General features: G+C 32.5%; 4 protein-coding genes and 1 long non-coding RNA gene across 11 annotated transcripts; 2 read left to right on the plus strand and 3 right to left on the minus strand.

Moving 5' to 3' along the window:
- Nucleotides 1-17,458: 17,458 nt before the first annotated feature.
- Nucleotides 17,459-60,673, minus strand: LOC148613794 (calcium-activated chloride channel regulator 1-like). Of its 2 annotated transcripts, none has more exons than XM_088587389.1 (14): nucleotides 60,439-60,673; nucleotides 30,322-30,408; nucleotides 30,031-30,232; nucleotides 29,148-29,262; nucleotides 28,444-28,624; nucleotides 27,581-27,713; nucleotides 26,705-26,814; nucleotides 24,900-25,121; nucleotides 24,139-24,426; nucleotides 22,257-22,475; nucleotides 19,505-19,778; nucleotides 19,078-19,236; nucleotides 18,397-18,465; nucleotides 17,459-17,872 (listed from the first exon to the last, which is right to left on the minus strand). In XM_088587389.1, the coding sequence occupies exons 1-14, from the start codon at nucleotides 60,589-60,591 to the stop codon at nucleotides 17,487-17,489; spliced, it is 2,598 nt and encodes an 865-aa protein (XP_088443515.1). In that variant the 5' UTR covers nucleotides 60,592-60,673; the 3' UTR covers nucleotides 17,459-17,486. The 2 variants fall into 2 exon arrangements, with proteins under 2 accessions (XP_088443515.1, XP_088443514.1); XM_088587388.1 differs by having other exon boundaries at nucleotides 18,397-18,603.
- Nucleotides 60,674-76,278: 15,605 nt separating this feature from the next.
- Nucleotides 76,279-87,900, minus strand: LOC148613795 (uncharacterized). Of its 6 annotated transcripts, none has more exons than XM_088587393.1 (4): nucleotides 87,743-87,897; nucleotides 84,802-84,834; nucleotides 78,109-78,396; nucleotides 76,279-77,100 (listed from the first exon to the last, which is right to left on the minus strand). In XM_088587393.1, the coding sequence occupies exons 3-4, from the start codon at nucleotides 78,371-78,373 to the stop codon at nucleotides 76,733-76,735; spliced, it is 633 nt and encodes a 210-aa protein (XP_088443519.1). In that variant the 5' UTR covers nucleotides 78,374-78,396; nucleotides 84,802-84,834; nucleotides 87,743-87,897; the 3' UTR covers nucleotides 76,279-76,732. The 6 variants fall into 6 exon arrangements, with proteins under 6 accessions (XP_088443519.1, XP_088443520.1, XP_088443518.1 ...); XM_088587394.1 differs by lacking the exon at nucleotides 87,743-87,897 and adding an exon at nucleotides 86,066-86,154; XM_088587392.1 differs by lacking the exon at nucleotides 84,802-84,834 and having other exon boundaries at nucleotides 87,743-87,900.
- A 16,530-nt stretch (nucleotides 87,901-104,430) lies between these two features.
- On the plus strand, nucleotides 104,431-114,657 carry LOC148613796 (uncharacterized). The gene is made up of 6 exons (XM_088587398.1): nucleotides 104,431-104,792; nucleotides 106,004-106,113; nucleotides 106,903-107,017; nucleotides 107,496-107,593; nucleotides 107,711-107,772; nucleotides 114,468-114,657. Exons 1-6 carry the CDS (start codon nucleotides 104,534-104,536, stop codon nucleotides 114,475-114,477), a joined length of 654 nt encoding a protein of 217 aa, XP_088443524.1. The 5' UTR covers nucleotides 104,431-104,533; the 3' UTR covers nucleotides 114,478-114,657.
- LOC148613797 (uncharacterized) lies at nucleotides 112,007-124,041 on the plus strand. The gene is made up of 10 exons (XM_088587397.1): nucleotides 112,007-112,115; nucleotides 114,638-114,917; nucleotides 116,079-116,188; nucleotides 118,311-118,425; nucleotides 118,884-118,981; nucleotides 119,087-119,148; nucleotides 119,212-119,304; nucleotides 121,083-121,166; nucleotides 122,153-122,234; nucleotides 122,662-124,041. Exons 2-10 carry the CDS (start codon nucleotides 114,653-114,655, stop codon nucleotides 122,896-122,898), a joined length of 1,146 nt encoding a protein of 381 aa, XP_088443523.1. The 5' UTR covers nucleotides 112,007-112,115; nucleotides 114,638-114,652; the 3' UTR covers nucleotides 122,899-124,041.
- On the minus strand, nucleotides 121,650-122,097 carry LOC148613798 (uncharacterized). Its single transcript, XR_015923461.1, has 2 exons — nucleotides 121,971-122,097; nucleotides 121,650-121,883 (listed from the first exon to the last, which is right to left on the minus strand). It is a non-coding gene; the product is annotated as an uncharacterized LOC148613798 (long non-coding RNA).
- Nucleotides 124,042-129,701: the final 5,660 nt, after the last annotated feature.

The raw sequence follows: 129,701 nt of genomic DNA on the forward strand, positions 1-129,701 counted from the left end.
TACATTAAGAAGTCAACGTTAATAAAATGACTGAACTTTTTGGTTAGTTCTTTTTGAACTGATGGTAATTAGTGGTGTTCTGATAAATCGAACAACAGCTAACACTTTCTAAAAACTAGTTTTTTTTGGTTTTTTTTGGAAAATTTTATCTATTGTTTGTCCACAGTTGATTCGTAAAATAGAACCTATTGTTAAAACAATAAGTTGACGTCACAACAATGGTTTAAGCGTACGTAAAATGACATTCAAAATAATATACTCAGCAGATATCGTCCGGTGACCCCTTTTTAGGATTTCTCCTTTTTATGTAATGAAACCAGACATTAAAGGATTGCAAGTCCCTTTGTTGTAATAATTTGTAGATGGACTATATTAGTTCTTGCAATAAGCTATTTCAATTGTGTAACGTAAAATGTGAAGGATTTAGATATTACATTTAAACTACATACTGCATTTAATTGGACATTCAGTGGGGTGTTTTATAAAAGCAGAGGGCGCTTACCCTACCAGTGCTCCTAGCTAGTTATAAGTGTCATCCTTGTAACTCATTACTGTTGTTTATTTTCATTGCACGTGTAATATTTTTATTACTTCCTTTTTTGTTTTGTGTGTATTATTTCCTTGTCACAATAATATCCTTTGATTGTGTTCGTTTTTATTGCCGTTTGAATCCTGGTTCACTTGAAATTCCTGCCACTATCATAATCAAAAGTCAACCAAAAATGATTATACATCAATGTATGTAAAGATAAAAATCAAGCAAAGCAGTCAAAACAAAAGCATGCATGTAAGAAACCCCATAATCTAACAGCACAGTAACATTCGATGTTCCTTTTGTTCTTATATTTGCGATCAAGAAAAGGTGTGCATGCGCGAGTCCTATTTCTGTTAGACTTGGTCAAACAAAGTATGTTTGGGTAGTGTCTTTAAAATATTTTTCGAATATAGGATTATTTACCGCCAAAAATTATCAAGATATCTAAAAATATTATAAAATTCACACAACAGTTTTGAAGGATCTTTGATTTGTAGCAGTAGAGGAGAAAATCGGCTATGAGAGGAGCATGATTACGCCCTATTGGAATATTAGCAATATCTCTGTATTGAGTAACACCAAAAAGAATATAAATATTGTCAATAAAACAAATCATGTATTGATCATATGTCCAGTAAGTGTATTTATTCCGTCAATTTAAAAAAAAACATTTTAGTCATTACAAGAAATGACTTGGGCCAGATTTATCAAAAGACCAATCAAGCAAAGATAATATTTTTTCCTAATACTAATAAGTTTTGTGGCAAAAATATCATAACTATCCAGAGAATCATACAAATCCTGAAAGTTATGAAGTCGATATAATAGTTTGATACTCCAAAAACAGTGAACGCCATTATATTTTTAATAGTTATTGCAATAATCTACAACACAGTTTTTAATTAAAGTAGTGGTTCACAATTTCGAAATAGCAGTAGTAGACCACTTTCTGAAGGATAAAATAAATGGTTTAAATTAAGTATATTTTCCGTTTATATTTATATTTTATATATTATATTATATTATAGCTTATCGTGCCGAACGGATGTTTCAAATCTAAATTAATCAAAGATTTGATGTACATATATGTATCCCATTACTTTTCAGCAGGTTTTTGTTTGCAGTGATGTCAGGTTTGCTCATTTATTTCTGTTTCTTTTTATGTGTTCTTAAAATATCTTGAAATATAATCCACTGATTTCCGGTCGAATCCTGATTTCCCAAATTTATCTTTAAGTAATAAAAGCGTATTGATTACATTTGAAGTACTTAAAAGTTGATAATTGTATATAAATGATGAAACTATAATATACATGAGACAGCGTGTAGATGTCTCTCAAATCAACCTGTAAAAAATCATTGGAATAGAAGAAGAAACCTAACCCTAAGGTTAAATTATATTGTCCATTCATTTACAAATAATCATAATCCATTGGAAACATCGTTGTGCTAAATCAAAGAGTTCAATTAAAAGACAAAATATTATGGACCTATTGGCAGACATTTATGTTTAAACAGTGAAACCCTTCTACACCGAAACTTATATAATCCGAACACCTGTCTAAACCAAAAATATTTTAAAGTCCGTTTTGAATTCAGATGTAATTTGAACCCGGGTAAACCGAACCACTGTCAAGACCAAACCAATTTTAATTCATAGCTATATAGTGGTTCGGTTTGCTAAGATTTCAATGTAACGCTGAAATTAAACGAATATGATTGATGTTATCAATATAAATCATAAAATATGTCAAATCAAGGACAGAAGTGAATGGCATAAAAAAAATCGAAATCAATTATATTAATTCAGATTTAAAAACTTTCATGCAATGACATTACTAAATATAAGTGTTGTTAGTTTTTTGTTCTCTATTGCCGAAATGAGTGCAAATTAAAACAAAATAATATTATTAACATAATGATACTTGTATTAAGGCAAACTGTATTAAATCTGGACATGGTATATATATAAGAGGATCAAATTAACAATTATATACAGGGAGGATAACGATAACATAGAAGGGTCTGAAAAATTGAGAACGATAGTAAAACTATCACCTTACCCATCCCTCCCTATTTCTTGTGGCAATCAAATTTGTCGACTTCATTGTTCTTGTGTCCCATCCCCTTTGTTTCTTTTCATCATCATCATTTCATGTTCATTTTGTCATCCACGTCATGTTCATCGCCTGAATATAACTGAAATATTGCTGCTCGGGCGTTAAACCCCAACAACCAACCAACCAACCAACTAAATTGGCGAAGCAAATATTTGGTCCTTTCCTCCGCGGGACATCAGCATCATATTTTATCTTACCCTACGATAAATTGAAACCCTGTGAAATGAAATCATCCACAAAGCATTTAACTGCAGTGGAGATTCTTAAAAATTGTTGTTTTGGCTACGATTCCACAAATCTTATACATATGAAACAATTTGTATAATGCAGCTCATCTCATTGACAATGTTTGACATTGAATCAACTTGACATGTGAAATCACCGTCTGTGTATTTGAATGTACTACAAACCTACTGAAATCGTTAGAACAATGGATCCGAAAGTAACAGGTCTTGCAGGGACACTTGGATAAAAAAATGTTGGTCACAGTAGAAAAACACTGTAATTTCAAAGTTACTGATCTCTACAACAAAGAACAAGTTATAACTCTTTGCAGATAGATTTATTTCAAGTTATGCGCCTTCTTAAATGATTCAATACTCGATTCACTTTTTGTTACACCCAGTTCATGGTTTGATTTACGGTTTTTGAAAATAGATAGTTCGGTTCCTAAAATGCATATTAAAGTTTCACGTAAGTCGATGTGATGCATCCTGAAGAAAAACCCACGGAACAAACGAAGCTTTTTCTGTCTACATGTTATACATTCAGATAACGATTATCATTTTTGCATTCAGTTCTGCAATTTTTAGAAAACCATACATTTATCTCCCACTAAAATCAACCTAATCAAATCAAATCAAATCAAGGACAATAACTCTTGCAAAGTGTCAATTTCATGTACAATCTTCATGAATTTTACCTCAAAAGTGCAACAACTAAATGTAAAACTAAGACTGGTTATGTGATCTGTAACTGTTTCTGAACAAGAAATTAAACTGGATTCAGTGGGTTTTTGACATGCATGAATCACCTTCTGTTTGGTTTTTAGAAAGTTGCTACTTGAACATATACAAACGTGCCAAATTTGGGAAAGTATGTTAAATTTCACATACAACAAACGTGTAAACAATACACTTTTAAACAAATCTATATCTTCCGAAATTCAGATTTATAGACTGAAATTCAGATCTTGCTGATTCCCAATGTATTAGGAAGGGAAAGGGAGCATATATATGTAGCAAATAACAGTCAGTAGTTCTTCACAATTATGAGAGTCTAAGCTGTGGTATTGTGAAATATTGTAGTTTTCATGAAAACAATGTTATTATTTTAAAATCAGCACTCGTTTAACCTGCACTAGATTTTAAAGTACAGAATATATGCATATCCAAACATAAAATATGTCCTGGCAAAGCTATAAATTTATTGAAAATATATGTTTGCAAAATTAGTATACACATGTTTTATCTGTTTTATCAATCGATTGATCATACATATGTGTAAATGACTATGTAAAGAAGCATATAGCAAAGTATAAGGGAATTATTAAGCGCATTATTGAAAAAGTGAATTATTTACTGAAAATATCCTAGATTTTGACTTTCGTCGGAATTAGCTATATTCAACTATTGAATGGTTAATGTAAATAACTGTTGGGGGAAGGGTGGAAGAAAGCGATCCTTTGAAAATAACTTGCGCAACCTAACTGACTACATCACACATGTTCAGTACTGAGAGTATGTATATTTTTCACAGTAGAATCAAACTTCAACATTTTCTTGATGAAAAAATAGTAAGCCAAGATTAGTTAAACATTTATCACATAGTCAACTAGTGCTGCTGCTGGTCACATTAGTGAATAAAACGATTGGTTATTTGAAAACACGAGTTCGACGAACATTGTTTTGATCCTTATTTGTTCAAGAGAGGATTGACTTAATTTTATACTTCATAGTTAAAGTAGTCCCGTAAGGCCCAGTGATTGGTTAAAAAAAAACAAACTGAGAAATATATATTTATAAAGGGAGTAGGGGCATTTATACCTTGAAATCGCCCAAATAAGAACTGGAATAACTTAAAGTATATGTAGATTAAACTTTAAAAACGAATCTAATTTCCATTCCTTTTTTGTGTTTATATTTGTAGCTGAGCTATAATCACAAATATATATACTAATATTGGAAAAAAATACTGGAGGTGTTTCTGAGATAGATAAAAATGTTTCATTTTAAAATTCAAAATATTTATTTTTTTGTATATACGAATTGTCATGTGAACATTTTGGTCACTTAAGTAAATCCCGCATTTATTATGATGCATTGGTAGAACATTGAAAGCTTTGTAAAAGGACTACAATTGCTTAATAATATAGCATTTAGATAGCAAATGCATCATTAGTTCCGTCAGTATTTCTACGCCATGGATCACCTTGAAATAGCTAGTGACAGCATATATGCATTTTGAAATAAATTACAAAAATGTTTTACAGCATTCAGAATAAACTCCTATCATTTAGAAATTGAATAGTGATGTTATGAGTGAAAGGAAAAGACGTATTTGAAATTCTGGCGAAGTGGAAAATGAAGTACATCTTATATTTAGGTGGAGGTATTGTTTGATATTAACCTGCATATTGGGCTGATGAATTGTGACATTGATAATATCATCTTGGAATTGGAAAGTTTTGAATGCTTTAATATACAAAATAATGCATAATTCATGTAAATGTACACAACCATAATTTCGGTCAATCTCGTTCAACAGTTATACAGATATGTTATATTTAACGGATTGTCCGAGTGCTTCCGATTGAATTTGGATTATATTTGCATATTTAAATACCATAATATATATATGTATGTTTTTTTCATTCTTACGTGTATTTGATATTTCTGTAATTATGATTATTTACAGCCATGATTAATATAATATTATGTTACATGTAATGCCAGAAATGGTCAATTATTGGAAAACACATTGTATTCTATCACGACTGGTATTTGCAAATAGGTGTCTATGAAATTAAATGTGACATTTAATTGTAGTATAAATGAACAAGCACTTATTTTGAAACACTGAGCCTATACGGTGAGCAGAATGTTTTTATGTTGTTTGATAGGATTCCATTCAGTCTGAACATTGAAGTCCTGCTTTGTCGTATTTGGGAATTAGTATGAACATTTCTGTTTTCTGCATTCTATTTAATAAAGCATTATCATAACCGGCTACGGTACTGATGCAAGGTCTTGCAATAGTAGATAACCTGACAGCACTTTGTTTGTATGGATTGGAACCAATCTTTTGGAACTATTACACCAATGTTTGGTCTTCAAGGAAAGAAACACAAGAGGTCTAGAAACGGCTAACAGCATCTAAAATTGTCAGCCTGAATTATCCTTTGTGTGCATTGCACTACTACGCCAACCAGTTTGCTTAGTGTTTTCATTTGACCTCCATTCTACTGACCACGTGTCTAGGGGTACAGAAGGGGATTGCTTTTTTGATGCCGATATGGACCCGAACTGGAATAACGAAAAATAAATCGGTAGCTGCATGCATTGCTTGTTTCATTATGTCCCATGTCCTTCACATACCGAGATTCTTAGTTTTAACCTTCTCTTCGAAGAGTGAGGAAATATGCGTTGTACGCATGCATGATCCTAATTTTGAAACATTTACTCTAATAATCCATCCAATTTGCTTGTCGACAATGTTGCTATTGGCATCCCTTTGCATGATGGGATCCACACTTCATATTATCATCACACTTTGCAAAAAGAAGTATTTAGGACCATACTCGAAAATGCAGTTGAAACAAAAAAGATATTTTTTCTTGTTATTGGAGTACTATTTCTGGTGTTTGTAGTCACCGAAACTCCACGAATGTATCTACATGTCAACATTTTTGTGTTTATCAATCAAGTGATTGGGAACTTGACAAAGTGTGGAAAATATTAACATCAAATAGAAGCAAGAGTGGAGCAGCAATTTGGAGAATCTACTTCACCTGAACACATGTAGAAACTCACAGCATCAGTAGAAGCTTTATATAAGTAAACATAGAGAAGTATAATGAAACTAGAAAAAGCAGACTATATGTAATGTAGCTGTCGAAAATAGGACGTTTTCACAAAGACGTTAAACGATTCTCTACTAAAGTTTTATTAAAGAAAGAACAAAAAGTAAGAAGGCAAATTATAGTACAGTTACAACCAGCTGTAGATACAATCTTTCCATGGCTAAACAATATCTGAAGCAAAACGAAGGACAAATATGGGATAAATTACTGACTCTGCTGTCCAAAGAAAATGCAATGAAACCGTATTATTAAGTACATCAACTTTTCAAACGAGAAATATTGGGACAGTTGGAGATTGTCACTCAGACAACTTTAGCTATATTACCAAGACTGTTATTAACAACCACCCTATACAGTGAAAATAATTACTATATCCTAGGCAGGCAATAGCACCAGATGAAACAAATATCAAGGACTTTAAAACTTTGCTGGAGATCCTGAAACTTTCAACCAAAATGGGATGTTTGTCGCACTTTATGTTATATATCTCCTTAAGCAAAAATCCCAGGATTGCATTACTTGTATTTGTAGAGGAGTAGAAGGAGGGGCAGTGGTTAAGTAGCAGTAGTAGCTAGCATCTGTTGTTTTATTTTTTTTATTTTTTTTTTGTTGTCTTTATGTCTGGTATCGTGTTCTTGTTTTATGATAAGAAGCGGTTAGTATCAACTCTGTGTTTATCATCATAGATGTAAGATCTTACCTCAAATTGATGTATTATCGGAAGTGACTTACGAAAAGCGTTGGAGCAGAACACTGATATAACAGGTCATGACCATATGCATTGCATTTGTATACTTTCAACTCTGAAACAACGTGTGAGACGATATTTCTTAAATTCTGTTCCATCTTCGAGATGTGCAGAAACTAAGAATGAGAGAAAGAGAAAAGGTTTAATGCAACGAGAATTTGGTGGAGTTAAAATCAATCATTTCATTAATTTCTTACTCAAGGAACTTCACTCAGCATGGCTTTTATGTATAAATGTATAGTTAGATTGTGTTTTTAAAATTTTTTGCTATAATTTTATTGATGTATTAAACATGTTTGTGTCATTTGTGAGTCAATATGTAAATCTATTAAAATATTATCTCTTCGTTCAGTTGTCAGCAAAAACGCAAGTTTTTGTTCATCCAATACACTTTACTATCTTTTACAGAGGGTTACAGAGCTTACTTCAAGAGATAGAGTTTATCTACCACAAAACTGACAGACGCCTGATAAAATTAATTTCTTTAGTTGTTGCAAAATAAAAAAAGACAATTTATAATGAGGTGATAACTTTCTATCATTGAAAAGACATCTTAAGTTTGATAAACCGTTTTAAATTATTTTTTTCAATAGTCCAGTTATTTACCTAAGGATCTTAAGTCAAATTATTGGTATTTAATCAAGGGAAAACAAACTACTGCTGATACCTTTAATTACTGCCATAAATTGGTATTGAGGATATTATATTTTCTCAACCTTTTACATGTATAGTTTACCATTCTAGTTGTTGTTACAATGCATTGTAAATTGCGTAAAGAGGTCTGAGTATCAATTTCAGTGCTACATTTGTTGTATTTACATGTGGGTTACATATGAGTATCAAATCGAATTATGTTACATACATATATATATAAAACAAAACAATTGAAAAAAAAAACATAATTATATAACCATGGAAGGCATAATTGTGGTTCTAATGTGTTCAACTCTTGTAAGAGTAATCAAGGGAACCAAGGATATAGCGGTAATCAAAAGAATGTAATCCAGGGACAACGACCAGACATGGAAAACAGAAATAAACAACAAAGAACATAAAGCAACTAAAATCATACATACAAAGTAATAAAAGCAAAAAAGCAATTCGGACTCCACTAAAAACTGGGAGCATGGACCAGGTGCAACGGTAGGGTAAGCGTCCTCTGCTTTTCTAGGAACACTTGACGAGTTGGTCATAAAAAGTCAAGTCCGTGGTAGAAAAACGAGGAAAGGAAAACTATGATCCATTGAATAAATCAGATTTCATGGTGCAGATGGATACACCATAACGATCCACGAGTTCATGATGACGACCGTAAAAATTCTGTAGTGATGACTTCAATCTTGTAGCAACATAACCCTGTTCCAGAAGCCTATTTGTTAGAGTTCTAGCGCGACACATAACGTATGCGTAGTTTCGGTAAACTCTGGAATAACGTATGAGTTGTGATATGAACACTCCATACGCAGGTGCAGAAGAGATATTGCTTCAGATGAAAGGAAAATTGACAATTCTGAATGAAAAGTCATCACGTCTGTCGTAAAGTTTGGTCAATAGTTTTCCTTTACCATCGATTTCTAAGTGTAGGTAAAGATATGAGGCTGACTTCATAGTGTCTGTAGTATCCTTTATCTCAAGGTGTTTTGGGTAGATGCAATGTATCAAATCCCCGAAATTAGGATTGTTTAAAGATAATACGTCATCTATATAGCGAAAACTGAGATTGTAGGATCTAACCGCACGATATTTTTTTTTATGATCAGATCAGCTATGAAGTCAGCCTCATAAGAGTGAAGGAATAGGTCAGCAAGTAAAGGAGCACATTTGTTTCCATTGGAATGCCGACCGTTTGTTGAAAAACACGTCCACCACACTGGACAAATATGTTGTCGATTAAAAATTACAGCATTTTGTAAAATCTTCCTCTGTACATTTGGGAGATGATTTGGAAATATTTCTTACAAAGTATGAGGAATCTCTACCAAGAACTATATATTTGTATCTCGGTGTGCCATCCTTTTTGGACAAAAAAACAACGATGTGTCATGTTTTTAAGTCGGGCTTTTAACTGAGTATGGGGAATAGAAATATAATAATGTACATTATCTTCTCTTCCTATTTCGCCATTGTCCCAATACCCATTCTCAAAAATTCTATATTTGTCCCTTTGAAAATCAAAATTGACAAATCTCAAAGCATTGGTTCTTTATTTGATCGAATTATAAATTATTTAATTCCTCAAATTCAATTACAATCAATCATAATTCTCTTGATTGGGTTAGGCATATTAGTTTTTATATAAATTCTAATTTTATCTTTTTAATTTAATTTTTTCTACCACTGTTGTATACTGAAAGTGGAGCGGTTGTAGTTTTGTATACTATAATGATATTAAGTATCAATTAACATAAAATTCAGACACAGCCTATTGTAAAGTGATTAATGGTCTAGAAAAACTCACCAAACAAATGATGCTTTTTCAGTCAAAATATGCCATACATTCACATGACGATACATTTACGTATGATGATCATTATGAATGAAAAAAACTTTTAATAATTCACGGTTTGTAACATTAAATCAGTATTTGCAATAAGTACATAAGCATTTATACGTTTGTTTTGAATTTGTCATCAAAACTTGATTTTAGAAATTACCTTGTTGATGCACTGTAAATATATGTGAAAACATGCTTACTAATACTGATTGTGTTAATCAAAATTTTATACAGTGGATACCGAATAACTAGGCTAAAGTTATCTAATGTTTTCCTATTACATGTACTTGTTTTCAACTCCAAGTAATTTTCAATTTCACATTATGTTCTCAAAAAGTTTTAGAAAAAATGATATAATAAAAGTGAGATATACACTTTAATATAGAATAATCGATAAAAATAGACTATTGATTTACTATACTGAAATTAGCATCACATATGGTAATCATTTTATAATGTCAAAAACAATATCTATTAAGGTTCTACTAAAGTCAAAATCTATGACATAAATTGTCAAGATAATTGTAGTCATGATGTTAAGAATGCATTTTTTATGTTTCTGAAAACTTTGCTTAATTGTTCTTTATACATTATTCTATATATATATATATATATATATATATATATATATGTTGCCTTCCTTCATAAACATCAAATTGTAGAATTAATGTATTAGTATTGGTATTTAGCTGGATCATTACATAAAGTATCGCAATTCATTTAAATTTTAAAAAAAATATCAATTATTTATATTGTTTTCAGGACATGATCAGGATTACAGGAATTTCAGACTTCAAATCTTGATTTTTACAGCTGTATATTTGTTCTAAATAATTTTTTTACACTTTTGTTGTTAACGTTATATAGAAGATATAATACATTTGTTTTCCCAAGTTTGACCTGTTCTTGTGCGTTATATACACATGAAGATTCAAGATAAAAAACGTCAATCCTTATATATTTGGTGGCAAACTTGATATATTTATGAATTTAAACTGTAAAAATGATTACACTGACCACGCGAATTAATCTAACAGACAGACGTTTTAAAAATAATAATGATATTATTACTATATTACTCCAATGATAACATTTAAATCACCTGCCATGTTAAAACTGAAGGTATTATGATATGTTATATATGGTATACACACTAATAGACAAAACTGATACCAGGACCATTCACCCGACCTCATAATGCGAAAACGGTAACTAGTCAAACCTTCATTGCAAGAGGAAACATAGATATAGATAAAAATCCGGAAGACGACTTTATAACTAAAATGCATGCAATTGTGGTATATGCTGACCAAAATGGTAAGACAGTTTGCAAACAGAGAGATATGTTAGTTAACCCAAAACGTCATTACATTAGAATGAAAGAACGGAAGTACTATTCATTACCGTGGTTAAGTTGCATAGGTAATAAGTAAAAAAAAGATACTTTCTGGATACTTGCATAATGAGTAAAAGGGAATACATGCAAAGTGGTCAATCAACACTGTGTAAAATTTAAAAAATGCAATAAAAGAAAAGTAGCCTAGAACAGCTTCAGTGTTTGCTTCGTTCCAAAAAAAAAAATAACAAGCTCCGCCTGCACTCCTCTCACGTCATTTTAAATGCATGTACTACGATTTAAAAATGCATTCTTAACATCATGACTAAAATTATCTTGACAATTTATGTCATAGATTTTGACTTTAGTAGAACCTTAATAGATATTGTTTTTGACATTATAAAATGATTACCATATGTGATGCTAATTTCAGTATAGTAAATCAATAGTCTATTTTTATCGATTATTCTATATTAAAGTGTATATCTCACTTTTATTATATCATTTTTTCTAAAACTTTTTGAGAACATAATGTGAAATTGAAAATTACTTGGAGTTAAAAACAAGTACATGTAATAGGAAAACATTAGATAACTTTAGCCTAGTTATTCGGTATCCACTGTATAAAATTTTGATTAACACAATCAGTATTAGTAAGCATGTTTTCACATATATTAACAGTGTATCAACAAGGTAATTTCTAAAATCAAGTTTGATGACAAATTCAAAACAAACGTATAAATGCTAATGTACTTATTGCAAATACTGATTTAATGTTACAAACCGTGAATTATTAAAAGTTTTTGTCATTCATAATGATCATCATACGTAAACGTATCGTCATGTGAATGAATGGCATATTTTGACTGAAAAAGCATCATTTGTTTGGTGAGTTTTTCTAGACCATTAATCACTTTACAATAGGCTGTGTCTGAATTTTATGTTAATTGATACTTAATATCATTATAGTATACAAAACTACAACCGCTCCACTTTCAGTATACAACAGTGGTAGAAAAAATTAAATTAAAAAGATAAAATTAAAAGTTATATAAAAACTAATATGCCTAACCCCATCAAGAGAATTATGATTAATTGTAATTGAATTTGAGGAATTAAATAATCTATAATTCGATCAAATAAAGAACCAATGCTTTGAGATTTGTCAATTTTGATTTTCAAAGGGACAAATATAGAATTTTTGAGAATGGGTATTGGGACAATGGCGAAATAGGAAGAGAAGATAATGTACATTATTATATTTCTATTCCCCATACTCAGTTAAAAGCCCGACTTAAAAACATGACACATCGTTGTTTTTTTTCCAAAAAAGTTGGCACACCGAGATACAAATATGTTCTTGGTAGAGAGTCCTCAAACTTTGTAAGAAATATTTCCAAATCATCTCCTAAATGTACAGAGGAAGATTTTACAAAATGCTGTAATTTTTAATCGACAACATATTTGTCCAGTGTGGTGGACGTGTTTTTCAACAAACGGTCGGCATTCCAATGGAAACAAATTGTGCTCCTTTACTTGCTGACCTATTCCTGCACTTTTATGAGGCTGACGTCATAGCTGATCTGATCAGAAAGAAAAATATCGTTTGGCGAGATCCTACAATCTTAGTTTTCGCTATATAGATGACGTATTATCTTTAAACAATCCTAATTTCGAGGATTTAATACATCGCATCTACCCAAAACACCTTGAGATAAAGGATACTACAGACACTGTGAAGTCAGCCTCATATCTTTACTTACACTTAGAAATCGATGGTAAAGGAAAACTATTGACCAAACTTTACGACAGACGTGATGACTTTTCATTCAGAATTGTCAACTTTCCTTTCATCTGTGGCAACATCCCTTCAGCACCTGCGTATGGAGTGTTCATATTACAACTCATACGTTATGCCAGAGCATGCCGAAACTACGCAGACTTTTTGTATCGCGCTAGAACTCTAACAAATAGGCTTCTGGAACAGGGTTATGTTGCTACAAGATTGAAGTCATCACTACAGAATTTTTATGGTCGTCATCATGAACTCGTGGATCGTTATGGTGTATCCATCTGCACTATGAAATCTGATTTATTCAACGGATCATAGTTTTCCTTTCCTCGTTTTTCTACCACGGACTTGACTTTTTATGACCAACTCGGCGGGTGTTCCTAGAAAAGCAGAGGACGCTTACCCTACCGTTGCACCTGGTCCATGCTCCCAGTTTTTAGTGGAGTCCGAATTGCTTTTTTGCTTTTGTTACTTTGTATGTATGATTTTAGTTGCTTTATGTTCTTTGTTGTGTATGTCTGTTTTCCATGTCTGGTCGTTGTCCCTGGATTACATTCTTTTGATTACCGCTATATCCTTGGTTCCCTTGATTACTCTTACAAGAGTTGAACACATTAGAATCACAATTATACCTTGCATGGTTATATAATTATGTTTTTCTTTTCAGTTGTTTTTGTTTTATATATATGTATGTAACATAATTTGATTTGATACTCATATGTAACCCACATGTAAATACAACAAGTGTAGCACTGAAATTGATACTCAGACCTCTTTACGAAATTTACAATACATTGTAACAACAACTAGAATGGTAAACTATACATGTAAAGGGTTGAGAAAATATAATGTCCTCAATACCAATTTACCGCAGTAATTAAAGGTATCAGCAGTAGTTTGTTTTCCCGTGATTAAATACCAATAATTTGACTTAAGATCCTTAGGTAAATAACTGGACTATTGAAAAAAATAATTTAAAACGGTTTATCAAACTTAAGATGTCTTTTCAATGATAGAAAGTAATCATCTTCTTATAAATTGTCTTTTTTTTTTATTTTGCAACAACTAAAGAAATTAATTTTATCAGGCGTCTGTCAGTTTTGTGGTAGATAAAGTCTGTCTCTTGAAGTAAGCTCTGTACCCCTCTGTAAAAGATAGTAAAGTGTATTGGATGAACAAAAACTTGCCTTTTGCTGACAACTTAATTTGCTTGAATCATTATTACCTGCAAATGAACAGCAGTAACACTGTTCCGTATGTACCTTTTTTTGCTTCTCTCAGCATGTTCTGCATAGTTTTATTCAAAAGGACGCAAAGAGGACAGGCTGGGATCCAAAATAATAATAATAATAATAATTACGCTGGCAATAATTAAAAAATAATGCGTCGAAGGACCACAAAATCAAAATGGTCAAATACTACGTAAATACAAATTCCTCAACTGAAGGACCATATAAAGTATTACGTACAAGCATATTTTTTTCCGCTCCTTAGAATAACGGCTGGTTTCTCTATGCCAAGTTGTCAAATAAAATGTATCATATCAACAGGCTAACACCTAAATTATCTTGATTTATAGCTAACGTCTGGAAGTTAATGACCTACCTGCAAATTTACATATGTATGTTAAAGGTTAATTGCATTACTGCAATTAAAATCCAAAAATATGTTACATTATCACTTTGTTCATTTTTTTGAAGATATATTATAGTTGGATTCATCATATATCACTCTAAGAAATGCTTGACATAAGCGATATCTATGTATGTGTACGTGCACTAGGGATTTCACTAATTGGACTTAATTTAACCTTTAACTTTACTTCTACTAGTGTTAAAAAATTGTTTTTTTCATTATTGCAACAAATGTTATGAGTACCAAAAATCGTTTGAGGTATTAGATCGGCTTCATCACTTTCAAGATTCCTGTGATTCTGTAAAAAGTTAAGAATATTTTACCTTATATACAACACTGCCGAAAAAACATATGTAGGAAAAGTTGTCATTTTTAATTAAATGATTTTTTTTTATAAATCTGGCTCTCAGTCCATTCATGTAATGACCACAATTTTTCTTTCAGTGCATTGAATTTCATAACTGACATTTATATTCGTTTTGGTAATACTCTATAAAGATAGGTTGTTGGTATTCATATGGGGACTTAATGTGCTCCTCTCAAAGCGATTTGTTCTTTTACTGTTACTAATCAGTTCAGGGCTAAACTCTTTGAAGATCCTTCAAAATGTAGGCTTGTATATATCTTGATGACATTTAGGCCGTAAATTATCCTAACTCCGAAAACCATTTTCAAGATATTTTCCCCAAAAAAAAACTAAAGTTGATACAGTCTAACATAACATAAACAGTACTCGTACACCATTTCTTGATTTTGAAAAAATAATAGACATAACACTACAACTGGCAGCCTTCATACAAACATTTATGACAGAAGAGACAATTTTGATTTTCTATTTTCCATTTCCCGATAGTGATATTCCGGGAGCGCCAACCTATGGTATTTACATTTCACAATTGGTCCGCACTGTTCATATTTGTAATAAAGTGTCAGATTTTAATGAATGCAACAAATTCCTCACAGAAAAGCTGTTGCACCAGGGGTACTTCTTAAAACATTTGCTAATGTTTTTTTTTGCATTATTAATCGTCTCTAAATAAAAAATGATGGCGTTATTCACTCAGTTATGGAAATATAGTCTATACAGCACATTCTTTAAACAACATCCGATGGATCATCAACTGCCCTTACTAGATTTATTCGTAAATGATAATTATCAAATCATTGTATATTTTTGAAACCTTGTTTTCACAAATACATATTGTTCGACCCCTAATTGAATCCTACTTAAAAATAAGTCATTTGTGTAGTCATGCATGTCATCGAATCTTACCGCAGAACTGAACGTTACTACTCCAAATCCAGTCCACTGAAACTGTAATGACCGGTTATTTCTGATGCTGATAAATTTTATGATCATTCTTTGATATGTTCTGAGGTAGCTTTCAGTAACTGCCATCGTTCTTGAATTAGATATTTCATTTTTGTCTATCTGTTGTATGTTTAGGTATTCCATGAAGGAAAATTGAATATAATACTGAATGATTTTCATGGTACGTTTATTTCTTGTTTCAGTTCAACACTGATCTTACACTAAAAGGAGGATGGTAAGGGCCTAATAAAATTAGTTTAACCCCACTGCAGACAAACGCCTGTCCACAGTCAGAAGATGTTGGTCATTATTATGTTTTCATGTCGTTATTTGAGTTTCTGGTTTATTGTGAAGTGTCATCGTTCTCTAACTATGGATTTTATTACTTTTTTTGTAGGGCCTTTCAGTACTTAATTATAGGTGTGCTTACACTTATCGAAGACTTTCTAGTGATCTCTATAAGTATTTACTATTTCAATAAAGGGTATTTGGATAACGGTGCATTTGTTGCTTTTCATCATATATGTTCCTTTTTCTATTGTAATTTTTTTAAAGATCTTTTTCTCTGGAGAAATTTAAACAAAATTGACGGAAGAAAATAATCTAGCATACAATTACCAGTTTTATTATGAAGGCCACTCTGGTTTTTCCTTTATTTTTCCTCTTGAAATAGGAATAAAACTTTTCTTGGACACATCATAATTTCCTTACTATATGCAACGATAACGTAATAATTTATGTAGCCTTATGTTTATTTGATAGGTTTATGTTGTGTTGTGTCAGTTGTTTAATACTTAACACTCTGCCTCCAGAGGAGTTTGTTATTAACATGAAATAAACAAATGTAGACTTTGAGTATGATTATGATATATACACGATGTATGGTAGTACGGGACAGTTCATTTAGATGTTATTATGTAGGATAACATCTAAATGAACTGTCCCGTACTACCATACATCGTGTACTAAGTTACAGCCCTAGATTAATCCTACGAGGAGGAATGACCCGACCAGTGAAAGCTATATTTTTATATAGCCTAGCTGGCCGAGTGGTCTAGGGCGCTGGATTTTGTGCAGGTGGTGTTGCCATAGATGTCACAGCGGTATGAGTTCGAGTCCCGCGGAGGGAACGACCAAAAATTTGCATCGCAAATTTGACAGTTCTAACATCGTTGGGAATTTTTCAGACCTTTCTATACGTTTACATATCTTCCCTGTATCAATTTGATCCGATGGAGCAATGTAGCGAATAGAGTGGTCACATTCTGAGACGTTTTATATATATATATATATATATATATATATATAAATATGCTATCAAATGCATAGTTTATACAAAACACATCTTTGCAAGATGATAACATCACATACTGCACAGTTCGATGGGGATAAAACTGAGCTTCAATTTTGATTCAAATGCACAATCCTTTTTATTATACTACATATTTATCACTTTTTCTTACGAACAATGCATATCTGATCAAAATGAATAACACAACGCCTATGAAAACAGATCCTCCTACTAAACCTATTAGCAAGGGATAGTGACTCGAGGTGTCATTGTCTTTGACAATTGTCGGTTCTGTCAGAACTGATACGGCCACTATATTTGACAAATCCCCTACATTTCCGGCCTCGTCAACTGCCCTTATAGATATATAATATGACATGTTACTTTTGATAGTTTCTAAAGTAAAGATATATTCTTCTACTTCTCCGGATTCCTTTGGTACCATGGCAACATCAAGGCTTGTTTGGTTGTTTGGGTTTTTCCTCATTTCAGTTAAGTCGATTGATATTCTTACATCGTATGCTGATGCTAACAAAATAATATAAAAATAATAAACTATCGATCAAGAATATTGAAGTTGTTTTTAGTTACATTTTTCGTTATTTGATTGCAAAAGGACATTATTGCCATCTATTGCAGATGTCTTTCAATTTTATTACTCCAAGCAATAGCATCGTCAATGTTTGTGTAGGTACAGGTAACTAACCGAAGCGACAAAAATATGTATCATCTGCAGGTTAAGATGCTTAATGATTGAATCAATACAAAAATTTCTACTAATGCACACGTAAAGATCAATAAAAATAACAAGCATGAAAGAGAAAGAACAAGTCTTCTACCGACAGGAAAGAAAGACCAAAGCTGACATTTTTAACCAGAATTCGGAAAAGACTAGAATTTTCCGGAACTGCAATCTGTCGATGTGCGAATAAATACCATCCAAGTAAGACATTTAACATCAAATGCAAACGGTACGCGTTTTTACATGTTAATCATGATTCACCTGACAATAAACAACTACAATTTTTGAATTTCAAAAAAAAAAATCTCACCACTTCCGCTATCAAAGTCATCTCCAACTGCTTGCCATCGCATCAAAAATTCGTTATTGCTTCTTATTTCTGCAAGTTCAAATGTTAAGATGGGCGCTGGTGGTAAATTGTCTACTGAGGAGTCAATTGAGAAATAACCGTTTACCACTATTTCATTTGATAAAGCTACTCTCATGAAAGATCCTATAACTTTTTCTGTAACTTGTTCTGAATCAATAAAAGTACAATAATATACATGTATAAAAGCATTTTATCACGTTTATTGGGTGAATTGCAGCTACGTCACAGTGAATCAAGATTATATAATGCTATCAGCAAAACAATCAACAATCTCACATTGTAATTTAATGGGTTTTTACTTTAAAAAAAGGTTGTGCTTATTTGTGTGCTTTATATATGTTTTATTGTTCATTGTAACTCGTTCAAATCGAATCCATGTGAGAATGTAAATAAGCAATAGTAATGGTTATCAAAATGGACAGTTACTTGAAATAACTTTGAAAATAACACTGTATTCAAGGAGTGGGTACATAATGAAGTGTTTGCTGTCAACATTAAGTTCCGCCAATATTTTTACGCTATTTTATAATACAACCAGTCAAAGTGTATCTCTTAATATTGCAGGACATAATTTTCGAAGGATTCGTATATGAATTCATTTAACAACTCTTAATGATTAACCTGTTTCAAATGGTCCATCAGTGCCTAGACTTTGACCACCGACCACGGACGCGTTTTTGCCTACCACAATAACTTTGATACTGTGTCGACCATTCGATGTTAAATGTCGTGGTAATATGTATGCTGAATACAAACCATCATGAGACAGGACGTCAGCTCCTATTTAAAATATAATTTGTAATATAAAATGCATTCATTTGATATGGCAATTACCAGTGTTTTGACGGAGATGCATAATATACCAAAACAATATCTTTTTTTTAATGGCAAGAATTTTCCTTCAGAAAGACTAAGGAAGATATCAATTGAAAATTTAACAACATTAGTTATGAAACAGAAGATACATGGGTTTATAAAATGAGAATTATTTTAAATGACAATTGCTACGTCGACGTCACAAAGCAATTCTTATTGTATTCGTATTTACCCACTGCATTATCTTTCAGTTCAACGACTGAAATGTTGCCCTTTGGATTTTCAATGTATGCCTTTACTTTAGCTTGAGACACAGGAAATGATCCCATAAATAAGGAAACGAAAAGTGGATAATGCATATCTGAGCTGAAATTGAAAGCTTCCGGTGTTTCTAGTACACTTGTCTCTAACACTGCCTGTCCAGGTTTTGCTGCCTTTGATAGTACACTGAGAGTACCGGAAATATCAGTCGATCTTGAAGATACCGTTGCAATATATTCTCCAACCTTAAATCAGTACAAGCAATGGCAATTCAAGTTCATTGTACATTTTTATCATAAACGTAAGTTCAAATTGTCAAGAGAACTATACATATGCAGATGCTTTTAATTTGGCTTTAATGTGTCAACAAGTAAGGCCTTATATTAAATGTTGTGCAATCCAACAGAGTTCCTATTTGTTTAAATGTGAACCGATTTATTTACCGTATCAAAGTTTCACTTTCCTCTTTCGTCTACACCGGACGTGACATTTTATTAGCAACTCGATGGGTATTTCTAGAATAGCAGAGGACGTGTACCTTACCGGTGCACCTAGTCCATGCTTCCAGTTTATTAGATTCCGGGTTGTTCATTTACTTTTTTTTGTACATGCACGTGTTATTTTTGTTATTTCATGCTCTATGTTAGAGTGTCTCTCTGTCTAGTTTTTATCCTTGGATTACATATTCATGTTTGACTTCCGCTCGAATAAGGGTTCCTTTAATTACGCTTGCCATTTCGTGATTAAAGTATGATGGTTAACTTTTTTCTTTAAATAAAACCAGTTTGTATACTGTTTTTCTATTTTGTTTTTAGGACCAAAGGGAACTAATCCATTTTATTTAATTATGCAGTTGTACAAATTGCAATTTACAAATAATGTATGCGAGCCTACTATTATGCATAATGTAATATTATCATGTTCAGCTATATACACAAATGCATTTATCATTATACCACCAAAAAAAATAGACATTTTATACTACGTATTCCAGAATTAAGAGGTTGCATTGACAAGGTCCCCTTGGAGTAAAATGATGATTAAAACGAGTTTGAAAAGCATTTTAAAAGATACCCGTAATATCCGGAAGATAATTAATTTCCTTCAGATTGAATAGTAACAAATCAGTTTTATGTTAAAACGTATCCCCTACTTATGTGAGGAAGACCTGCAACACCAGTACACAAAATATATGAACTCAACCAACCAGTGAGTAATGCGCTCATAAACGTTCCATGGTATCAAAATAGTTATGGTCAATATTTAATCAACAGAAAAAACAACGGATGAACGGATGAAGGAATGAATTCCAGTCCACACATTAGTATCAGATTGATCTAGGCCGTTGGACCTTCATCAAAATCTTGATTTTAAACTTTATTAATTTTTTTTTTGGGGGGGGAGGGGGGGGGTTCTTGCATAATTGATGTTTTTAAGAAAACAAATAATCAACTCTATTCGAAAATCCATTACACTTTTCATTTGGTCCTTCTTTCCTCATATTAAATATAAGTCGGGACGGTTCGACCCGTATCGGATTTGGAACAAATTATCGGTATATCAGTATGAACATATGTATAATAAAGTCATGAATATGATTTCTTAGCTCAATAAGGTTGAAAAAGCATCTAGATAAAAGCATTAAATTTTCCAATCCGCACTCACACTCTTGATGACAAAATGCATTCACAATAAATCAATCTAGATTAATTGGAAAATCATTTAAATACATTCACTGAATATCAACTACATGCTTCTTTTCAAACCTCCAATATTTTTTTTATTGATGAAGGTTAAAATCTAGAAGATTCATTAAAATATCTACAATTTTTTTTATTAAGAAAAAAACAGATAAAATCATTGCAATTTTAAATTGATCTCCCTCTCATATTACTATAACAAAAAAGAGATACATGTAATAAGACGACGTATAATAATGTATAAGTTACCTTACTGCAATATTACAGAAATTCACCCATAATTATATATACATTAAGGAAAAATGGCAATAATTGCATTTCGACAATTGAGTGAAGTTCAAATGTGATATGTGTAACATAAACGTTATCTGTCAAAAATTTCCACCACTTCGTTTACTGAAAAGAAATATAATGCAGGGAAATTTTTCCTCAACCTGCTATGAATAGAATATCAATTTCAAACTGGTCAATTGTTTCATGCTTTTAAGGTATTATAAGCCTACTCATATCTTATAGTTATGCTACACAGCAGCCTTCTTCCGCGTGGTCTTCTGACAATTTTGACTGCTTAACTGTTACAAGGAGGAATACTTCCATTTTTAACATTGAAGTTGTAACGTTTCTTTGAGCGATGAGAAAAAAAAATAAATCATGAATGAATTTTCTTCGAATTGGGCTTGTGACGACACAAAAAGACATATATGGTGTAATAAGTACCACAGCTAAGGTTTTAAAAAATGATATTTCTATTTACTCAGCACTTGTAAATAATCCAAATCTTATAATATATATTATATAACACATTTGCTTTCAACATATCAAAATCCAAGACTCTTCTCTAAGATTTTATAAATGTAGGGAAAAAAACAATTTGCTGGGTTAACGAACTCTAAATTCACGACCAGACTTGGCTTTGTTTTTAAAACAATGTAACATAATTATCAATAATCTAATTTTACAAGTTCAAATTTATTTTTGATTCATGAAATTTATGTTTTTTGTCATTGATTTGTTATTAAATACCTTTGCTTTCTCCAATATCTTTATGATTAATACATTTAAGTCCGCGGAGGTGCCCACGCTTGATTGGATAAAGTTTGGTCCCAAAACGGTCATGTTAACATTGCTCAAGGTCTTTGACGTTAACTGTATAACTGTCTCCCTACCAATTGAATCATCAATATAAAACGTTTTCTCAACTGCTTCATTGCCTGCAGTTACCTCTATGTGGTCACTCATAATCTGTCAAACAATAAAACATAAATATGGCACTATATTTATTTTCCAATTTAAAATGAATATGAACACTTTGAAAACAGTTTCATTCTCTACTAAAAAAATGGAAGCCAGGAAACATATACAACACAGCAAAAACGGAGAGAAAATAAAACAAAATTTAGTTGTGTTTTCGCAAAACACACACAGGCAAACTAATCTAACGAAATAAATCAAAAACTGAAATTTGTAAGTAGACATTCTGCGAACAAAATCAACTCTTATATTGTGCAATTTATTGACATAGAAAGAGTTAACAAGACGGTCCAATATCCTGTGCGCATCAATTAAATTTCAGTCAATGTTTAAACGCTCTACTATTTTACTTGATTTTTTTTTAAATCAACTGGCAATATAGCGGTAAACTTAAGTCTAGGTCTTAGTTCAATAATTTATGTGGATTAATGATTGTCAACTTGATAATTTTCATAAACTGGATCAGACTTAATTTTGTACTTCGTTCAAGTATGACGAAAACTGGGCCTAGGTGTTCATTAACAAGCACGGGGAATAAAGCGTCGCAAATATCAGTGTCTCAAATTTGCCATTCAATCTAGGTTTACCCACCACATTTCCTTCCAACAAAGTGATCAGTAAAAGTCCGGATTTTTTCGGTTACGACCCGTCAAATTGCATATTTTAATCGCAACTCGCTAATGAATTTACATTGACAAAGATGGTCGACCGCCTTAGTCATTAAGCGAGGGAAACGTAAGGCTAAATGGTGAAAAAAGAAGCAAATTCTGAACAAGTCAAAACAAAGAAAGCTGATGATAATGAGGAATGTTAAAATGTTACACTAAAACGCATATTGTTCGTTATTGGGTTTGACTTTGTCATAATTGACATCTACCATTGCAAGTGCTTGATGTGGATTATGGATTAATAGTAGATAAAAAAGAGCAATGTCAGAGATTGATTGATTGATTGTTGGGGTTTAACGCCCAAGAAGCAAATTTTCAGCTTTATTCAGGCCATGAGCATGATATGGATGATAAAATAAACATGAAATAATGAAGACGTGAAAAAGGGATGAAACAAAAGTGTAATGGGATGGACAAATAAAGATTGCAACTGGAAATAGGGATTGGTTGGTAGGGTCGGGCAATTTAACCTCCTGTGGCGGTTCCTACTCCGGGAGAATCCCATATTGATGTTCTTCAACGTGCGAGGAAGGTGGTGTCTTTTCCAACACAATGCACTTATATGGTTTACGGTCAGGTTGTCCGTATTCTGGGTGACGAGCCCAGCATGACGCATGCCAGGGGTACCTCATGGGGCACACAACCCAGTTGCTCTGTAGACAGAACGCCCTGGCCCAAGCCCAGGTTTCAGAGCACTATTTACTCGACTCTTACAAGCTTAGCGCTGCTGTGGACATTTTCCCTTGACACCCGTACCAGCACAAGATATTGTTTCAGAGTAAAAGCATGCTGCGGTATCAGTTATGGTTTATGTGCTTGTCAGTTTTCTTTGAAATTCAGTCAAACAAATTTTATACATAAACTATGACTTGCCTAGACACGGTAACTCTCATTATTAATTACACATTGATGTAAATGCATAAAAGAATGATATCATTTTAGCCACAATTTAAACCTGATTATAAATTGTTTGCTTATTTTGTTACCCTCAGTATTGGGTCACTTGTTGACTGTATAAACGGTTCCATCAAAGAATCCAGTAAGGCTGTTGAATTTCGGGAGTTTTTCGCGGAGAAGTAACTTTGACCTCCAGTGTCTCTAGATATTTGTCTTAGTTTTGCATCAGCAGAATCACTTATTGCCAAAGTATCTATGATTATGTTATTCTCAATTATGTCAGGCATAACATCTGCTATATAAGGTCGCTCGTTTTCTTTTCCATCTGACGCTAGGTATATTCTTGACCTCTGTAAGTCGGATAGTCCTAATAAAACCTGAAAAAACGAAATTCAAGTTTTACATTGTATGTCAAACAAATCAAGTGTGTAACACTTTTAAAGAAGCGATTTTTTGTCATGGTCTTGCTTTTCCAATGTACAGATTCTCAAATACAAACGTATCAGCAGTTACTAAATTCTTTAATCCCAGAAAAGTAATATATGCTAAACCTGGAAACAGATTTAGAACAGTCATAGCGTAGAAATGATAATTTGAAAATCAAAGTGGAGACCAACCAAAGTAAAAAACACTGCTGTAAAAAATACTTTGTGATAAAAAAAAACTGTTACTTTTCTATGAATTTCAAATGTAATTTTTTTTTCAAAACCTTTTATCAAAGTAACATTTTCCTTTCGTGACGGTTAGTCTGAAGCAAAAACTTAAAACAAAAGCAGACTCATAATATGAGAACAAATCCTGTAATGGAAAATGCATAAAAAAGTACTATAAACAGTAAAAATCAATTTACACTTTTGCACTCTTGTAATCCTGCACCAATTGAAGTAGACCCACTAGTTGAGGTTGGAAGTCTTGCTATCAATTCTCTTCGTGTAGTATCTGACACTATTTTGGTCACTGGTTTTCTTGTCGATGCCATAGTGCTGAAAGTGACAATGCTAACATAACTTGCATTAGGCAATACACTCCAGATAACAGTAGCAGTTGCGATTCTTGCTTCGTCGATAACATCCTGTATGAACAAAACATATGTAGTAACAATGTTACTTAATTTGATAAGCGAATATGGATACATCGTGATCTTTCATAATAGATATACCATTATTTCTCAATGACCCACTTCCAACTTTAAAGGGAAAGACTAGGTTTGCTTTAAGTTAGGCTCTTAAGAAAAATCATACTTATGTAAACACAAAAAAATAACCTTTGACGCAAAATACTCAAGGCTATGCAAAATTCAAAATCTATGAAATGTATGTAGATAGCCGTCTTGCAGATCTCTCCTGTCTGAAGGAAGATCATTAGCAGACTCTGTTGATTCTTTTCCATAGTTTCCGATTACCTCATGACATCACTAAATCGGTTTGGTACTGATACCAGTATACGTACTGCATATAATATGTAAACAATGAATATTCTATAAAGATTTCTAATATCATGTTTATCTTAATCACCAAAACATGCTGTCTTGTCAAGCTTACGAATACACAAATAATAGAAAAGAAATATTCAAAATCAAAAAGTTTCTTGACATCTATAATATATATAGTTTTCCATTACCGTCGATCTCTTAGGTAGGTCAAGATATGAGGCTGATTTTATATTGTCTGTAGTATCCTTTATCTCATGTTCTTTTGGTAGATGCGATGTACAAAATCCCCGAAAGTAGCATTGTTTAACGATAATACGTAATCTACTCAATGATCTAGCTAAACGATGTTCCTTATTATGATCGGATCAGCCTCATAAGAATGAAGAAATAGTTCACAAAGGAAAAGAGCACGATTTGTTCCTATTTGAATGCCGACGTCCACCCTACTGGACAAATACAGTCGATAAAAATTCCAGCATTTTGAAAATATCGTCTTCGGTATGTTTGGAAAATGATTTGGAAATGACAAAGTATGAGGAATCCATACCAAGAAGTACATATTTGTATTTAGGTGCACCGTCATTTTCGGAGAAACAATAATGTATAATGTTTTTGAGTCTGTATCTTAACTGAGTAAGAAGAATAGAAGTTTAAGAGTTAAAACGCCATAGGATTTTATGCTACTGTAATCTTGAATTTAAGGTATCCAGTAGATTTTTTGATTTGTTTAAGATCCACAATGAATTAATATAACTACGGGAGTAACAAGTATCGTGGTAGATGTGAGTATAGAAGTTAAAAGTTTTTAAAAAAAGTTTGGTGGTACATTTTGCAGATCCAACTATGTAGCGTTATTTGTGTTGCACCTTGTAGGGTTTCGGAACCGAGTACATAGACTGTAGATCACAATCATCGTCTTCGGGAGAGAGACAAAAGAGGATAGCATGGATTTATTTTGAGAGTGTGGAGCAGTATAGGTAAAAAAGGGTTCCATGATCTATTAAACAGATACTTGTCTGTAACAGTTCATACGTAAAATTTGACCATTCAACGATTCATACAATATTTTACAATTATTAATATAGTATTATTATAGTTTGCTCTATATTATTGGTCAATAGCATTGGCTATCTAAAATCATGAAATATAATCGAAGATTGCATACTTATTTCTATATTGTAACTGTAAAACGTCATCGTCTATGAATTGTATGTAATATTTACCGCCATACTTCCTGATACGTCAATCAGCAAACAAATTTTATCAAGCCCATTTTTCTGTTCAATGTGAAATTGCGGTCTTGTGTTCATATCCTGGTTTCCAGGAGATGTACCTAGAGTTAAAAACGTGACGATTATTGCATGTTGTTTATTTTTATTTATTATTTTTCATTGACATTTTGGTAGAAACCGCCGCCGTAACTACATTGCACGGTCTTCTCAGCAAAATATATGAACGATTTGTTTCCGATCGTATCCTGTCTAAATGGCTTTGACTTTAGTTTCTTTAATTACTGACAATATCAATGGCCGGTTATGACAATTTGAAATATATGAAGGTAAATTACTTTTGAAAATTGACCTGTAAATAAAGAAAAATAATTCCGTAACTACTTTCATGTATTCTTGATTTCAAGTCTTATTTTCAGCAAAACTTTTGGCGTAATTTTTGGGAAAACCTTTTAAGTGCTGAAATTAAGGAAAATGTATCATGAAAAAGTAGTGTACAGAATGATGTGCAGTGGAGTGAACATATCAATATTATAACTTTACTTCGTAAAACAGCAAAACTGGTTAACGAAGAGCTGTTGACCATGTTTAGATGGTTGAAATTTATATTAGGCACGGCAGTTGGATTCTGAAGGATACTTGCTGATTTCTGAGTCAAAATAACTATTTTCAAAATTCAACAGATCAGAAACTTAATTCTTAGTATTTGGCTTCTTTATTTTTAACTAGTGGGACCTAAGGTCGAAATTTGTAATTCTTTCTTTGAAAGTAAAAGTTACAATGTTACATTATAACTTTCATTTTTGTCAAGCCAAAATATTCATTATCAAAATTTGCCGGCTCCCCGAGTCAAAATCAAACGTATAATACTTTTGAAGTCGTCATTTTCCATCATGACATCCCAGCTGCTTTTCCTGCCACATTTCATATTCTGGTTGTTTGGCGCTATATCATTGTGTCGCAATGAAATGTCAGTTGCACTACTGTCGCAAAACTGTGATAACTATTTCAGAAAAAAAATATATATAATAATTAGCGTATGGCGAATTTTCTGCAATTGCAAGAATGTTTAAGGAGAATTGATAATGAATACTACTCGAATAATACTGGCATGATCCATTCAAAAAGGCCGTTGTAAATGATGCTTCAAAAATAACGACGAAAAAGACTGACAGTGGTATGCCGCTTTGAAAGATTTCTGTGATTTATGAGAAAGTATATATTTAATGACATTATGTAAATTTAATTTTTATATTATTCGTATAGCAGTATGACATTTCGCTTACATATTGAAGAATAAAAATATGAAAATGTATTTTCCTTGGTCGGAAAATAAAACACACCTTAAGAATTCTGTTCACCGTCATAACAATTCTCCAAACACGTTATAAAACAAATTATTTTTTTCCTAAAACATCAACTTTAGGCATATAAATTGATTAATAAAAATGTAAAGTCTTTACAGTGCATTATTAGTATATACCGTTATATCCCCTTGTAATCTGTTAGGTTACAGGTTAACACAATTTTAACGAGACACTGTAGGGAATTTTGAGTGTACACCCTCTTTAAGTTAAATACGGACGATTTCCTTTAATTGACATATTTTGTTTCTGTATTCTCAAATGTTATAGTTCTTCAAACAATGTATATCGGCGTTGATGCCACTTGTCAAAGCGTTACTTATCATATTGGTAGAAGTGCTCAGTACATGTAAAGTAAAAAAATCTTACGGTTGGTATATAGGCAGAGCCCATAAGAGATGCCACGGGAGCCGACGCTCCGTTGATAAATGTGTCAGGAACGAATATGCATTTCGAATTTGGGCCTGTCCCCGAATTCAAAGCGTTTATACACACAGCTTGTGAAAAACTTCTAAGATTTCGTATAGTACCAGTTATCTTCGTGGTACATCTACAAAATGATCAACTCCCGTTGATATAAAATGGACAACAAAGTTATTGGTCAATTTGGTTTATTGGTTATTTAATGAAATTTTGTAGAATTTTGAAAAGTTCTTTTTACGAGGGTAATTGGAAAAAAGTCGTCATATATATTCCTATGTTATAAATATCATGGACGATGTTTACGTTTGTTTATGTTTTTTCTATTTTGATTAATTAATTCATTTTGAAGAAGCAATTTCACAGTAGACGGGGTTGTTCTTCGCGGAGGGACCGACCAAAACTTTGCATCGCAAATCTGACACTTCTAACATCATTTAGAATTTTTAAAACCCTTCTATAAGTTTACATTATCTTTCCTGTATCAATTTGACCCAATGGAGCAATGTAACGAATAGAGTAAAAAAAACATTTTGAACATAAACTTCTAGAAAATAGCAAACATTCTTTGGTGTCTTATAAATAAAAATACTGGTTAAAATGTAATATTCACAACTATTATATTATAGTATCATATCCCTTAAAAATTTTACCTTATTGGTTCCCATTTTCCATTGTGTAGATAAAAACTTAACTTGTCCTTCTTTGTCGGGTATTCATCAAAGAGTCCCCAACGTAAATGTCCCCATTCATGGACGAAAACACTGTCTTTAAAATCAAAATATATTCATAAGATTATTGATTTAAAATTATTATTATAATGAATGACAAAAGCATTTTATTTGGTTCTTTTAATCTTATTTACATCAGATAAGTAATATATAGTTTTACTTCCTAAATTATCTAAGGTAAGTGTGAGACGCTTTCGGTGTTAAGTATCAGTGTCTGTAAGAATTAGGCAGTGGGTGAAACATTGTATGAAAAAAACACAATTTTGAAAGCTTTATTTGACTATTTGTACCATCCGATTCAAGGAAATAAGACAATTTTTTTTCTATATCAATTTGGTTAACTGAGTTTTTATTTTATTGAAAAGCACTGAGAATGAACATTTCTAGGCTAGATTACTCTATCAAAACCCTCATGTTTCTTATTTTTCTATTGAACAAATTCTGAGCAAACCCTGAGATCCCGAGGTCAAACAATGGTCTTTTCAAATAGTGAAAGCATCTTTGAATGAAATTATACTGTCAGATTTGTGGGGTCATGATATGTATGTTTCTGTTCTTTTCCCCATTTTGCCTGATTATTTCAAACACTTACACTTAAATGGCGGTATATTCTTTTCGAATTTATACATGAAAGCCTTTGTTTTATTATATGAATATTGCTTATGTTTACATTTCCTACTAGTATTATCTCTAGTATTAGCTTTTTGAAAGAGTATTGTCATTACAAACATAATTTCAGACGGCAGTGATGTTTGTATAACATATGGATAATAACAAATGTAAATAAAGTAAATATATTAAATACCAAGACTTCCATAGCCGCTTCTGTTTCCTTTTCTCAATACATCAGTTGTGAACCGCATGTAAAGGCCTTTTAAACCACAGCCTGGAAGTCCCCTGACATATGGGCCAGAACTGTCTTGGAGCTGGAGATCTTCTATATAAATATCTCCAGTCTTTGTTGCAGGTGCGTTTGTAAGTTTATATTTATTGTTGTTATTCCAATGACATTTTACTTTAGGACTGGTTGACAGCCGCGTCTAAAAAACTTTACATCGCATCGAGGTACCACGTGTACCTGAAGGAAATTACTATTATCCGGAACTATAATAGTAATTTCCTTCAGGTACACGTGGTACCTCGATGCGATGTAAAGTTTTTTAGACGCGGCTGTCAACCAGTCCTAAAGTAAAATGTCATTAAATTAGTGATGGTTTAAAACAATGCAAATAACCAAACTGTACAGACGCATACATACACACACGTTGAGCTGCTCTCATTCATGAAAGAGTAATCAAGGGAACCAAGGTTATAGCGGTAATCAAAAGAATGTAATCCAGGGACAAAGACCCGACATGGAAAACAGACATACACAACAAAGAACATAAAGTAACTAAAATCATACATACAAAGTAACAAAATCAAATGAGCAACTCGGACTCCACTTTAAAAAAGCAACGAATATTGGAGGGTATCTATTTAATAAATAGGATAATTAATTGATAATCACAAATAATCGAAATATGACCGATCGTGCCATGAGCGAAATCATTAAATCTAGGGGTTCCTCGGCTCTTATGATCATATTTTGGTTACTTTTTCCCATTAATTATACTATTATTAAGTATTTATCCAACGAGGAGGAATATTTGTTATATAGCCTAACTGGCTGAGTGGTCTAGGGCGGTGGACTTAGTGCAGTGTAAGCGGTGTTGCTATAGATGTCACGGCGTTACGAGTTCGAATCCCGCGGATGGAAAAACAAAATCTTTGCTCTGCAATAGTGTCACATTCTGAGACGTTTGTATATATATATATATATATATATATATATATATATATATATATATATATAAATATAAGGGTCTGAAAATTCACTACGATGTTAGAACTGTCAAATTTGCGATCCAAATGTTTGGTCGTTCCCTCCGCAGGACTCGAACTCGTACCGCTGTGACATCAATGGCAACACCGCCTGCATAAAGTCCAGCGCCCTAGACCACTCGGTCAGCTAGGCTATATAAACATATGTTTTGTTTGTTTGTTGGGGTTTAACGTCCGAGCATATAAAAATATAGCTATACTGTGGATTCATTATTGTTCTTAGGATACGAATATTCGTGGGTTTTGTTGGTAATGGGAAGCTACGAATTTAGATACACAACGAATTACAAATTAATTGTTCCTTGAAAATGAACAAGTGTTTTAACCACGAATTCAAGTACTCTCGAAGCATTAACTGTTTCTCAAACCACGACAATTGATACGCACGAAAAAAAATGAGTCCACAGTATTGCAGTGAGGGACATGAGATTTAAGAAGCGTTTACGTGTCGTAATTCAATTGAAGATGAAGTGCGCTGCATTTGTAGTCACCGATTATTTCTAATGCTGGTTCTTTTGGCGTCTGGAACCATCTACTCTTATTGATTTAAATAACGTATTATTCACAATTTATTTATACTTAATGTTTTAATTCAAAGTAAACTTCATTTATTTTTAATAATTTTGTCATTACAAACCGTTGTCTTTATATATGTATTATGTTTTATATTTTAAATATTCAATTTTAATTATGAATTGAACTTAAAATTTACTTCCACATATCATCTTATTTCATTGTTTTATGATATTACATTTCGAATTTTGTATTTTTAATTTTCACGATTTTTGTTCATTATTAACTTCATATTCTAATGTTTGAATTCCAAAATTTGTGGATTGTTTATTATGTGCACGATTAAAAAGAAAAGAAATTATAAATTAAATCTGGTACTATCTTCTCTATCGAATATTATCTTAGCTGCCTAGGATAACAGGTACCAGTCCATTATGTGACGGCGTGAGCTTTCCCTAACACATTAAAAGCAGTCTCACAAAGTAAACAAAACCAAGCCATGTCACAAGAACCTTTTCTTTATTATTGCATTCATTCGTTTAAAGATGTCTCAAGTAGAACTATGACCAACAACAGCTTTTATCCTTACCAAGATGTTGATAAATAGTTCTTGTAACATGACTTCAATCGCCAATCGACATTTTTTTAATTTTCCGATCGGCACTTTAATCATAATATTGATGTCAAATAAAAGGGTTTGAAGGTTTGTTTCCATTTCTTTCTAATTCAGAAGGAACAAAGTGAAGGTATTTCTTTTACACATGTGTGGTCCCTAAAAGTAATTGTCATATTATACAAAATAAAGTACACGCACTCTATTTTGATGTATGCTTGATTGTAAGTATCAGTGCCTGTTTAGACAGTGTGTGTGTGTGTAAGGAAATTACCCACCATTTGATCATTTGTACCATAAGAATCAAGAACGAAAGAGCAGATTTTTATTTCATTTTGTTAAAACGAGTTGGATTTTCATTAACGCTCTCTGAAACCTCAATTTTCTAACATTCTGTTGAAAAAGTACCAAACATGTTCAGTGATACAGAGATCGAAATGGTTATTACAGACAGAAAAGATTTCTTGTTATAAAATTGTATTGTCAGATTGGCGGGTTTTTGACTTGCATGTTTTAGACTTTTCCCATTTTGTCTGACTTTTTCTCATTATATGCATAATTTGAATTATCATTTTCGTTAGGTATTTATTTGTACGTGTACATTGCCTTTTTCGTATGAAAGTATTATGGTATGTAAGTGTATTCAGCCGTTTGTTCGTCTGTCAATAGGGATTCATTAGATTTAATAGAAGTCTAAAGGTAGTCGCGATTAAAGGAAACTACTAATTCTAAGTTTCCTTTTATCGCGCCAACACAGCATTTGAATTGCATACACCGTAAACAAAAGACTCGTAATTTTTTTTCGATTTACGGTGTTTCTAAAAACAAATCTATCATCACTTCTTTAAAAGTCAATAGTTCAAGTTTACATTTATACGATTAAATCTACTATGGAATAATAAATTGTTTGCGCTTTTTTTTCTTGAGTTTCAGTCCAGAATCAAAGACTTTTTCGCCTATGACAGTGATCGTTAAAAAACTAAGGGTATAAATTAAGCTAAATAGTCAAAAAAAAATCACGAAAAAAATCGCTTGCCATTTTCAAAACGGCCGCCACTGCGCGTGAAAATTCAAAGTTGTCCGATTTTGATGAAAATTGATATCCGGGTTCTTTGCGCTGCCTCGATTTATAATAAGCAGTGCCATTGACAATGTGTTTCTCAAAAGATTGATCAGAAAACGGGAGGCGACTTCTACACGTTTCGTGGAAACGTAAATTTTAATTACTTTTTATTTTTTTCATTTTTTTCCATTCCTTTACTATGGAAGTTTGTATGTGAGATTAATATTATTTGACATTTTTTGCAGAGATTTAAATGATATTATTATGGTAATAGTTGTACTATTATTGTAATCTTATATTTTGTTTTAGTACTTTACAGTCTTTAGTTTGTTTTGTATGTGGAAGTTTGTAATGTAAAGTAGAAGCTAAAAAATTGTCTACTAGTGTTAAATGGCATGTTCCTTTGGGTGAATAATATGTAGGTAATTCTTGAAATACCAGGATTGATTTAGGAGATGCTACATCGTCTATATGACGGAAACTGAAACTGCCAGACTGAATAGCTCACCTCTCTGTGCTCTTTATATCCCCAAAAACAGTAACACCATACGAAGAAGATAGACACAGATCGGTCAAAAAAGACAATAGTCTCAAAGATAACTGCACTCTAAGTTCGACAAAAGTATTGTCGAGCAAAAATTCCAACACATTAATATCATCAAAGTACTTCTTGTTAGAATCTTTTATAAAAGAAGCACACAAGAATAGTTTGGGTGTCTTGTGGGTCAAGGTCGAAATGGTAGGATATGGTTGTTATGATCCCCAAAATTGTGTCTATTTTGGTTCTGTTTTAGTTATTTCTAAATGCTAATTTAAATAAAGTTACTTTCGCTTAAATTCAAAAAGACAGAATCCCATGCAAGACCTGGGTTTACAAAGAATTGACGAAACGAAAGGTGCGAAGACGTAAAATGTAATAAATGACATTTAAGGGTCTGTCGTTCTATTACCCTATTGGTTTCTTCCAAAGTAGCGTACTTGGAGAGTTTGATGTGGGGGGATAGTTCACCATAGCAATCTTTGATTCCCTGGTGACAGACTAGACTACAGTATTACTTTGACTGAAAGGGTTTTTTTTATTTATTTGTATAAAATAAAACGTTACTTAAGGAGATAGACCTAAGGTAAGGGACACATCTCTTACAAATCACTGGAACGTTTGAATTCAGTATTTTATATCAATCTCATGTAGGCATCAAAGTAACTTGGATTGATTTCATTCTGTTTCAAATAAGACCTTAAAAGACCTTGGTGAAATCGAATCTGATACTAATATATCACTGATTTCAAGAGTTATGTCCCTTACCTTAGGTCTACCTACTAAATGAATTAGTAATGCAGGTACCTCACTCAAAAGTACAGAACAGTAGTATAATATCGTGCTAAATCAACTAGTACAAGTGTATTGTTTAGATTACAAATATGATCTTTTAATTTATTTATCTGTCATTTTTGTGTTGTTATGTAACAGAAATACAATGAAAGGTCTTTGATTCATAAAAAATAAATCACTTGCCCGAATTAAATTGTTTTGGCTCCCAATAAGGCCTTTTAAGAAACTCGAGTTAGCTCAAATCGCTTCGGGTGATATATTTATCACAAAACGAAATTTATTATCTACAACACGAGAGCAAAACAACCGATAAAGAGGTTATTCATCTTCAACTGTATGTGCTGATACATCAAAGCGAGGTCAGATCGTCTGATGCTTTGTTTATCATTTTAGACAAAGTTCACGGTTCACGTTCTTAATAAGACAATTGGTTTTATCTTCGCTACATATACATCACCTTGGCGGGTTGCTTTTTTTCTTTTCTTCTTTTTTTTTCTCTTTCTTCTTTTTGTTTTTGGTCTTCAAATAAGGATTGTAAAATCAAGTATGATTCGGAGAGTTGGTATTTCAGGGCGGATTGGAACGGTAGGTTCAGCATCAGGAATCTAAATAATGGACAGAGTCGCCATTTTTGGCGTCTGGAACCATCTACCCTTTCGAATTAGTAATCTAGATAAAGTATTATTATTCACAATTTATTTAAAATTGAATATTTTAATTCAAAGTAAACTTACCGTAATGACGTCATAGTTCCAGCTTCATACGAGATAAAATATACCTCTTAAGTATCGGTTAGCTTTGAACATTATCCAGTTTCCGACGTAGGCACAGAACCTCGTTACATGACTATATACATGCAGGTCATATACATTAGCGCGCCCCGATATTTATGAATATTCATTGCCAGCTGCTTAATTTGGTTCCTAAACAGGTTCCCTAGTCAATATCATAAGAGACCCAAAGATCGCCATACACATGTCTATGCGTGTTTTTTTTATTTGTATTAGAACGAGAAATTAACTTTAAAAGATAAAATGATCGGTTAGCATCAAATTTATGTAATATTACCCAGTTTCCGATTCAAACACAGGGGCTCGTTACAACTGATTATATAAAAGTCATATGTATGATCTAGGCACCGATATCCATATGCATGCATAGCCATTGCTAGCTGTTTAAACTTCTTCCGGATGATTGAAAAGAGTACGCAATAATATCAAGGGAACCAAGATTTTAGCCAAGTCATTCGACTTTAGAGATATCGCATTTGTACCATTTCGGATGTTGAAAGTAAGCCAAAATCGGTGACAGTGAATATTTGACCATTAGCGACTTTGAAGACTTCAGTCTTTGATTGGTCTTTACAATGGTCTAGGAATCATAAAGTGCATTAAATATTGCACATAAAGCCAATAATTTAGCGAGTTTATATGTAAATTTGATTTTGTAAAATCAAAAAATGAATATCTCATATAAAAATGTTAATTTTCTTTGCCATTAAACTTGTCCTTCGTAATTTTTGTCTTTGGAATAACACACAAGATTAGTGAGGGGCAAGAGTTGTCTTTCTTCGAATAATAACTCAAAAAATAATTTCTCACTTACCCATAATGCAATGTAATCAAATGTCAGACGATGTTTAGGAGCAGAAATGTTGGAGTGATTTAATATGGCAAGCCAAAGTGGACAAAAATAAGTATTTTCTAATATTAAAATATGATTTTTTAATATTACAAATTCATTTTCTAATATTACAAAACTCCTTTTTAATATTAAAAAAACGATTGAATTTCTAATATTAATAAAAAGATTTTTAATATTAGAAAATGGACTTCTTGTATTCAATTATGATTTTTTAATATAAAAAAAATCATTTTGTGATATTAAAAAATGTGACTGATTTTGTAATATTGCAAAGTTTTCTAATATTACAAATTCATTTTCTAATATTACAAATTCATTGTCTAATATTACAAATTCAATTTGTAATATTACAAAATGTCTGATGTTTGATAATATTACTAAATCACGAATTTGTAATATTAGAAAAAGTATTTTTAATATTACAAAATGAATTCTAATATTGAAAAAATCTTTTCTAATATTAAAAAAGTAATTTTGTAATATTACAACTTCATTTTCTTATATTACAAAATATTGGTTTTTGTCCACTTTGGCTTGCCATAGATTTAAAGTCAAAATAGGTGAGTACAATTGACTGTGTAACTTTTTTACGGTCTTTGATATATTTCAATTCAATGAAAAAATATATCAAATAATTCCCACTACTGAAATATCACAATAAGTGATAGATATTGATGACACGTTTGTTTAGGGAGCAGTTATTTAATTTTGACCGGAATGTTTCTCAGGTTTGTCCAGGGTGTAACGGTCCTTGGTATAACGGGAAACAATTTATTAAAATGATAAAATATGTTAGACCAAACACTTCTTACTGTTACAGTAATTGAATATCATTTTATTTTGTGTTATACTCAAGACAATTTTTGTTAGACCAAAGCCAAAGACAACAATGTGTATCATTAGGTTTATATACTTTTTCAACATATGTTATTATATTTTTATCAATATACGCATTGTACACATTTTCCGTTTTGATAAATTAACGCTATTCTCAATTGCAAATTTAATATTCCTTAGACTGTTTACGGGATTTTTTTTGACAAAAAAAGTATTGCAATATTTATGTTACACCAAAGACATTTATTTTGTTATCCCATGGACATTTATGTATTAACAATGTATTTCATGTATGATTTAGTTATTATTTGTAGAACAAAATACACTTTGATCAATGGACACATTTCTCATTTGCAAGTTAAAATCCATTCAGCTTTTTTACGAATTCCATTTAAATGGTTCCGCAGAATTATTCTTACACGAAAGATGAAATGTGTTATACTTAAGACAATTATTTAGCTATTCCATGGACATTTATGCATTATTGATCCTTTTTATATAATTTGATAAATCTACACATTTCAAGTTTGCAAGTAAAGTCCTTAAGCTATTCACGAAGTTAATTTTAGCGAAAAAAGGTGCTGCAACATTAGCGTTACGCCAAAGACAGCTATTTCTCTATCAGTCGGTACTACTCAGCCTTTCTAGTTACACATAAGAAAAAACCTCTGAGGCATAATGCGAAATAATCTGTCCGAAATTTTGACCGCTTCGATTCTAACATTCTCCTCGTTCCGCGCCAAAATTCTTGACAAAGTTATTGTTCTTTATTTCTAGTGATATCTTACCAAATTTTTTTAGTGTCACCTGGTAGATAGAACTACTTTGAGTAGCATATGACTACAATTCCTGTAATTTTTTTTTCAGGAAGAAATTCTCCTCTCTGCATCCGAAGTTATTTTTTCCATGAACATACATATTTTTCTAACCACAAAGAACCTATTATTAATTTTCTCATTTATATTAGATCAAACTACCATTTAATAACAACAATTGTTATCAAAACGGATTTAATGCTACAATGATGTAGAAATTACTAGATTATTTGACTGACATGTAAAACATTTTTTTGTCAACGTTTATAAATTCATTTCTTGAAGAAAATAGTATTTTTTTATAATTTAATATATATATATATAAAACCTTAAAGATTGCTAGATCAATGCATTTTTTTTCTATTTTCCTGGATATAAATGAGTCCGTAACCGGAAAAGTATTTGACGTCCACATTAAGCACATGCGCAGTAAAATAAATTTCGACCTGCCCCTTAGACACATTCATTTTTTAGTATGGCGTAAATGGCCGTGTAGTTCCGATTGGAACATGTATGCCAGCATTTCCGATCACACGCAAACTTCTGGTAAAACAGATTTTCAATCCCTAATTATCTGAAATGTGGTAATAGTTTTTTTATAGACTCTCATTCAGTAAAATTTAATTACTCCCGAAAGTGACATTGCAAATGGCAGCACTCAACCGACAATGTGACATGGTTGTCAGTTTCAATATTCAAAGTACAATGTATTTACGCTGTAACTTTATTATTTCAAAACTGTTGTTTTGAATATACAATGCCTAAATTGAGTGTAATAAAGCAGATGATACCGATTTAGGCCTCTAAACGGCTCTATCTTTTGTCAAAGCAATGGTAGCCATGTTGCTTACGATTTGTACATTGAATTACACTGTCGTAAAAACTGTCGTCGCTGAGGTCATAAAAGGGGCTTTTCTAGAAATACTCGCCGAGTTGCTCATAAAAAAGCAAGTCCGGGATAGACGAAAGAGGATAAGAAAACTATGACACGTTGAACAAATCAGTTTTCATGGAGCAGATGGATACACCGTAACGATCCAAAAATTCATGATGACGACCATAAAACTTCTGTAGTGATGACTTCAATCTTGTAGCGACATAATCCTGTTCCAGAAGCCCAATTATAAGAATTCTAGCGCGATACAAAATGTCTACGTAGTTACGGCAAGCTCTGGCATAACGTATGGGTTGTGATATAAAAAAAACTCCTTACTCAGGTACTGAAGGCATGTTGCTACAGATAAAAGGAAAGTTGACAGTTCTGAATGAAAAGTCATCACGTTTGTCATAATGTTTTGTCAATTGTTTCCCTTACCACCAATATCTATGTGTAGGTCAAGATATGAAACTGACTTCACAGTGTCTGTAGTATCCTTCATCTCAAGTTCTTTGGGGTACATGTAGATGCGATGTATCAAATGCCCATAACTAGGATTGTTAAACTATAATACATCATCTATAAAGCGGAAACTGAGATTAAAGGATTTAGCTAAACGATGTTCTTTCGGATCCAATCAGCTATAAAATAAGACTCATAAGAGTGAAAGAATAGGTCAGCAAGTAGAGGAGCACAATTTGTTCTCATTGAAATGCCGATATTTTGTTGAAAAAAAAAACGCGTCCATCACACTGGACAAATATGTTTTCGATAAAAAATTCCAGCATTTTGAAAACATCTTCTTCAATATATTTGAAAGATAATTTGGAATTATTTTTTACAAAGTATCAGGAATCTCTACCAAGAAATATATATTTGTATCTAACTGTACCATCCTTTTGACAACGATGTATAATATTTTTGATTCGAGACTTTAACTGAGTATGGGGAAAGAAGTATAATTTCAGGGAAATGCCACTCGTTTTATTTTTCGTTGTTTATATTTAAAGCAGGGCCTAAATTTTCGCGAAATGAAAAGGCACCTAGAAAATTCGGTCCTTTCCCCAATAAAAATCAAATGGTTGGTACATGTAGTCAACTGAAAGGTCAAGAAAACTATGACGATAGGTTACATAAATTGGCTATAGCCATTAGCGGGTCCAGCAAATCACTTTAGGAGGATGAACACATTTCAATGCAAGCATTTACACAACAAAATACGCTATTTTCATTTTTTTCAAATTTATAAGCCCAAACCCCCCATTGGAATCGCCTATGAAAGTCCTGTCTCATAAACAAAATATGCACCAACTGAAGCCCTTCGTAATGAGAATACAGCCATTGCAATCATAGGTTTTCGGAAAAATTAGTTACATTTGGATAAATAAACGAAAAATACATACATGTATATAAATATCATTGCACGAATCGATAAATGTATTAAGCCTTTTGCGTTTATAAGCAACATGGAAGAAGTGCTTTCGAAATAAACGTTTCAGGTGAAGATTTCTTCATTACCACATTTCATTATAATACTACAAATGTACATGTAATAATAATAAAAATGACATGTAATAAACGTTAGCACGACATAAATAGCGGCAGCAAACCGATCTTGGCTATGGTCTGCACTTGTGAAAAAATTTTGATATCGTGCCTTTTTATGGTTAAAAAAAAGCCACCTATGATAGTGTGGAAACCTCCTTTTTGGAACCCCTTTTCCAAACTTTCTGAATCGGCCGCACCAGGAACAAAAGTACAGAGAAAGGACATCGCCAATCTTTCAATCAATTATATGAACGAGCTCTAATTTCATCGAGCCTCAACGGAATATAGACTTGGGAAAGGGGAAAGTGTAGCGTTTGTAACGATGCCCTTTAATATTTTTTTCACATACCCAATGTATCAAATAGATAAATATACTTTACTGTACAAAGGGAGATAATCATGAAACGCGTGGTGTGATTTAATTTGCCAAAAAAAAAGTAAAATATAAAAGTGCATTTTGAAAAAAGGGGTAACTTATACGTATATACATGTACTTACATATAGAAGTCAAACTTTGGCATGGGGCATTAAAAATGTTGAAGTCTTGGTCACTGTTTTAAACTATCTCAAATTCATTATCTTATTTCTACCGTTCTAGAACAATTTACATGTGTATTACACGTAGGATAGCATTTCTTCTAATACATGGCAATACATGTAAGAAGTCAGTTACTAGCACAGGGGCTCGGTGAAATGTATTTTAAGAAACATATATGCTCGCTAGGCAATGGGAACCTCGGAAAAGGTCAAAAGGGAATTTACGTGTTGCTTACTGTCTTTTTACAAATTGGATTTTTTCTCGCCTTTTGGCTAATTTTTGATACCAAAATTGAGTTCATACGTAACGGTTCTCTTTCTGTAATAAACCTCCCCTACAGTCTAAACTTCTCTTTCAACATAGATTTTTCCTAGTTTTTTAACCAGATACCAGAAGACGGACACCTACTATGACCGGAAGTGAAGGTATTGGCGCTCGGTATTGTCTAAAATATTCATTCTTAGGGTATGTTCTTTACCAGAAATGAATGAAACGTACTTTTCCACATCTCATGCATGCAATTTTCATTTCTTAACTCACCGTAAGAATGTATATTTTAGCAAAACATTATTTGGGTCGGTACTGGTACGTGTACTGGTTAAAAAATCCGATTTGTAAAAAGGCGGTAATCTACTCGTTAATTCCCTTTTGACTTTTTCCGAGGTTCCAATTACCTAGCGAGCATATATGTTTCTTAAAATACATTTCACCAAGCCACTGTGTTACTAGTAAACAAATCAACCATATATATTGATAAATTTATGTTAAGTTACAGCTGTTGAACAGTCTGAATGGTACATGTAAGCATACCACAGTGATCTTTCTTGGCCTGAACGTCGAACCAGAATATGGTTTGTGTAAAAATACTGATGAAAAATTACAGATATCTAGTTCTTAGATTATAAAAATGTTAAGGAAAAGCATAAAATAGAAGATTTTGCATTGTGATGCAGCGTTTCGATTTCCTGGAAGCAAACCATAAAATGCAGATCGGTCCTCGGATTTCAATACGTTCTGCATTGGAAATTCCGGAACAGAAACTGAACTAGAACGAGACTTACAAATCCTATTCCAGCAATACTATTCTGGTTGGCCAACAATATTAATTTATTAAAACACACTCGTTACTTACTCGCTAAGTGCTCAATAAATACACAATTGTCCACACACATGGAGTCGCGATGAAAATGTCCAGGAAATGACAAGAAAGAGTCACATAGTTTTAATTAGCACTCCAGCTAAGAATCATTGATATTTTGTTTGAATTGCCATAGTAAACAAAAAATAACATTCGGTTTTTCTTTAAATTATATAGAATGCACTTTTGATTTCAAAATTAAGGAAGATAACTCTGCGAAAGACACTCAAATACAAAAGAATCTATTGGATTTTCAATGTTGATTACCTTCTATGAGCAGACAGATGGGAATGAATAATTACACATTTCACAATATAGACTCATAAAACAACTTAATTACAAAAATAGAAATATGTAGCTCTTTTTTTGGTGTATCACATTTTTCAGATTTTGCATGATGCTTACATTGACTACTACTTAAGCATTCTCAGTCTTTATTAGCACGTCACTTAAAAATTTTCATATGGCTACGAAAGAACAAGCAGGGATCGATTAAATAAGTATGGAATGTAACTTTATCTTACATATAAAGCTTCCAATTGAACAGATAACCTTCACGGAACAAATTAATAATTAAATAAGTCTTATTTAGAGTGGGAATAAAATGATCATACATATATATGTAATAAGAAGCACGAGCTCTGGTGAGCTTTCGACCGACATAAGACGGAACTTAATTCAGTCCCTAGCAAGCCTATAAGGTTGCGGAGTGATATGTATACATCAGGTCTGCGGAGGATATTTGATGTGGAAGGGTATACAGGCTTGTGGAATAAAATGTTGTAAATCGGAAGCAACTATGTAGATACAATACAATTTGTCGCGTAAAGATGAATTAATTTAGCAAAAGTGAATGTATATTTGAAAGTATTTATTCTCTTGCCGTGTGTTATGTTGGGACCAGGATTGTAGCTTTTACTGGTACCAGTAAAGCAGGGCTAGTCTTTCCCCATAACGACATGTAAATAGGCAGTCTAACTTTTGTCATCTTGCCATATTCTGTTCATGCAATTACTTTTCACTGTGGCCGTATTTTACATCTAAATTTAGTGTTTTTCGACACAAAATGAATCTTTGATAATAGTCCCTTTTATCATTTGGTGTCAATGGTGGGTGTTACCGTCTTAATTTCAGACAGTAACTCAACTCCCACTTATATAAGTCAACGATAGTAATGTTCATTACAAAACTTCCGGCTCTAAATACCAGTCGTTTCATTGAATCTATATAATAATCCAGGCCCTTCGTCAATACATTTTATTGAGAGGTACAAATCTACCCTCAGGTTTTTTCTTCAGCGCATTATATGCACATGATACCTCAGGTCCGTCTTCAAGACATTATGTACATAGTTATATTATCTCAGGTCCTTCAATACCTATGTATAGGTTACGTTTGGTATCTAACTTATTCTGATTTGGAAACTATTTTAAGCGCACTTTTTGTGTGCGATGCGGCAAGGTTACCTGGGGAAACTCTGTACTTGGAAGCCATCCAACGACTGTTGCTTGCAGTTATAGGGTTGTTGACGAGATTGTCAAAATGCATTGTTCATGGATTTTGTACATTTTATTTCATTGTATTACCTTTACACAGTATGATATAATTACGTAATATCCCAAGGACAGATAGAACAAGATACTCCTTCAATGACAGTGCTTTGAATAAATGAAAATTATCTGATTTAATGTCTTTTATGTGCTTTATAAAGGTATTTGTTATTTATTCAATAATTTATTGTGTGTTATATTTCATGTATGGAGAAGACCTTGTGAGTTGAAATAACTCGTGTCTGATCCAAATTTGTTTATTTGCAAATAAAAGATATTTAAACTAAAACTATGATGGTAAAGTGATTTGACCACAAATAAGAAAATATATTCAGTTGATCCACACTGAATTATATACTCGATTACCTGAACTAAATTAAATATTACGGAACATCCCAGGTCTAACTCAAATATTCGGAATTAAAACAAAATAACATGAGCTTCTATTTTAAAGCTAGGAACAAAATGACGGAGGGTGGACAAGGAAAAATAAATCTTCTACGAAAAGAGAAAACGGGAATACCTAAAAGACTCAAATCAATTATAGCTCGTTCCATTTTGTTTCTCGTTTGAACATCTTTTTTCCCGTCGTCTTTTGTCAGAACAACATTACGAGAATGTTCCATTGAAAATACATTTCGCGTTTGGTCGTTGATAGTAAACGTCGACTGGCAGAATACTATTAGATCTTAGAAAAAAAAAGAATAACGAGGGCGGAGATGTAACTTAGCAAATCACTGTAAATGTAGCAGAGGCTTGTGACGTCATGATATCAGGGTGTTGAAGAAAATTTACATGCTGGAAATCACATTTTTACCAGAATTTTCCATTACGCCCATCATAGATCTTTCGGGAATAAACAAATATTGATATATGAGACTCCGATGACACGGTATTAGCAATAAATTCAGCGAAAAGACTTTTTCATGGGTACATTCTCGTGACATTGGATATGCTTTGTACTTAATTTTATGATAGGACAGTACTTAGACATTATTGATTAAATTGTTATTGTTGAGAAAGGGAGGAATGTATAATGATTTTAAGAATTAATATTGTCTATGTTAACTATAAATTGAATTATATGCATGTACGGGTAAACATGTACGGGTAAACTGGACACATAGAATGTTTATGTCCAGATTCACATTGATTGATGGATGTGTCTTATATAATTGAATAGTATATATATTTGAACATGTTGTATGTTCAGAGAGCTCGCTTTTACTCTTGAACATGTTGTATATTCGGAGAGCTCGCTTTTACTCTTGTAATAAACGTTACAGTCAGTTTTACTTGTCTTGGAATTATTCATCCGTACCAGATCCTACCACATATTTTTGGTGCCGTGTCAGTTCGTTCCTGAAAGTAAGTCGCTTTAATGTTATGTTAGATTTTGTTTTCTGTTAAAATGACTGACCAAAATCCAATTGATGGATTGACTGTACAATCAGCTAGCTTGTCGAATTCAGTAAATGTACAAACAGTTCTTAACCGTATTAAACCTTTTTACGGGGATTCAAAAGATTTTAAAGGTTGGGTTAAGGCTCTAGAAAAACATGCTTTTATCAGTAAGATACCTGCTCATGAAATTAAACAATTAGCTGTCTTGACTTCTAAGGGTGATGTAAGTTACACTATTCAACGCAGGCTTACAAATTTTCCAGAAGAAACTTGGGAAGGGTTAAAGAAAGAAATGATACTGTTTCTGATGCTCATTTCGCGGTAAAAATGCTAAGAAGAATTAGGCAAAAACATGAGGAAAATGTTCAATTTTTTTCTGAAAGGTTAGTAAATTTGGCTGAGGAAGCATATGATGATCTGCCGGGGGGAATTTTAATTTCAATAGTGAATGTATTATAGTCTTGTTATTGTCTACACACACTTTATTATGGTTGACTCAAACCAAGAATGGACTAAGATTCATGCTTCAAACAAATCATGTACCAAATGTATTGCGGATAGCAAAATATTGATGTAAGGTTACATTTTTTATGTTCCTGATAAGTTGTGAAGTTATGGAACTAGAGAAAGTTTTTGCGAAAAATAATTTAGTTGCAGTAGTGCGTGTTCATAGGTTCATAGGTCAAATATATTCTGGTCGATTTTTTTTTCTTCTGATGGTTTCTATAAAATCTTATTCTTTCTTTGATATTCCCTAGATGCAAATTACTATTCACAGAACTTCACTTTTATTTTAATTGGTGCATACGTAATTTTATCTTTTGTTATTGTCAGCGCCATTTGTCGTTGCGTATATACGAGCAGTGGTCGGTTGTATTTATTTAGTTGAAGCCGTTAGATATATGGCTCTATGGCAGTTTGCCGTTATTGTTTTATTTAGTTGAAGCCGTTAGATATATGGCTGTATGGCAGTTGGCCGTCATTTGAACGTAGATAACGTTGTTTTTATGTTACAAGAGGTGACATTGTTGACCGAGGCAATAAGAAAACACAGAAATGCGTATGTAGTAATGAGGTGCATCGTGAAGTTTTGTGAAAAGTTATTAAGTTGCTCTGAATTGGTTATCCAGATTTTGATTTGGTGTTTCTTACCATTTAGTTATTTTAGGCATGTTTAGCGTGCTTAAATTTTGCCGAGCATACTTTCTTTTAAATGCATATATTTCATTGTTTTATTTTTTATTCATTTTGAAATCATTAGTTATGTTTCCTTAAAGTTAACTAGAAAATGGTGGTTCAGATCGAATTCAGTTGAACTCGTTGGCATTTAGCCAAAGTTTTAGAAATTATCTGTTGTTATAACATTGGGTTCGTGTATCATTTATGCAGATGGCACCATCCTTTTGATCGTGTGATCCAGTCAAGTTGACGCTATTGGCAGCATATCTTATTCAACCCGGGAGAGGATTGCCGGACGTGAGCCAGACAGAGATCGATGAGGTGGAAGATCGCATGAGGCGATGGCAGAGAAGATATGGGCTGTGTGGTCGAAGGGAGACCCTCGCGCATTACCTGGCGGACAATGAAGCAATGTGGACCTGGCTGCACCGCCAGCCGACACCGACGACGATGGTAAACAGGGTGTTGAATGTGTTCATTCCCTTACACGAACTTTGTGTTATTTTCAGGAGTATTCTGCCTCCGGAAATTACAGGTATCATTTGGATGATGTCTCGTGGGGGTCATCCAGATCAGACGAAGGCTGAGCACAGGCGTCGGGTGCGAGATTGTAATTTTGAATTACAGATTGCGGTCGCGGCCTGTGTATCTTTCGATACTGATTTGGTTGATGAGCACTGCTTTCGGCCTGTGGCTATTCGGAGTCGCGTGGTATTCTTTCGGGCATACCATGGCATTCGGCGGAACAGACTGGCCATCAGGGAAGTGTACGAGGAGACCCTTCGCCATTGGGTGTCTCTCCACCACCCAAGAACAATTCACAAATTCCGTGAGTATTTGCGTGTTTCGGTACGGTTAAACACTTGTCGAGCCAACAGGTCCCATACTGCCAACCGCCTCCTGCTGCTGACCGCGGAACCATTTTGCGGACGCCGGCGTAATGATAGTAATGTGTTTCAACATTACTCTTTCCACTATACTAGTGTGACATTTGTCGAATAAAGAAATTGGTTTTTCCTACCATTCGTGTATTCTTTGTATTACTACTGATTTTAATTTTAGTTAGGCGTCACCCTCGCTTTCATGTTTGCGCCTTGTTATTATGGTCTTACTTTTGGAGTGGTTTAATTATTATGTCTGGCGCATATTTAGTCGTGTTCTTTTAATTGGTTAGTGTGTATAATTTTATTAGTTATTGGTCTTGTTTATTGTAGAGATGGTGGTGTTCCATGTCGTTGTCTTCCTGCTCATTGGAAGTGGGGTAGGCGTTACGATTCATGAAAATGTAGTTTTCCAAAAGGTTAATACGGTCACCATGAGCAAGTCACAATGACTAGTTACGTTTGTCATAGATTTACAACCTTTTTAGTCCTTTCTAGATTCATTATCCATATATTTAGGTCAGGGTACCATTGCAGTTCGTCAAATGTTAAATTTAGCAGTTGATCGTACCAATCCTTTGTATGCGGAAGTGTTATCTGCTTATTCGTCACTTACTGTTGAAATTTCGAGATTAAATACTACTAAACAACTAATTCAAGATAGTTTCGTTGATTTTAGCATCTTAGGGGATAGAAGGAAAAGAAGCCTTATTCCAATCATAGGTAAAGCTTTAAGTTTTCTATTTGGTACAGTCTCTGAGTCTGATTTGAGTTCTGTTCGGCGCAGTATTGGTAATTTGGCCCGTAATCAAAACAAGATTACGCATGTAGTGTCCGAAAGTATCTCAATTTTAAATATTACGAGAAATGAGGTCTTCCAAAATAGGGAACGTTTGAATTCATTGGTCACTAAGTATAGGGGTCTCATAGGTCGTCTGCAAAACAATACTGAACTTTTAAAGAAACATATTGTAAGTGTAGAAAATTTCATGGTACTTAGTTTTCATTTGCGGGATTTAGTTAAAGAACTTCATTTTATGATTGAAAAAGGTTTAGTCTATTTAGATAATTTGAAACTTCAATTAAACATGCTATCTTTAGGCCATTTATCACCATCACTTATTACACCTTCGGAGTTAAGACACCTATTACTGGACGTTCAAGGTCATTTACCTTCATTTTTACAATTATCTTCCGATCCCAAAAAGGACTTGTGGAATTATTATAAATCTCTAACATGTTCAACTTTAATTCAAGATGATAAAATTTTAATTATTTTTTCTTTACCTTTGCTTGATTATCAAGGAGAATTAGAAATTTTTCAGGCCCACAATTTACCTATTCCTATGATGTCTAATCGTATTGGTAGATTATCACTGATTGCGAAGTATAAATTAGAAAGTAATGCATTGGCAGTTAATAAGGCTAGAACGCAATATGTGTTGTTAACTTCAGATGAATTAAAACAATGTTCCAATCCATTAGTCGGATTTTGCAACATTAAAAGTCCAGTCTACCCAGTAAACTTAAGTAAGACATGTATCATTACTCCTTTCATGAAAAACAAAAATATCTTAAATACACGTTGCCAAACACTCATTTATCCTAATTCGATTCTACCTATGGCAGATCACATACGGGAAGGTCTTTGGGTAATAGCCACACAAAAAAAGATTAAGACTCTCTGTAGTTTGTCGTCATCCTTCCCAATTATCTACCACAAGAATAAATTCACCTATTGGATTAGAAAAGTTACAACTTCTTGTTCTGCTAATAGTGATTCTTTAACACTTTTACCATATTACAAGGGTGAAGACCGTTTTCAAAGTTCACAACCATTAAAAAGATTAATTGAAATTTACAATGTGTCTGAATTCACAATATGGCACCCTTTTCATTTAGCTTTGCCTAATGTTACTGTTGATGAGCTTCCTAACACATTGCAACATATGGAAACCATACCAATGGCGAATTTAATCAATCAGTTAAAAGATTTACGAACAATTGATACTAGTTTTCAAATTCCAAATTGGGGGTATGCAGGTATCTCATTGTTAACTGCCATATTAATTGGGGTTGGGATATTTTGTTATTGTCGACAAGCTCGTTTTTGCAGACATCCATGGTTGGCCAGAAAAAACAGAGGCAAGTCTGACGAACATGAAGCAGCTGAAAATGGATATAAACTGGTCCCAACAATGTCGACAGATTCTGACTCTGGGTTACGTAATAGACGATACTGCGACTTAGACGAAAACAAAGTTGAACAAGTGGTCATGAAAACAGTCTCCAAGATATATTCTTCGTTCGAGACACAACACAATGGATAACAATTTTGCGGTGCTGCCAATTACCTGGAAGACGGCTATGGCAGCCTCACACAATGAACGATACTACATAATCATGGAGCGCAGTAGACGGTGTTAGTGAATTTGTAGCTGTATAACCGAACTTTTACAACTTGTAGTTGTATAACCGAACTTTTACAATTTATAGCTGTATAATCGAACTTTTACATTATATAATCATGGAGCAGAGGAGAGCTGGAGCGCAGTTGACGGTGTTGGTGACTTTGTAACTGTATAAACAAACGTTTACATTTGTAATCATGGAGCAGAGGAGAGCTGGAGCGCGGATGATTTGTAAATAAACTCATTGATCTGTTATTATATTATTGAACTTGATGTTCCAGTAACGATAGGATCGGAACTCATTTATCATCTTCATGCGGTGTCGGACATTGACATTCATCTTTATATAACTTTTCTCATTTGATTTGTGCCTAGTTTCTGGTGACGGATTTTTCAAAATAAACTTGACTGTCCACAATTAGGGAGTACTACCACAATGCAAGTACGGTTACCGGCCTGTTTGCTGAATTATCTACGATAATTCTTTGAGAAAGGGAGGAAAAAAATATGTGGTAGAGTCTGGTACGGATGAATAATTCCAAGACAAGTAAAACTGACTGCAACGTTTATTACAAGAGTAAAAGCGAGCTCTCCGAATATACAACATGTTCAAGAGTAAAAGCGAGCTCTCCGAATATACAACATGTTCAAGAGTAAAAGCGAGCTCTCCAAATATACAACATGTTCAAGAGTAAAAGCGAGCTCTCCGAATATACAACATGTTCAAGAGTAAAAGCAAGCTCTCTGAACATACAACATGTTCAAATATATATACTATTTAATTATATAAGACACATCCATCAATCAATGTGAATCTGGACATAAAAATTCTATGTGTCCAGTTTACCCGTACATGTTTATCCGTACATGCATATAATTCAATTTAGAGTTAACATAGACAATATTAATTCTTAAAGTCATTATACATTCCTCCCTTTCTCAACAATAACAATTTAATCAAGAATGTCTAAGTACTGTCTTATCATATTTTCTCACCCAGCTGTTTAATGACAATCCATTAAGGATTTTAAATTCTCGGTTTGGTCACATTAACTTTAGTTGACGTATGCTTCCTAGTGGGTTTAGACCAATAATTGATTGAGATACTTTATGTTTTTTTAATATTGGTTGCAAATGGATCTCCGATTTTGCACTTTGGTGTATTTTTTCTTGCATTATAGATTAGTGAGTGCTGCGATTAGATTGAATGGTAACGGATATGAAGGAGTAATTGTAACTATAGCGGATCATGTACAAAATGATCCAACATTTCTGACTCTAATACAGGTAATTAAATTAAATTATTATATAGATAGCAGTGATTTACCGAATGTTCCCAGTGTAAAACATTTCGATAATTAACACGGTGAAATAAATTCGGTAATTTCACTCTCGGACTTTCTACCGCCAAAACGTCCTATAACGTCTCACCACGATTATCAATCCGCCGTTCACAAACTTTGAAATTAATGTTAGAAATAGCAACGAATAATAGAGAAAATCTATATGATAAATATGATAATCAGCTGGTTATCATGCATAGCCAAAATTGGATCCCTCGTGCGCACACTCATTTTATCTGGACGATCTTCTGCTCACTTGATCGTATTTAGGCACACAGACAGAAAGTTTATTTTAGTCTCACCTCTCATATACCAATATACAATAAAATATTTCATGAACATTACAGGTAATAAAATTACTTACAATCGACAGCCACCCTTGAAAGAGTTATGAGTGACTAATTATATACAACATAACTATCTACACTATTTTACATAAAACATTCCTTGTATGAATTAAAATATCATGGCAGATTTTGACAGTGTAAAAACATGCATATTCATTTTTGAATAAAAGTAAAAAATAAATAATCATTTGATAAATTCATAAAATCAGCATTAAAACAAGCTCGTTTAAATAGCCCACTTCGTAATTTGGCATGTAAAGGGCATACAAGTTCTCTATACAGTTATTTATAATATATTCACATTCATAATAAAGATACTCTATTCTCGAGTGCGAAATCATCATATCTACCAGTTCCCATTTTTATGGATGCAACATCACATCTAAGTTTAAAATATGCACTTCTATATCTACCTAGCATATCTAAGCCTACATATTTCTTTAGATCATATATTTAGATAGAAATATACCTTTTTTGTATATGCATTATAAGTGTTTATTTAAACCAAAAGATGCATATATTTTACCCTGTATCGCATACCCTATATCCCACCTCTAGATCTATATCGCATACCCTATATCACACACCTAGACCTATATCGCATACCCAATATCGCACGCCTATACACAGAACACAATTGAAGTATGGTTAAAATATAAGGTATAATGAACATGACATGTCAAAATCTGTGGTATCAACCCCGAGTGGCTCGACCTATATCAACCCGCGGGCCGGTGGCCCTTGGGGTGATATAGCTAAGAAGTCTCGGGTTGATACCGCATGCGATACAGATTTTGACATGTAGTAGTCAGTATTTACCATACTGATTTTTAAACATTTTGTTTGTTTTAAGTTTACTATGGTCATTCCACATTATACCAATGTTGTGTATATGTAATGAAAGATTCATTTTCAATATATTTTTTTACATTTTTATCAAAAATATACTCTGTATTACAGAAAGGAGACATATTTAGCTCTCTAAATTTACTATGAACTCTGAAATTCCCGATATAAATATTGTTATTACAACACTCATTAGACCATAAAATACCTATTTATTGATTCTGTTGTTACACATTTTTGTATACCTGGACCAAGTCCTAAAATACAAGATTTATATTTAGCTATTGACAAACTAAGTGACCGACTGGCAAACTTTGCCACACTTTGGCAGTCTGATTATAATTAAAAAAATCCTTCAGTACTAACCCTAGGTAAGTATATTCATCAACAATTTCCAAGTGTTTAACATTAAATATAAAGCTGAAAGTTGATCTATTATAAAAATGACTAGCGCCTAAAAAAAAAACATTCTTTGATTTATCTATATTCACGACCAGATTATTGTAAACACACACCATACATTCAAAGTGTCTAATACATTTTGCAGATCATTTTCAGTTTCTGCTAAGGAAAAAAAGAGAAGTATTCAATATATAACATATCTCCTCAGGTGTAATTTCACAATCTAGAATCTCATTACAAGCTATATTATTCAAATTTAAATTAACCTTTTTGTGGTTTTGATTCAACATATTACATAAATTATTTCTCCTTTTATTCATGACAATATTTTAGCACATGAAATTGATCCACCGATCAATTACTTCACTTGGAATTTTATTTCGACGTTCATAGATCGCCTGAATATAGCTGAAATATTGCTCCTCGGGCGTTAAACCCCAACAAACAAACATACAAATTCCGACGTTCACTGCCGGTTACCAGATATGCATTTCAGTGTTCTAGCTAGGAATTGAAAATAGAGGGGCGCAGGGAAGAGGGCACTTCAACGCGTAGCATGTTTTTTTGTCAACAAAATAGGGACTTGATTTTGTATGTTTGTGTTAAGTCAGTAATTTGTATTCTTATTGCTTACCTGCCAACTTTTGAAAATGAAGGTCGCATCATAATTTGCAAACTGAGTAAATTTGACTGCATGATTAATATATGCATGATACCCTTATTGTATTGAAAGACCTTTCTCGGATGACCAAGTGCTTTTAGATTTTGAACACATATATATAGAGGTGATTATGCTGTTAATGTATTACTGTAGCCTTCAGATCCCCTATGAAAGAGTTAGGGAATTGGTTTTGATTTGATTAGTTCTTGTTTAATTAAGACTTGTTATAGTTCTTGCCGTGAGGCAGCCTGTCAACTAATTGAGGTGATAGGGGCGAGTGATTGTTTACATTTATGACATACTATGAGATGAAATGTTGCATGAAATGTTACAAATATTCAATATTGCTCCAATTAAATATCAAAATCTTAAGAAAGTAAAAGAAATATTATTTCCTTTAACTATTGCAATTACCACTTATGGAACATATCCTTTACTGTTGAAGATATAGAAAATTTTTAGAATATTGAAATTATAAGGGAGGTAACTGACATCTTGAATAAACAAACATGTGCAACATGCAATTGTTTACACCCGTAGTTCTACAAAATTTAGACCTTTTACCTTGAAAATATTTGTAAAATTAGTTGTGCAGTAGAAATTAATTGTTAACCAATGATTGTCTGTCCATAAAATTGTTATAGATCCAATCAGAATTCATTTTCTACTTGTCAATCATTATCGGATAACCCTGGTCAGCTGATTGATCACCGATAATTGCCTGAGGTTTACTGGAGGGTAAATTACGACAGTATGTAGTTAATGAAGGTAACACTATAGAGTGGACATCTTAAAGGGCCATTCAGGTAAATGTAAATGGACACTAGAGGGGTACTCAATAGGAGTAGAGGGGCGCGGGCGTGATAGGGGCCATAGCTAGGACACTGCATTTGATCCACTCTTTTTCCGCGCGACATAAATCATTCAAGAGAAAAGTAATGCTCTCGCCATTTCCAGGACTTATTGCCGATTCCGTCGATTAAGATGGTTTTGCAAGATGATTTTCGTGACATTTTAGATTTCACATTTTTTACAAAATTAATATACACTTTGTCGATTGAACTTTGAGTACTAAGAGTCTGCTTGCTCCATAGCGGAAATTACGTTGTAAATATCTGCTATAAAGCTCTTATCAGTAAGCCAGACAATAGGTAAGTTTCTAGTGTTATATTTTGTTATTTATGTTGGCTTAGTATCGATGTCCGACTCGCCATTCGTAAGATCGACCTTCAAATTCATTTTCCACGTCAATAACGAAGTACTATCCTGCGCAAATCAAACTTATCTGCGACTCCAATACGCCTAATCAGATCCAGGCCTCTTATAACGTTTAAGTCCATGAAAGACATTTCATATAGGTTATCGACAATACATACTCGGGTGGAGACAAATGTATAGTCATGGTGTAACATGTTGCGACCATTTAAAATACAGCAACTAATCAAGAAGTCACAGCAAATGGTTCCATAGGAGTTGTTGCTCTTTAAGACTGTCAACTCCTCAATTTAATCCGGAAGGTCGGAACAACAACTTTTCCAGTCACCACAAAGATAAAACGTACTTACACCTGGAATAGTATAGATTTGTGTCATTATGGTATCCAAGAAGACATCTATCTTGACAGTTACGGTAGCATTTTCCGGAGGTAAATAAACGACGCATACATAGAATACGTTTGATACGCACTGTTTGCCTTCGAACTGAATCCATAGAATTCCCTTTGTGCTGTCGTCCATTATCTGTACGTTATTATTCGTTTCCCATTAGAATACCGACGCTGCCTGATACGCATTTAGCTTGTACGTGAATATGACTTCTATTATAATCATATCATTTGTATCTGTTTATATCTATAATTCTAGAATTGATCAAATGCGACTCCGCTATGCCCAATAGATCCAAATCACTTTGATTATTACATAACACAAAACATTTTATTTGTCACATATTTATACGCATGACTTGGTAGATAAAATACCAATCAAATTTATTATAAATTAGATCATTAAAATCATCAAAAGCGAGGTTTTGACCCCCTTTTTTAATTTTTTATATTAGGAAGGTAAAACCTTAAACGTTCCAAAATAAACATAAATTCAAGCACCTTTCGATAATCGGGTACCATGTTTTGACCATCCCTATCGTAGAAAAAGCTGGAATTCTATTTGTGCTTGATCATCGAAGCTATATGTAGATAGCGTTTCCTAAATGGCGTGGTTCTTAATCGCATTTTCAAAGTATACGACATTGAAGCTGCTATTAAACTGATTTTTGAGCTCCCGATTCTACATGCACAAACCATATATTAATCCTGTTACTACCCATAAGCATGCAGAACCCAGTTGACAGTACAGCGATTTTATTTAGAAAAATAACTGAAGTTCCTCCCGCCATTTAAATACCTGCATCATCTTGTCATGTTTCTTGTGATAGGTTCTATGAAGTACATAATTAAGTTCTGGTCGTAAATGACATAAACATTATATGTATGTTATGAATCTTAATATATTAAACCATTGTTGTGATGTCAACCTTTTGTTACAACAGTGGATTTTTTTACGAATCGAATGGCCAAATCAGCAAATCTTTGTTGGGTTTTCAACTAATCCCTTCTCAGTTTGTTTTTCACGAAATGACGTTTGATTACTCTCACTTTGCTTTGTAGTGATGACTTGTGACTTAAAAGATCATTTGCCCATTAAGTACATACGTGTATTTGTCGAAGAAACCGTTTAGATCGTTTTTTTTTCTGAGTGTCTGGTGCGTGTACCCATGACATTTTTCTACCGACGAGCGTCATAGGCGAAACGAGTCATTAATTTAGATACGAGTCTCCCGTTTTCGGTGTATAAAATCAAAATGGTATGCTACCGCCAAAAGGGGTAATTAAAAGTTGTAGTTTCCTTTTATCGCGACAACCTTTAGCTTTCCATAAAATCTCTCGAATCCCTGTTCACGGACAAATCAACGGCTGGCCACACTTACACACCATAATACTTTTATATGAAAAGGGCACTATACACTCACGTGCAAATAAATACGTAACGAAAATGATAATCTAAATTATGCATATGAAAAATATGTGCTTATAGAAAAAGTCAGACACATTGGGAAATGTCTGAAACATGCAAGTCAGAAACCCGCTAATCTGACAACATGATTTTATAAAATGAAATCTTTTCTATTTGAAATAACCATTTCGATATCTGTGTCACTAAATATTTTTGGTATTTTTTCAATACAACTATAGAAAATTGAGGTTTTACACTGCGTTTATGAAATTTTAACTTGCTTAAAAAATGAAATAAAAATCTTCTAGATCTCTTTCTTTCTTGATTATTTTGGTACAAATTATAAAACTACCCTTTCGAAATCATGGGATATTTCCTAACACGCGCAATGTCTAATTCCTACACAGACACTAACATCAAAATAGAGTGCATGTACTTTATTTCGTATAATATGAGGGTTACTTTTAAAGACCACATATGTATAAATGAAATATTTCCAGTCAGTTCTTTCTAAATTAGACAGAAATGGAGACAAACCTTTAAACTTTTTAATTTGACATTTTTAGAATATGACGTTCACAATACAAAATCGTGAAAATTGAAAATCAAAAAGTTCGAAATGTAATAACATGAAACAATGAAATAAGATAATTATGTGGAAGTAAATTTTAAGTTCAATTCATAATTAAGATTTAGTAATGAAAATATAAAACACAACATATATATTAAGAAAACAATTTGTAATGATAAAATTGTTAAAAATAAAGTTTAAAGTCAATATAAAGTACCATAGCAAAGAAAAAATAAATATTTGATTAATCAGGATAGATAATGTCTATATTGATATCAGAATCTTAATATATTCCAGAATAAAACCTCGTGGTGTCAGACCGCTTTATAAATTTCAATACAGAATACAGGCAAAACTAATAAAAAAAATATAATTGGATCTCTGAAGAAGAATATGCTCGTAGTCGCATTTTGAGAATGAATAGGAACCGTATATATTTTCTGACTTAAACAGATATTCGAAATATTGGATAGTTATATTAAATCTGCTTAGATTGAATATAGGGAAGTTCATATCATGAAAATGAATCATTATGTCTTATACAGTATCTGAACCAATCTACGCAACGATGCGTGTCCGAGCTGCTCATTTGCTTTTGTTACTTTGTATGTATTTTTTTAGTTACTACTATCACGCCCGCGCCCCTCTACTCCTATTGAGTACCCCTCTAGTGTCCATTTACATTTACCTGAATGGCCCTTTAAGATGTCCACTCTATAGTGTTACCTTCATTAACTACATACTGTCGTAATTTACCCTCCAGTAAACCTCAGGCAATTATCGGTGATCAATCAGCTGACCAGGGTTATCCGATAATGATTGACAAGTAGAAAATGAATTCTGATTGGATCTATAACAATTTTATGGACAGACAATCATTGGTTAACAATTAATTTCTACTGCACAACTAATTTTACAAATATTTTCAAGGTAACAGGTCTAAATTTTATAGAACTACGGGTGTAAACAATTGCATGTTGCACATGTTTGTTTATTCAAGATGTCAGTTACCTCCCTTATAATTTCAATATTCTAAAAATTTTCTATATCTTCAACAGTAAAGGATATGTTCCATAAGTGGTAATTGCAATAGTTAAAGGAAATAATATTTCTTTTACTTTCTTAAGATTTTGATATTTAATTGGAGCAATATTGAATATTTGTAACATTTCATGCAACATTTCATCTCATAGTATGTCATAAATGTAAACAATCACTCGCCCCTATCACCTCAATTAGTTGACAGGCTGCCTCACGGCAAGAACTATAACAAGTCTTAATTAAACAAGAACTAATCAAATCAAAACCAATTCCCTAACTCTTTCATAGGGGATCTGAAGGCTACAGTAATACATTAACAGCATAATCACCTCTATATATATGTGTTCAAAATCTAAAAGCACTTGGTCATCCGAGAAAGGTCTTTCAATACAATAAGGGTATCATGCATATATTAATCATGCAGTCAAATTTACTCAGTTTGCAAATTATGATGCGACCTTCATTTTCAAAAGTTGGCAGGTAAGCAATAAGAATACAAATTACTGACTTAACACAAACATACAAAATCAAGTCCCTATTTTGTTGACAAAAAAACATGCTACGCGTTAAAGTGCCCTCTTCCCTGCGCCCCTCTATTTTCAATTCCTAGCTAGAACACTGAAATGCATATCTGGTAACCGGCAGTGAAGGTCGGAATTTGTTTGTTTGTTTGTTGGGGTTTAACGCCCGAGGAGCAATATTTCAGCTATATTCAGGCGATCTATGAACGTCGAAATAAAATTCCAAGTGAAGTAATTGATCGGTGGATCAATTTCATGTGCTAAAATATTGTCATGAATAAAAGGAGAAATAATTTATGTAATATGTTGAATCAAAACCACAAAAAGGTTAATGTAAATTTGAATAATATAGCTTGTAATGAGATTCTAGATTGTGAAATTACACCTGAGGAGATATGTTATATATTGAATACTTCTCCCTTTTTTTTAGCAGAAACTGAAAATGATCTGCAAAATGTATTAGACACTTTGAATGTATGGTGTGTGTTTACAATAATCTGGTCGTGAATGTAGATAAATCAAAGAATGTTTTTTTTTAGGCGCTAGTCATTTTTATAATAGATCAACTTTCAGCTTTATATTTAATGTTAAACACTTGGAAATTGTTGATGAATATACTTACCTAGGGTTAGTACTGAAGGATTTTTTTAATTATAATCAGACTGCCAAAGTGTGGCAAAGTTTGCCAGTCGGTCACTTAGTTTGTCAATAGCTAAATATAAATCTTGTATTTTAGGACTTGGTCCAGGTATACAAAAATGTGTAACAACAGAATCAATAAATAGGTATTTTATGGTCTAATGAGTGTTGTAATAACAATATTTATATCGGGAATTTCAGAGTTCATAGTAAATTTAGAGAGCTAAATATGTCTCCTTTCTGTAATACAGAGTATATTTTTGATAAAAATGTAAAAAAATATATTGAAAATGAATCTTTCATTACATATACACAACATTGGTATAATGTGGAATGACCATAGTAAACTTAAAACAAACAAAATGTTTAAAAATCAGTATGGTAAATACTGACTACTACATGTCAAAATCTGTATCGCATGCGGTATCAACCCGAGACTTCTTAGCTATATCACCCCAAGGGCCACCGGCCCGCGGGTTGATATAGGTCGAGCCACTCGGGGTTGATACCACAGATTTTGACATGTCATGTTCATTATACCTTATATTTTAACCATACTTCAATTGTGTTCTGTGTATAGGCGTGCGATATTGGGTATGCGATATAGGTCTAGGTGTGTGATATAGGGTATGCGATATAGATCTAGAGGTGGGATATAGGGTATGTGATACAGGGTAAAATATATGCGTCTTTTGGTTTAAATAAACACTTATAATGCATATACAAAAAAGGTATATTTCTATCTAAATATATGATCTAAAGAAATATGTAGGCTTAGATATGCTAGGTAGATATAGAAGTGCATATTTTAAACTTAGATGTGATGTTGCATCCATAAAAATGGGAACTGGTAGATATGATGATTTCGCACTCGAGAATAGAGTATCTTTATTATGAATGTGAATATATTATAAATAACTGTATAGAGAACTTGTATGCCCTTTACATGCCAAATTACGAAGCTGGCTATTTAAACGAGCTTGTTTTAATGCTGATTTTATGAATTTATCAAATGATTATTTATTTTTTACTTTTATTCAAAAATGAATATGCATGTTTTTACACTGTCAAAATCTGCCATGATATTTTAATTCATACAAGGAATGTTTTATGTAAAATAGTGTAGATAGTTATGTTGTATATAATTAGTCACTCATAACTCTTTCAAGGGTGGCTGTCGATTGTAAGTAATTCTATTACCTGTAATGTTCATGAAATATTTTATTGTATATTGGTATATGAGAGGTGAGACTAAAATAAACTTTCTGTCTGTCTGCCTAAATACGATCAAGTGAGCAGAAGATCGTCCAGATAAAATGAGTGTGCGCACGAGGGATCCAATTTTGGCTATGCATGATAACCAGCTGATTATCATATTTATCATATAGATTTTCTCTATTATTCGTTGCTATTTCTAACATTAATTTCAAAGTTTGTGAACGGCGGATTGATAATCGTGGTGAGACGTTATAGGACGTTTTGGCGGTAGAAAGTCCGAGAGTGAAATTACCGAATTTATTTCACCGTGTTAATTATCGAAATGTTTTACACTGGGAACATTCGGTAAATCACTGCTATCTATATAATAATTTAATTTAATTACCTGTATTAGAGTCAGAAATGTTGGATCATTTTGTACATGATCCGCTATAGTTACAATTACTCCTTCATATCCGTTACCATTCAATCTAATCGCAGCACTCACTAATCTATAATGCAAGAAAAAATACACCAAAGTGCAAAATCGGAGATCCATTTGCAACCAATATTAAAAAACATAAAGTATCTAAATCAATTATTGGTCTAAACCAACTAGGAAGCATACGTCAACTAAAGTTAATGTGACCAAACCGAGAATTTAAAATCCTTAATGGATTGTCATTAAACAGCTGGGTGAGAAAATATGATAAGACAGTACTTAGACATTCTTGATTAAATTGTTATTGTTGAGAAAGGGAGGAATGTATAATGACTTTAAGAATTAATATTGTCTATGTTAACTCTAAATTGAATTATATGCATGTACGGATAAACATGTGCGGGTAAACTGGACACATAGAATGTTTATGTCCAGATTCACATTGATTGATGGATGTGTCTTATATAATTGAATAGTATATATATTTGAACATGTTGTATGTTCAGAGAGCTTGCTTTTACTCTTGAACATGTTGTATATTCGGAGAGCTCGCTTTTACTCTTGAACATGTTGTATATTCGGAGAGCTCGCTTTTACTCTTGAAAATGTTGTATATTCGGAGAGCTCGCTTTTACTCTTGAAAATGTTGTATATTCGGAGAGCTCGCTTTTACTCTTGTAATAAACGTTGCAGTCAGTTTTACTTGTCTTGGAATTATTCATCCGTACCAGACTCTACCACATATTTTTTTCCTCCCTTTCTCAAAGAATTATCGTAGATAATTCAGCAAACAGGCCGGTAACCGTACTTGCATTGTGGTAGTACTCCCTAATTGTGGACAGTCAAGTTTATTTTGAAAAATCCGTCACCAGAAACTAGGCACAAATCAAATGAGAAAAGTTATATAAAGATGAATGTCAATGTCCGACACCGCATGAAGATGATAAATGAGTTCCGATCCTATCGTTACTGGAACATCAAGTTCAATAATATAATAACAGATCAATGAGTTTATTTACAAATCATCCGCGCTCCAGCTCTCCTCTGCTCCATGATTACAAATGTAAACGTTTGTTTATACAGTTACAAAGTCACCAACACCGTCAACTGCGCTCCAGCTCTCCTCTGCTCCATGATTATATAATGTAAAAGTTCGATTATACAGCTATAAATTGTAAAAGTTCGGTTATACAACTACAAGTTGTAAAAGTTCGGTTATACAGCTACAAATTCACTAACACCGTCTACTGCGCTCCATGATTATGTAGTATCGTTCATTGTGTGAGGCTGCCATAGCCGTCTTCCAGGTAATTGGCAGCACCGCAAAATTGTTATCCATTGTGTTGTGTCTCGAACGAAGAATATATCTTGGAGACTGTTTTCATGACCACTTGTTCAACTTTGTTTTCGTCTAAGTCGCAGTATCGTCTATTACGTAACCCAGAGTCAGAATCTGTCGACATTGTTGGGACCAGTTTATATCCATTTTCAGCTGCTTCATGTTCGTCAGACTTGCCTCTGTTTTTTCTGGCCAACCATGGATGTCTGCAAAAACGAGCTTGTCGACAATAACAAAATATCCCAACCCCAATTAATATGGCAATTAACAATGAGATACCTGCATACCCCCAATTTGGAATTTGAAAACTAGTATCAATTGTTCGTAAATCTTTTAACTGATTGATTAAATTCGCCATTGGTATGGTTTCCATATGTTGCAATGTGTTAGGAAGCTCATCAACAGTAACATTAGGCAAAGCTAAATGAAAAGGGTGCCATATTGTGAATTCAGACACATTGTAAATTTCAATTAATCTTTTTAATGGTTGTGAACTTTGAAAACGGTCTTCACCCTTGTAATATGGTAAAAGTGTTAAAGAATCACTATTAGCAGAACAAGAAGTTGTAACTTTTCTAATCCAATAGGTGAATTTATTCTTGTGGTAGATAATTGGGAAGGATGACGACAAACTACAGAGAGTCTTAATCTTTTTTTGTGTGGCTATTACCCAAAGACCTTCCCGTATGTGATCTGCCATAGGTAGAATCGAATTAGGATAAATGAGTGTTTGGCAACGTGTATTTAAGATATTTTTGTTTTTCATGGAAGGAGTAATGATACATGTCTTACTTAAGTTTACTGGGTAGACTGGACTTTTAATGTTGCAAAATCCGACTAATGGATTGGAACATTGTTTTAATTCATCTGAAGTTAACAACACATATTGCGTTCTAGCCTTATTAACTGCCAATGCATTACTTTCTAATTTATACTTCGCAATCAGTGATAATCTACCAATACGATTAGACATCATAGGAATAGGTAAATTGTGGGCCTGAAAAATTTCTAATTCTCCTTGATAATCAAGCAAAGGTAAAGAAAAAATAATTAAAATTTTATCATCTTGAATTAAAGTTGAACATGTTAGAGATTTATAATAATTCCACAAGTCCTTTTTGGGATCGGAAGATAATTGTAAAAATGAAGGTAAATGACCTTGAACGTCCAGTAATAGGTGTCTTAACTCCGAAGGTGTAATAAGTGATGGTGATAAATGGCCTAAAGATAGCATGTTTAATTGAAGATTCAAATTATCTAAATAGACTAAACCTTTTTCAATCATAAAATGAAGTTCTTTAACTAAATCCCGCAAATGAAAACTAAGTACCATGAAATTTTCTACACTTACAATATGTTTCTTTAAAAGTTCAGTATTGTTTTGCAGACGACCTATGAGACCCCTATACTTAGTGACCAATGAATTCAAACGTTCCCTATTTTGGAAGACCTCATTTCTCGTAATATTTAAAATTGAGATACTTTCGGACACTACATGCGTAATCTTGTTTTGATTACGGGCCAAATTACCAATACTGCGCCGAACAGAACTCAAATCAGACTCAGAGACTGTACCAAATAGAAAACTTAAAGCTTTACCTATGATTGGAATAAGGCTTCTTTTCCTTCTATCCCCTAAGATGCTAAAATCAACGAAACTATCTTGAATTAGTTGTTTAGTAGTATTTAATCTCGCAATTTCAACAGTAAGTGACGAATAAGCAGATAACACTTCCGCATACAAAGGATTGGTACGATCAACTGCTAAATTTAACATTTGACGAACTGCAATGGTACCCTGACCTAAATATATGGATAATGAATCTAGAAAGGACTAAAAAGGTTGTAAATCTATGACAAACGTAACTAGTCATTGTGACTTGCTCATGGTGACCGTATTAACCTTTTGGAAAACTACATTTTCATGAATCGTAACGCCTACCCCACTTCCAATGAGCAGGAAGACAACCACATGGAACACCACCATCTCTACAATAAACAAGACCAATAACTAATAAAATTATACACACTAACCAATTAAAAGAACACGACTAAATATGCGCCAGACATAATAATTAAACCACTCCAAAAGTAAGACCATAATAACAAGGCGCAAACATGAAAGCGAGGGTGACGCCTAACTAAAATTAAAATCACTAGTAATACAAAGAATACACGAATGGTAGGAAAAACCAATTTCTTTATTCGACAAATGTCACACTAGGATAGTGGAAAGAGTAATGTTGAAACACATTACTATCATTACGCCGGCGTCCGCAAAATGGCTCCGCGGTCAGCAGCAGGAGGCGGTTGGCAGTATGGGACCTGTTGGCTCGACAAGTGTTTAACCGTACCGAAATACGCAAACACTCACGGAATTTGTGAATTGTTCTTGGGTGGTGGAGAGACACCCAATGGCGAAGGGTCTCCTCGTACACTTCCCTGACGGCCAGTCTGTTCCGCCGAATGCCATGGTATGCCCGAAAGAATACCACGCGACTCCGAATAGCCACAGGCCGAAGGCAGTGCTCATCAACCAAATCAGTATCGAAAGATACACAGGCCGCGACCGCAATCTGTAATTCAAAATTACAATCTCGCACCCGACGCCTGTGCTCAGCCTTCGTCTGATCTGGATGACCCCCACGAGACATCATCCAAATGATACCTGTAATTTCCGGAGGCAGAATACCCCTGAAAATAACACAAAGTTCGTGTAAGGGAATGAACACATTCAACACCCTGTTTACCATCGTCGTCGGTGTCGGCTGGCGGTGCAGCCAGGTCCACATTGCTTCCTTGTCCGCCAGGTAATGCGCGAGGGTCTCCCTTCGACCACACAGCCCATATCTTCTCTGCCATCGCCTCATGCGATCTTCCACCTCATCGATCTCTGTCTGGCTCACGTCCGGCAATCCTCTCCCGGGTTGAATAAGATATGCTGCCAATAGCGTCAACTTGACTGGATCACACGATCAAAAGGATGGTGCCATCTGCATAAATGATACACGAACCCAATGTTATAACAACAGATAATTTCTAAAACTTTGGCTAAATGCCAACGAGTTCAACTGAATTCGATCTGAACCACCATTTTCTAGTTAACTTTAAGGAAACATAACTAATGATTTCAAAATGAATAAAAAATAAAACAATGAAATATATGCATTTAAAAGAAAGTATGCTCGGCAAAATTTAAGCACGCTAAACATGCCTAAAATAACTAAATGGTAAGAAACACCAAATCAAAATCTGGATAACCAATTCAGAGCAACTTAATAACTTTTCACAAAACTTCACGATGCACCTCATTACTACATACGCATTTCTGTGTTTTCTTATTGCCTCGGTCAACAATGTCACCTCTTGTAACATAAAAACAACGTTATCTACGTTCAAATGACGGCCAACTGCCATACAGCCATATATCTAACGGCTTCAACTAAATAAAACAATAACGGCAAACTGCCATAGAGCCATATATCTAACGGCTTCAACTAAATAAATACAACCGACCACTGCTCGTATATACGCAACGACAAATGGCGCTGACAATAACAAAAGATAAAATTACGTATGCACCAATTAAAATAAAAGTGAAGTTCTGTGAATAGTAATTTGCATCTAGGGAATATCAAAGAAAGAATAAGATTTTATAGAAACCATCAGAAGAAAAAAAAATCGACCAGAATATATTTGACCTATGAACCTATGAACACGCACTACTGCAACTAAATTATTTTTCGCAAAAACTTTCTCTAGTTCCATAACTTCACAACTTATCAGGAACATAAAAAATGTAACCTTACATCAATATTTTGCTATCCGCAATACATTTGGTACATGATTTGTTTGAAGCATGAATCTTAGTCCATTCTTGGTTTGAGTCAACCATAATAAAGTGTGTGTAGACAATAACAAGACTATAATACATTCACTATTGAAATTAAAATTCCCCCCGGCAGATCATCATATGCTTCCTCAGCCAAATTTACTAACCTTTCAGAAAAAAATTGAACATTTTCCTCATGTTTTTGCCTAATTCTTCTTAGCATTTTTACCGCGAAATGAGCATCAGAAACAGTATCATTTCTTTCTTTAACCCTTCCCAAGTTTCTTCTGGAAAATTTGTAAGCCTGCGTTGAATAGTGTCACTTACATCACCCTTAGAAGTCAAGACAGCTAATTGTTTAATTTCATGAGCAGGTATCTTACTGATAAAAGCATGTTTTTCTAGAGCCTTAACCCAACCTTTAAAATCTTTTGAATCCCCGTAAAAAGGTTTAATACGGTTAAGAACTGTTTGTACATTTACTGAATTCGACAAGCTAGCTGATTGTACAGTCAATCCATCAATTGGATTTTGGTCAGTCATTTTAACAGAAAACAAAATCTAACATAACATTAAAGCGACTTACTTTCAGGAACGAACTGACACGGCACCAAAAATATGTGGTAGGATCTGGTACGGATGAATAATTCCAAGACAAGTAAAACTGACTGTAACGTTTATTACAAGAGTAAAAGCGAGCTCTCCGAATATACAACATGTTCAAGAGTAAAAGCGAGCTCTCTGAACATACAACATGTTCAAATATATATACTATTCAATTATATAAGACACATCCATCAATCAATGTGAATCTGGACATAAACATTCTATGTGTCCAGTTTACCCGTACATGTTTACCCGTACATGCATATAATTCAATTTATAGTTAACATAGACAATATTAATTCTTAAAATCATTATACATTCCTCCCTTTCTCAACAATAACAATTTAATCAATAATGTCTAAGTACTGTCCTATCATAAAATTAAGTACAAAGCATATCCAATGTCACGAGAATGTACCCATGAAAAAGTCTTTTCGCTGAATTTATTGCTAATACCGTGTCATCGGAGTCTCATATATCAATATTTGTTTATTCCCGAAAGATCTATGATGGGCGTAATGGAAAATTCTGGTAAAAATGTGATTTCCAGCATGTAAATTTTCTTCAACACCCTGATATCATGACGTCACAAGCCTCTGCTACATTTACAGTGATTTGCTAAGTTACATCTCCGCCCTCGTTATTCTTTTTTTTTTCTAAGATCTAATAGTATTCTGCCAGTCGACGTTTACTATCAACGACCAAACGCGAAATGTATTTTCAATGGAACATTCTCGTAATGTTGTTCTGACAAAAGACGACGGGAAAAAAGATGTTCAAACGAGAAACAAAATGGAACGAGCTATAATTGATTTGAGTCTTTTAGGTATTCCCGTTTTCTCTTTTCGTAGAAGATTTATTTTTCCTTGTCCACCCTCCGTCATTTTGTTCCTAGCTTTAAAATAGAAGCTCATGTTATTTTGTTTTAATTCCGAATATTTGAGTTAGACCTGGGATGTTCCGTAATATTTAATTTAGTTCAGGTAATCGAGTATATAATTCAGTGTGGATCAACTGAATATATTTTCTTATTTGTGGTCAAATCACTTTACCATCATAGTTTTAGTTTAAATATCTTTTATTTGCAAATAAACAAATTTGGATCAGACACGAGTTATTTCAACTCACAAGGTCTTCTCCATACATGAAATATAACACACAATAAATTATTGAATAAATAACAAATACCTTTATAAAGCACATAAAAGACATTAAATCAGATAATTTTCATTTATTCAAAGCACTGTCATTGAAGGAGTATCTTGTTCTATCTGTCCTTGGGATATTACGTAATTATATCATACTGTGTAAAGGTAATACAATGAAATAAAATGTACAAAATCCATGAACAATGCATTTTGACAATCTCGTCAACAACCCTATAACTGCAAGCAACAGTCGTTGGATGGCTTCCAAGTACAGAGTTTCCCCAGGTAACCTTGCCGCATCGCACACAAAAAGTGCGCTTAAAATAGTTTCCAAATCAGAATAAGTTAGATACCAAACGTAACCTATACATAGGTATTGAAGGACCTGAGATAATATAACTATGTACATAATGTCTTGAAGACGGACCTGAGGTATCATGTGCATATAATGCGCTGAAGAAAAAACCTGAGGGTAGATTTGTACCTCTCAATAAAATGTATTGACGAAGGGCCTGGATTATTATATAGATTCAATGAAACGACTGGTATTTAGAGCCGGAAGTTTTGTAATGAACATTACTATCGTTGACTTATATAAGTGGGAGTTGAGTTACTGTCTGAAATTAAGACGGTAACACCCACCATTGACACCAAATGATAAAAGGGACTATTATCAAAGATTCATTTTGTGTCGAAAAACACTAAATTTAGATGTAAAATACGGCCACAGTGAAAAGTAATTGCATGAACAGAATATGGCAAAATGACAAAAGTTAGACTGCCTATTTACATGTCGTTATGGGGCAAGACTAGCCCTGCTTTACTGGTACCAGTAAAAGCTACAATCCTGGTCCCAACATAACACACGGCAAGAGAATAAATACTTTCAAATATACATTCACTTTTGCTAAATTAATTCATCTTTACGCGACAAATTGTATTGTATCTACATAGTTGCTTCCGATTTACAACATTTTATTCCACAAGCCTGTATACCCTTCCACATCAAATATCCTCCGCAGACCTGATGTATACATATCACTCCGCAACCTTATAGGCTTGCTAGGGACTGAATTAAGTTCCGTCTTATGTCGGTCGAAAGCTCACCAGAGCTCGTGCTTCTTATTACATATATATGTATGATCATTTTATTCCCACTCTAAATAAGACTTATTTAATTATTAATTTGTTCCGTGAAGGTTATCTGTTCAATTGGAAGCTTTATATGTAAGATAAAGTTACATTCCATACTTATTTAATCGATCCCTGCTTGTTCTTTCGTAGCCATATGAAAATTTTTAAGTGACGTGCTAATAAAGACTGAGAATGCTTAAGTAGTAGTCAATGTAAGCATCATGCAAAATCTGAAAAATGTGATACACCAAAAAAAGAGCTACATATTTCTATTTTTGTAATTAAGTTGTTTTATGAGTCTATATTGTGAAATGTGTAATTATTCATTCCCATCTGTCTGCTCATAGAAGGTAATCAACATTGAAAATCCAATAGTTTCTTTTGTATTTGAGTGTCTTTCGCAGAGTTATCTTCCTTAATTTTGAAATCAAAAGTGCATTCTATATAATTTAAAAAAAAACCGAATGTTATTTTTTGTTTACTATGGCAATTCAAACAAAATATCAATGATTCTTAGCTGGAGTGCTAATTAAAACTATGTGACTCTTTCTTGTCATTTCCTGGACATTTTCATCGCGACTCCATGTGTGTGGACAATTGTGTATTTATTGAGCACTTAGCGAGTAAGTAACGAGTGTGTTTTAATAAATTAATATTGTTGGCCAACCAGAATAGTATTGCTGGAATAGGATTTGTAAGTCTCGTTCTAGTTCAGTTTCTGTTCCGGAATTTCCAATGCAGAACGTATTGAAATCCGAGGACCGATCTGCATTTTATGGTTTGCTTCCAGGAAATCGAAACGCTGCATCACAATGCAAAATCTTCTATTTTATGCTTTTCCTTAACATTTTTATAATCTAAGAACTAGATATCTGTAATTTTTCATCAGTATTTTTACACAAACCATATTCTGGTTCGACGTTCAGGCCAAGAAAGATCACTGTGGTATGCTTACATGTACCATTCAGACTGTTCAACAGCTGTAACTTAACATAAATTTATCAATATATATGGTTGATTTGTTTACTAGTAACACAGTGGCTTGGTGAAATGTATTTTAAGAAACATATATGCTCGCTAGGTAATTGGAACCTCGGAAAAAGTCAAAAGGGAATTAACGAGTAGATTACCGCCTTTTTACAAATCGGATTTTTTAACCAGTACACGTACCAGTACCGACCCAAATAATGTTTTGCTAAAATATACATTCTTACGGTGAGTTAAGAAATGAAAATTGCATGCATGAGATGTGGAAAAGTACGTTTCATTCATTTCTGGTAAAGAACATACCCTAAGAATGAATATTTTAGACAATACCGAGCGCCAATACCTTCACTTCCGGTCATAGTAGGTGTCCGTCTTCTGGTATCTGGTTAAAAAACTGGGAAAAATCTATGTTGAAAGAGAAGTTTAGACTGTAGGGGAGGTTTATTACAGAAAGAGAACCGTTACGTATGAACTCAATTTTGGTATCAAAAATTAGCCAAAAGGCGAGAAAAAATCCAATTTGTAAAAAGACAGTAAGCAACACGTAAATTCCCTTTTGACCTTTTCCGAGGTTCCCATTGCCTAGCGAGCATATATGTTTCTTAAAATACATTTCACCGAGCCCCTGTGCTAGTAACTGACTTCTTACATGTATTGCCATGTATTAGAAGAAATGCTATCCTACGTGTAATACACATGTAAATTGTTCTAGAACGGTAGAAATAAGATAATGAATTTGAGATAGTTTAAAACAGTGACCAAGACTTCAACATTTTTAATGCCCCATGCCAAAGTTTGACTTCTATATGTAAGTACATGTATATACGTATAAGTTACCCCTTTTTTCAAAATGCACTTTTATATTTTACTTTTTTTTTGGCAAATTAAATCACACCACGCGTTTCATGATTATCTCCCTTTGTACAGTAAAGTATATTTATCTATTTGATACATTGGGTATGTGAAAAAAATATTAAAGGGCATCGTTACAAACGCTACACTTTCCCCTTTCCCAAGTCTATATTCCGTTGAGGCTCGATGAAATTAGAGCTCGTTCATATAATTGATTGAAAGATTGGCGATGTCCTTTCTCTGTACTTTTGTTCCTGGTGCGGCCGATTCAGAAAGTTTGGAAAAGGGGTTCCAAAAAGGAGGTTTCCACACTATCATAGGTGGCTTTTTTTTAACCATAAAAAGGCACGATATCAAAATTTTTTCACAAGTGCAGACCATAGCCAAGATCGGTTTGCTGCCGCTATTTATGTCGTGCTAACGTTTATTACATGTCATTTTTATTATTATTACATGTACATTTGTAGTATTATAATGAAATGTGGTAATGAAGAAATCTTCACCTGAAACGTTTATTTCGAAAGCACTTCTTCCATGTTGCTTATAAACGCAAAAGGCTTAATACATTTATCGATTCGTGCAATGATATTTATATACATGTATGTATTTTTCGTTTATTTATCCAAATGTAACTAATTTTTCCGAAAACCTATGATTGCAATGGCTGTATTCTCATTACGAAGGGCTTCAGTTGGTGCATATTTTGTTTATGAGACAGGACTTTCATAGGCGATTCCAATGGGGGGTTTGGGCTTATAAATTTGAAAAAAATGAAAATAGCGTATTTTGTTGTGTAAATGCTTGCATTGAAATGTGTTCATCCTCCTAAAGTGATTTGCTGGACCCGCTAATGGCTATAGCCAATTTATGTAACCTATCGTCATAGTTTTCTTGACCTTTCAGTTGACTACATGTACCAACCATTTGATTTTTATTGGGGAAAGGACCGAATTTTCTAGGTGCCTTTTCATTTCGCGAAAATTTAGGCCCTGCTTTAAATATAAACAACGAAAAATAAAACGAGTGGCATTTCCCTGAAATTATACTTCTTTCCCCATACTCAGTTAAAGTCTCGAATCAAAAATATTATACATCGTTGTCAAAAGGATGGTACAGTTAGATACAAATATATATTTCTTGGTAGAGATTCCTGATACTTTGTAAAAAATAATTCCAAATTATCTTTCAAATATATTGAAGAAGATGTTTTCAAAATGCTGGAATTTTTTATCGAAAACATATTTGTCCAGTGTGATGGACGCGTTTTTTTTTTCAACAAAATATCGGCATTTCAATGAGAACAAATTGTGCTCCTCTACTTGCTGACCTATTCTTTCACTCTTATGAGTCTTATTTTATAGCTGATTGGATCCGAAAGAACATCGTTTAGCTAAATCCTTTAATCTCAGTTTCCGCTTTATAGATGATGTATTATAGTTTAACAATCCTAGTTATGGGCATTTGATACATCGCATCTACATGTACCCCAAAGAACTTGAGATGAAGGATACTACAGACACTGTGAAGTCAGTTTCATATCTTGACCTACACATAGATATTGGTGGTAAGGGAAACAATTGACAAAACATTATGACAAACGTGATGACTTTTCATTCAGAACTGTCAACTTTCCTTTTATCTGTAGCAACATGCCTTCAGTACCTGAGTAAGGAGTTTTTTTTATATCACAACCCATACGTTATGCCAGAGCTTGCCGTAACTACGTAGACATTTTGTATCGCGCTAGAATTCTTATAATTGGGCTTCTGGAACAGGATTATGTCGCTACAAGATTGAAGTCATCACTACAGAAGTTTTATGGTCGTCATCATGAATTTTTGGATCGTTACGGTGTATCCATCTGCTCCATGAAAACTGATTTGTTCAACGTGTCATAGTTTTCTTATCCTCTTTCGTCTATCCCGGACTTGCTTTTTTATGAGCAACTCGGCGAGTATTTCTAGAAAAGCCCCTTTTATGACCTCAGCGACGACAGTTTTTACGACAGTGTAATTCAATGTACAAATCGTAAGCAACATGGCTACCATTGCTTTGACAAAAGATAGAGCCGTTTAGAGGCCTAAATCGGTATCATCTGCTTTATTACACTCAATTTAGGCATTGTATATTCAAAACAACAGTTTTGAAATAATAAAGTTACAGCGTAAATACATTGTACTTTGAATATTGAAACTGACAACCATGTCACATTGTCGGTTGAGTGCTGCCATTTGCAATGTCACTTTCGGGAGTAATTAAATTTTACTGAATGAGAGTCTATAAAAAAACTATTACCACATTTCAGATAATTAGGGATTGAAAATCTGTTTTACCAGAAGTTTGCGTGTGATCGGAAATGCTGGCATACATGTTCCAATCGGAACTACACGGCCATTTACGCCATACTAAAAAATGAATGTGTCTAAGGGGCAGGTCGAAATTTATTTTACTGCGCATGTGCTTAATGTGGACGTCAAATACTTTTCCGGTTACGGACTCATTTATATCCAGGAAAATAGAAAAAAAAATGCATTGATCTAGCAATCTTTAAGGTTTTATATATATATATATTAAATTATAAAAAAATACTATTTTCTTCAAGAAATGAATTTATAAACGTTGACAAAAAAATGTTTTACATGTCAGTCAAATAATCTAGTAATTTCTACATCATTGTAGCATTAAATCCGTTTTGATAACAATTGTTGTTATTAAATGGTAGTTTGATCTAATATAAATGAGAAAATTAATAATAGGTTCTTTGTGGTTAGAAAAATATGTATGTTCATGGAAAAAATAACTTCGGATGCAGAGAGGAGAATTTCTTCCTGAAAAAAAAATTACAGGAATTGTAGTCATATGCTACTCAAAGTAGTTCTATCTACCAGGTGACACTAAAAAAATTTGGTAAGATATCACTAGAAATAAAGAACAATAACTTTGTCAAGAATTTTGGCGCGGAACGAGGAGAATGTTAGAATCGAAGCGGTCAAAATTTCGGACAGATTATTTCGCATTATGCCTCAGAGGTTTTTTCTTATGTGTAACTAGAAAGGCTGAGTAGTACCGACTGATAGAGAAATAGCTGTCTTTGGCGTAACGCTAATGTTGCAGCACCTTTTTTCGCTAAAATTAACTTCGTGAATAGCTTAAGGACTTTACTTGCAAACTTGAAATGTGTAGATTTATCAAATTATATAAAAAGGATCAATAATGCATAAATGTCCATGGAATAGCTAAATAATTGTCTTAAGTATAACACATTTCATCTTTCGTGTAAGAATAATTCTGCGGAACCATTTAAATGGAATTCGTAAAAAAGCTGAATGGATTTTAACTTGCAAATGAGAAATGTGTCCATTGATCAAAGTGTATTTTGTTCTACAAATAATAACTAAATCATATATGAAATACATTGTTAATACATAAATGTCCATGGGATAACAAAATAAATGTCTTTGGTGTAACATAAATATTGCAATACTTTTTTTGTCAAAAAAAATCCCGTAAACAGTCTAAGGAATATTAAATTTGCAATTGAGAATAGCGTTAATTTATCAAAACGGAAAATGTGTACAATGCGTATATTGATAAAAATATAATAACATATGTTGAAAAAGTATATAAACCTAATGATACACATTGTTGTCTTTGGCTTTGGTCTAACAAAAATTGTCTTGAGTATAACACAAAATAAAATGATATTCAATTACTGTAACAGTAAGAAGTGTTTGGTCTAACATATTTTATCATTTTAATAAATTGTTTCCCGTTATACCAAGGACCGTTACACCCTGGACAAACCTGAGAAACATTCCGTTCAAAATTAAATAACTGCTCCCTAAACAAACGTGTCATCAATATCTATCACTTATTGTGATATTTCAGTAGTGGGAATTATTTGATATATTTTTTCATTGAATTGAAATATATCAAAGACCGTAAAAAAGTTACACAGTCAATTGTACTCACCTATTTTGACTTTAAATCTATGGCAAGCCAAAGTGGACAAAAACCAATATTTTGTAATATAAGAAAATGAAGTTGTAATATTACAAAATTACTTTTTTAATATTAGAAAAGATTTTTTCAATATTAGAATTCATTTTGTAATATTAAAAATACTTTTTCTAATATTACAAATTCGTGATTTAGTAATATTATCAAACATCAGACATTTTGTAATATTACAAATTGAATTTGTAATATTAGACAATGAATTTGTAATATTAGAAAATGAATTTGTAATATTAGAAAACTTTGCAATATTACAAAATCAGTCACATTTTTTAATATCACAAAATGATTTTTTTTATATTAAAAAATCATAATTGAATACAAGAAGTCCATTTTCTAATATTAAAAATCTTTTTATTAATATTAGAAATTCAATCGTTTTTTTAATATTAAAAAGGAGTTTTGTAATATTAGAAAATGAATTTGTAATATTAAAAAATCATTTTTTAATATTAGAAAATACTTATTTTTGTCCACTTTGGCTTGCCATATTAAATCACTCCAACATTTCTGCTCCTAAACATCGTCTGACATTTGATTACATTGCATTATGGGTAAGTGAGAAATTATTTTTTGAGTTATTATTCGAAGAAAGACAACTCTTGCCCCTCACTAATCTTGTGTGTTATTCCAAAGACAAAAATTACGAAGGACAAGTTTAATGGCAAAGAAAATTAACATTTTTATATGAGATATTCATTTTTTGATTTTACAAAATCAAATTTACATATAAACTCGCTAAATTATTGGCTTTATGTGCAATATTTAATGCACTTTATGATTCCTAGACCATTGTAAAGACCAATCAAAGACTGAAGTCTTCAAAGTCGCTAATGGTCAAATATTCACTGTCACCGATTTTGGCTTACTTTCAACATCCGAAATGGTACAAATGCGATATCTCTAAAGTCGAATGACTTGGCTAAAATCTTGGTTCCCTTGATATTATTGCGTACTCTTTTCAATCATCCGGAAGAAGTTTAAACAGCTAGCAATGGCTATGCATGCATATGGATATCGGTGCCTAGATCATACATATGACTTTTATATAATCAGTTGTAACGAGCCCCTGTGTTTGAATCGGAAACTGGGTAATATTACATAAATTTGATGCTAACCGATCATTTTATCTTTTAAAGTTAATTTCTCGTTCTAATACAAATAAAAAAAACACGCATAGACATGTGTATGGCGATCTTTGGGTCTCTTATGATATTGACTAGGGAACCTGTTTAGGAACCAAATTAAGCAGCTGGCAATGAATATTCATAAATATCGGGGCGCGCTAATGTATATGACCTGCATGTATATAGTCATGTAACGAGGTTCTGTGCCTACGTCGGAAACTGGATAATGTTCAAAGCTAACCGATACTTAAGAGGTATATTTTATCTCGTATGAAGCTGGAACTATGACGTCATTACGGTAAACACGGCGAGGATCTGCAGCATTACGTGGCGTATAACTACATATTTATGCAAATCATATGCGAATATTAAGTACTGAAATTAAGAGTGCAAGAAGACGCTAACAATATTAGCGACTTAAAATATGCAAAAATGTCTACTAATCAGGAAATCTTCTTATTACTGTACATGTGTATGTTATGATGTCATATATTTTTCCATCTTTAGGATAGAACGTGCTAGAAAACGTAACTTTTGTATGTTTATTAAACAATTTCAGTCTACCAGCCTGCCGGGACAACACAATTGCACATTTTTTTTTAGAATGACTCGTATAGGTTTGCACCAGAAATGTGTTTATCAATGAAACTAGATACGCCTTTCAGTATAGATTAGTCAATTTGGAACGTTTTTCGTTCATAGAATACTTAATATATTGAATCAACACTATTATTATATTAATATTTCATATTGAAACTAAAGTTAGGATTTTCACAATTTTATTTTATTTTATTTTATTCTGATACAGTGACATGCGGAAATTATGCTAATTTATGGTGATGTATAATGCACCACGTGTAACGAACGACATTTTACAGTAAATAACTTGATAATTTGTAGTAGTACCAAAGGGTACCACCAGGTTCATGTATGCAATCACCCATGTTAACTAACATACATGTATAAAATCAATTTTATAAGATGTTCACCTATGAAAATTTGTACATGACTCTATGGTAACATGCATGTAGTGTTAAGCCAACGATTAAAATGTTTCTGCTTTAAACTTACATATGTTTTCGAAAGATAAAAAAAGACGGACGGCTGGTGTAAAAAGAAATAGCAATATCGGCATATACATGTATCTATGTTATCTGAAAATGAGGTATATGTGTGTCTATACAATAATTTAGGGACAGTTCAATTATCAGTCAATTTACCGAGTATAAAGTGTTATTCCATTGTCATTATTTTCCATTAAGTTAGCTTCAACATCTGAAACAATTTCCACATCTTTCCAACGCTTGAATCGAATTTCTAATTTTGTCTTTTCTGTAATTTTGTAAAAGTCTTTGCAAGCCAATAAGCTCTTAAAACGTTTTCTTGAAGCAGCTATTATGCATGACTTGAGATAATTTTCTAGGTTATAAAGTTCGGCTTCTAAAAGTTTCTTCACTAGTTCTGGTGACGAAAAACTGTTTCCCGCGTTTTGAACCTCTTCCGACAGGAAGTCGTCTGCTCGTTTTAAAGTGTTTTTTGCCTGGTATTCAAATGCCATCGGCAGAATTCTGTGGACGTTTTCAGCTGGAAAAGTAAATTATAGATAGCTAAAAAACTGCTGCATGTAGGTTATATATTAAGCTGTGTGTTTGTAGCCAGTTTACATAAAATTTATATACATTTGGAAAAAAAATTTAAATGGCATGTTATTTGTGTTAGTAGTGAGTTTCTAGAATGTTTTTGAAATATGGTTCATAATACAAATAGACAGTCACAAGCTTCTTAATTAGAGGGTGATACTGGTTTACTTTCCAAACAATATAAAGGAGGTAGACCTAGGGTAAGGGACACAACTCTTACTAATCACTAGAACGTTTGTATTCACCATTTTACATCAATCTCATGTAAGCATCAAAGTAACTTGGACTGATTTCATTCTGTTTCAAATGAAAGTTTGATGGGCTTTGGTGAAATTGAATATGATACAAACATATCACTGATTTCAAGACTACGTCCCTTACCTAATGTCTACCTCCTTAAATCAACGAAAGTCTGCAACTATAGTAGCCAGATCATAAACATGGAAAAAATCATCAGTAATACACAACCTATGCTTAAAAAACTTCAAAGCTGCACGATATCTTCTTAATCTACAAAATGACCTTTTCCCTGTATTTTAGAAGATATCTGAGAACAATAGGACGTTAATTTAATAAAACATTAAGTAATACCACTCCTCGTAATGTTGAAAAAAGGGGAATGGCGATTTGTTAAAAAAATTAACTCAAATACTGCATTTTGAAGTTTGCTGAATATAATACATGTAACCTGTATTTTATGGTACTTAACAACTTCATGTATGCAAAGCTTCAAAAATACATATAATACATTGATCCGTTCTTAAGTTCTCATCTTAACAAGGACCTTTGTGTAAACCAGGGGTGCATGAAGATTATAAATGGGGTCCAACCAATAAATTTAAAGTCTCCAGGCCCATTTTCCCCAAAAATATGCAAACCAATTACATTTTCTTTAAACAAAACAGGGTTTCCTACCCCGAAACACTAAATACACCGGTGTAAAATTACTTACTGTTCATTGGTTCAAGGACTCCGGGCATTGTACATCGTAGAAAATTTATCACATCTTTCCGTCTTCTACCCTTCATATATATTTCCTGTTCTCGTTGTCCTTGTACTGTCTTAGCCATTCGTTCAAATACAGGCGACTCACTAAAAAGTTCTTTTTTGTCGACCAAAAGCGACTTTCCCTCCACTACGAATCTGATTTCCGGTATATCCCGGCGTTCTGCCGCCCTTTTCATCCATGTTTCCGTTATGTCATGTTTTGATGACATTTGTTTAACGGCTTTACTCCAAGCTGAAAGAAAAAAATATTGATGAAAAACCTTACATATGTACCATATGAAGCAAAGGAAAATTTCCCCGTTGAAATATTCTAAAGGGGAACTTCTTATTTAATGCTATGGTTGATACGCTTGTCCTACATTCTGTAGAGCACAGATCAACAACAGCTACTCGGTTTTTTTTTAATTTCTGCATTTTTTAACTTTGATCAAATCAAAATTTTGATCAAATGAATCACTTCAATATATTCTGTTTCTACCTTATATACTGAACGAATTTTCATATATATTAGCAGAACAAATAAAAATGTAGTAATTATGTCAATAGAAGTTATCGTGAATATTTTCTATCCTTGATGAATTAGGAATCCATTTCATCTTAATCCCCTAGCCTGCAGAGATGTATCAACGTTTTCAGTAATTTTTTTTCAAAATCAATGAATTAAATCCAACTTATGCCCTTGTAAATCCGGAAGACATGCTCTCCATACTCAAAATATATTCGTCTTCTGTTTTGGATTATCAAAGAAGAATACTATCGGAAAAAACGCATTAATTCTATGTTTCACCTGTAGAGAGTTTCTGTCTACTGATATATACGTTAGCCAATACTGAGGCAAACATTGAAAAAGTGACAATATTTAATTCCTCAAAGATATTCACATTCAAAAGGTATTGGTTTTAATAGGAAATGTCGATTTCAAAATATTGATCCGGAAAACGAAAACAATTACCAGAGCTTATCAAGGATAGCAAGTTTTAGTAATTACAGACAGAACAACGGAGCTATCGATAAAATTAAACAACACATTTCAATTTCAACGCAAAAGGCTTTAGAATTGGACTTAGGAATAGTAGCAAATATTAGCAATCTAAAAGTCGATACAATAACGGAAAGGAACACGAAAGATAATTGAATGACATTTCGTGTAACAGGATGTTCATTTCTTCTGCGATTCCTGCAGAAATGGGAAATCAATTAATGTCAAAGGAGGAAAAAATTGGTTGTTTCATATTTCTATGTGTTCTAATGATTATAGTAGGAGAGTCTCATAGACGACTGAATGAAGATCTGAATAAATGAGAAATGCTACATTTTTCTCCATATCACTGAATTAGCGATTGATACTCATAGGATATGTAAGTCTCGTCATGTGACTCCGTGATTTCATGAGAATGGGTCCTCATCTCCCATTCAAATGCATAGAGATTCATCATTAAAATAGCATTGATCTCAATGTTAAACGAAAAATATCTCTTTGAGAAAAAGGTACATGTAAGTTTCGCGACTGCTCCTTGCCGATTTCATAATTGACAAATTACTTAACCCATACATTGTAGGTAACTATTGGCTTACCCGTTTCCATTGCTGATCTATGCAGTTTTCACTTATAACACAATATAAGCAACTTGAACATTAATGTGAAGTGTTTTGAAGACGATGTGGATTATAAATAACCAAACTGAATCAAATTAAAGGGTAAAATGCATTTACTTGTAATATCCTTAAAGAAAATATTTTAAATTTTAACATGATTTGTTTACATCTATAACCTACAGGAAAATGAATATGTCAATAAATATATTGAATTTATTGAGAAATTAAATGTATTTAAATCATAAATGTCAAAACAATATGATTAGTTATTACCGACTGTAATTTAATTTCTTAAATCTTTCACGGTCATGAGAAATTACGTTTTAAAAGTTAAATCATTTGGTGACTATATCGTAACTTGGTCGTATGTCAAAATGCACTATACGCACCAAGAAACTGAAAAATGAATTATCCTTGTTTTTACAAAAGGGGTGTACTATGGTATATGTAAATTGTTTTACACTTCAGTGGCTGATATGGTTAAACGCAACAAATGCACCATCGTGTAACCCCTATAAAAATAGTAAATGTTTACTGAGATTACCAATAGGTCTTCAATTGGTGTAAAGACACTCTAACGTAAGCTCTGAAAGGCCCCGACAACACAAGTTTGAAAATCAACGGTAATAGAATGATCCTTCAAATAAACTAAAAAGTCAAATACGTGTAACGACACGTAGACACATTAATAACCATCATTGATTGACATTAGGGCGAAATCATTCATTTATAACCAGGTATCATGCTGCAAGCCAGGCAAACCACTTAGAAATAGTTGACAAATATCCGAAATCGACAGAAATAGATTAAAGCATCGAAAAATGACCAAGAACATGCTTTATTCATAAATTATTAGTTGAAAATTTTGAATTGGATCTTGAACTTGTTATCTTAAAGCAATAAATTGTGCGATGATAAACAACGCTGGGCCAAAACAATTAAAAGAAATGAAATGTGGAAAAAATTAGTTCAACCGGAAACTTTAACATTTATTATAGCCGAACCTGCGTAAGGATACTCGTGTATCAAGAACCTTTAATTCAATTGACTGTAGACTAAAACTCAAAATAAAATGTATTTCGGAAAAGTCAAGCCACGGAATAGATACAAGATCAAAGTAATTAAATATTGAAGTGTGCTACGATCAAAAACATGCCCACTTCGGGTAGAGGTTAAAATCAATCTTACCTCTCTAGAAATGGTATCTAAACTTTAATGAAATCAAACGCATTCTCAGGATAGAGATATGATTAAAAAATGCAATAGAGAACCGTAGTGAATCATATGACTTAGCCACTTTGATTTAGTATCAAAGGAGTTACATTATTGTAGCAGGAAGGTGTATTGTTTGGTGGTCAGTCCATCCGGTAAGACGTCGGATTTAAAAGGAACATTTATGGTGAAATATACTAAATGGTCTAATAACGACCAGAATTGAGACTCAGTGGGCAATTTTACTTTGCCATGTTACAGTACCTCACTTGTACATGAACAATCATGTATTAACGTTTTGTTTTGTTTTTTTGTTTTTTTTTTGTTTTTTTTTTTTTCTTGTTTCTGGTAAATTACTATAAACATGCGATTTCTTAAAGCTATATAATATATCAACTACCTTCCGATTTTCATAAATTTCCGATTTTACTTTGAATTTCCTACTTAAGGGACTGAAGGAGTTTTGGGGACTTTAATCACAGAAACACAAAGGTTTTTAGTGTAGCTGTTACCTTGCGATTAGAGGTTAGCGTTAATTAAGACGGACTAAATTAACGAAACGCGAACCTGGCTGTGAACTTTTGAATTCCGTATTTGATACGAAGGGAAGTTTGAAAATTCCAGAAAGATACAGCAAATATCCAAAACCACCCTATTACCAAAAGTACAATATTTCCAATATAAACTATTAGTTTTGATTCCACTGATTTGTTATTATCTGATACCTTTATTTTATAAAAATAAAATAAACAATATTTTAGTTAGTTCGTTGGAACCATATAAAGTAAAGTCAAGTAAGCTGTAACAATATCGTGAGCCGGGAACCATATTCGTGAGCATGCTATTCATATTTTAAAAGTCAATGCTTGATCCGCGTAGATTGTACTTAAAGGATTGAAAGGAACATGTACCTGGTATGGTTCTTCAATGCACGTGAAAAATAAACCAATACTGTTTGCTCATATAGACAGCTTTCTCGTAGGTCATACCAAATCAAGTTTATACAAACAGAAAATAACAACACTCAAATGCATTAGGCACAGGTACAACTAATGATCATGCAAACAAGGAAGGGCGATAAGTCGATTTTTTGTTTGTTTGTTTGTGATTGTTAAACTTTACACACAACCGAAAATATTTTTTCAAAAAGTATCACCTATGGTAATAATACCAAAAAGATTAAGGGTTTCTCTGAGATTTCTCTCTTTCCTAACCCACTGAAGTACTTTTTGCTTGGTACTTAATTCATAATTCTAACATTATTAATTTGACGTTCTGGATGCATTAACATTATTCAAGAAAATTGATAATATAGATACTAACTGGCTAATTCTGTATCTGCCATGGTATTGATTCGACGTTGTCTGTATTGGTCCCGAGGACCTGTGGGCCGAGGGTGAATATAGCTGACCGAGAATCAATTCTGGCCCAATACAGAATCACCCAGTTCGTAACACTCAAACAGTCCGTACATCTGGTCCGTATGACCAGTCTGTATGACATGCCAGTCTGTATGAAAATTTTGCAGACCCGGAAACAGGCAGTATATATACAAAACGGGCCTATACGACTCTCCGTATTGGATCTGGAGAAAAAATGAAAAGGATGTTAACCGGGTGGATTTTCATAATATATATATCTATACGGACTATGGCTACGTGAAGCGTATTTGATATGTCGTTTTGTAAAAAAAAATGTATAAAATTGTTAAACTTTCATCCTCTTCATGATTCTTAAGTGAGTCTGTACTGTATATGTACCATGAAAAAGGTAAATATATATGACTGTAAATGCTTATCTATTTAACCATTTATAAAATATGCGTGTTCATATTACTTACAAAGGGATTACGGCTTGTAGGAGGGCGTATATCTCAAACATTTCTCAATATGATCATTTTGAAAAAAAGTCTAAGACATTCAATTCAGATTTTTTCTTTGAAATGTCATAATGTTTAATAACTACGAATGTTTGCTTAGCATGCAAATTAAGTTATTTAAGTATGACATTTATGAAAAAAAATAAAATACGATGTACAATGTATTTGATCTGGAATTTTAACATTTCGTCACACATTCTGAATGTACCTAAACTTGTTATTTCATTTAAACTGATGGTACATGTATGACTCAACCTATTTCAGTGGTGTTGGAACATGTTTCATATATATCTTTGAAGTAGTATTATAGATATTGTAATTTTGAACGCAGGGTAGCGTGTATCCTTAAAAACTATGCCATAAGATTTATCCCCACTGGTGTAAGATTTCTTTCCAATTAGGTATATTAAATAAGGATCATAATGTTACATGTATATAAACCAAATGATGAGACATTTAAATCGACTATAGACATACATCTTTACATAATTGGATGTAATAGTTGTATCTCTGAGAAACGAATATTTGATTTTTAAGATTTAGGATTTTAGCATGAATCTGGGCCTTACATTTTCTAAGAAAACTACAATTGACGACCTGCGAGAAGAGAAGAGAAAGGATCTCGATAACTACCACGAACTCACAGGTCACGAGAGCGCGCTAGAACAAAGGTCAGGTCGAAAGTTTCCTTCTACACCCCTACACGAAAAAAAACGAAGGATCCAAATTTCTATTGGAATCCATTAAAATTAATTGAAGACCAAGTATCAATTTTCCAGTGGCTGTGATTTTTAGTATCTGAGAAAAATGTTACGAAAATATTTCCCCGCCCACCCGACCTTCACCATTCTATATATATCGGCCGATTTTCATGCGTGCAACCCAGCCAAAAAATAGTTGTCTTCTCTCTTAAGGGTACAACTACTTGAAAAAACGAAAAGCGAACTGTAATAGGTAAAGACGGGGAGAGTAAGGTCCGGTCTGCAAAAAAAGTGTTTACCATGCATGCATTGCTATGATTAAATATTTAAGTGACAACTTGCGCTCGTCTTTAAAGGACGTTACGACATTGATTTTACAAATCATGCAACTGTTTGTATTAGGCAAATAAGCTATCATATGAAAATACACAGTGAGTGAGCGTTATTAAGTGTTAACGTGCTTAACAAATTACAGTTTCGAGATTTGTCTGATTAAATTTTAATTGAAGAGATCCGTAGAGATAGAGGTATTCGTACAAATGTAAACACAGGCAAAAACAGTTCTAATGAAATTCACGTGATCAAACTTCACATGAAATTCACACAAATAAAATGAAGTTCAAGTGATTTTCACGTGTAATTCACTTCACATGATTGTCATGTGAATATTTCGTATGAATTATATGTAAAAGTCCGATTTATGTGAACTCCATCACACAATTTATTTGCTCACCGTGTGAAGTTCATGTGAAAATCATGTGAAATATTTTGCCTGTGTATGAAAAAAAATTGTAAACTTAGCTTAATGGAAAGAAAGCAAGGAATTTATTTTCTATCATTTGAATTTTGTAATATTTTAACTCTCACCTCTTATAAAAAGACATTGGATTGATAGAATATGTTCAATGCCAATACAAACATGCAAAAAATTTTGAAAATGAAAGAAAAATCTTTTTAAAGTCTTTACAAGTTGGTGACTTGAACCTCGTGAAGTTAATCGACAATAAGGCATAAAAGTAATTGGATAAAGCTCGAATTGTGTTAAATACGCTACATATAATATTTACCACAGTTATATATAAACATGCTAGTCACAATAAATTATACATAATACGATTTAAAAAGATTGATTTGAGTACAATTACTATATGTTATATTATGTAAAACATACATGTAAAACCATGCCACATGCAATGTCTATCTACTATCTACTATGGTGTAAAGATCTACTTGTATACCAAGTTCTTACCTTCAAAAATCAAGAGTTAAACCTGAGAACTTCCTTTAAAAAAAAACGAATTGAGTTTTAATTCATCAACAACGTATAAATATTGAATTGAACATTAGACGGTGATTTTTATAGATATCGTTATAAATTGACATGCACGGATTTGTGATAAAAAATCGCACAGACCGTTGAACACGTTAATATCTATCGGATGCAAATTACAAAATGCTAAAGGTAACTAATGGGACATGTAATGAGAGATTGATTTGATTTTCTGTTTCCAGCAGCATCACTAGGCAAGTTTCATTTTTCATTTATGGATCCAGTGGAGGTTCCAGTTACGGGTCCGGTGGGGGTCGCGGGGGATGGACCCCCTCTTTTTTGTTGAAAAAAAAATGTGAATCTCATGTAAAATTTTGGCAAAATGAGCAAATGATCCCTAATACTCCCGTTATTCTTGAATTTCTCTGGGACCTCATTTCCAAAATCTCTGGATCCGCTCCTTGTTATGAGAGGGGCAGCAGACTTATTAATATATTAAATATTTCCACAACATTTTGATACATGTAACTAGTCAGACTTTACTGATAGGTGTTGTAATCACTCAGTACAGTTTTTAGTACATGAATTATATCGTATATGAGTTTTAAGAATGAAAGAATAAGTCGAAATAACCTGATGAAGTAATGAAATCATTTTTTTTTAACTTTCCGTGGTTTGTTTGGTTTTTTTTAACAACCAAAACATCCTTTAAACAGTTTAAAACGTCAACTTATTTTGACAAAAAAAATAAGCCTAGGTTACACCTGTTGAATTAAAAAGTCTTTTTTTACCATAATCCTAAATCTTAATTCCCCTTGGCACTGATCTATTATGTTAATATATTGAATTTAAAAATATTCATATTATTTAATTTAATCAGTGTAATTAATAATCAAAGAGTGTTAACGAAAAAGGTCAATTGTTTAAATCAATCTAACTTTTGTTGAAAGTATTTAGATAAGAGGCTTAATTAACCCTCGTAATGTAACGTTGTTTCCTATTACTCAGATTTTAAACTTCAGTACAACTTATTTGGCGATAAGCAAACATACGTATTTATTTACCTACAAAGATAATTCGCAATGGGTAAATATTTTAATTCCCTAACCTTTCGAACATTCCGGCCTGAACATGACACGGTATTCGTAAGACTGTAATAAATTTCAAATTCACAATTTAATTTAAGTTTAATGTTTAAAGGGTGTGAATTAAAATAAAATCAAATAACTTTGCAGTTTCTTACCTTAATTTATTCCAAACCAATAAAATTTGTATTTTCCCATCGACGAAATGACACGGACAGGTAAGGGGACAAGCTAAAAATGTGATGACTTCGGTATGACAGTGCTTTTTATATGACTAGAATAAATGATAAATGTGTTGACTTATCAAAACTTTTATCCAATAAAATTTATCATATATCGAAGGTGAATCTTTTCTCGTGAGACCGGATTAAGGGATTTTGCGTATAAACTGTTTTTTTTTTCAATTATTTACATGTGTATACTGTGTAAAAGTGAATTTGACAGCTTTAGAGGAAAACTTGTGTAATGTAAACGCTGTTGAAGAGAAATTGACATCTTACGGTGAGAATCTGGTAAATAAATTTTAATACTGTTATCGGTTGAAACCCATAGTAAGTGGGCATCTGTAAGAAACGTCTTACACATTGAGTATACCGAAACCAGTCCTGTTTAAACCAATGTAAATGTATTCCCCACATAATTATTGATTTAAACCTGTATAAAACGACATCAAACAAAATCGAAAATAGATTCATACTGAAACTGTCTGTATATACACAGGGTTTAATTTCTGTCTATATGAACTGATATATGAATTTTTCATGACTCATCTAAAATAGTATCTAATAAACAAAAATGGAAAATCGACAGCGACAACCCTTTAAATTATTGAATTTTAGAAATGAAAATGCAGCTAATCGTTTACACAAAAAAATCTTCAAAGTGGTAAGATCAACATCTCTTTCGCTTTGTTGCTATTAACCAATTACAAATGAAAACAAAATATCTAATATACTCGACACTGTTTCAATGTGTGGATACATTATGTATACTTTTATGTACAATTTTCGCTTCTTTAATTCTTTCGTTATTTATATTGAAAATACGTCTGGAAATGTACGCTAAATTTCCTAATAGAAGTATTAAGAAAATGTTTACTTCCTAATTCATAAAGCTTGGTTCCCTTGACTACTCTTTCATAACGTGGTTAATTAAAATCTAAGTGTTCTGTAAAAGTAAAAATTTGATAAAAATGTGGGAGGCTCACAAACGGTGAAAAGACATTTAAATTACACTTTTCACATTTTACTCATTTTGATATTCCTTTTAAAATCAGATAGATTCCTTAGCGGATCCAAGGTGGGGTGGGGGGAGGGGAGAGACGAAACCTTTGGTTGATACAGTTTGTTCATTTCATGTAAAATTTGAATTACCCCCCCCCCTACCCCCACCAATTTTTCTTGAATCCCTATGGACTTCTTATCAAATTCTCTGGATTCACCCCCTGAGATTCATAACAATGTTCATGATCAGTAGCCATGAGAAACTAGAGACAATATCGCAGTAGCTGTAGATATAATTCAAAATCCACAAATCAAAATGTGGTTAATGAAAAAATGCAGTGAAATGTTACTTTGAAAAAAGGGGGAGGGAATCAAAACCAGTGAAATAATTACATGCATACATTTTAAATATATCTTTTGTTTCCATTTTGAAATGATATAGATTCATGACATTATTCAGTTGTTAATGAGAAACCAGAGACAATCAAAGTCGACATGTAGGTCATTATTGATCGCCATGAGAATGTCATGTTCATTTATAGAGACATTTTAATCTATCTTAATAAGCAGAAAATTTGTGATAATTGAGAAAAGAAAACATAAACCGCTTACCATGTCGTCGCTGAAACATGTCTTTTATGTAAATATTTCCCTAGATAAACACAAATAATTGAGTTTTTATATTTCTCTACGTCTAACATTCAAACGGCACTGCACTTAAATCGCCTTACGTTGGCCTTCTATAGAAAACACAATACAACCTGGTGTATTGTCCCGTATAAAGGGAACGAGTATTTAAATTGATTAGACTATTCTTCGTTGAGTATAATACTTTTTAAATATAAACAATTCGATTTAATAAAAAGTGAAGGCTCCACGTGTTAAATCTTACTGAAGGGTTTTGTTGCAAAATGATAGATAAAAAGAGGACTATGAATGCCTTTTTGATGTTTATTTTAAGTTCGGAATTTAATTTCAATGGTTTGTAGAGACTTAAAATCAGATATAATTTGAATTGGATATTCAGAGATAGTGAAGAAGTAGTGTTAAACACTTCATATAGTTTACATTCAAGATGTTTATTGTGCGTGTTACTTATATCATAATGTTGAACAGCGGTTTGAGACGATTGCGTTTTTCACTGTATCAGCTAGATTTCAAAGGTTCATGGAGATAAAGAGCGTTAGAGACGGTTTCTGTATACCAAGTACCAGTCCGAATAAAATTCAGTCACTGCCTATGGTACACAGGCAAATAATTTTCACGTGAAATCCATGTCAAACGAGCTTCACATGAAATTCATGTGAACTTTACACGAAATTAAAGTTATTTTCACGTGAAATTCACTTGACACGAATTTCATGTGAAATAATCATGTAAATTTCGCGTGACGGCTTATTTCACCTGAATTTCACATGAACTTTGTCACAAAGTTTATTTGTTTATTACGGTGACAATCATGTAAGGGTTACTTTTACTCCTAAATGTTCTATTTTCGGTTCTTCATCATTCCAATAACGAGATTTTTGTAACCGGACTAAATATTTGTCAGTATTTCCGTTGCATATTTTTCATCCTTTTTTAAGAATTTGATCGTAATCAGTTTTGAGGTCAAGAGATTCATGTTATCAAATTGGGGAATGGGGATAACAATAGGGTTTGTAAGTCTCGTTCTAGTTTCAATTTCCCTTCCGGAATTTCCGGTAAAGAACGTATTGAAATCCGAAGACCGATCTGCATTTTATTGTGTACTTCCGGAAAATCCAAACGATGCTTCACAATGCAAAGTCTTCTATTTTATGCTATTCTTAACATTTTTGTCCCTTGGAACTAGATATAAATCAGTACTTTTTATCAAAAAAGATACTTCGCTTATAATATTGAACTCAAAGCTATGTTAATGATGAATCTCCATACATTTGAATTGTATACTAGGACCCATTCTTACGAAACCACAGGGACACGTAACGAGACTTACATACCCTATTTGGTGACCATTGATCACAGTTTTCAAAAGCTGTTTTATTGTCACTTTGCTGTATACTGTTCATACACTGAAAAACAGCACTCCCGACTGCTGAAAGTTTTTCAAATCTCCTTTACGTAAGTGTTCTTGATGAATGGAATTAGGCAAAAGTCACAGGGTGCTATATCTGGACTGTATGCAGACTGTGGCAAAGTTTCAATATTGCACACCTCTATATATCCTGTATCATGCACAGGTGCACTGTCCTGAAATAACTTGATACCACGGGTACCAGTGCGTGGACAAACAGCTTTAATTTGTAGTGTTTAACCACTTTTGTAGCATAAATGTTTCCTGTAACAGTTGAGCTTTTTGGTTTAAAAAATAGGGCGTACAATATTCTCTTCATCATCTTATTTCTTCATGCAACTTGAGGTCGTTCACCAATTTCTCCGTTCTATACCTTGTTCCCTGCTTTTGAATCCGGTTAAAAAATAAATCCAAGTTTCATCTCCTGTTATGATTTCATTGAGTCTACGAGGATCACAGTGTTCGTATTTTTAAAAAGTTTTTTTTTTGCACAATCAACCCGGTTCTGTTTTTGTTCATCGGTCATATGGGGTACTCATATTGCACAATTCTTGAGTAATTTTAGCTTTTTGTTAAATTGTAAACACTGCTTACGAATTTATCCATGAATATAAGGCTAACTTTTCAACCCTACAAATGTATATCTTGCTCCTTGAGCTATCAGTTCTTTCACAATATGCACATCTTTTTTACAAAACCGGAAAGTGGCCGTCCAATTCTGGGATCGTCTTCTGTGGCCTCTAGTCCTGACTTAAAACGATGAAACCAACGTAACACTGTTGGAAAAAACCGGGCAGATGTGGCGTAAAATTGATCCAAATCATTTTTTATTTCAGTGGCCGAACTTCCAAACACCACCCATAGTTTACAACATGCCATTTGTTCAACCGTAAAACCATTCTCTTTTACAGCCACTATATAATATCATCACGTGCAAATTGCACAGTTGTTAGAATTAAACATGAAAATTCCATACAAAAATATAAGATTGTTTAGAGAAACAATAGAGATTTCATGGACATAAAAATGTTTAATTCTGTTAATTTATAGAAATATACAAGATCAATGTTCAGAACTTTTTAAATACCCCTCGTATTGAATTAATAAGTTTTTTTACTGAGGTACCCTTTTCTACATGTCTTCCTACCACAACACTTGTTACTCCCGTAGTGGTATTAATTCAACGTGGATCCTGCAAAAAACTTAAAAGATCTTTTTGAGACAATTAGTGCAAGATTATTATCAGAATATGATATCATCAAAACCTATGATTTTTCAACACTGTATACTCTAATCCCCATACTTTGTTTAAATCCCGACTTTTTGTTTCTGGAAAATTTTAATACTGCCTTTTGTATTTCAAATTTGATCCTATAGCCCATAAAAATCGAATGGTGGCTCCCTAAGATCATACTTCTATTTCCAATACTCAGTTAAAATCCCGACTCGAAAACATTATACATCGTTGTTTTTTTCCAAAAAAAAAGATGGTACACCTAGATACACATATATAGTTCTTTGTAGAGATTTCTCATACTGTGTAAGAAATAACTCCAAATAAAGATGATTACAACATGCTGGAATTTTTAATCGACAATATATTTGTCCAGTATGATGGACGCATTTTTCAACAAACGGTCGGCATTCCAATTGGAACAAATTGTGCTCCTCTATTTTGCTCCGACCTATACCTTCACTCTTATGTGGCTGACTTTAAAGCTGATCTGATCAGAAAGAAAGGATATTGTCTAACTAGATCCTTTAATCTCAAAATCAAAATTTAGTTTGTTTTCGCTATATAGATGTCGAATTATCTTTAAACAATTCTAATTTCGGGGATTTGATAAATCGCATCTACCCCAAAGAAATTGAAATAGAGGATACTACAGACACTGTTAAGTCGGCCTCATATCTTGACCTACACTCAAAAATTGATGGTAAAGGAAACTATTGACCAAACTTTACGACAAACATGATGTCTTTTCATTCAGAATTGTTACTTTCATCTGTGACAAAATCCCTTCAGCACCTGGGTAAAGAGTTTTCATATCACAACGCATACGTTATGCCAGAGCTTGCCGTAACTACGCAGACTTTTTGTATCGCGCTATAATTTTAACAAATAGGTTTCTGGAGCAGGGTTTTGTTGCTACAAGATTGAAGTCATAACTATAGAAACTTTATGGTCGTTATCTTGAACTCGGGGATCGTCACGGAGTATCCATCTGCGCCATGAAAACTGATTTGTTGAACGTGTCATAGTTTTCCTTTCCTCTTTCATCTACCCCGAACTTGACTTTTTATGAACAACTTGGCGGGTGTTTCTAGAAAAGCAGAGGACGCTTACCCTACTGGTGCACCTGGTCCATGCTCCCAGGTTTTAGTCGAGTCCGAGTTGCTCATTTGCTTTTGTTACTTTGTATGTATGATTTTAGTTACTTTATATTCTTTGTTGTGTATGTCTGTTTTCTATGTCTGGTCTTTATCCCTGTATTACATTATTTCCATTACCGCTTTAACCTTGGTTCCCTTGATCATTCTTTTCAGTATGGCGGTGGCATTCAATAGTCCTTTTACAAAGTTCATGATCAACGAATATCACGTAACATTACCATGTTAATGTGAAATATAAACGTAATTGCTTTTTGCATGTCGGCAATTGCACAAAGGCGGTGTTTTTCCTAAACATGTTGTGATATGTTTTCACAAAATCCTATTGGACGTGTTTTTATTGATACTTTTGTTTGAGTAAACAAAATGTACTAATAAGTTGATTTTGGTTTTGAACAAGCTTAAAGAAAAAGCGAATACTCTTTCGAGGTATATACAGCATGTTGTCTTTTGTTTAATTTGTAAAAGTGTTTGTATTCTGTATCTCTCTCAAGAGTTAAATCCCAATTAAACAGATTTATAAAGTTCGTTCTTGTTGTACTTCTCAACACTGTCCCAGGATAGGGGAAGAGTTGAGCGCCTACAAATACGTTTAAACCCACCACATATTTTGTGTACCTGTCCCAAACTAGGAACCTTATTTCATTTATTTTGGGCATTTTACAGCTTGTCTTATGGTACGGGTTTTGCCGATCATTGAAGACCGTGTGGTGATCTGTAAAAATTAAATTGTTCAATGCTTGCCCTTGGGTGGATGACTTTCTCGTTGGCAATTATACCACAACTTCTATTTTTTACATGTGAGGCTCTATGCTTGAGTGTGTCAAAATTCAAATTGTGTTATCACTTGCCCAAAGTAAACATAATTCGACATGCTGCGATCGTATAATTCTGCGATCATATCATGCTGCACTCCGCGAAGCTCTATATTTCCCGTATAAAGACGATGTTATATTGTTACGCATAGTTTTGTTCGGTTTTTCAGATAAAAAAAAACGCTGAAGTGAAGGAAGAAATATTCGTTTTAAGTTGTCAAAATCGACAAAAAATATTTGCCACCATTAAAAAGGTTCCATAAGATTACTTTCAATGCATTTGATCAGTTTTGAAAGTATCATCTTTTGTAGTAATCAATTTACAGCGATGTAATGATAAACAATAACACTAATATGAACATTTTTGTCAGTACCATTTACAAAGTTATTTTAGAGGTAAAATAAAATATCAAATTACACACAAAAAACTCAAATTTGATTGGCGTTGTTTTTAATGCTACATTAAAGGTTTTAACGAGAGCTCTTAAAATACTAAAAAAAATACGAAAAAAATCGTACAAAAATTTACAAAAACTCGAAATTAGATGTGTATATATTACTTTAATATACCATCAAGAAACTCACAGTTGTGTTGTAAAACACATTTACAGTATGAAAAACAGAACCGGACAAGGGAATCTTTCTTTATAATGGTCAGAAGTAGATGTATCTTGATGACATGTAACATGAGATTCATGCTACCATTGACATGAGAAATTAAATTATCAGTATGCTACTGAAGGGAAATTAATCTATTTGTGATCAATCAGTTAAATTGGGACCATTTCAAAGAAAATTCGTAATTCTGAAAGACGCCGTCTCTTTAAATTTAAACCAGTGATGTCACGTACATGTTTGCTATTTCAAAGAGGCGACAATCAGTATGTAACCAGCATGAACTCGCTATTCTGCGTATTTGATTCGTGTTTTTTTAGTTTAAATTGTTCTCTACATTATTATAAGCTTCATTTTTTGTTGTCGCAATAGCCAAACGAAACATATATGTATTCAACGTGCAAACCTTCTATAGTGAGTGCTCTTATTGAAGTTTTTAATGTTTATATGCATACCAAATAGTTAAACAACAATTGCAAGCTTACAGTACTAAATTATTACTTATTCCCGTCCTAAATTTTATCAAATCTAATTCCATTTGCACTATTTTTATCATCACAGTGAAATAATAAACCAAGTTAAAAAATGTAAATTTTTTTCACTACATGTATCTTTATTTTTTCCTATCTGAAATGAATTTAGGCATTCAAAAGTGTGCAAATCATAGTGAACACCAACTTCAATCAAGATTGTTTGACGAAATTGTCACTTTTAAGATTTGAGAGAAAAAAAAACGATATGGTGAAACTCAATAAAACCTTTAAAATAATATTAAATACCAAAGGTGTTCAATGCACCTTCAAGCCAGGATTGAAAGGCCCCGACACAAAAAAGGAAACTTGTAAAAAAAAAAAGAATGGAATGAATGCTAAAGATCAAGTGCAGATTAAATTATCGAAATAGCCTTAATAAAAAAAAAAAACTATATATATTTTGCCTAGAATACACAACTTAATTATTTTGAAACATCTGCGACAATAAATTCCTCTGTTTGTATGTTTTTATTTACTATTTTGTTTTGTTTGTTTTTGATTGTTTGTTTTGGTTTGCTTATGAATGTTTAACATGTATGTACATGTATATTTTACAATTCTTAGTTCCTTAAACATTGAGAATGCATTTATCAATAGTGAGGGCCTCAAAGTAAAATCTCAGAGTTGACCACATTGCGGAAATTTTAATGCCATATTTTAATACATTTTTTTACTACCGATAGGTCGAGAATTGTCATGTTTGCCAACTGGCAATTACTGCAAACTATGAAACAACTCAATTCAAATTATACCATTGCCGTGAACTTTAATTTAAAATATAAACCTTTTAATATCATTAGACCTTACTAATTAATAGAATAACAATTTCATTACACTTTCCTTATTTTAAACGATCCTTCTGCCTTTCTGATTTACGTTGAGTCCAACCATTAGCATCTATTTTTGTCTTATGGCACATACACCAAAACAAAATAGTTTTCTTATGAAGAAAGCTACATTTTTATATTCAAATTATATTATTCGATTGTAGAATTAAATGAAAACTAGATTAATGGAAAATTTAGTTAAGTTTGAATATAGAAGTATAGTTTTGCGGTATAAAAAAATAGTCAAAGCAAAGTTTTGAAAAAGAGCAAATTTCAGATCTTAGAAAAAAAATGCTGATTTTCGCAATGCAACTCCAAATTATTTCTTTAATTCAACGACTTATTATAAATATGAATCAGATCTTTAATCGTTTTCAACTAATGAAAAGAAAAAAAATGTATTGTTCATTTCTTTTGTTCATGTCAGGTTTTCCTAAAATCATAAACGACATACTGCAGGTCAATAGAATTTATTCAAGTCTTGTCATATGTGTATACATGGATAAACTTAAACAAGAGTAAACAAGAGAGTTGTTGAGTAATTTTCCTTACACGCATTTTGTTTCTATTCTTATTTGGTTTTCCAACAGTATTAAAAGTGATTGAATTTTAAATCAACTGCTAGCCTTATAGTGTTTTTTTTTTTTACATGTATTAATCTCTACACATGGCTGTTTCAAAATGATGTTAATATACACGAAATGACAATTTTAAATCTATCTTCTAAACTATCAACAACATACGCTAGGTATTGAAAAATCGAAGTTTTATACATGTATATCTACTTTTCTTGACAATTTGTAATTCATATATGCTGCTGGTATTTCAAATGTCACTGAGTGTATGTACCGGCCATATGATTAGAATTATCTGATTCGAATAATATACATGTGTGAGATTGTTTTTTTTTAATATTTGCAGTGCATTGTATTACAAAATTACAAAATGTTTATTGCAAATGGTAGAGCCTCTTGGGGCTGGATTTGAGTTAATCTTCTATATAAGAAATATTTTGATTTAGTATTTATTCTGTTGAAGAGAATGTAATTCGTTAACACACTTGTGCATCGAATTTTTCAATATTTGATGAATGGAAAAGCACAAAATCCTGTCTCATAAAATCGGTGGAACCCAAACTACGATGAGTCAATTAAAATATTGTCAGGCGTTCTAACATTTAAATTTAAAGTACACAACTCTTTATACTAGTTTGCACACCTCACTATTTGAAACGATTATTTCAAACGCATCTTACAAACAAAAAATCAATCTATTATTCACGGATTTCATTTAACAAATACAAAGATATTTACATTAATTACAGAATGGATTTTTTTTTCAAGAAGAGATTGTTTAATATTTAATTTAATTTACATTTTACCTACCACAATAACGAGAAAATGAATATCTTTGTTACTTTTAAGATGATATTTTGGAGAATATTTTTTTACCTCTGATTACCTTCAAGATTTTGGACAAAATTTTTTAAAAGGTTGCCAAAATCAGCGTAGGATCAATTTAATACTTTATGAAGAAAGACCAAATTATCAAAAATTAAAAAATATACTCTAAACAGCTTGAATTTCCCACCTGGCTTTTTTTAGTTACATTCTGTTACATTTTTACCTGCTGCCAAACACATATTTTCTATTTTTAGTGACGACTGCCAGATATGTCTGCAGATAAAAATTCTCACAGACGTTCTAGGCATAGTACCTTAGGGAACATTCATTTCATGTTCTAAATGGGTTCTTATTGGTCCAATAGTGTCAGAGAAGAAGTATTTTGAAAGTAATAACATTAAATACAAAACTACCAGTTTTATATATAGTAAATTTCGATATGCTGTACACGTGTTTCAAGGTGTAAGCTCTCATCAACAGCATTAAAGTCAAATATGTAGGAAGATCATAATCAAAATATTAGTTGTATACAAGAAGTACTCATAACCAAAACTATCGAAAAAGGAAGCCAAATCCATCACCAAGAGGTTCTACCATATGCAATGCAAGGAATGAAGCCTCCGTGTTTAACGTATTTTAAAATTTGGAATACTGCAAGATTTCATAAATAGGGTAGATAAAATATAATTCAGGGTCAGACAAGTCTGACTACTGCGTTGCAAAAATAGCAAAAATATGACCGAAAATGGCAATAACTCCAGAATGGATTTACAGATTTTCGGAAATGTTTAACAACAGATAGATCTCATCATGCTAAACACTTTAAGCCGATCAGAAAGGGGCTAGACCAAACGGTCATAGAGATATATGCAAAAAATGCTGTCTGACCCCTATTTTCTATTTCAAGTAACAATAACCGTGTTTGTCCGCATATAAAACATCTCGACATCTCTTAAGGAAACAGACATTCATACCAAGTTTTTTTTTTTTCTGGTCCGAAATAGTCAGAGGAGAAATTTTGTTACAAAATCGTTAATTACTACGACGACGGCCGCAAACTGATTTCAATAGCTCACAAAACTAGATTAATGGAAAATTTAGTTAAGTTTGAATATAGAAGTATAGTTTTGCGGTATAAAAACATAGTCAAAGCAAAGTTTTGAAAAAGAGCAAATTTCAGATCTTAGAAAAAAAATGCTGATTTTCGCAATGCAACTCCAAATTATTTCTTTAATTCAACGACTTATTATAAATATGAATCAGATCTTTAATCGTTTTCAACTAATGAAAAGAAAAAAAATGTACTTGAGCCAGGTAAGCTCAAATGTTCCATCTGAAACTTCAACGTTTTGTTACTCAGTCACCGTCTTGGTCGATATCAAGGGTATTGATGAACCAAGAAGTCATAATTGTCTAACCACGAACTATTAAACAATATATTATTACAGAAATTTACATTTCGAAACCCCATTATAAATTGAGGCTACATTCCTTGTGTGAAACATGAAGCTCATTTCTAAGCTACAATAATTTTATTCCTTGAAATTCTATGGTAGAACTTATCGATTCTGGTTTTGGCTCCTTATTTGAATTGCTTTTGGTTGTTAGTGCCTCTTGTATACAACGTAATTGTGAACTTCCTTATGATGCGTTTCAAAATACTGATGAAAAGACTTATCTTTTTGAAGAAAGAGTACAGCATACCGAAATTCGCAATGTTTAGATAATTGATGTTTTTGTATTTTGTAACCATGAAAATACACACGTAACGTTTTAAAGTAAACAATAATATTCAAATATCTAAATGATTATTTTTCAAGTATTCAATTATATACCACAAGGAGGAATTGCGCTTCACTGTGACATACACATTTTCAATTGATGAACTTTAAACTTACAATATTATGTTTCATACATAATCAAATAGTATGTGGTAGGGTAAAAATGTTAAATATTCTACGGATAATAGTCCGTACTTGATAAATATTTTGCAATACATATTTGAATGTATTTGAAAATTTCAGAGCGCTGTAATGTAAAATAGTCTGAAATTTTGCGTATTTTGTTTTGTTTGTTTGTTTGTTTTTGTTTGTTTGTTTGTTTTGTTTGTTTGTTTTTTGTTATTATTTTCATTATTTTCCTTTTGTTTTTTGAGGGTTTTAAAAATAAACTAAAAATTCAACAAGTTATGAAATGGCCTTAAAGAACCAAATATAAATAAAATGACAAGAAAACAACACATAAGCCATCATTCCTGTAAGACATACCCTCTGGTGGTTTCAAATTCATAAAAAAGATTAATTTTTATAACTTTTGTGGTAAAGGAGTTTACAATTAACACTTTACTCAAAAGTCAAAAGTCATACATCATTAATTTATTTTGTGAAATTTGGTTATCAAGCTTTTTTGTTGTAATTTTTTTTTCTTTTTCACTGAAAAACAAATAAATTTATAAATAAAATCAGTCATATGTACCTACCCGAAACACTGAATTAAATCAGTGCTGGTCCCATAAACTTTATTTTATTTTATTTATTTTATAAGATGGCTATACAAAGTATTACACACAAGTACGACATTTTTACTTGATTCTGAAAAAAAGTTTGAGGCTAAATTTCCAGACTTATTTAGCAATTAGGCATATTGTGGGGATCTCCAATACATGGTTAGACTATATATGAATTGGTAACAACTGATGTAATTATGTTGTTAAAGAGTAATCAAGGGAACCAATGTATAGCGGTAATCAAATGAATGTAATCCAGGGACAAAGACCAGACATGGAAAATTGACATACACAACAAAGAACATGAAGTAACTAAAATCATACATACAAAGTTACAAAAGCAAATGAGCAACTCGGACTCCACTAAAAACTGGGAGCATAGACCAGGTGCACCGGTAGGGTAAAGAAATCTCATTCAATGTATAAATTGTATTCAACGAAATGGGCTTAATGTGGCTATGACAATTCCAGTGTGTTGAAGCGCCTTATAAATCCGTCTGTATATTTGTTTTGAACGGAATTAGTAGGCTGCATTTTATAGGAACCTTGATTTAACATATGCGTTATTAAAATGTGCGAAACATTGATCCTGGATTTTTAAAACAAAAACTTCTCGTAATTTGAATCGCAATAAGTATATTTAAACTCCGTTAAAAATACATTTAAGACTGAAAAACAAAACCCGCAGCTGCTGTTTTAATATAACAAACTAAAACACTCGAATTTCTGTTGAGAACATCTTAGATATCCACATTTAAAAACAAAACAAAACAAAACAAAACGCATTATTTCTGAATACATTTCTTATTACATAAACGGGTATTTGGAATACACGCTTCCAGGCTGGAGCATACTAAGTATGTGTATACTCGTGTGATCGATCGAACTCATTTGGGGGAGGGGGGGGGGCGATCAACCCTCTGTACAAATTAAAGATAAATTGTTTAACATCATATTTATAGCTTCTCATTATGTAAACATAAGAATTATGCGTTATACAGGTATCAAAATTCAGAAATCATAGACATATTAAATAAGTTAGTGTATTCTCTAAAAACACTTTTATTTTTATTTTTTTTTATTATTATTATTTTCCCGAGCTGTTATGTTCTTGATATGAATTATCAACAATAATCTATGGATATTGGCTGTTGTGGAACTAAAAGTTTCATTATATGTCATCATTTCAGGTAAAAAGCAAGGCCATTTACAGACTTTGTAAAGCATATGGTTTGGATATTTATTTGGTCCATCTTGTTGTTTCCAATCATGGGTTTGGGTATTTATTTGGTCTATTTTGTTGGTTCTGATCATGGGTTTGGATGTTTATTTGGTCCATCTTGTTGGTTCCGATCATGTAAATGTCAAAGCAGTACAGTTACAATTGAAATACACGTGTAATTTTTAACATTTTGGGGTGTTACAATGCTCACCTCTTTACACCATTGATTACTTTATTTTGTTTTTTGTTAAATACCAATATTCAATAAACGTCGTTTTTTAGTCTTGTCCTCTTTTGAGTTATTTAAGTTCCAAAGGTGTTAAATCGATGTTTATGTCATAGAAAGACCGAATAATGCAAAGATATATATATATACAAATATATATGTAAGTCTAAAGGATAGTACAACGATACCGATAAAGATATTAACACACTATAACAAAGTATATAATGGGCAAATATACATATATTTCAAGTTTTGGTGTGATTTGATTGTGTCGCAAGATGGTGTCAATTATTTCAGGAATCAATCTTTTCACAAAAAAGCTGCCTTTGAATTACCATTAGACACACGAACATATTTACATTAGGGAGATTTTAAAGCCTGCTGGTTTTTGGTATCCGATATAAAATGAAAATCGTTTCTTTGTTTCATCAACACAGCTTAAAACAGAACCAAAAATTCCGGATAAAATAAAGCATCTAAACTACAGGTATCTCTGAAATTCAAAATTAAATAAAATTGTCGAATGTTTCATAATTTTGGTGTTTAAAAATGATTTTGCTTTTTTTTTCATATTTCGAAACGTGGAATTAGTAGATAAACCAAGTGGTTTGTTACACTTCAGCATTTTAATTAATTTCTTCTATAGTCATTGATGGTTCTGTTAATCCGGGTAACAGTTTTTACCATTGGCCAGGACAACAGTGTCTTTCTCATATTTCGCAATTTTTCCCTTGATTCTCATTGGCTTATCGAAGTTCAAAATTAATGTTTTCGGGGTTTATCTAGAACAACGCTAACACCCAATCGGAACTATACAGCCTTTCTCAATACACAGAAGAAAAAACAAACTATTTCATAGAGTAACGGAGATGACCGAGTAGTTCCGATGTAAAGATAAACCCCATGAAAACCCGATCCAACGTGATCAGACGACTATCAACATTCATGGCGGCGTTTTTCATTCTGTGATTTGTATATGCACCGTTATTGTTGCGTAATGTAAATCAGTTGTCGACTGTTCATTCGGTAAACAGTAAACTTATAACCTCTCGATACTATTAGATTATTTTTTTTTCAACCCCAATCGGTTACGAACTGTTTTGGGGCAGATATTCTGGTTATTTATTCTGTGGATCTGCCGTGCTGTTTGTGATGCATTAACGAATCGATTTTCTAAATAAATTAATCGGATGTGCCTGTCTTGACGTAACGTCGTTTCACGTGGCCTCCCTCTCCGGGGACATTATCTAATTAAGATAATGTTTGTGCAATTTATTCATGTAATTATTTTATTTAATTTTGTTTTTCTAATTTGTCTTAGATGTGACCTTAACGAAAAAAAACAAAACAAAACAAAACAAGACAGCGGAAACACATTTATGTCTGCCATATCCTAAACTGTTCCCTAAATGACTGGCCATGATTTTGTCGGCTCAAATGTGGACAATGATAACAATATTCCGATCAAAATGTCATTTATTAAATAAAATGACGCAAACTATTATTTACAGACAAAGGGAGTTAACTCACAATTAAAAATTCAGTAAGCGTCCTCAATAACAGCCATCCTATAAAAAACGTAGCGTACAAAAAGGCATAATTAGAAGTACAAAATCAATATAAAATCGTTATGGTGTATCCATCTGCACCATGTGAGCAAACTCAAACTGTGAGGAATTAACGCGATGCTTAGCTTATAACAATCATACTCACATTGTGAGCACTCTCGTAATTAAAATCATACAAATTTACATATATACCTACTAGTAGGATGTCAATGAGTTGCTGTATATGAAACAGCAGACCGCACACTTTTAAAATAATCCTTATCCCCAAATGGTTCAAATGAAATCCATCATGGCACAAAAATTCTAAGTTTTTCCAAAACCCACGGTGGTGCCAAAGTTTAAAGTTTTCATTCTTCTCCTATTAATTTTCCTTGTTTCTAAATCGTTGATCTCCTTTACTTTCTGGTTGTAACCAGGAAACGTCCTCTCTTCACAGCAAAGTAGAAGTTGCCCAATCACAACCGAGCAAATCTGAAGACCATAAACACAGAATGGAGCTGAGGAAAAATTCAATAGCAATTTGTTGAGCTGATCTAGATTGAGTGGAGGCCTCCAATTTGTAAAAATATGATGTCCGGGGTGGAATAAAAAAACACAAGACATGAGGACGCTTGGTTTTGAAAAAGTTTCTTAAAAGTAAGACCTCCATGAGCTCGATAAGATGTTTTAAACTCTCTTGCGTCCAAACGTAAATTGTAAACATTGTCAAATGAATTAGCAAAACGACGAATAAAACTATGTCCAAATAAAACGACCTTTAGTTCGGAGTCCATGACACAACATAACCGGTTACTGCAACCTGAAGTTGGTTATTTAGTTTTCTCTCCTTTAGTAGCTAACCTTTAATATTGACATATGTTATTAAGCAAATTGTAGATACATGTTGCCATTTCAGAACTCTAAAAACAAGTGATAAAATATAATTGTGTGACTTTTCAACTGTTGTTGTATTTTACAAGTTTGTTATGTTTTCATGATGAAAATGTTTTGGCTTTTTTATCTTTTATCTTTTTTATTATTATTATTCTTATTATTATTTTTTTTTTGAATGACGAATAGAAAAATGTGAGCCTAGTAAAATTTGATATTGAAACAAGTATTTATTATTGAAAGTTTATCATAATTATAGATTTCACCATAAACAAAAATATTTCCATGATGGTGGGTAACTATACGAAAGCATAGAACGATGCCCATGTTAAAAGAAGCTTAATGTGTTACACGTGCATACCAATCTTCTCAGAAAATATTTTATTTCATCATTTCTATGTAAATCAAAAACTATTTTGCGGTTACAATCGCAATACGTTGTTTTATATTGATTTTGTTGTATATACACATGTTCATGCAAACTCTGCTGAGGCAGTCTTATGCAGTCCATGTGTTTAAATTTTATTTGCCCATAGTTCGCACCTCCATTAACAAATGGCAAATGTCCTCTACGTGCGGAGACATTGACTAATGATCAGTTTGTCCTACAAAGAAACTGACAACTGATATTGTAATGTTTGAATGTTTGGAATTCTTAGGTAATTGTGCGTTTGTTGGTGATGATTCTTTTGTTATGTTTGTATTGTTCAGCACATATAATAAAACCAACTTCAAAATAATTATTCAGATAATCAATGTGTCAATAGTTTACAACGGTAGCGTGTTTCAACAATAAATGCAAGTGAGAGTTCGTATTCCTGTCTTGTGACGAAGTGCCAAAGTACAACACGATTAACCTTTCTTATTATGTTTACCTGGAGCGAATTCGAAAACGGACAATAATTTGACCTATTTATACTAGAAATCACCCAATCAATATGCGACTTAAAACGTTCATTAACATGTTGACATTGAATTGAAAATCAGAAAATTAATAGGCTTGAAACAAGCTGAAGAACATCTTCCTACAGGAAGTTACACTGACGGGTTATAAATATTATAGCACAAAATAAGTTCTCACGTGAAATGGAGCCAAAATGTCAATGATGGGCTCATGTCGACTATGCCGTGGTCTATGCATTGACTAGTTATAACATATTATCACAAGAATATTCTTCTATTGTCATCAGCGTCTCGAACAGTACAGTATATGTATATATCTAGTAATTGATTACTGATTTCTAGTCCATTTGAAATTCAGACATTGTCAGTGATACCGGTGATTCGTGGTATAGAAAAAAATTACCGAATAACCAAAGCAAATCAACAAAATCTGAAGCAAAATGTTTTTTCTGAATAAGAAATAAAGGTAAATTTGACATGCCTCTTACGCCATCTTTCTGGTATTTAAAACGCTTATTTAGTATCCTCTCTTTACTCTTACTGTGGTAAATGATATAATCAACAGGATTGAAAGGATTCATCCAATGACACCAGAATCAATTGTGTAATCATATGAAACAGTTAACGGTATACCTACACTGGACCCATCATTGTATTAAGGCATTCTAGACCAAGAAAATAAACTGTACGTTTTCGCAAGAATCAGGAAAAAAAACATAAACATGCATGTCAAAACCCCTCCGATCTGACAACACAATTTCACTCAAGAATGATTTTTGTACTTGAACAGACCACTATTTGATATCTGCATCACAGGATTTATAGAGTAATTTTTCAATATAATGCTAGAAGAATGAGATTTTTTAGACAGAGTTATCTGCCTTTGAAATGTTCATTTTCAGTACATTCCAATGAAATCGTAATTCAGTTTATCCAAATGATGTGGAAAATTGTGTCTTTTTTCCCTTGGTAAATAGAATAATGATATATGATATCAAGATACTGTCCGAAAATAAAACCTGTATGTATACTCGGCGGAGGATATTGAAACTTCCTGGTAAACCCTCTTATTTCCTGTCGTCCCTTAGCATCATTTACACTAACTATACCTATATACTGTAAATATACCTTACTACCTTATTTGTGAACTGCTGAGAAATATTCATTGTTCATGATAATCGTTGTTTTCAAATTTCAAAGTGAAAGTATGAATCCAGAAATATATTTTAATGCACAATTACGTCATAGACTTATGCTGAAAATAGAGATTTACACAAATAGGATGATAAATAAACCTTTTTTCCTTTATTGTTTTAAATCAAGAAGTAAATAAATAAATCATCTGACAATTTCAATGACATTCAGTTTTATTACCAGACCTGATTACGTCAGTGGTTTTACCTGTTTTTATCTATAGAAATTTCTATTCAATATTGGAAAGCTAGATAGGGGGTATTAATGAGATAATATGGGTGAAAACAGCAACAATTCTATGAAATATCAATTGCATGGATGTACTGACAATGGAAACCTTGTTACTCAAGATACGTGTCCACCTCTGAAGGCATCAAATGTCAAAAACCAAAGCGGGGTACAAGCATACCACAACCGGATTAATCATCTCTCAGAAAGTGGAAATCCTGTCACCGAAAACAATACTAATGACGAGGAGGGTAGAACATACAATGAAGATAATGTTGCAGATCGAAGCCGTCGGGCAATTCTCAGTAAGTATCCTTGTTTTGATTTTGCACATTTTGTAGTGTTAAGTTATGTCTTCTTAAGCGTTGAAAGCGTGTCTAGAGGCCGTTTAACCCCGTCTCTCTGTTTTCAACGTTTATGTGTAAATATAATGTGTAATCTCTAAAAAAATATTGATCCTTTAGTCTTCATTCGTAAAGAAATGAAGATATAAACATGTGTCCAATGAAGATAATCGCTTGTTGAGCTTTTAGCAGTAACTGCTATTATATTTACAAATCATGAATAATCTATAACTCATGAAATTGATTCAAACATATATATACTCAACTTGAGAATTCTTTGAATAATAATAACTTCTTTATGATTTACAGTCAGGATTAAGAAGTAAATATTCTATTGACATTTATCTAATACATGTGTTAGATTACCTAAATAATGCACTCGGGCTTTGTACTAGTTTATTAGTGCTGGACCTTCATAAATCATTTGTCGACTATCGGATTCTATGACAAAAATGTAAGACTTATGTAGTAGTTAATGTCAAAAGGTTTGAGTCATATTTATCTGGCCGTCAGCAAATGGTTAGTGTTAAAACGAGAATCAAAAATTGTCTATCCAAATAAATTAAATGGAGCTTATTTTAAAAATTAAGTTACAATATAATATAAAATGTTGATAAGTATTTTTGATACCTTCTACCAAAGTCTTGAACTAGTTGCTATTTATTTATTTATTTTTATTTTTTTTTTTTTTTGTATTTTAGGCAAAGTATTTTGCTTTGCCTTGTTGTAAATTGTCATAGACATTTAATATGATTTTTGTAATACTTTACATATAGTGAATTAATTATTATGAGGAAATGTTTTTAATTTTTGTTTCTATTGTGATATGTAAAGCATAGGTATGTCACGCAGATCTAGTTGTGATATCGATATTGTTTTCTTCCATTAATATTTTCTTTATTATCATTATTTTTTTTTTGTTTTGTTTTGTTTTGTGTTTGTTTTGTTTTGTTTTTGTTTATTTTTTTTTTTTGGTTTTTGTTTTGGTTTTTGTATACGTAATTTTTTTTTTAAACATATCATGAAAAGGATACAAAAACAAACGTGTTTATGTCTTCTTATTGTTGTTTTTGTTTGTCTGGCCGTCATTAGATTGCGCAATTTATTTCAGGAAACTATTTTTTGCATTCATTCTTCTGTTGTTTTGGTTTTAAATGAAAGTTTTATAATAGGTTACACTTCTCCGACTGTCCTAACAACCATGTTATGTGAAAAAACATTGATGTTCTGGACAGGAATTGAAAATGACTTGTCTTATTCAAAAGAGAAAAGCCACGTTAGGGTATGTTACATGTATTTATAGGATCTTATACAAAATATTTTATTCTTAATAAATAACTCAGTATTTTTTAAGAGGGTGTTCATGCAAAAACCGGACAGTGGATTGCAGATCACAGTTTTTTTTTAATTCATCCATTTCATATCATATATGAATCCTTTCTCAAAGTTTATTTTTGTGCGGAAATTGGTTGCTTCGTTAGGGAACTCTAAAATCGTTTCCAAGCCAACATCCATTGTCACTATTAATTTGACTTAAACATTACATTAGAACAAACATTTCAAAGGGACAAAATAACCATATGCCAACCATATCATAAGATCTGCCTGATTTTTACATGGATTGTCTCTTCATGTGATACTTTTTATCAAAAGTATTAACACAAGGTAAGAACTAGCAAACAAACTGGTAATCCTTTCTGAAGGTTGTACAATACGTGTGGTGTACACAGTACTTATCATAGAGAAATGATATATATTAAGTTCTGCGTGATAAGGGTATGCACATTTATAAGAGATAGAATAAACTTGGTTTGTTTTGTGGCATGATTACACAAAAAGGTAATTCAATGATTAATTAATTGAGATATTCTTTTCGTTTGTTCAAATTATTTCAGATGGATCCGTACTTAAAAGCTTGGTTTTGTATCGAGCAATATGTAGATAGTTTCTGGCTTAACTGTTTTTTTTTTTAATGTTTAGTTTTTTATTTGTTTTACATAATTTAAACATTCAACATAAAACTAAACATATTTCCCTATATTCCTAAAGTATACGTTTGGATTTTTTTCAGTGTTTTGATAGGTTTTGGCAACAAATGAAAAAAGAATTTCCTAAAGAAGAAGGACTGAACAGCAAATGTACAATCAACCTAATGAAACATGTGCTAAACGTTCACAAGAGTGGAGGTATTTCCCTTTAAATAGTTGTTTTTCGCCAAAGAAGTAACATGAACATTGAAATAATGAAAACAAAGCAGATATAAAGACATTTTGTGTAGAAACATTAGCTAATTTAATAACTTTAATATTATGCCTATTTTTAACATGCATATATTCATCTTTTTTAATTAAGCTTTCTGTCTTCGAAAGTGTAGAGTAGTCATAGGAACCAATTTTATAGCAGAAATCAAGGGTAATCAAGGGAATCAAGACTCTAGCAGAAATCAACAGAATGTAATCCAGGGACAAAGACCAGACATGGAAAACAGACAACAAAGAACATGAAATAAACAAAACATTACATACAAAGTAACGAAAGTAAATGTACAACTCGCACTCCACTAAAACTGGGAGCATTCACTAGTTTTACCGGTAGGGTAAGTATATTGAAGTAAGCACACTATACACTCAATTAAAGTTTTGATGATCCTACTTTTGTTTGCAGATATTTTGGAAAGTGTAACTTTAAAAGACCTAAACCGAGCTGTTAACTTATTTGGACCAATAAGACTCCAAGGAGAGAGCTGTGTTTTTGTTCAACAGGTATTTATTGTGTCTAAGATCACACTTTGATATTCCTTTCAACATTTCTTTTCAACGTCTTAATTTTCATTTTATATAGGTTGAAAGTTAAAACATGAATATCGTTTTTGATTGTAGCTGTGCAACACTATTGTAGAGTCTTCAAAGATGAGGGACACTGTATCAAAATACAAAACAAGGTTCGTTATTATTTCATGATGTATAATGTTTTAGTTTTTAATTCTTACCTATGTTAATGTTTTAAAATTTATAGTTTTTATTGCCAACAGGTTGCATCAAATGCAAATCATACACATGTTACAAACTACTACTTTATTCTGTAAGTGCATTTTGTCTGTCTTCTTGCAAAATCATATTGACATGTTTATTTTCTAACAGTGGTTGAAATTATGTAATATAATTGTTATTTCACCATTCTTTTTTATGTCCACAGTTCTTTTACAATAATTTAAAGAATTTTGGACTTTAAAAAAGTATGTTGAAATGATTTATAATTCACCTCTTTCAAGGGGAGATAAGTGGAGAAATAATTATTTCAAAGGGATGATAATTGGCAGGGTTTTGTTTAAATTTCACAAGAACCCCTATTTACTTCTTGAATATTAAAGAATGTCAGGTTGTTTTCTATATAACAAATATAAGAAATTCTGTAACTAGTTTTAGTAGTTAGCTAAATATTGAAAAATTCATTAAGAATTCGTATAAAATGTTGTAAAAACTGCCACTTTTGTGACACAATTATCATTTTCGGTGACCTATGTTTTTACATTAGAATTTTAAAGTATATTCATTCAAGGTCATCTTTGAGAAAAATTAGAAAAATCTATCTACAAGAAATATTAACCATGTACTATGTTAAAGTGAAATATAAGCATTTCCAATGAAATGTACGAATTAGAAGATCAATGAACTTTTGAATAATGAAACCAAGACAAAATATACGTATAATTAGAGGTACATAAAATCAGTATTTCAGTCAGTCAGTACAAAACTATAAAATGTTATTTGTTTCTATTTAACTGTTTATCCAATAATAACATCTTGTCATATTAACCTTTAGGACTGCCTTCAATCCTCAACTTCTAATGAATTTTGTCCAATTATCACTCCACTTTTTTCTTAACTTCAATAATCTTAAAGTACGTACATATTTCTTCTTACTTCCTGTTGATATTCTTTGAATACCTTCTTCCGATTTTTTAAACATTTCAGATCGGAGCGCCCTTTTCTGCGTAGCCTTTTTTGCAAATAAAGGTATTGATGTAATTGACATCAGCAACATTTTCACCGAAAAGAAGAAATGAATGAACTACCGTCATATTTTAAAAATGAATCAGTTCCTATCGTAAAATATAGTAACTGCAAAAATAGGAATAATAAAATAGTGAAAAAGAAACCACATCTAAAATGCAAAAGGTTATTAAATATAAACAAAATACATATGAAAAGCGATAAATACAGAAAAAGAGGCCCAAATTTTCAACCTTACAACCTTTGTCATGGACAAAAGTACTAAATGTGTAGAGACAGACAAGTCTCGATCCAGAATAACGATATAAAGTTGCTTTCATTAAAATTGAATTTGGGGAAGACGCGTGAATTGGAAGATGAAATAATATAATTGCAAATATAAAAATGAAAAAAAAAACCAGCACAAGACGTGATAGAGAAATTAAAAATGCAAGTTTTAACATTCATACCAAATGTGTGGAAAGTTCCAAGAAACTGAAGATCCGTTGTTCATTGAACTGCCGTTTTGTTCACCTGAAAAAGCTTTCAGAAGAACACTTACTTTTATGTCCTTAACACTGCGATGGGCCTCAAAAACGGACAATCATTTACATTGGTGTTGCTTTCAACTAGCGGTCGGCATTCCAATGGAAACAAATTGTGCTCCTGTACTTGCTGACCTATTCCTTCACTCTAAAAAGGCTGACTTTATAGCTTATCCGATCCGAAAGAAATAATATCGTTTAGCTAGATCCTTTAATCTCAGTTTCCGCTACATAGATGAGGAATTATATTTATACAATCCTAATTTCGGGGATTTGACAAATTGCATCTACCTTAAAGAACTTGAGATAAAGGATACTCTATACACTGTGAAGTCACCCAATATCTTGACCTACACTTAGAAATCGATGGCAAGGGAAAACTATTTACCAAACTTTACGACATTCCTGATGATTTTTCATTCAGAATTGTCAACTTTCCTTTCATTTGTGGCAGCATCCCTTCAGCACCTGCGTATGGAGTGGAGTGTTCATATCATACATTATGCCAGAGTTTGTAGAAACTACGCAGACTTTTTGTATTCCGCTAGATTTCTAACAAGTAGGCTTCTGGAACATGATTATGTTGCTACAAGATTGAAGTAATCACTATTGATCATTATGGATCATTATGGTGTATTCATCAGCGCCATGAAATCTGATTTGTTCAACATAATTTTCCTTTACTCTTTAAACTACCCCGACTTGACTTTTTATGAGCAACTCGACGGGTGTTTTTAGAAAAGCAGAGGACGTTTACCCTACCGGTGCACCTGGTCCATGCTCCCAGTTATTAGTCCGAGTCCGAGTTGCTCATTTACTTTTGTTACTTTGAATGTATTATTTGAGTTACTTAATACTCTTCGTTGTGTATTTCTGTTTTCAATGTCTGGCCTTTGTCCCTGGATTACATCATTACATTCTTTTGATTACCGCTAGAACCTTGGTTCCCTTGATTACTCTTTGTTTGTGCTCTACAAGCTGATCACTTAACCTTCATTAAGCGTTGCCCATGTAAACCATTTTACAGCGTAAATGACGTTTTTCATGTACATGTAAAAACATTTTTCAGCTTGAAGACGTTAGCTTGTCCTCAGTATCCCAGGTACAGGGCCATTTCGAACCTTATCTGTGTAGGCTGGTTTGACAGTGGTCTGTCTCTCCACTTTTAATATCTTTTTGCTCCTGAGGAAGGCCACAAGATCGAAAATATTGGCTTTTTTCATTGTTTTTGTTTGTACTTAGTCCCCGTTTACCTTTTAAAGTGGCTACTTATTCCTGTATTTATTGCGTGCTATATTTTCACCAATACCATAGCCCCAAGCATTTTGAACTATATACAAACGTTGCAGAGCCTATGCGTGAATGCATTCCCCGAGAACCATCTGACTTGTGACTGTTCTAAATCTTCTTGTGTTGTCAATCCCTCTTGTCAAATCATCACTGGTGATTTGTACTTTATTACAAATGAGAATCAGCGAAAGGAGATATCACACGACCTGAAGCCCAAAAAACCTCAAGAAGTAAACTGGTACCATACCTTTTAAAATCATAATGAATTCAGTTAAAGATTATGTAAGAGTGACGGAAAAAAAAACAAGAACTTGATTCACTGTCAGATTTGTTAGGTTTTAAGTACGACACATTCACGACCTCAAACAAAGCACAAATGATTAACTTAAATCAATAGTTAAAAAGCTAAATGTCGTGTTTCTTCCTTTCATGACACATATATGTTGTCTCAGTTGACAACGGTTTTAACAACGTTGTGTTTGTATGCTAAACACATTACTACGAATTCTTGGTAGTGCTAGGAATAGAAGATAATTTGGGTAATAATACACACTAACGCAGTGCGTTCAAGAAGGATTAAAACCTAGCTGATCATAGGTCATGTATGGCTTTATTGAATTTTCTGTTGAGTGAGAAGTCTGAAGACATACCTTCTATGTATTGGATTCAAAAACTACATTAAAGACCATAGAAGCAAATATTTATGACAGAATCATCTTCTTGCTAACTAATCAGCTGTCTACACGAACGACTCACATAGATGTCGTCCACATGATGGAAGGGCAACCTTAAATACTGTGAAACTATTTACTAGCATAATGGTATAATTCATATGTGGATTCTAAAAAAACTCTAAAGATTATTTAGATAATCTTAAAACTCGCACCGTCGTATATAAAAACTTTTTTTTCTTTTCACCATTCTATACAACTTTCCCAAAGGATAAATTGAATCCCGTCTAGAAGAAGAAATTATCCACAAAGCTGCAGGAATGGCGATTCTCACAACTGATGAGAGTACAAAAGGCTCTGTAACCCCAACTGGAAGCAATTTCCCTGAAGTAGATCAAAAGTTTTTAATAAAACAGTTTTTGTCTTCTTTGTTTTAATGAAAGAAAAAATATTTTCGTTTACAAAAGAAATAATTTTATATGTATATGTAATATGTATATGTTGAATAGTGTAAAATACAACTACACCTTGATGTTATAATTTACACACTATTTGTTTGAGTTATTTAGAAACAATTTATAGTGGTCGGTCAGAAAGTATAACTAAGTACAATCATTTTTATCTTTTTTTTAGCCTAAATTTGTTTATTTTTAAATTTGATATCAAGATTATCTCCAGTGTCCTAGGTAAATGCAAGATCAAAATGAACATGTTGGGTGGGCACGATTTTGTACAGTCACGTATTTATTCCTGTAAAGAATCTATACTTCTATGCCATAAAGATCTGTAAGTAACCAATCAATTTTGATTCTCGTGCTATCAAGTAGTGTTTTCATCAAGTATTACCATAATTAAAAATATACTTATATAAAATTCGGTGAACTTTGACCGTATGTTCCGCTCAAAACGAAATACACTCATCGGGATGTGAAGTTCATAGCAATTTAACGCTTAGGCGCGACTTGTTATATCAACATAGATGTGTGGATTCTAAAATATTAAAAGAATCCCATTTGCAATATTTTATCTGCTTAACGTAGTGAGTTTCATATTGGCTTAGTTATAGGTCCAAGGCTAGTTATATCGGACAGAAGGCAAATATGACGAGCCGAAGACATACACCTCAGCCAACATGAAAATTGATACGGATAAATGTCTTTATTTATCAACTATAGGTTATAGTTATCATTACATAAAGCTTTTAAGCTTTAAATCATTTTGAAAAAAAAGTGTTCACTTTATAACATTACCTTGACTTGACTAACCTTTTTCTTATGGTTACGCATAAAAGATGATATGAAAAGTCAATAATTTGCATTAAATGTGTCGCTTGCCGAAATATCATGCAAAGATGCAAAGTTCGTTGTAGATCGTTGTTTTTTAAACTGCATTAGATCTAACCAAATTTCATCCGCTAATGTTGTATACTAACACATTCAATCAATTAATTTTGAAAGTTCAGTAGATTTCGTGTGTTTAAATTTCCACAAACCTCCAGCTTTAAAGCTTTAATAGTTATTGTAAAATCCAGATAATTTTATAAACAACATCATAAAGTTAATTAATGAATTTCAATTTTACAAATTGTCGTGTTTGTTTTTTTTTGGTTTTTTTTGTGTTTTTTTTTTTTTTTTTTTTTTTGTGGTTTAGTAAATCAACTATTTCACATAAAGAAAAATAACCCTATTTCAGAAACCTAATTGTATATAAACCTAAAAAGAAGTCTAGCTCGATACAAAAAGTCTGCATAGTTAAGTCAAACTCCGGCATAGCATTTGAGTTGAGATATGAAAACTCCATGCGTCGGTGCTGAAGGGATGTTGTCACAGAAAACGAAACGGAAAAGTTTACAGTCATCGCCTTTGTAATACACTTTGGTCAATAGTTTTCCTTTTCCATCGATCTCTTATTGTAGCTCAAGGTATGAGCCTAACTTAACAGTGTCTGTAGTACCCTTTATATCAAGTTCTTTTGGGTAGATGCGATGTATAAAATCTGAAAACTAGCATTGTTTAACGATAATACGTCATTATACGAATTTCTAATTAGAATTACATATTTGTATCTAGGCGTACAGTCTTTTCGAGAATACCCTATTTCATTTCAAAACTAGAATAATTTTTATAAGAATACAAGTAGTTTTGCATTTACGTTAAGAAGATAGTTGTGTTTTGTTTATAGTTAGAGTGTTACCTAAATGTGAGACTGAAATTGCACTCCTCAACTCTGATTACAAGGACAAAACGCATTTGATCGCATTAAAATATCGAGTAAAACTACATGAAAAATATGAAGTAATAAAATTCGAATCTTCAACATGCAAGCTTAAGCGATCACGTCAAAATCTACATTTTATTATTTTGACTGAAAACATAATTTCCATAAAGTCTTGACGGGAAAAGAAGCGGTTTGAATATGGAAGAAATTCGAAAATAAGCCGATCGTTTTCTTGATTGTTCATAGTATATCGTTTGTTGGGATGAGGGAAATGTATTTCTTAAATTTATATTCTTTCTTTTGTAATGTTGAAATGTAGATCCCAAGTTCCGAATAAACAATCCAGTTCGAATCAAATTTATCAAATTACATTGAGAAAATTAAATCTGTACAAATGAACCATATTACCTTATAACGTTTTTAACTTTTGAAACTGGTTTGCATATAAACAGAAATTTAACGGATTCAAAGATTTAGTTCACTTAAAAGGAATGATAGACTTATTTTTGTACTTTGTGGCTATCGGAAGGGGAAAAAATGACAATGGATTATATAGAATAGGTGATGGTGCTTTTTTATACAGCATACAAGTTTTGGTTTTCGGTGATACCAAAACCTTGTATATTTACTAAACTACTTTATTTGTGAATTGCTGTGCACTATTTATGATTAATAATAATCTTTAATTTGATAATAAACTTCAAAGTGAAAGTATTATTTTCAACGAATTGATCAAGAAATATATTTGAATTGCTTTAAAATGCTCAATTACGTACGACGTAGATAAATGGACTATGCTTTTGCTACATATAGAAATTTAACCAAATTGCATAAAAACAAAGCCACTTCCCTTTATATATTATTATTACTACGAAAAAGTATAAAGCAGATCTAGACATCTGGTAAATTTTTCCATTTCAGATTTCAATAAAACTGTGTTTTATTAGCACGTTACGTCAATGGTTTTACCAGATTAAGTCATACTTTAATTTAAACAACCTTGAGAAATATCCGGATATTCGATGATAGATACTGTTTGATAAAACGACATGACGTCATCTTCAACGAAAACTTTTATTTGACACATGCAGCTTAGCTGAGACAACATGGGTGACAACAACAACAATTGTTTGAAATATCAATTGTATGGATTTACTGACAGTGGAAAACCTGTTATTCAAGATACGTGTCCACCTCTGAAGGAATCAAAACGCACAAACCAAAGCGAGATACAAGCAATCCACGGCCAACTACCTCAGTTGTCAGAAAAAGGAAATCCCGTTACCGAAAACACTACTAATGACGAAGTAACTGTTAACGGGGACAGGACAAATAATAAATTTGAAGATCGAAGTTGTCTGACGGTTGTCTGTAAGTACTTTTTGTTTTGGTTTCATTATTTACAGATTGCCATGTTTAAATATTTTTCTTTGTAAAACAATAAAACGATGTATATAGCTGCTCATCCGTCCGTCTGTAATTTCTGTTTGCATATATATAATCTATGAATCAATTTTTACACGTAATACAAGTTTATTAACATTATGTAATTATACGTCAGCGACTATGGCCTTTCCTACATTTAAGCATGTTGAACTTAACAATTTTTTTTTCGCTATACCTTGTTAGATTTGTTTTGTAATCTTTACCAAACAAGGTTAAAGCCGTTATTTTTCAAGCTTTTCTTATTGTTTTCATACATATGAATGATGTTCCATCTTTTTGTGAACAAATATAACAGATATTCATATATGCTTTGAATAATTGTTATTAAACTACGCCATTTTAGTAGTACATACTTTCACTCGCCCATGTTTTGTGCAATCTCTTTCTAATATAGCTGGTTTAAATAATTTCTTGATGTTACATATATTTATGTTTGTATCAAAATCTGTGATAACAAACTACTGATTATGATGTAGAATTAGACTTGTTATCGGTATCGATATTGGCTTTTTTGGTTATTTGTTTCTGTTAACTTTATTTTATTTTTTTTGTGTGGGAGGGGGTTGTATCCGTCCAATAGGAAGCACATCATGATAAAGCGACAAAGTTGTTGTGCTAATGTATTCTTTGAGTTGTTTGTCTGACTGTCATGAGATTGCACAATTCGTTCAAGAGACGTGCTATTACCATTTTATATCATTCGATGTTTCTATTTCTGGTTTTAATAGACCTTCTATGCTCAAACTAGACAGATCCTGTGATATAGGCGCAGTCTATATTCTATGCCACAATTTTCTTTTGTTACAATATATTGTTTAACACTTTATGACGTCATGCGGGACAAGAATTATTCTATATCAAAAGTGTATGACTCAGAATTTTTTGTGCAAAGTCAAAGTTTCCCTCCACATCAACTTAACTATGAACAGATCAAAGAGCCAAGTCCCTGTATTTTAAATTTTGTGCTGTTTTTAAAGTACTTTATTTTATTCCTACCATTACAGTAAACTACAAAACAACATTATTTTTTAGAAAATTATTTGCAAATTTGCATGTCCCACCCATTTAATGAATATTTATAAATAGGTAAAACCTTTCTGACTGACCCAGTAACAACGTCATTTGAACAAACATTCATTTTCTGGATTACAATTGAAAATGTCGGGTCTTATTTGATAGAAGAGAGCCGCATTAAGGTACGTTATTTGTATATATCTCTTACAAAATGTCTAAAATTAAAAATTAAGAAATCAATATCTGTTTATTCTTCATGTGATACCTTTAATCGAAAATTATTGACACAAGGTTCGAACTAGCAAACAAACTGGTAATCTTTTTATGGAGATTTTACAAAAGGATTAATCGCAATGTAGTATGCAGTTTTGTTGCATTATAGTTGATCAACAACTAAAAATTGGAGATATTATTAAGTACTGTGTGATAAAGATATAAAGGTCCCTGATATATAAGATAAAACTAAAACAACATTTTTGTTCGTTGCTTGGCATTTTGTGGATCACTATCTTAATTGTCAATCATACCACATCTCCTATTTGTATATCCTAAACTCCACAAGAATCCATACAAACAACGTTCCATAGCTGCATCTGCAAAATGTACCACCAAACCTCTTTCAAAACTTTTAATTTCTATATACACAACTGTCAAAGGGGGTCTGCAGTACCACAACACTTGTTACTCCCGTAGTGGTATTAATTCAATGAGGGTCCTGAAAAATTCGAAAGACAATCAGTTCAAAACTATTATCTGAATATGATAGCATTAAAACCTATGATTTTTCAACGCTGTATACTTCTATTCCCCATACTCAGTTAAAATCCCGACTTTAAAACGTTATACATCAATGTTTTTTCCAAAAAAGATGGTACCCCTAGATACAAATATATAGTTATTGGTAGAGATTCCTCATACTTTGTAAGAAATAATTCCAAATCATCTTCCAAATATACACAGGACGATGTTTACAAACTGCTGGAATTTTTAATCGACAACATATTTGTACAGTGTAGTGGACGTGTTTTTCAACAAACGGTCGACATTCCAATGGGAACAAATTGTGCTCCTCTACTTGCTGATCTATTCCTTCACTCTTATGAGGCTGACTTCATAGCTGATCTGATCCGAAAGAAAGAATGTCGTTTGGCATGATCCTTTAATCTCAGTTTCCGCTATGTAGATGACGTATTATCTTTAAACAATCCTAATTTCGGGGATTTGATACATCGCACCTACCCCAAAGAACTTGGAATAAAGGCTACTACAGACACTGTGAAGTCGGCCCCGGCCTCATATCTTGACCTACACTTAGAAATCGATGGTAAAGGAAAATTATTGACCAAACTTTACGACAAACGCGATGACTTTTAATTCAAAATTGTCAACTATCCTTACATCTGTGGCAACATCCCTTCAGCACCTGCGTATGTCGTGTTCATATCACAACTCATACGTTATGTCGGAGCATGCCGAAACTACGCAGACGTTTTGTATCGCGCTAGAACTCTAACAAATAGGTTCTGGAACAGGGTTGTGTTGTTACAAGATTGAAGTCATCACTACAAAAGTTTTATGGTCGTCATCATAAACTCATGGATCGTTATGGTGTATCCATCTGCACCATGAAAACTGATATATTCAACTGTTCATAGTTTTCCTTTCCTCGTTTGTTTACCCCGGACTTGACTTTTATGAGCAACTCGGCATGTGTTTCTAGAAAAGCAGAGGACGCTTACCCTACCGGTGCACCTGGTCCATGCTCCCAGTTTTTAGTGGAGTCCGAGTTGCACATTTGCTTTTGATACTTTGTATGTATGATTTTAGTTACTTTATGTTCTTTGTTGTGTATGCCTGTTTTCCATGTCTGGTCTTTGTCCCTGGATTACATTCTATTGATTACCGCTATAACCTTGGTTCCCTTGATTACTCTTTTATAGGTACACTTTAATGTACATTTCTTTGTTTTGATGCATGATAGCCCAATATGGTATTAAATGATCATTTGTCTGTTTAAATTATGTTAAACGGATTCGTACTTAAAACATGCTTTTGTATCGGGCCAAGAGTGGTTAATGTTAGATATGAAGTCTTTTTTTTTATTTTATTAGTTTTGTTTGTTTGTTTGTTTGTTCGTACGATTTTTTTTTGTTTTTGTTTTGTTTTGTTTTGTTTTGTTTTTGGTTTTGTTTTTTGTTTTTTGTTTGTTTGTTTGTTTGTTTGTTTGTTTTATAATATCTGCTCAATATTTTTGTTTTAGCAATTCATATTTTCTAAAGTAAATTTCTAAATGTCATTTTTTAGTGTTTTATCAGGTTTTGGCAACAACTGAAAGTAAAATTTCCTAAAGAGGAAGGGCTTAACAGCAAGTGTACATTTAATCTAATGAAACATGTACTAAACGTTGACAGAAGAGGAGGTATTTCTTATTCATTGTTTTCTATGACGTACTATATATCACGATATCTCGTGGGCGATTAAGATATAAAAATAATATTTTTGTCTTTTCAGAATAGAAATAATTTATGTTAGGTATAGTGTTTTCACGCGTAATTTATATTCATATTTTATGCCTCGCTCGATACAAAATTGATCGAACATAAAGACCCAGGCTTTTCTAGTACAACACTATACCCTTAACAATATTTCTTAATAATAAAAGTTGTAATTTAGCTACTATTACTATGAAAATTAGCATAATTGAAAATAAAACAGATATAGACATATTGTATACACAATTGTAAACTAAAACTTGAATATTCCGTCTTCATTTAGCTTGCGTAGATTAGCTGTAAGTCCATGTGTATTTTATTTGATATTCTGTATTATATAAGCAAATTAGACTTTGTTAATGCGTGACTTTACTTTTGCTTGCAGATATTGTGGAAAGTGTAACCCTAGAAGATCTTAAGCGAGCCGTTAACTTATTTGGACCAATAAGACGTGAAGAAGAAAGCTGTGTTTTTGTTCAACAGGTATGCATTTTGTTTATGTTCACATTTGGATATCCGCATCTACATTGATGTCTTAACTTTCGTAAAGTTTGAAAGTTTAAATATGTATTTCGCTTTTTATTTTAGCTATGTAACACTATTAAAGAGTCTTCAAAGAAGAGGGACACGGTATCAAACAATAAAACAAGGTTCGTCATTGCATTTATACATACTGCACAATTTATTTATTTATTTTGATTTGTCTTTTTAAGGATGCGATATATCACGTTTTGTCTTGTGAGTTTCAACCGTAGTGATGCTAATCATGAATTTAATTTCATGCCAATTTCTTACTACTTAATTCTGTGAGTGCTATTTGATTACGGACACAATCACAACATTTTCCTTCTGTGAAAAATCTATTGTTCAATATTACTATTTGTCATATTATGTTGTAAAAGACTTTAATTGTAAAACTGAATGTACGTTTCTGATCAAATCGAATTTGAAACTAAACGCACAAATGAAAAACCAAACCAAAAAAAAAAAGCATGAATGGAAATTTCAATGACTGTTATATGTTATTAGCTTCTCTTTAACTGTATATAAAAGATGTATCTGTGGTATCTCCCACAATATGGGAATTTTTTACAGAAGGCACCCAATAAATTAATTAAATCGTTTAATAGGCTAATTTGTGAGGGATATAGTTATAATATTGTTTTTACATCGTAAGAGTAATCAAGGGAACCAAGGTTATAGCGGTAATCAAAAGAATGTGATCCTGGGACAAAGACCAGACATGGAAAACAGACATACACAACAAAGAACATAAAGTAATTAAAATCATACATACAAAGTAACAAAAGCAAATGAGCAACTCGGACTCCACTAAACAATGGGAGCATGGACCAGGTGCACCGGTAGGGTAAGCGTCCTCTGCTATTCTAGAAACACACGCCGAGTTGCTCATAAAAGTCAAGTCCGGGGTAGACAAACGAGGAGAGGAAAACTATGACCCGTTATGGTGCAGATGGATACACCATAATGATCCATGAGTTCATGATGACGACCATAAATGATAAAAAATAATATTAACATTGATTCCCTAGTATGGTCTTTACATAGAAACTAACATACTACATTTAAAGGCAGTTGTTGGCTTGCTATGAATTGTGTTATTGTATATTTGATTATATATTACATAGTTCTCATCCCCCATGGGAAAGAGTAATTAAGAGAACCATGATTCTAGTGGAAATCAAAAGAATGTGATCTAGGGACAAAGACCGGACATAGAAAACAGATAAATATAACAAAGAACATAAAATAACTAAAAAGAAATACTTACAAAGTAACAAAAGTAAATGAGCAACTCGGACTCCAGCAAAAAGTGGGAATAATTATATAACATACTATGAGGACAGAATTGTTTGTAGGTTTAATCTGCTCTGACGGAAGCATGTCAGCTGACTGCTAGAAGTCCTTTGTTTGTGCATTTGTGTAACGTATAATCAATTTCGTTTATTTATGTTTTAACTAAGTACTGAGATTTTATGTTTAATTGTGCAAACTTTTTCCATAGAGGCTAATTTTCAAAGGGGAGAGATGTGATCACCCAAAGTACTGTAACCCCGGCGCATTTTTTTTTGTGTCTGTCCCAAAAGTTATCAAGGCAAATATGCCCCTGGCTGAAAACAAGAGGACCAAATCCAGGAACAGAGATCAAGGAAAACAGAAACACGCAACAAAGAACATAAAATTATTAAAATGATACACTCAAAGAAACAAAAGTTAGCAACTCTGACTTTAATGATAACTGGAGCATCGTCCAGGTGCACCAGAAAAGTACGTGTCCATTGCTTTTCTAGAAACACCCAGGAACACCCAAGTCATGAATTTCTGGCCTCTTTATAAATTGTTTCTTTTTCACTGTCAGTTTACTTTATGTTGTTATAGAGTACATAGAGGCAACTCTTTCGTTGAACCTTTGTATGATGATTTTGGGCCAGCTGTAGTCGTCTGCCCAATGGTGGTTCATTCACTGAATAGCGATGGATGGGATTGAGCTGACATTTTTCATCTCATTAGGGTTGTTTACCAAATCCAAACTTTGTAATAAATTTTTGTGTTTTGTTTGTAGTTGGTTTGTCGGTTTTATGTCTCGCTGGGACACTGAAAATGCCCTATTAAAACCTGATTGCAAGGACAAAACATTTTTGATCAGGTAATGTGAATATTTCTTTTAAATTATTTCCCTACTTAAATTGATAGTAATTTGATAGAAATAAGTGGTTCAGTTTAATCAATTCAATAACATAGACGTAGTAAAATTTAATTTTTATCACACAAACTTAATCAATCGTTTTTTAAACTTTGTATTACAAAAGAGACCTGAGAAATGATTTAAATAAAAGGAACATGACGGGAAGAGAAACGTGAAAAATACGGAATGAAAACTATTGTATCGACGTTGGATTGTATTTATGTACCTATAGTCAATTAGATTATTATTCAGTGGTGTGAATACTTAGAGTTCCATGGGATGACAGCAATTAAATTCTTAACTTGGTATTGTCCTTTTAGGTTGTTACGTTCTCAAGTTAAAGCAGTATTATGACAATTATATGAAAAAAAAGAAATAAGCAAATTAATTTTAACTTAAAGTTTTGAAAATAAAGTATTATGCATTGATTTAATGTTTTTCGACTCCTAAAACGTATCCAATTTATATTCTGATATTGTAGTATTTCTTCCTAAGTATCAGTTAAGATCAGTTTTATTTTGAAAAAGTTATCAAGTATCAAGAGAACCAAGAATCATAATAATGTAATCCAGGGAATAGATAGGGAAAACAGATACACACGACAAAGAACATAAAACAACCAAAATAATACTCACAAAGGAACAAAAGTTAATGAGCAACTTGGACTCAACTAAACACCTGAAGTAAGTGTAAAATTGATCGTAAGTTATGACGTAACAATGCTATTTTCTGTTATGACATCATTAATTACGATCAATTTTACACTTATGACTTTGTGTGAAACTGTCGCCAGGTACACGGGTAGGTTTAGCGTCCTCTGCATGTCTAAATCTATTAACCTCATTACATTGGTTTGATATTAAGTTTAACTAAACTTATTTTTACATTTATTGCCGAACTGCAGTTGTTATGTGTTTTTATTTTTCAATATTATTTATCATAAACAGAATCAGTGGATCTGACGGGGATGAAGGTGATTTTGTTCTATCAGTCAAACACGAAGACCATTGCCATCACCTGAAAATTAAAGTAAATATTAACATTGTCTTGATGCATATAAGCCCGTGTTTAAATAACGTTCATTTTTATGACCACAGTTTACAATATTCTAACTTTTAGAACCGGATAATTTTTATTTATTTTGTTGTAATATTCACTTCATATCAATGATGGTAAATTTTTATTCCTAGTTGAAAGAGCTTTGCGCAAAATTAGTCCATTTTGTTACCATATTATATAATATTATAATTCTTGTAGAAACATAGTTTTTATTCATTGTGCTGTAATTATTGATCTCATATCAATGACGGTACAGTTATATTCCTAACTGAAACTAGTTGAGAGAGCTTTGCATATAATTAGTTAATTATTTCAATAAAAGTTTATTATGTTAATCTTTTTTCGTACATTACTGATATCGTTTTCCAAAGACATATTTTTTACACTTTTATTTAAGGGTAACCCTGAGAAAGCGTTGATGGAATATCCATATCATTCTCGTTTAGAGTTCGCAGGGCATGAATTCCCTTCATTACCAGAAGTAGTGAATTACATAATAAGGAAACAGGAGATTCAGATTGAAACCGAAGATGACAACTTTCCACAGCAATGTAAAGCGGTGATATGCCTTCGTGTATTCACCAAATCACCTTTAAATGGTGTAATTTGTGGTTATCAAAAGGCAACAATATGAGATTAGGCTCTGCAGTATATATTTAGGCCCTAATACTCATCCGAGATTATCACCACTGTTATCAAAGGAGTAAGGCATTATGATCACGGCTTGACATGATCTCAACAAGGTGACCAGTATACTAATACCATTTGTACATGTCTGCTCTATGTACGGAAACATATGTTTTAGAAGTTCTGTTCAATTTAAACAACCATCAATGTTAACCATATATCATAGCTGTATATGTTGGTTGCAGAATTTTGATTAAGCTTAAATATATTTATGTAAATGCTGATGCGTGTGTACCATTAGGAAAACACTATATAAAGAGGAAGTCGGCCTTTGACCAATGAATAACTGAAAATTAATAACTTCTATCAGGAAATAAATCACCAATATCTTACGAAAACGAATATTAAGCACCTCCGTCTCTAGACTAGAAAAGTCATTTTGTGCATGACTATAGAATAAAGTTACGATAAAAGGGATAGCATGTGGATGGAACATTTATCGAGTAGTCTGATCCATATATTTTCTTGACCCATTTGAAAAGAAGTAAAACGGTTCTTGACATTATAAAGTGAACTACATGTTCCATCTAAATTGTGTCGTAGTCGGGCTTCTCTTGGCTGATGACTTCGTCCGCTTACATTTTACATCTGCTTCATGTTGTGTGACCAGTCTTTAAAAATACATATCAATACTTAGAATATACTCCTGCAATCAAAGCTAATGCTTACAACAGATATGAAATTCAACTGATTGATTCTGATTTGTAAGGAAAACTTATTTTTTGTGATATTTACTTCAGTGGTTTTACATGTATGTGTCCTTACAGGACTTCCCGTAAACGATTGTCTATATCCACAATAATTTGGCTGATACAATTTTCGTTTGAAATCTTTTACAACAATAAAGCAGACTCGTTGATAATGAGTCAATTTTCATGATTTATGTCTTGTAGAATATTTTTGCAGTGTGTATATTGTTATTTAACTAATTTGTATATTCTTGCAATGCTGAATACAATCAATCAACAAACAATATATGCAACCTGCAGGATGACGCTGTATCAATCGATGACAGGTTTAATGTACTATAACTTTCGAATGCATATGTATTTCATTTGTCTCTCTAAGAAATAAAAGAATAGTCAATGACCGTAGTTTTCATTTTTTCTGTGTTAAAAAAATAAATATTGTGCATTTAGAGTAAAACTGGTAAAATCAATAAAAAAAAATACGTGATAACCCATCAAAAACAAAAAAAAATACTTTAACAACAAATAACATACAGAAAGAGTAATCAAGGAAACCAAGGTTATAGCGGTAATCGAAAGAATGTAATCCAGGGAAAAAGACCAGGCATGGAAACAGACATACACAACAAAGAACATAAAGTAACTAAAATCATACATACAAAGTAACAAAAAGCAAATGAGCAACTCGAGCTCCACTGAAGAAGTAAATGGAAAGCATGCAAGACAGATTCACACACAAGCCTCTAATAAAACTCCTTTATTTATTACGTATTCCCTTGTAACTGCCGTATCAAAATCAGTTATTTAAAATGCTCCGACAAAGTCCATAAATTTGAACTTAACTTGCTCCTGCATCATAATATTTATCACCTAACCATGTTAAAATATTGAATAAAAATAATATTCGCTCTTTTCACTGCCCCTTTTGTTTTTCCTTTTTTAATTCAATTGTCGATCTATTTGTATTCACTTGGGATTTGAAGAACAAGTTTACTTTTATGATTAGTGTTGCACACATAAAAATATCTGCAATATAACTGAAAATGAAAACAATAGAAGACACCCTCACTAGAGATCAGTATTATAATAGGATAAGGCCAAACAAAAAAACAAATAAACTGTATTATACTGTAACCTTGGACATTGTCATGGTGTGAAATGCAATTTAGAAAAGGTTATTGGGTTTTTCTCAAAGAATGCTATTCAAAATTATAGTAAAACTGCAAATATGTTTTCAGTACAGACTATTAAGTTGACTTATAGTGACTTTATGTGGAAATTAGAAAACAGCTAATTTAGGTTCAAAAGAGTTCAACGATAAAGAGGTGGAAACAAAATCCGAGGCAATAATTTATTTTACACTCATAGTGGTGTAAAGATTGTAAAAAAGGTTGCGACACCTAAAGCCCGTGAAGTCCTTTCACGGAACTTTTGAGATTTTATTTAATTTTTTTTTAGAAACTTGCGGGAAAAATTTAAAAAATTCTATTATCATCTTCAAACAGTATGATGGTCTTGATTATTGGGGAATATGTGAGTGGTTTATCCTTACGAATATTATTAGCTGAAAATAACAGCTTTCAATTTTGAAAACGGAGTGATAAAGTACTGTTCTGTAATATCCACACTTGTGCACAATTAATACACTACAACCCAAACACGTGTTACTTTTAAGAGGAGATTATGTTGACTGTCACGGTTTAGTGATATACGAGTATAATTGTTCTGAGTCAAGGCCATCTTTCCTACTAAAGGAAAGATAGTTAACTCTGATTTAATTTATGGAAAAGGCCATGCCAGGCAATGCACTTTTTCCTTTTTTTAGTTTAATTGATGGAAAAGGCTAGTCAGACAATGAATGCACTTTTCTCTTTTTTAGTTTAATTTATTGAAAAGGCCAGTCAGACAATGCACTTTTTCTTTTTTTTTTTTATTTTGTTTGATATGAACCGTTACATCCCCATCTGTATTTTTGTTTGTCTTTTTCCTTTATTTCAATTTTATTTCAATTTTATTTATTTACTTTTTTCTTGTATTTTTATATGGTTGTTCTCCAGTATAATAACATGTTTGTTTTGCCTTTTAATGATGTACTTTTATGCAAATGTATAATTTCAAATTAGAATTTATGTCGTCGAATGTAACTGGTATGAGAGATAGTTTTAAGAGTCAGTCTATGTTTGATTAGTTGAAAGATCGAGAAAGGATGTAATATTTTTGCAAGAGTCTCACAGTTGCTTGGCTTCTGAAATCGCATGGAAATCAAAATGGGGCGGCAATATATATTTTGGACAGGATACAAGCAACAGTAGAGGCGTTGCAATATTGTTTGAAAGTAGTCTTGACTTATGGTTGATCTCAGAATTCTTGCTTGCTTCTGTTGATAAGGTTTCGATCCAACCCTCAATAAAAACTGATCACAGTAATATTCTCCTTACACTTCCTGTTAATGTATTTAACTCTAGAGGTCCTGATTTTTTAAGTTTTATTCAGACCATCTTAAAGACAACGATTATGTTAAGTTTATTAAGGAAGATATTGCTGAATACAACCCTAAGTATAAACATGATCTTGATAAAAAACTGAAATGGGAAACTAATAAATGTAAAAACAGAGATGCGAAAATTCAGTTTTCTAAATTGACAATTAAGTGCTCTCAGGTATTAATGCAGTCCGAGTTGCTCATTTGCTTTTGTTACTCTGTATGTATGATTTTAGTTATTTTATGGTTTTGATATATCATGCTGTACACTAGGACAGCTACGAAAAACAGAGCAAATACTTTCTTACGCTTGAAAAGTGAAATCATAAAAATAAATGTATTACTAAGCTCTGTACTGGGGACAAAAATGTTACAACCCAAAACGAAATAAACATCTTTTCTAAATTGTACAAATCTAAATGTGTAGAGAATGCTTTCTGTCAGACAGATTTCTTAAATAATGAGTGTATACTTAGGTTGTCTGAAAACGTAACGTCTAAATGTGAGGAAAACGTAACGATATATGAATGTTTGAATGTTTTGAAGACTTTCAAAAATAATAAAGTCCAGGCACAGATGATCTAACAGCGGAGTTTTACAAATTCTTTTGGACTGATATAAGTTAATTTATTATAGATAGCTTTAAATATTCCTTCACAGTGGGACAACATTCTATTGATCAGAAAGAGTAATCAAGAGAACCAAGGCCATAGCGGTAATCAAAAGAATGTAATCCAAGGACAAAGACCAGAAATGGAAAACAGACATACACAACAAAGAACATAAAGTAACTAAAATCATACATACAAAGTAAAAAAAGTAAATGAACAACTCGGACTCCACTAAAAACTGGGAGCATGGACCAGGTGCACCGATAGGGTAAGCGTCCTCTGCTTTTCTAGCAACCCCTGCCGAGTTGCTCATAAAAGGTCAAGTCCGGGGTAGACAAACGAGGGAAGGAAAACTATGACCCGTTGAATAATTCAGTTTTCATAGTGCTGATGGATACACCATAACGATCCACGAGTTCATGATAACGACCATAAAACATCTGTAGTGATGACTTCAATCTTGTAGCAACATGATACTGGCATTTTGACACTGATACATGTATCAGAAAAAGATAAATATCTCGCACGTTTAAGGAACTGGCGTCCTCTCTCTCTCTCTTTTAAATGTTGACTTTAAGATACTCGCAAAAGTAATTGAGGAGAGAATGAAACCCCATCTTCCCAACAATTCTGACCAAATTGCTATATTCCCAATAGATATATTGGTAGGAATTTGAGACTAATTCCGGATGATATATGGTATACAAATCCCAAAAATTACCCAGGTCTCATTTTGCTAATTGATTTTGAAAAGGCTTTTGACACTATTGAATTGCATTTTATACAAAAGTCCTTGTCTGCCTTTAACTTATTAGATACTTTTTTAAAATGGGAAAACTTATTATACACTGATATTTCTAGCTTTGATGTAAACAATGGTTTCAGTTCAGATATATTTAATATTGAAAGAGGTGTACAGCAATGATGTCTTCTTTACCCTTTTTTGTTTATTTTTGGCAAATGAGATTTTGGCGGTTAACATCAGGGAGAATAGAGACATATCGGGGATAAAGATTGGAGATGTAGAGATTAAGATGTCACATTTAGCGGATGAAACAATATGATTTTAAGGATCTCGAGTCAGCTTAAATATGTCTTAAAATATTTGACGATTTCAGAAAAATTTCCGGTTTAAAAGTAAATTTATCAAAAACAGAGGCTATTTGGATTGGTAGCGACAAATTTAATACAGATAATTCTTTGCCAATTAAAGGGGCAAATGCTTTAAAACGCTTAGTATGTATTTTGACACCATGACGAATGTAGACTATAAAAACCTTGATAATTGTATTGTAGAATGGAAAATATATCAAAAATTTGGCAGGGGAGTACCCTTTTACTAATTCGTAAAGTTACCATCTTAAAATCGTTAGTTTTATCGAAACTGATATATGTTGTTTTATTTGAACATGTACCATCCTGCTACATGACAAAGATTCAAAATATCATTCAGAAATTTGTATGGTCGAATTGTCCTTTAAAAAAACAAAGAGTCATTTAGCAATTGATAAATGATGGGGGACTGAAAGCACCTAATTTTGAACACCAGATACATCATGTTATTGCTCTGACAATTGTATGGGTCAAAAGATTCATGTCAGAATCCAAAGCGAAATGAAAACAAGTCTCTTATGCATTCTTCTCAGATTATTTCAATTTAAAAAGATATTTTTTTCAGTAAATGTGATTTTTGAGACGCTGTCCTAAATGTCCCCCATTTTATTTAGATACGCTAATGGCATGGAATATATAGGATAAAACGTATGTGTTCACCTGAAAGTTCATTTGAAGTCAGAAAGGAATTTATATGGTTCAATCCATATATCAAAATAAAGAAAAGCAATATTTTCTTCAAACATTGGTACAATAAGGGTATTCGAAATGATATGATAGGCAGTGATACTTGAGATTTTTTGTCACATGCATCTCTAAATGAAAAATATCAAGTAAACGCAACCTTTTTAGATGTTTGGTCTGTAAGGCCAGCTATTCAGCATTCTTTGAAAGATTAACTTTTAGATGATTATGTCAAGATTGAAAGCAGTTTTTTTCATAACTGTTTATATTCATGAAAACAAGATTTGGCCACTGAGTAAGATTTGCTCTCAAAATATGTAATTAAATGATGGAAAAGCTGCTTCCGCAGCTGAAGAGAAGTGGGACAACATTTTCAATGTTCAAATTAACAGACTAACATTGCAAACAAATTATAAATTGAATAAATAAAATAAATAAGCGAAAATTGATATTTATTGAATATGGGTACCTTTCAAAATATAAATTGAAACTTTTCAGAGAGAACTTTGATCTATTATTATCTAAAAGTGGTAATGAATTATTATAACAGTGTCCACATATTTCTAAGACATGGTTTTTTTTACATCTATAGTAACAAAATATTATGACATCATATTATTTCTAAACATTGTATTATAGCATAATTATATTTATGCAATCCGAATATTATTTCATGCGTAGAATAATACACTGTAGAATACCAACAAAAAATATAGTAAGAAAAAGTTAATGTGATGGAATCAAAAGTTACCACGAAGCCCATATTTCTAAGAAACACAGACACGTCAAGATACGAAGGGATTTTTTGTTACAACAGATAAACCAATACTTTTGAAAACTTCAAACAATTTTTTTAAATTTTTTTCTTAAGTGTTTTGTATTAAAGAATAAGTCGCCAGATAGGTACTTTAAAATTAATATGTACATGATATTTACCATTATTCAAAACAGGCAGTATCCATAATTGAAAACGAATACTGCTGAAAATCACCTTTTCAAATAAAAGTAAAGCACTGTCTTAAAATCATTAAATTCAATACAATTACAGCACATGTAAATTATCAAAACTCATGGTAAATATAAACTGAAAATATAAATTCATCATATGTTGCTAATTATTTTGATAAATTAAAAAAATGAAAACAAGTAGAACGTTTCCAAACTCAATTAA

Source organism: Perna viridis, chromosome 6 (assembly GCF_037379345.1).
Source record: "Perna viridis isolate PV_CMFRI_1.1 ecotype Kerala chromosome 6, ASM3737934v1, whole genome shotgun sequence".
Lineage (NCBI taxonomy): Eukaryota > Metazoa > Mollusca > Bivalvia > Mytilida > Mytilidae > Perna > Perna viridis.

Coding starts and splice junctions, on each gene's coding strand:
- LOC148613794 (XM_088587388.1), bottom strand. CDS start 60,591: ATGGATCTCCGATTTTGCACTTTGGTGTATTTTTTCTTGCATTATAGA. Junction 22,476..24,138: donor CAAGTGACCCAATACTGAGG/GTAACAAAATAA, acceptor ATTGTTTGACAG/ATTATGAGTGACCACATAGA. Junction 17,873..18,396: donor TGACTTTGATAGCGGAAGTG/GTGAGATTTTTT, acceptor TTATTTTGTTAG/CATCAGCATACGATGTAAGA.
- LOC148613795 (XM_088587390.1), bottom strand. CDS start 79,006: ATGTTTGCCTCAGTATTGGCTAACGTATATATCAGTAGACAGAAACTC. Junction 78,397..78,951: donor TAGACAGAAACTCTCTACAG/GTGAAACATAGA, acceptor TTTTTCTTTCAG/CTTGGAGTAAAGCCGTTAAA. Junction 77,101..78,108: donor AGTCCTTGAACCAATGAACA/GTAAGTAATTTT, acceptor TTACTTTTCCAG/CTGAAAACGTCCACAGAATT.
- LOC148613796 (XM_088587398.1), top strand. CDS start 104,534: ATGGGTGAAAACAGCAACAATTCTATGAAATATCAATTGCATGGATGT. Junction 106,114..106,902: donor AAGAGAAAAGCCACGTTAGG/GTATGTTACATG, acceptor GATTTTTTTCAG/TGTTTTGATAGGTTTTGGCA. Junction 107,594..107,710: donor GCTGTGTTTTTGTTCAACAG/GTATTTATTGTG, acceptor TTTTGATTGTAG/CTGTGCAACACTATTGTAGA.
- LOC148613797 (XM_088587397.1), top strand. CDS start 114,653: ATGGGTGACAACAACAACAATTGTTTGAAATATCAATTGTATGGATTT. Junction 114,918..116,078: donor AAGTTGTCTGACGGTTGTCT/GTAAGTACTTTT, acceptor ATTTATAAATAG/GTAAAACCTTTCTGACTGAC. Junction 119,149..119,211: donor GTATCAAACAATAAAACAAG/GTTCGTCATTGC, acceptor TGTCTTTTTAAG/GATGCGATATATCACGTTTT.